At 41.4% G+C, this 144179-nt stretch overlaps 6 protein-coding genes and 1 long non-coding RNA gene across 12 annotated transcripts; 2 read left to right on the top strand and 5 right to left on the bottom strand.

Annotated features, from left to right (window-relative positions):
- Positions 1–26402: 26402 nt before the first annotated feature.
- LOC142970100 (uncharacterized) lies at positions 26403–29519 on the bottom strand. The gene is made up of 3 exons (XR_012959168.1): positions 28441–29519; positions 28231–28304; positions 26403–27596 (listed from the first exon to the last, which is right to left on the bottom strand). It is a non-coding gene; the product is annotated as an uncharacterized LOC142970100 (long non-coding RNA).
- Positions 29520–42604: 13085 nt separating this feature from the next.
- LOC142969846 (protein phosphatase 1 regulatory subunit 3E) lies at positions 42605–46689 on the bottom strand. The gene has a single exon (XM_076109903.1). The coding sequence runs from the start codon at positions 46028–46030 to the stop codon at positions 45107–45109; it is 924 nt and encodes a 307-aa protein (XP_075966018.1). The 5' UTR covers positions 46031–46689; the 3' UTR covers positions 42605–45106.
- A 76-nt stretch (positions 46690–46765) lies between these two features.
- On the top strand, positions 46766–49514 carry cunh16orf46 (chromosome unknown C16orf46 homolog). 2 transcript variants are annotated; one of them, XM_076109902.1, is made up of 4 exons: positions 46766–46942; positions 47058–47277; positions 47554–47975; positions 48058–49514. In XM_076109902.1, exons 2-4 carry the CDS (start codon positions 47080–47082, stop codon positions 48110–48112), a joined length of 675 nt encoding a protein of 224 aa, XP_075966017.1. In that variant the 5' UTR covers positions 46766–46942; positions 47058–47079; the 3' UTR covers positions 48113–49514. The 2 variants fall into 2 exon arrangements, with proteins under 2 accessions (XP_075966017.1, XP_075966016.1); XM_076109901.1 differs by having other exon boundaries at positions 47554–49514.
- An 85-nt stretch (positions 49515–49599) lies between these two features.
- Positions 49600–56742, bottom strand: atmin (ATM interactor). 3 transcript variants are annotated; one of them, XM_076109898.1, is made up of 5 exons: positions 56479–56618; positions 54920–55001; positions 53874–53999; positions 53416–53615; positions 49600–53308 (listed from the first exon to the last, which is right to left on the bottom strand). In XM_076109898.1, exons 2-5 carry the CDS (start codon positions 54938–54940, stop codon positions 51547–51549), a joined length of 2109 nt encoding a protein of 702 aa, XP_075966013.1. In that variant the 5' UTR covers positions 54941–55001; positions 56479–56618; the 3' UTR covers positions 49600–51546. The 3 variants fall into 3 exon arrangements, with proteins under 3 accessions (XP_075966013.1, XP_075966012.1, XP_075966015.1); XM_076109897.1 differs by lacking the exon at positions 54920–55001 and having other exon boundaries at positions 56479–56742; XM_076109900.1 differs by lacking the exon at positions 56479–56618 and having other exon boundaries at positions 54818–54941.
- Positions 56743–60151: 3409 nt separating this feature from the next.
- cenpn (centromere protein N) lies at positions 60152–64480 on the bottom strand. The gene is made up of 10 exons (XM_076110156.1): positions 63305–64480; positions 63014–63059; positions 62830–62889; positions 62509–62582; positions 62199–62372; positions 61993–62094; positions 61395–61449; positions 61116–61225; positions 60859–60982; positions 60152–60517 (listed from the first exon to the last, which is right to left on the bottom strand). The coding sequence occupies exons 1-10, from the start codon at positions 63473–63475 to the stop codon at positions 60396–60398; spliced, it is 1038 nt and encodes a 345-aa protein (XP_075966271.1). The 5' UTR covers positions 63476–64480; the 3' UTR covers positions 60152–60395.
- A 43-nt stretch (positions 64481–64523) lies between these two features.
- cmc2 (C-x(9)-C motif containing 2) lies at positions 64524–66670 on the top strand. Of its 3 annotated transcripts, XM_076110157.1 has the most exons (5): positions 64524–64836; positions 65179–65259; positions 65651–65721; positions 65811–65882; positions 66006–66670. In XM_076110157.1, the coding sequence occupies exons 2-5, from the start codon at positions 65223–65225 to the stop codon at positions 66087–66089; spliced, it is 264 nt and encodes an 87-aa protein (XP_075966272.1). In that variant the 5' UTR covers positions 64524–64836; positions 65179–65222; the 3' UTR covers positions 66090–66670. The 3 variants fall into 3 exon arrangements, with proteins under 3 accessions (XP_075966272.1, XP_075966273.1, XP_075966275.1); XM_076110158.1 differs by lacking the exon at positions 65179–65259 and having other exon boundaries at positions 64527–64836; positions 65605–65721; XM_076110160.1 differs by lacking the exons at positions 64524–64836; positions 65179–65259 and having other exon boundaries at positions 65274–65721.
- A 1661-nt stretch (positions 66671–68331) lies between these two features.
- On the bottom strand, positions 68332–93278 carry LOC142970010 (chromodomain Y-like protein 2). The gene is made up of 7 exons (XM_076110155.1): positions 93042–93278; positions 82719–83325; positions 78108–78325; positions 71490–71662; positions 71180–71390; positions 70878–71021; positions 68332–70784 (listed from the first exon to the last, which is right to left on the bottom strand). The coding sequence occupies exons 1-7, from the start codon at positions 93063–93065 to the stop codon at positions 70626–70628; spliced, it is 1536 nt and encodes a 511-aa protein (XP_075966270.1). The 5' UTR covers positions 93066–93278; the 3' UTR covers positions 68332–70625.
- Positions 93279–144179: the final 50901 nt, after the last annotated feature.

Below are 144179 nucleotides of genomic sequence, written 5' to 3' on the forward strand. Positions count from 1 at the left end.
TTTATTTTATTAGGGTGTAATGTAGTATTGATTTTAAAAATACATATTGGTTTCACCAACTGTTGAGGCACCTTGGTGTGAATTCAAACAACAGGGCACTGAGGTATTTACTTTTCAATCTTTTCTTTGAGAATTCATAGAGTGCCTTTAATTTCCACTGTAATAAGCATCAGTACCCCTTAGATATAACGTCATAAAGAAATACTGGTTGCATGCAAATCAATTGATTTAATAGGCAGTCTGTGGCTAATTATCTTTGGATATATAAATATGATTATATAGTATATTGAAAACTAAGAGGCAACGCATATTTTACATATTTTAATCAGGGCCATAGTAGCTACCACAGAGGTAACACTGAGGTCATGTCTACTGTATTTCATTCACTTTTTTCGTGTTCAGGAATTTTTTATTTATTTCAATTCAAATGTATACAAGGTAGGAATTCTATGAGACTTTTGAATGTGACTAGTTTTCGGCTAACAAAATAATGAACAAAAACGACTTCTCACAAAATTAGCAATCAGTATAACAATTAAGTTAACTGAATATTTAAAATGTGAAAAAAAATCCAAGTAAACAAAATATTTTGGAAACCTGCTTTGATTTCTGGTCAAAATTGTGTGGCAGCGACCCCTTCACTGTGCCTTGAGTTTTTCTTATATTCAGGCTGCTGCCCCAATATCCATATATGATATATGACCATGTTCTAAAGTACAATGGAATAGCATGTGAAGGTAATGAGTGGACATAGGCCCACTTCTGTGAGGCAATAGGTCTAGCAAAAGCACATGTGTGTCAACTAAGTGTAACCTTGACAGATAAATATTCATTAGTGGGCTGCTAAGCTACCTGACCTGTGACCCTCTCACTTCCTCTCCTCAGAGGGTATCAAGGAGCAGAGCTGCAGGCGGATATGAGGCCTAATAAAGAATTCTCTCTTCTTTACCCATCTCCTCTTTTTGTCCTCTCTGTTTGATGTCTAGCTTGTCTGCATTTAAAATTGGTTTTCAAAAAGACATGCGCGCAATTGCAGCGAGGGGATGTCAAACAGAAAGGTCTCCCAAAACATCACAGGAATAATAAGTGTTGATTGTGATAGCGCTTTTAGTTCATGAACTTAGCTAGCTCCTGAACCGGCACAAAGATGGCATACTATATTTGTTCTGTATCCAAAGTAAGAAGCTTAAGTTATTGTTTTTCTTTCCAATTTAATAGAATTTCACACTGTGTAGTTGGTATGAGATATTGTTGCTTAAAATAAACATTTGTTGGTGCTGTCACAGGTCAGCTACCAATGTTCAAAGTATCATTTTATTTTTTTATCCGGGAGACAGATGTTCAAACTTTAGTTATTATCAAACACTAAGGAGACTGAAAGTACCTATCGTGATCTATTAAGCGCCCTCTTTCATAGCTGAAGGCTTCACATCTCTACATATCTGTCCAACAACACATATGCAACAGTACAAAACCCCAAATTCAAGATATTTGATTTATGTTCTGTAAGCAGCTGATACATCCAGGAACCAAAACATACCACTCCTATCCTCAACAAACTCTAAGAGGCTTACACAATACAGATAGCATTCAGCTGTGTCTCTGACCTGAAGGCCCTACAGACAGTACATCTTTAGAGGAAACAAAGATCTGTGCCAAAGCACAAGGATGTCCTCTCACTCCATAGTTTACGTATGGGTTATGAACGGCTTCAGTCCATATTAGTGACCTTCTTCATTCTCTCTCATACGATACTATCAGTGTTACGGACCGCCTGGTCGAATCACTGTCGACGAAGAAGAAAATCCACTGATGACACTGGAGGTTAAGAGACAGGATGAGGATAAAACAGAGAAACTACAGCAGCAAGTGATCAAATAAACATGATAGTGAAAGAAAGAATGGATGTAAAGATGGGCGAACAAGAGGGTAGAAATGATATAAATAATCAGGTCCACAGAGAAGAGTAAGGATATATAGAATAAATAAAGTAAAACATGAAATGAAAGCTGTTTTTTATCAATTAAAAGAAAAAAAGAGTGAAATAAGGAACATGTGTGTGTGCGGATGTGCATGCTTTTGTTGAGGTTCAGGATATTATTGAGAGAAAAGAAGAATTAGTCATGCTGTGACACATGCATACAGTCACAAAAACATAAACACACAAAATGATTTCACTATACAACACACACACACACACACACACACACACACATCTAAATATAAACACACTCAAACCCTTTTATCCCTGGTCAAAGTTTGTCATGGACGGCGGTAACCCTTAAGAACCCTAAATGAATAAATGTATCTTCACCTGATAGATCATGTTTATCAGAAAATAATGCACTCAACATGCAGTATGTATGTATGTGCACACATACACAAGATGCCACTGCATCAAAATGCTTGTGGGAGTATAGTGATTTTATCAATGGAAATTAAAATAACTAAATATACTCGAAGACACTCCACTGATAAAAGCCACATAGGTGGCAGTTCATTTTAGATATTTTAATTTTTACACAAACTATTAATCCAACATTTCTTAGGATATTGAATGAAACGTAGACTAATAATTATACAGGGAGGAAATCTGGCTTGCATTCGATTTTGTGGTCTGTGAAATATAAAAACTTAAAATACACAAAATAAACAGAGTACACAGTCTAAAAAAACAGTACTTAGAATTTGCTGATTCAAAGTTCAAGCAGATAGTCAAACTTCTTTCCCAGAGAATATATTACCAAAGAACCTTTCCCAACCTTGCACACTGACTTGGTCTGCTTTGATGTGTGCTGCGTCATCTGATTTAGACATAGTGACCTGGAACTTTGTCTAGAAGAGAGATATGTGTAGAAGAGGAAAAGACCGGGAACGGACCAGAGAGAGATAAGGTAGAACCCTATCAGAGAGGCTGATGTGTGGAGATGGAGGTCAAGACTTATCACCTGGATGTTCTGAGGCGATGTGACGGGACTTGTCATCACTTTCGCAAACAGATAGCAAGCAATTGAATCAGAGCAAGAGAGGAAAAGGTCATGCACAAACATCAAAACCAGAAATCCTCTGATTTGTGTGCACATTGCAAAGTTTGATTTTGCATGGGTTTATGCAGCAGGGATACTTCTTTTTTCCAGTGTGAGAGGCAAAGTGTTGGTCATATGGTTTTGTTAAGAAGACCCCCACCAGAATGGATACCTCCTCAGTCTTAAATGCCCCCTCCTGAGGTGTGAGATCATGTCTGCACCAGGGGTGTTGCCAACAGAAAAGCATGCACAAACCAATGTGTGTGCATGTGTATACATGCGTGTGAGTGTGCATATGTAAGCATGTGTGTGGAGCAGATGGGAGGAAAGAAAGAAATTAGAGAGGGGTAAAGGGAGAGTAGCGACAGAAAGTCTGCTAGAGCATGTGTATGTGTGTGTGTGTGTGTTGGACTGAGGGGGATGTGAGGGGTTAGGGGGAGGCAGAAGGGAGAGGAGAGGGGGAGTAGTGTGGTTAGGCATCCAGAGTCAGTGAACATTTTTCTGGCAGGCCCTCTCTATGCTCCTGGCTGCTTGCCCGGCTCTGAAGCAAACTTAAACAAACTCCTGTTGCAGCCATCTGCTGGGCCCGCGGGATAAATCACAGCACTGCTTCGCTCTGTACTACTCAGCCGCACCACTATCAGGTTACTTTGTTAGTGGCCTCACACACACACGCTCACTCACAGGCATGCAGACACACATTAGAGTCTCTCTCTCTCACCCACACACACAGACACACACACACACACACACCAAGCTACGCGTCAGCCTGGAGCCAGGGCCTGCCATGGGGCTCACACCACCAGGAGAGGCCAGCAACATGTGGCCCCGCTAATACCACAGGGAAAGATGAAGAGAAGGGGGGGGTTAGAAGGGGGAGGGATTGAGGTGACGGGGGGACAGAGGAGAGAAGGAGAGATGGACAGAAGACTAAGCCAGTTAGAAGAAGAAAAGGACAAAAAAAATAGGACAGAATAGAAGACCTCTGACACCTAACTCACGTCAATTGCTATTTTTATACCCCCACTCCCCGTGGAAAAGAAGAACAGAAAAACATCTACAACCCTACAATCTACAATGGATTTTAACATCTCATTCTTCAGGCATTTTAATGGTAAAACGATCTAACCTAAAAAATATTGTTGCCAGTAAATCTTGATAAAACACCACGTGATTGTCATGCACAGTCAGTGACCGTGCAGCTCTGCTCCAAGGAGCTTGGAGATCATTTGCAACAGGTTAAATCTACTCTGGTGGCTTACCGCTCTGGGTACTCCACTGTGGCCTTGAGGCTGTGCTCTGCACATTAACCATGACTAGCCCATTGGACCACATTGCACACAACTCCTGACCATGTGGGAAATGCCACTGGCCAAGTTGGCAGGTCATATGTTAGCATGCTTCTAGCCTCATAGCCTTGGATTAGATTAGGCATGCTTTCAATAAATCATAATCAGCAGTGGTAAACAGCTGCATGACATCTATATTAATAACATTCAAACAGTGCAAATGACATACTTGAAAGGGATGGCAGGCAAAAAGTAACAAATAAATAATGACAGGCCTTAGGGGACGTATCTGTGGTATCTATCTGTCTCACAGATGGAGAAACTGAATCGGTTTATGTCTGACTCATAGGATGGTCATGTCAGCGTGGGAGGCTCTTACCCATGGAAACTATTTACAAAGTCCTTGTAACTCCCGACTATGTCTGTGTGTTTGTGTGTGCTCATGCATTTGTGTTCATGTCCATGTGCGTGTCCACTCATGGATTGGCCAATGAGAGCATCTCTATTGAAGGCTATACCACCTTGCTAATGTTTAGGTCTCTCCGAGTAATCTTTCATTGCTTGCATGTTGCTCTGGATTACTAACTGGGACACATTCAAAACTAAGGCTTAATCAAATGTTAACCCCTAGCATGCCACAGCGAGTACCCACACAGCCGACTGCGGCCAGCTTTTCAAAGTGGCAACACCTAACGATTCCAGTACAAAGTATGTGACAGATATTGGTGTATTTCATAAGTGCCACCATTATGTGGTTACTCCAACCTGAAGATCTACTTTTAGCACCAAGTGTAGAGACAACATAATACTTATATGTCAAGGCTACTGTATATTGTGTGAACTGCATTCTTCGAGAGGGATCACAGTCTCCAGCCTCATGGGAGGCTCAGTCTAAAACTCCCTCTCTGTCTCCTTCTTCCCAGCTGTCCTGGAGCTGGCAGGACAAGCTGAGTATGCGAGAGGCCAGGTGGTTGGACGGCATGTATGAGGGTGGAGGTGGGGTTGGGGGGTTGTTAAGGCCATGACTTGGGGTTGCTGACGGGAGGAGGGAGTAATCCAAGGTGGGAATGTCTTCCTCAGCCAAAATAAACTCCCAGAAGATCACCAGTAATGCTAATCATTATCTCTCTCCTGGTTGGCTGACAGAAAGAGGGTGAAGCTATCTAGCGACTAGTCGGAGCCAATGATAGTCTGTGTGCTGGAGTGGAGGGCAAGAGGTTGTGGAGTGTATTTAGTCACTACGGGGGGCTATTTCGGCTCCAGCTTACATCTCCAGTTGTCCTGACAGCAGGGTGAGAGGGAGTCTTCCTTCTTTTCACCCCATTAGCAGTATCAGCAGAAAAGAGGGCGAACAGGAAGGCAACAGGAGGACAAAAGAGCAAAGTGAAACAGTGGGAAATGAGGAGGAAGACCCTAAGAACGAATAATCATATTCGAACAGACCTTCAGCAGCACTTGGCAGGTCTAAAACAGCAAGACTAATGCAAAGCACTTAATAGCCATGAATAATATGCAGTAAGCTACGAGCATAAGTTACATGCTAAATGTCTGGCAAGGAAAAAGGTCTGCCATTAGCTACTGTGCTACCACACACTCCAGCTGTGTCCAGGTGCAGAACCACACACACACGCACAGCTGTGGCACAATCCAGCTGCATTTGCCAGCAAGAGAGCAAACACCTGCCAGTGCTCCCCACCACCTGGCAGACACACGTGCACAAACACACACGCTTGCAGCTGTTCTGTATGTAAATTATAATCAACGACTACATACTGTGTGTGTGTGTGGAAGTGCAAGTCTGCAAATGAATGCATTTATACGTGACTGTGGGTGATATGTATGGCCAGAGGGCAGCTGGCAGAGAGAGCTTAGCTATCGTTACATTACACTCTGTCCTCTTTAATTACGACACTACTACTGTAAAACTCAGACTCCAGGGCAGTACAGCACGACAGCCTTTCCAGCATCGGCATGCCAGGCTCCAGTGTGGCAACACAGAACAATTTACAACAAAGCAGATGTACAGTTGAGAAAATGTTTATGACAAACCGCAGAGTTTAGGCATGTGTACTGGCCTAAAATATCGGGTCTTTACTTTAAAAAAAGGACATTCAGAGTCTTTCGCACTGAAAGAAAAGAAAAAAAGGTTTCATCCATAAAAATTTAACAAACACATTGACAGAAAATAAAGATTTTAAGCAGAATACGATAGACAGAAGGCCGTTTTTTTCATGTAGAAAGCTAAGACAGCATCCTCAGCACAACTAAAATTAGCTGAATCCTAAAACTAATGCACGAGCACCTTAGCATCAATTTCCTCTAATGTCGTCAAAGAACTACAAAAAGACCCAAACAGCTCTTCAAGTTTTGTAAAATTACATTAGCACAAGAGTGTCAGTACCTTCTGCTAATGTCACTTATTCTCATGTGTATCTTTGCAGCGATTTTTAAGTAATCTTTCATATAAAACATATGTAAGACTTGATTGTGTGTTTGGTTGCTCGACAATTTACCTGTACATTTTCTGACTTCTATAATCAATGTAAAAGAAGGTGGCATGCAAAAAAAAGTCCAAGCTTGAAAACAGCTCTATTGAAACCTGTGGGTGAAATTATTACGCCCACGTTGTACAGAACCCTCCTTCAACCTGCAGGTAGTTATTTACTAGGTCTGGCTCCACACTTTAACTTTATCTTAGTTTGTCCCAAAATGTAAAGTGAAGAACAAATTGGGACTGGGAGAGAGATACGGGTTAACGGGGAGAAGGAGCGATTTAGTCAACGCCATACCAGGATGGCACACAGCCCAGTCCTCACAAAAGCAAAGTCAAAGGGGAGAAAAGCGGATAAATGAAAACTGTATGATGGAGAACACAATGACCATAAACATCACACACACTCACACCAACACTGTACACCAAGTCACGTGCCGTGGTTCTCACAGGAGCCCAGCTTACTAGTTCACACACAGTTTACTAGACTGTGTCCCCAGCCTGGCCCATTGCATACACACATTTTGGTGCCAAATGGGCACCCATAAAAACACTAGTTAAAACAGTTCACAGCCGAATCCATGGTTTCAGGGGTTGAGAGGGACACTGCCCTCTCTGTTCCCCTTCACTCTGTCCACTCAATTGGATTCAGGCATTTTTTAATGCTAAAGATTACCAGGCACAATTAATGATAGCTTTTTAATTAAAGATGTTTCATTAAAGAAACATTTTTTCCTGATTCTGAAACCTATTTCCAACAGTCAAATTCAGTCAATAACATACACAGCTAAAGGCACCTGTAATCATTTAGTCCTTCCATCCACTGACATCTGACAACAACTGGCCGACAAGTATTCTCTCTTCTTTCCTATTCCTCCCACAAGCCTGGTGGATGTGTAGTACACTGTGGTTATATATCGCGCTACGATAGGCTTCAATAAGGCCAGGAGGCGCAACGTTTGTTTAAGGTAAAATCTGTGTCAAAATACCATTTTAAATTAAAGTTTGTCATGCTGCAGATAAGTCCTGGCCTATAATATTCAACAGACTTAAGAAAGCATCTTGGCATCTTGTTTGGTACAGATCCCAACAAAAGTCAGCCATAATCATTTTACATGTTTTTTGATGAAAATGCGAATAGTGATGTAAAAAAATTCCCTCCAAGATCCCATTTACCATATCTGTCCAAATAGTCGCAATTAGATATTTCTTTCAAAATCATTCTGCCCTAGTTATATATCATTTTAAAATCAAGATAATTCAAGTCAGCCAAAATGATTCCATCACATTTGTTTTACAGATGACATGCATTATTTCACCTCCTCAAAAGTGTATCCCTATGAGCCAGAGGTCACAGCGAGAGAAAGGCAAAAATATGAGGGAAAGGCTCAGACTGCTACTTTAGCTAAGAAAACCCTGGACACCCTCACAGGTGTTTTCAGTTATTTTGGCTGATTAGATCTTTTCTCAAGTTCAAGCTGGGTGGAGGTATGCTGGGAGGTTGCTGAGGTCACCAAACTCCCTACACTAATGGGGATCATAAAGGTGTAAGTTGTCCTGCGGTACAGGTACAACAAAACTGACAGGAGAGTGAGGGAGACATCAATCAAGCACAGTCTGTTCATGCCAACGTAGTCCTTAGAGGAGGTCCAATCAGCAAAACTAAGTGAAACACCGGTGTGGGTAGACCATGTGTGTGTGTGTAGGGGTTTAAACCTCTGGGGACCAAAATGCAAATCAGTTGTCATCCGATGCCAACAGAGGTTATAAGTGTCACTGTTGAGTCAATTTGTTGGAGTATGCGAACAAGAATAACAGAACAAGAGGTTTACAATTTAGTATGAATTTAGCTACAATTTAATACAAAAATTAATTCATTTGAATGAGACCCAGCGATGCCAACACAGACGTTTCCAGCAAAAACGTGCCGTCATCTGGCAAGGTGCTGTGTTGGCCAATCAAATATGTGAAAGTGCGCATTCCTGGTAGATCGCTTTGCAATGTGACTTGTGTATTTCTACCGTTCCAGAGTAAAGTAATGTATGTAAAGTCTTGTGTTAGAGTATTATAAACAACTGTGCAGTGTTTTGGCATATGAGAAGGTTTACAATTTACACTCAAACTTTATTTACTGGATTTCATTACCTCACTCATTATGAATTGTAAGATCATAAGGGCAGACAATATGCCCACATAATACTGAAGTGACTTTTTGAAGTCAAAAAGCTAAACAGGTGTGTAAGAATCCTACACAGGTCCCTTCCCTCCAATATGACATTTGCTGACCCTGTCCCAGAGTGCTGAGCAAATATCATTATCCCCTCTCTGTTTACAGGGTTAAAGGGTCAGTATGCCTTCATCTGTCAGCTACAAACTAGCTTGGAAGCCCCAAAACCCCAACTTTCCTCTCAAACCTGGTACTGCAACGAAAAATCATCAAAAAGCATTTCCCTCAAAGACCATTATCAAATCCAGACATTTGTAAAGCTGTTGGCACGACACCTCATACTGCAGATAAGATCAGTCGTCACCGTTTTCATCATGACTCCATGATGATTTTATATCTGAGTGTGGAGATACAAAAAATATTTTTATATGTGTGACATCATCACAATAAAAAGTCTATGGGCTGAGCAGGACCCAGTTGGGAGAAACACAGGTACAAAGCAAACCAGTAAGCGAGAAAACGTTTTTGACTTGTGTGCTGGGTGAGCAATTTTCATTCAAATGTTATTATATGCTTGACATTACTTAAATGTAAAATTTGCAGGACTGACAGGTTAAGACAAACTGGAACGTATGTGGAGTAGGCAGCATAGATGGAATGCATGGGTACATGCCACGCATGTGCTGTATGCCGACAGGGAAAGAGGATAACTATATCAAAGATCAAAGGACTTTATTTTCCAAGATGCTGAGGGCTGTAACATTTGACGTTACAAAGATAAGAGGGTTACACCACCCGGCTGGCCAGGTACACCAGAGAGCTATGGGTCAAGTCTGGGGTGTTGTGGTGTCCCTCAAACTAGTACTGTGGGAGGATTGTATAAAGGCAAGTCTTTGCAGGGTCGCAACAAAAAAGGGGAGACAAAAGAATGAAACGCTGGTACACCCCATCTCATCTGATCCATACAGGATTGGATCTTTCCATTCAGATATGGGCAAGAATGCAGTGCTGAGGGATGCTAGCGGAAAGAGGGTGATTAAAGCTTCGAGCGCCAAATCAAAACCCACCTCCAGCAGCTTTGAAATTAAGCCCCTCAAATACCAGAGGATTCCCTGTGAAACGCAAGGCTGTCTGTCAGACCGCTCTGCTGGGAGAAGAGAGAGGCACAGCTGCAGGAACTTTACAGGATATGTGCAATACAAATGGTTTTGAATAAACACACCACACACACACACACACACACACAGGCATGCATAACAACAGCTCACACCATATTTTAAGACCGCACCACCTCGCATGCTTCGAATTAACAGTTTTAATAGAATCCCTGTTCTGCGTAAAACAGCTCTGTGGCCAGCATCCTGTAATATTTCCTCCTAAGATGAATTGATGAGGATGTAACTCCTTTTTCTTCTGTTTTCCTCTGGCTGTAATTTAAATCCCATTAACCTCCTCACCTTCTCTCAGCCTCCCACTCTCCTCTGCTTCTTCTTCCAATAATTCACTCAGGATAATCTTTCTCTCCCTTTTCAACTTCACATCCAGATTTAATGTGTAATTTTGCCCTCGCTCCTTCTTTCACTACACTATAAATCTTCCCTGGCGACACTGTCAAAATGCCGGCATGTTTTTCCTGTGACAGCAAATACCTCCTGTACAGGATACGGGCCGTGCACTGAGAACACAGACGATCTTTCACACCAAACACACATCAACACACAGTTTGCACACACGCACGCACACACACACACACACACACACACACACACACACACACACACACACACACACAGCGACTGAATGATGAACTCAGTCACAGAAACTTCTTTCCACTTTTCTAACAGGTCAACAATAATCATCCACTCGAAACAGTCACTCAACAGACCACCATACAAAAACAAACATCCATGCGTGGATACAGACACACACACACACACTGTATACACACATGTATTAGTCTGAGTGTGTATAAGTAAGAGAGGCTTAATGTGTTTGTGTGCTTTGTACCTACGTACAATCATGTAGTATTTATCTTTGCAAGGCTTGACTAATGATTGATGTATTTTCTGTTTTAGTCCCTTATGTTCTTGTACAAGCAGAAGACACACTGTTGACTATAGGGAGACTGTGGATTTAGCTATACGCTTCAATTATACGCATCTATATCAAAGGCATGCAACCAATTCCAATCCTTACAACAACAAAGTTATGCAGCGCTGGTATCAGTTTACTTAGGGCCTAAGCATTGGACCATTCCATAATTTCTTCACCATGTTTTTGTTCTTGTTTTCTCATTTATCTGCATCTGTCACGTTTCTTGCATTAAAGCTTTTAAAAAGTGATATCCATAGTAAATTTCTCTTGGAAATATTTGAATGCAAGCCCACTCCTGGTGCTCATAAGGGTTCAACTTTGTGCTCTGCCATTTACGCACTTTGCACTTCCAACTTAAGCAACTGTGTTTGATGGCAGAAAGGTAAAAGATGATTACGCTATTGGCGTAATGTGCCTTCCTGGCACATTTTATCAGTGAAGGTGAGCCCATGATGCACGGTTGAAAAATGGAATTGTGTTACATCAGCAGGCAGAAAAAAAGAAACTGCATCTGCAATGAAATTATGAGGACATCGTTTACCTCTAATATTAACAGTCATTGATTGACAGGTTTGAAAAAGTGCCACCTTGTTTACCAAGAAGCTGCTTTTCTTGCTCTTCAACATACAGCGCAGAGCAAGGATAGAGATAAATTCAATATTTCTCCCCTGCACACAACCATCCTTTACTGTACCTGCACACCATTTATCTTCAGATGCAGAGTATTCTGACAGTAATCTGTCCCTTCAAAATTCAAAAGGAACAAACGTATCATATTGCCTTAATGGATAAAAGGCAAAAAGGTATTCCACAATTCAGCTGAAGCTAAAATGAAGTTCCAGCAGTTTGAGTTTAATCAAGAATACTTTTTTTTTAATTAAAAATGTCCCTCTTTTTCCACACATAGTGTTTCAGTGTAGATCTACAGCAAGGGGATAGTAAAACAAAGAGAGAAGCCCTGTTGGAAAGACTAACTTTGGACACACACGTCACACATGAGATGCACTTCGAGTGAGGGTCAAACTACTTCTACGTCATTGCAGATGTTTGATAAATAACACCTATTTAAGAGCAGAATATGTCAGAAATCAGGCACAAAGGACTGTCCTTCATTGTGTTGCTCAAAGGCAGGACGAGTAAATGCATTATGGCCCTTTCTATGTCTCTTTTCTAAGTATGCCACCCTGCTGCCATCTCATTAAGCAGAAGTATCATTAAAATCTTTAAAACACATCAACGTGCAAGCAGCAGTTTTAACAACCACAAAACGGTGGACATCTGAAAGTGCAAGTGAAAGATCTGCTGACGAGCAGCCCCTCGCCAGACGCCAGCTGGTGGTCTATACTTACACACCTGTCAAAGGTCATGTCCAACATACTAATTAAACACACGGCAGCAGAACAGAGAACATAATAACCACCTGTCCCTTACATTTGCGTGCATGCGAGTGTGTGTTACAGTTAACAGCTAGTATCCTGTGGCAGATCTCATTTCATAAGCAAATTCATATCTTACCAAGCCAGAAAAAGAGACAGCACCATCCATCCTTTCACACTTCACAGGATAAGCATTCATACCTGCACAATAATGTTTACATCATAGCGAGCAGTATGATGACAAAAAGATGTAATCTCATTCTATCCTTAATCAGACATTTAATTTGTCGATGTCTTGGTCTTGGTTAAGGTCTCTGAATTCTGATCATTAAACATGAATTCACTGCTGGAACTGTCTTTGTTCTGCAGCTTTGTGTTTTGGGCCATTGACAGAAACTGCTGCGCCACACAATAACAATAGAAGAGAATAAAAAAACTGTATGCAAGTGTGTTTGTCTTTGTGCAGCCCCCTCCACCAGGCAGATACAGTGCTAGGAGGAACCAGATGGGCACTTCCCTCCTGACAGCCCAAACCCCAGCGATGACAGACCCTCTCAAGCATATAGCATGACACCAGAGGACAAAGCACCTGTTCCCCCCGCAGATCTTTCACACCTCCCCTTCCCCACAGAAACACACACTGGCACTTCTTCAGCCATGAGGTCACTGTCTCACTCAGGCCAAAACTGTCTGTGCCACCTGCAACCCTCACAGCCCAAAATGAACACCCGAAACCCAGCCTGCAACGACAACCCTCTCATCCCACCCACTCTATGATGCCCCGACTTTGGGCTGGCAGAGAAGCTTGTCCCATAATTATACTCTATATCACGAGTATCCCCTCACAAATGTGCACTATGAGCTCATCTTGGACGAGCTCACATGCGAGTGCTCGGACAAATATTAAAGAGATCATTTTGGAGACCATAAGAGTAACCACCAGTCAAACACTTCTTTGAAGGACAGAGAGAAAATAAGGTGGACAACTCCAGACAGCTGGTGTGAGTGTGTAACATACTGAGGTTGCTGAGTGTGAATGGCATCCACAGATGTTCTTCACGTGTCCTGCATGGCTGGACAGTTAGTGTCTGTTTGCATGAGAGAGCTGTTCACAGAGCCAACTGGCTGTCTAAATGCTCCTCAGCTCTTCATCAACACATCATCATCTTCACTTGTCCTGCACCGGTCCCTGATACAACCCCACACCCTCCAACGTCTATTCTCTGCAATTGGAAAAGCAGGGTTCTGCTATCAACTTCTTAACAGCATGGCAGGGATTTAATGGTTGTTGTTGTTTTTAGAGAGATGACTGGAAAGAACCCAAACTTTGGAGACAGAAAAAGGCAAGAAAGCAAACGATGACAGAATGATCTCTCTTTAGAGAGGAAGTGTATAGATGTACTTCTCCCTGAGCCGGCCCATCTGGACCACCTATACAAGCATCGTCACTCATCCGAATCACTTGTTACATTGTTAACATTCAGTACTTTGTCATGATAATGAATGGAGGACATTACAATAATAAAACACATCCCACTAATGTAATATATAAAGTCTTTAAACACACATCACTGCCAAATTAGCCAAATATAGGCAGATCTGAAGCCAAATTACTATTAATATGGAGATGGGTCATATTATGTCCTTGCTACTCACTTTAGGGGAGATCAGTGTCTCATGGCAACAACAGGATATCAGTTATATTGTTTAACTAAATATATCAATATTTAACAATCTCTTTGTTGATAGAAATACAACTGATTTTTATTGACAGGACAATATATCCACGAATGTTGGGATTATCCTGATATTTTTAGGAGTGTATTCACTTAATTTCCTGACTACACATCATGATGATGCATTACCAGGACTGTCTGAGCATAAGAAAAGTTGGAGCAATTCAATGCGAGTCATGTTTCTTATCGTGGTTGAGTCTCCCCTATAGGTCATCATGGTCATTTCACAGTGAAGCCAATGCGGAAAAGCCTTAATGGAAATAGATAAACTCAAACTGACTCATGTGTTGGTCTAGTTTTTCTATTTCTATTAGTCTAAATTGTCCATATATAACTTGAGAATGATATAATATTGAGATTATTATTCTACATATAGAGACTTAAGCAAACGCTTAGACTCAGTTCAAATCCCTGCCTAGGCTTACCAGGGACTGGTAACAGAATGATATACTGTAGCGAATGTATTTGGAGGATATGACTTCTATACATTTAGTAAAACTGGTCCAATTAGCAATTTAGGTCCTTCTTTTTGCACTTGTGTTATTGTTATTATCAAAAGAAATATGTTAACTTTAGACTTGCTTTAAACTAACTTCCTTGAAAAATATTCTAAGATCCTCAACATGCTCAAAGCAAAACAAACTCTTCAGCACAGGGTGAGACATACTCAGTCATGCTTGCTCAAATAAACACACTCTCACACACATGGACAGAGCAAACACCAGGCTGGCCTTGGCCGTCGGATCCCCATAGTTTTTCTCTGGTGTTTATAGAAGTAAGTTTTGATGAAAATGTTTGTCTCATCATTGTTCATCCAAGCTGTGTCGGCGGCCCCAAGTGAGCTCCAGTCACACACACACACACACACCCACACACACACTATGAGAACTATTCTTCCGCAAATAGTAGAACACAGTGCTCGACCACATGGGAAGCAGTTTCAAGGATATTAGTGCATTCAACTGAAACACAGCACATAAATGATCATCTGAATCACCATGGTTTCCCTTTTTTTACAACAGCAGATTCCACGATGCAAAATGTCAAAAGCATCCCTTGCCATGTGACCCAGAGGTCGTATCAGGGCAAACACAGTCTGCACTGCACTGTGGGAATGTAGGGGGGGATTAAAAGCTGACGGTAGACTGTCATTTTAACCAACCTTATGAATGCATTTAGACAAAGATGAAGCAATGGGGGAAAAAAGAAGCGCTTTGGCTGTGTGTCCTATCCTATCACACTTCTTACCTTGTGTCTAGACTGCGGCGAGGCTGATTCTGGTTCTTTCCTCTCCCCGTCTGAGGCTCCTTGTCCAAGCCTTTCCTTGTCCTGCTGCATGCTCTGTCCCACCTGCACCATGGCCTTACATTCCAAACACGAGCCAATCACCAACGTCCTCCCATCATCCACCAGGAGCGTGCGTGTGCTGCGAGGTGCATACAGGAACACAGGAAGCCTGGCCACGGTAACAGCGCACAGCCTACCTTGCCTGCGCTGCTCCTTCCTGCAGAAGAAACACACAAAAGCCTCACAGCTGTACTGGCGGGCCCAAGGGGAGCTGGGTGGCTGGGGGTTGGCACTGGATGAACTGGAGTTAGAAGGGGTGGAGGGACCCAGGCCCTCATGTTGGGCCCACTGGGTGTGTAGGTCATGGTAGCAGAGATTACAAGCTGACACCAGGCCTGTGGCGTCTACTGGTTTGGCATGGGGAGCAGGAGGGTGGACGGTGAGAAAGGGGAAGAAAGGCTCCCTCTCTCCACAACGCCCAGGCGGATTGACATGCAGCTGGTACTCTCCACCACACAGCTCAGCTCCACACAGGTAACACACCGAAATGGAGCTGCTGGGGCGGGAGGCCACAACCGTCTGGGAGTGGGCTGGTCCAGACCCCTCAATGGCCATGGCAGCGTGGTACCTGACCAGGAAGGAGCTGACAGAGGTGATGAGGTCTTCACTAAGGCTGAGTCGATATGCACCCCAGATCTGCTCCAGGATAAAATGGCACTGTGGGCAGCAGTGTACACAGCCATTCCTCACCCCTTGGGCATTAGGGGGGCAAGGTAACATGTTGATGAAAGGAAAATACATCGCACCGCGGGATTTGCCAACACCAGCCTGTGCACATGCTACTCTCATATCTCCTCCACACTCCTGACCACAGAGAAAACAGGCCTCATGGGAAGCCCTGGGTTCAGCTAAGCACTCCATGGACTCCGGGGGAGACAGCTGGGAGGGATGGCTTGTGGGCTGGTTGAGGGGGACTACATACAAGCGCTGGAGGACAGGCACATCTGCCAGCTGGAAGCTCTGCCACTGCTGCATGAGGGAGGTGTGACAGCTGCCACACACCAGGGTTGTACCCGCTGGACTGATAGCTATAGCCCCCCGAGGAGGGGAGTGGAGCCACAGGAATGGAAAGAAGGGCTCGCCCTGGGCCCTCTCCTGTTTCTGAACACTGACTTTAAAACGGGCATCATGTCTGAGACCAGCGCCACAGATATAGCAAACACACTCCTCTGAACAGGTGTCCACAGCATGGCGTGACGTCCTTGCTGAAAGGTCTCTGACAGGTCTAAACTGAGTTGTTGGGCCTGTTTTGCTCTCATACATGTCTGTGTCATCGTCAGTTGTAATGTTAATCTCATCTTCATCTGAGCTGTCAGAGTTATTCTCCCTGGGAGCAGCCATGTTACATTTAGTGGTGACAGTGGCCGTGTTGGGGTGATCCTCGCCCCTTCCTCGGTACAGCAGCAATGGGTGTCTGGACGAAGCACAGCTGCTGTCAGCAACACGCTGAATCTGACGAGGCTCCGCATGTCTGACATTCCCCTCCTCCAGCCATCGCCTGTTGCGCATAATGACCCCGTTGTCTTGCACAGGTGTGTCAGAGAAAGGACTGCCATAGCAGAGTAGAGGGAATCTTTCCTGGGACTTTGCCAGAGATTCTGATGATTGACAGACATTATTCATAATTTTTGCACTGCGCCTCGCCAGCAGAACGCTCTCCGCCTTTGGAGATCCCTGCGCCCCATTAACGCCCACCGGGTAGCGCATTGCCCGCTGTGAATCTGGGCTGTTTTTAACACTGATGACATTGTTCTTCCTGCTACTGTCTCTTTGTGATTTGCCAGATGCTCTCAGGCACTTGTCTTTGCTTATGCCGGCTCTGTCGACTAAATCCATCTCCTGGTCTGACATGTTCTCGTTTTCAGAAAAAGACGAGAAATCGGACTCTGCGCCCCCGTCGTAGTTCTGGCTGCTCACGCTGATTCTCCTCTCCAGGTCGTAAGAGATGTTCCACTCCTGTGGGACCCGCCGAGAGTCGCACTGGTAGGGTCGCTTCAACCAGTACATGCGCTTCTCAATGGGCGTTCTGGTCCGCTCAAAGGAGTTCCACTGCTCCGTCAGAAAGCAGTGGCACACGGCGCACACCAGCGCATGTCCATCCGGGCTCAGTTCACACGCACCCGGGGCTGGCTCCTGATTTTGTAGAAACGGGAAAAAAGAAACCCTCTCTTTTTGGTATGCCACTTGTAACCTCAACTCCTTTCCTGGTGTCACTCCGCTTCCACATATGAAACAGTGGACCAGTCCCCCTAATCCATTCCGATCAATCCTGGAAGTGTTGCCGGGCAATGGGCTGTCCTCGCCGGGCATTGCTGCAGCCATGAGTCGGTGTTTCCGAGATGAGGGTGCCAGCTCCTTGTCACAGGGGGAGTTCGTTGTTTTCAAACACCCAAGACAAGGCTACATGGCATAATGTCAACACCTAAAGTATGCTCATGGTCACTACTTAGGCTATCTGCAGGCCAAGCAACCATACAATCAATGTTAGTCAAAGTTACTCACTGGATGATAAGATACCCGATAGTCCATTTAAACGACAGCGGTGCAGCGAACATAGCAATCCGTTAACTCTCACGGACAGGGAGAAATTCACTCAAAACACCCACGAAACAGCACAGAAGTCCTTGCTAATTGAAGTCTGTAGTCCGCATGGAAATCCGTAGGTAGCAGCCGATGACAGAGAAACTTGGATTCACGGGTCGCCTCTCCAGCGAACTTTCCTGCCTGCGCTCTGCAAACTTTGGCTGCTAACTCGCTCACACTGTACACAGCGCCATCCCCGATTCATGGGACCCGCTCCGACACCCCAAAGACAACCTCCACCCCCTGCCAGCCCCCAGTAATAATTTTACAGAGATTATGAGCACACACTCCTCCAGCAGCTGCCCATGCTTCAAAAGTACTAACCATGCAGAGGATATCCACAGTTTGAACATGCACAGGGGCGTGTATTTAATACACAGAGTCCCAAGCATACAGGTAATCATCAGCGGGCACCACTTTGGATCTACTTTATATCAATTAATATTAGATCCTGTTGGGGCAATTACACGTGAGTGAGGAGTTATTATCGGTTAATAACTGGGGGGGGGGGGGGGGGGGCGCATAGTGTAATTTTAGTTTAACGGCTTCCGGTAGATTTTTTAGCATTTCTTGTTTTTTCTTGTTCACTGTATATAATATGAATTATGCTAAATCAGTGCCAAACCGTACACACTGATGTGGCTTTCTTTTGTATGGATATTATGAAAAGCAATTATAGAATTTTTTATTTTTTGTATGGACAACTAAGTCGTCTGAGCTATATGGGATGATATTAATAATAAGTCATTATATTCACGCCTCAGACGAGAAGTCATTAAAGGTATACAGGTTAATCAGTTTCCTGGCAAAAACTGTGCCATGAGGACAAAACATCATTCCAAGAAATGTTACTGAAATTTCCAATCGGAGAAAGGATACAAGTAGCTACATTTACAAGGTACTGAATATCCAACTAAGTGATGTAAGGTCAATCAGTGAAAAAAGGGGTCTAACAATATGGCAGAGGTGGACATCTGAGCAGGCTGTACTGAACTGAGGGTCTTTGTGAAAAGGAAACAAATGAGGGAAACCAGCAAGAAGCTGAAGGAGATGCTGCATGGTTCAGATGGGAGGGAATGTGCAGTGTGACAACAACAGCTTCAGGTGCTTTATAAGCAGCAGCCTAAAGGAGAGAGACACCTTTGAAAAAAACCTCACATGACATCTGGGCTAGCGTTGCATGCCAGAAGGCATTTCTGCTGCTCGTCAGCAAAATCAATTAATGTAGCAAATTCAGAGAAATCTTGTCAGAAATTTGAAATACAGTTTGCATGACAACTGTGACTTGGGATATTTATTTTCCAGTATGATAATGACCCCAAACATAGTTAGAAATGGCTTCAAAACAGCAATGTCAATAGTCCAGGACCTGATCTAATATAATTTGTGGCCGGACTTTAACATTGCTCCCCGTGTATGCATCTATCTCTGTGTATCTTTCTGCCAGTCTGTCTTTTATTGTGTGTTGCAGCAACCGGTCCTTAAAAAAGGTGAGAAAGAAAGGGGTGTAAAGAAAAACAAAGTGATGCTCAATGCCCGACAACTCAGTGGATATCCTCCTATACCTCCACACACGTGTGCACGCGTACACAACATTTACAACCCCACTGTCCCCTCACATTGCTCCAGTATCTTAAACAACGACAGGCCAGCAAATCGAGTCATCAACCCTTTAACACTGACGTCATCTAACAAAAACACACATAAACAGTTATGTCTGTCCGTTCCACTGTGGGCTGCCCCTGGCCTCGTCTACTGTCTAGTGACTCACTGATGTCAGAGAGTCAGGGACTAACTTTTACCTCAGTACCTCTACACCTCCCCATTTTCTCTTCCCCTTCATCCATTACCCTCTTCGTCATCACTGTGTCCCTTGAACACAAATGACTCCTCAGCCTTCCAACCTGGAAGTCCAGGAAGGTTTTTAACGACACTGCTCAGCCTCACCGTAATTCCTTTCGCACTCACATTCAGTTGTTTTCTCTACAGCGTGGCAACCAAGAAAGATCACAGAAAAAAAGGCATTCCTGAGTAATGCTCACCTGTTTCTGACAATTCCCACAGAAGGTGACAGAGACTAAGTACAGCCTGACAGTAAAGTGACGGTGAGAAGTAACAGTAGAGTGTATGAGTGGAGGTGTTTTAAATGAGTTATTCTATTAATTAATTCACAAATTAACATATTAGCGATGCACACCCCAATACTCTGTCCTCACCTAAAGTCATAGTGAAACACTAACGGTGTGTTGTCAGCACAGAGTTACAACACTGCCTTGTAGTGTCCAATCTTGGTACTGCATCATCAGGGAAATCCCCCTACATGCAGCCAGTCAGAATGAGGCTCACGCGGGCAAAGAGCAGGACTGAAAGAGAGCAAGCAAGAAGAGCGTATGAGAGGAAAGACAGTAAGAGAGAGATAGAGCTTGAAAGATAGAGCTTCTTTCTGTTTTTTCTTGCTTTCTTGGTGCAGTGGTTCCCAAGGGCCAAGACTAATCTGAGCGTTCATAAGATGATGAAGTTTATTCTAATGAAAACAAACAACATATTTTCGTTACACAAAATGTATAAAAACAATGTTTATATCTTTCTCTTTTTTTGTTAAAAATTAACTCATGTCCATCATAAGCTGTGATGTGGGATCACAAGTCTCGACACTCCCTCATTTTAATGGGTCACACATCAGAATATTTGGGAACCACTATGCCTGCTCATGTAGTGTATATTATGCTCGTCAATATACCCGCTGTATCTGTTTTCTTATGAGCTTATCATTCAGTATCTGTATCATTTGAGTCCCTGCCTATAGTTACGATAGAGGCAGGTCATACATTTTTGTTTGATGTTAATGAAACACCAGAGACAAACGTAAAGTATACACTCACATACACACAATGCAGCACAAACACATTAATGCTCTACATATGAAAAAGCTCAAGCTGATAATTTGAATGTGAAGTGTTTGTCATTTATGTAACTGTGTTCAGACTCCAGATTGATGGAACCTGAGGATCTGTGAGTGCACATTCTCAGCGACTGAAATGGTGCCGTATGCAAATCTCATCTTAGTTGAGATATCTGCCGTATTGCTCTTCATACTTTGTATGGAAATTGGTCTGCTCTGACAGACCCTCCGGGCTGAGGAGAGTGGAAGGGGAGACAGGATTGAAGGGGAGGGATGTGTGTGTGTGTGTGTTGTGGTGGGGTTAGCGAGGGGAGAAGGGGGAGTACAGTGGGAGAGTGATCTGAATAAAATCCTCTTGTTGAGTAGTGTAGGGCCTCCAGGAGGTTTGTTGGAGGGAGGTGATGACAGGGGCAGGAGGAGGGCATGGGCACTACGCTGTGGGTGTATAATAGGGTGAAGCCCCTCCCACTGTCTTGGAGGATGTCCTGGCCAAACTCAATAGACAGTTGGTTGACAGTGGAGGGTCCTCGGTTGATTATGCTTTACCTGGGCGGTTGGGCTATATAAACTGGCCCCTGTGCTTCCTCCTGCCTCTCCTCTCCTAAAGCTGGCATCCACTCTGCAACACCTTCAACATCTCCACTGCGGTACACATGCCGCACATCCATGCATTGCTGACACCACACCCCATTGTTCAATTTGTGTTAACTTTAGTGACTTTGTCACATTCCTTGAGCCCGTTTGTGACAACAGCACCTATAGAGACGTGTTAAACTTTCAAAAATACAAAGCCTGCATGCTTGAGCGCACACAAAACTCCCACACAGACACAATGAACCTACGCATGTGTATTGTCACAGTCCGGCTCAGAGATTGAGACAAAACAGGGAGACAACGAGCTGGCTGCAAAAAGGAAGCAATTTCATTTTACATAAGTTACCCAATTTAAACAGCACTCAAACATAAACCTAGGCAACTGTGTTAAGCCAGTGACACCAAGGATCTCCCTCCCAGAGAGCCGGGCTGCCAAATGAAGAAGGCCTTTAAGGCGAGAGCCACACCAGCACAGGTGTGGCTCATCCAGCTGATGACGCTCCAATCAGCACCTGCAACAGATTAACCAAAACAGGGACACCTAGTGTATGAGAGGAGGGTCGTCACAGCTTATAAAAGTGCTCAAAGGTTTAGCCCATGTGTTCCTTGTTTGTTCTTGATATTTCAGGGTTGTGACAGATACAGCAGGTCATAAATACAGCTGATTCCTCCACAGGTTATATACTACCACTGGACTGTCTGCAGTCAAAAAGCATGAGGTGCATGTGCAGTATAAGCTTACAGTATGTCATCCTGTATGTGTCTGGGCTTTCGGGCCATCTGGGAGGCATTATTTTACACCACAGGACTCCAAACTTCACCAGAGATCATGTCAGTAGTGAGAGAGAGAGTATACCTTTAAGATCAACTACTTTTTTCAGTTTTAACCAAAGTAAAACACACTTCTGAACAGATGTGGTATCATATAAAAATATTAAGTAATCGTGCTCAAACTGGAAAATAATTTACAAAAAATAATCACTTGGACAAAGCTTAGTTTTAACAAACTAGGCCAACAGCTGTGATGGTTTCCAGTGATATCATGTATTAATCAGAAGTGTCAATGATAAAACCTGCACTGCACTGACTAAAATACGAAGACTAATCAGGCCCTTAATGTGCTTAATGTGGGGAAACCAGCGTAAAGATTCAAGATTTTAAACGATTCCATGAAGATGGAGCTCTATCCAAAAACAGACTCCAAGGTCAGTGTTTACAGAAGTCATAGCTGAAGCCAGTCTGCAGATCATGTTTGATAAGGTCTAGTGTTTAAAGGGCTTCGATCAGATCCAACTGATTTTATGACTCTGATTTCTTCACAGAGACAGGTGCAGTAGAGCCACACAACACTGTCTCTATCCAGTGGCCTTCTGACCTCTACTTCAGTATGGTCCTTCCATGAAGGTCCTTCCTCTGATACTGTTAAATGTGCAGTTTATAAGAAGTTCAACTACACCTAACACAGATGTTTTCTCTCATTTTGGCTGATTAGCCCTCTCCCCCAGGACTGTGTGGACTTATATAAACAGGAGAGATGTGAGAGCAGGAACACTGACGAGTCCTCTTTGTGTCAGTTAACGTTTTTAATGTCTATTGTTTCTTTAGAGGTTTAAAAGCATCTGATACCTTTTGATGCCAGAAATAACAGCCGTGCAGAGCTGCCAACCACAGCTCTACATCCTGCCAGGCAGGAAGTGAGGGTGTACATGGCCATTTCAGGGAGGTGACACAGGAAGTAAACCAAGCCAAAGTGTCAGCAGTTCAGTTCCTTGACAGGGTGTCAATTCTGTGGATGAAAAACACATTTGCAAACAGTAAACAATGTTGAAATAAAAAATAACCTAGCTTTTCAAGGTTGTGGGATATATCAAGGATGACTTATCTAAAATGTGACATTACATTACAGTCATTTAGCGACTTATAATTCAGATTCTATCACACCGTAGGCACAGCTACGGGAGCAATTTTAGGGGTTAAGTGTCTTGCTCAAGGACACATCGTCATGCGACTGGTCAGAACCGGGGATCGAACCGCCGACTCTCTGATTGAAGGAACGGCCCTGCGCTCCACTTAGCAACGGTCGCCTACACTAGTTAACTGCAACATGATGCCACTCAAAATCTTTGTCAAAAAATATATATGGTATTATCCAGCAGTGACGCATGTCACACGCACGGAAGAGAGAGAGAGAGAGAGAGAGAGAGAGAGAGAGAGAGAGAGAGAGAGAGAGAGAGAGAGAGAGAGAGAAAGAGAGCAATCTCTGGAGAGAAGCCTGGACTTTCTCCATGTTGTTTATTTATTCATTTATTTCTGCAGGATCCCTTCCCTCGAAGGTCAGAGGTGAAACTAAGGAATGTGTTTCCTCAGAAAAAAAAAAAGTAACACGTCCAGTTCATATAGTGTAGACTGGGCCACAGTTCAGTGGGTTTTAGAAATTACAGGTGGCAAAGCTGTCAGCTCAATTGCATCAATTTCAAGTCATAAACATAAATGCTTTCAGAACGGCATTCATTAATGCTCTTTATCTGACCCTAACTTCAGTAAAATCAGTGTCAGAAAGGATACTCTCCACAACAAGTATCGGTGAACAGGAAATGCAAAATAGAAAAGGCTGTAGGCCAAATTTGTGATAAAATATAGTCATGTGACATGTGTGGGTGAGGGAGCTTCTACTCTCTCTTGTAGCAAACCTCATCACAGCTTTAGTTGACCTCTAAACCCTTTCCCAGAGATGCATAGCCTGGCTGGAGCCTGTGAGCGTGTGTGTCCTCACTGACACAGGGTTGACCTGGACCTTCACCTGTACTTGTCAGTCAGTCACGAGGCCCCTCCCAGGCCTGAGGCTCCAGGCCCCTCACATCAGAGACCTTGACAAGTCTTGACATAGTTCTGATGAACATTCCTCCCGTCTCAGGTCACGGAGACCCAACGGAAGAAGGCTCCGCCAGTGGGAAGGAGAAGAACATTTAGGAGGGGAGAGGAGGCGACGAGGAGAGAACCAGAGACCAGAAGAGAGAGACGTGAATGTGTGGAGAAGGAAGTGATAAGAGGCCCTGATGGTGTGTTTCTCTGCTGGGTCATCAGTGATCCACATGGAACTGAAGTGACACCTGTTCTCTGTAGCAGATGTTAACAAACTGTCTCTTACTTTGTCGTCCTCTTGGTTACAGTGTCCTGCTTGAAATTAATGTGGCAACTTTAGAAATAAAAATGTGGATAACTGTTTTACTTTTTACAAACTCTAGTGGTTTGAATTTTGTCAGGATGTAGTTTTAGGAAGAGATGGACATTCAAAATCACACAAACACACACACACACACACACACTGTAGTAGCCTTCCAGTCTCCTGCGCCTCCCTCCCCCTGCTTTCTGGCACATCACCGTCTTTCACCTCAGCAGCGGCAGCTAATAACCAAAAAGTAATGACGAGGATGAAAACACAGGACATCAGGGGCGAGAGGAAAGGCCAGCCGAATCCGGAGATGGTGCTGCTCGTAAAGAGACGCCTGGAATAATGGGAAAGGAATGTGGTGTAACGACTCCCCTGGGACTGGCCCAGCCAAAGGCCTCTGGCTCGGAAACAACAAACGGGAACGCTTGAGGAGCGCAGGGTGCACACATAAGGGCTTTAACAGCAAACCCCCCCCCCCCCCCCCTCCCCCCATCCACACACAGATCCACACAAACACACACTCACCCCCACCCCCCCCTTCCTGTGCCGACCTACTGGAGTCGGCTGTTGTTGTTGGCTGCCTGCCACCTTCGGAAGAAGCGCGCCCTCAGCCTCTCCCTCCTTCCCCTCTCTTCACTCCCTCTCTCGCTGCGAACGAGCTGCCAGGGAAATGCTGATGACATGACATCTTCAGAGAGGTCCCTGGAAAAAGTGATTACCGCCCACCCTCGTCCCTATCAAATAATCCTATTCAATGTCCACCACCCCACCTTCTAGTCTATGCAGCACTCAATCTCCACCCCATCTCCCTCTTGCTGTCTCTCCATCTCCCTCTATCACCTTTCTGTCTTTGTATGTGTGTGTGTGTGTGTGTGTGTGCATGTGTGTGGGGCTGAGCATGTGTTTATGCGTGGGTGTGTGGTCGTGTATGTCTCTTGGTATAGCAGCTAGATCATCCCGGTCAGGAGCAAATGCATTTATTCTGAACCCCTGGCAGACACACATTTACGCACATGCAGTTGCAGCTGTCGTTTTCTTCTCAGGTTCTGCCCTTTAACCCGCGTAATCCTGTGTGTGTGTGTGTGTGTGTGTGTGTGTGTGTGTGTGTGTGTGTGTGTGTGTGTGTGTGTTGTGCATCTGTGAGTGAATATTCAAGCCAGGTAGGAAAGTCTCCTGTTCATTTTGCTCTAGTAAACAAAGGTGCTTTCTCATACATTAGGTACCTGACATACACACAACTTGCAAAAGGAGTCTTAAATTCCCTGCACACACACACACACAAGAGCACACTACACACAAAATCTCCTGGATTCCTGGGGTGTGTTGGTCACGCGAGGAGCAGTGTGAGTGCTGAGTGTGAGCCAGTAGTCAGATGAAGAGAAAAAGTTCAGAAGGGAGGAAGGATGGAGGCAGACTGGGCCGCTGCGTTTGGGTCAGAGCTATCTTTACATTCAGTACTTTGACTCACTTCTTGGTCCCTGTTGCTTGAGCCATTCAACCATGAACTCTGAAATTCCAGATGACAGCGAGCAATTTTATATATTTTTGGAATATACATGTGATAAATGATGTGCTGGCTCTTCCATATATAATAGTGTTTCTCTTTAATGTGGTAAATGTTACAATACTTTATTTGTCTTTCAGTGTGCAATTCCCAGAGATTACTTCATAGTTCTGGTGTTGTACTTTGTATTTCCAGTGGCGTGACTCTAGGAATGTCAGCTGAACAGTCCACAGACTGAAATATCTCAACAAGTACTGGATGAAATGCCATGACATTTAGCAAAGACATTCATTGTGCCCTGACGATAAATCCGACGACTTTGGTGATCCCATGACTTTTCATCTAGCACCATCAGCAGGTCAAAGCTTTCACTCATTCAGTGAAATATATCAACATATACTGGAGGGATTGGTGCAAAATTGTGTACAGATATTCATGGTTCCTAGACGACAAATGCCAATTACTTTGGTGATCCCCTGACTTTTTTTTTAGTACCACGGTGAGGTTTACATTAGTGGTTTTAAGTAAAAGGTCTTTACAGCTATTGGATGAATTTCCATTAGATTGGGTTCATACTGCAAAACTAATGACATTCAGCCTCAGCTGTCCTTTGTGTTTAACAAATGCCAGCATACTAACACACTAAACTAACACGGTGAACTTGCTCAACATTATAACTGCTAAACATCAGTATGTTACAATTGCCATTGTGAGCTTGTTAGCATGCTGATTGTAAGCATTTAGCTCAAAGAGGCACTCTGCCTGATTGCAGCTCACATACTTGGCTATAGACTCTTACTGTTGTTTCTTGATTAAATAAATTTATATTGTTTTTGCTACAAGTTATCATGGTTTCTGTTGCTCATCTGAAATATCTATACGTGAAAATGCCATACAACCCTTTGTTGCTGCTGCTACAAAGTGCATCACCTGAATGTAGGGGTGCAAAACATGTTATGGATTTGTTTGAGAATGACATGTTACTGCTTTCGAATTTAGAATAAGTCACTTTTCCCCTTTCCTTCAAGTTCCTTTTTTTATGCTGAGCCTATAAAATAGAACATTCAAAGACATCAAGTGCCCAGTATTATGCCTCTCCAGAGAGCAAATCTTTTCCTCTCCTCTCCTTTTCTCCTGCTCTCCTCCATGACAACCGCTTTCACAATCCCCCTTTCCCGAGCCATCCTGGGCGAAGGGCCAGAGAGTTGTGCTTGAGAGCAAAAGAGCCCGTCTTTCTTCTTCTTTCTTTCTCTCGGACAACACAATTCCATCACATTGAAATGTCAGTCTTCAGTACTTGTAGGTCTTCTTAGACCTAACATAAAGAATAAAAGCGTGTTGATCAAAATCATTTTCAGAAAGATAAGAGCCAACCAGAGCATAATTTTACAGGGTTGATGTTGAATTTCCATGAGACGGCTCTACTAAATTCAACATATACATCCCTTATTTTTCTGTTTATACCCACTTTGTACAACAGGGCTCATATCTCTTATGATATACTTGCAAATAGAAACCGGCACAATTGTTTACTTTGGACGATAAGAGAAGTAGACAGATTTGGACACAGATCTCATTTACGCCACTAGAGGACTACCATATTGAAAAGTATTGTATTGTGTGCTGGACGGTGTATGTGTGTGTGTTGTCAAAACGGTCTATGATGGATAAAGTGTGCTGTGTTGTATTTGTTCCAGAGTCAATGTCGTAACACTGTTAGTGTAACTGAGTCATTTGGGCTTTGGCTTTGTCCGCCACATCCAGGAATTAGCTGTTGTGTTTTGCTATGTCCGTGTGTATTTATGTGATATGAATCATAAGTGTGATTGTGCGTGTGTCTGAGTCTGCATCTATTTCTGTTTGCACAAGGAAGTGTGTGTGTGTGTGTGTGTGTGTGTGTGTGCATTGCTCATCCCCAGATGTGCCGAGCAGGTGGCCATATTACTCACCTCTGAGCTGAACGGCAGGCAGGGGAGGCCACTCACAGCAGAGCATGTACTAATTCTCATGTATCACCATTTACCTGACGACAGAAAGAGCACAGAATCAAAAAGCAGCCTCTGTGCATTTAATCAAGTTTCACCCTGTTTATACATACAAGTCTACGAGTTCTCGTGCGCGCGTGATTGAGCACATGTGTGTTTATCATGATGCCTCACCTCAGCTCTCCCACAGGTTCCCAGCAGTTTCCCGAGGATGAAAGCGAGTGAAACCCCAGACTAGTGGGGCTCCACAGCCAATTAGGATTGTTTATTTAGCCAGCCACGGCCGCCTAGCAGAACAGGAGCACACAGCCAGCCACACAGCCCTGCATTGGAAACCTCTCCCTCTCTCTTTCTCTCTCCCTCTTTTTCCACTCTTTTAAACTCCTTTGGCTCCATCTCCCCTCTTGCTTCTCTCTACCCTTTGCCCTTTTTCTCCAACTTGTATGACCCTCCAGTCAGATGCAACCTTTCCAGGATATTCCAGAGGTTCTAAACTGATAATAGCTATCAATAACTCTGAGATTATTTGGTTTATTTAGTCAGCTGTTTCTTTATTTGCTTAAAGATGCAACTGTTGCTGCTAGCGTTTGCACGCATAATCAAGGCCTCACACAGTACCTACAACACACACATACATGCACACACACACACTGGATAAGTCATTTTCTCTCTCCAACTCTCTGATATTCATCCTCTGGTAACATAATAGGCTGGTTGTGGTTGGGCCTGTCATACATTGTTGCATTTCCAAGCCGTCCAGCATCTGCATTTATCCAATCTTCTATTGTTGGGCTCAGATCATGACAGTGCTGTGGTTTCTCAGTGTCTGAGTTTTACTGATTTCTGACCAGCATAAATCCTCCAGCCTTTTGTCTGATGTTGTCACGATACCACACATCCCCCATGTTCACGCACACACACACATATACACTTATCGCAACCTCACCCCTCACCCTCTACTTCTCCCTCGAGGTTTCCTATGTCCCTTCACACCCGCCATCAGCCGGCATCCTCTCCCTCATCCAACACCATAATCAAGGCTCTACATCTTCTCCCCTTCCCCTCTTCTCCCTCTTTAACCCCATGTCTGTTACTCTCTTTCTCCCAATGCTGCTCTTTTTTTCCTTTTCTTCTCATCAGCGCAAACTTCCCATGATGGATTGGCTCACTGACTGATGCCTGAGGGTTTTTTAATGTTGTGTGTGCATTGGCGTGTGCTTTTAGGGGTATTGGACAGAGGCCATGTGCTGAGGAGAGAGACGGGGTGAGCAGGCAACATGATATCCCACTAAGATACATTAAGCTTGCATTGGATACCTTCACAGGGTAAAGTAAAGTAATTAATGAATTAACTACTCCAATCAAACATCTAACGCACACATACACTCAAACAGAGGGATTGGGTTTGAGGTGTTTTTTCTTGAAAAGATCAGCTGGTTGCTCTTAGTCTTCTTCAACTTCCCCTCTACTGAAAACACCCGGAGGGTTCCAAGTGTTTATACGTATACACAAACGTGCACACAGCAACACCTACATGTATGCTTGCATGCATTTGCGCACACACAGGGCGCCTGGGGCTTGTACTTCCAGGAGAGTGGAAAATGTAAAAGGATCTTTGTGTGCCTCTGCAGATGCCTGCTGTGCCAGGGCTCCTGGATAGGTGGGGAAGTACCTGTTTACTCCGGTACATAGTCAGTAACCCAATCAGTGTGTCAGACAGGCTCTAAGGGGCCAAATGGGCTGTGCAGCCCTCACTGGGCAGCAGGCCAACTTGAGAGAGTTCACTCCAAGGTCACAGAGCAGAATAACAAAACCCTCCAGGTAAGAGGGTCAGCATGCAAGCCGGACATAAGCGCGAGGCACGTTCAGTGCGTTGAATAACTTTTCATAGAGCTGGTAACTAAATGACTGAGTAAAGAGGAGAGACACACAGTTTGGCAGTTTGAATGAGTTAGTTTACTCACAGAGTAGGTCAGTGCAGGGATAAAGGCCTGTTCACTGACTCGTTCTACATGGGTGCCTGTGGTTTGGGCCTGTCGTGACCACAGTGTATGTTTGTGTGTGTGTGCCTTCTAACCCTTCTCCCACCATCACTCAACAACGTGGGTATGCCTGTGGAGAGGCAAAGATCATGGAAACCAACATCACTCGACAAGACCTGACAGCACTTTGATGAGTAGACCTGGGCGGCTGAGAATTAGTAAAAGGGGTGCGTGTACTGTGACCACCTCAACATTTCACCAGCCATAAACCTCGGAGGAGAAAATAGACATTTTAAATGTTTATTAATGCGTCATTGTTGTTCAGTAATTATGATATTCTCTCTCCTCTGTCATTATTTGCCAACTGGCATCCAAAATCAATTTTGTATTTGAACAGCTATACTAGTAGATTTCAGTGGGAAACAGTTGTCTAGATTTAATTTGTAAACTATCCCAAAACCTTCTATAAACCTTGGAACGTTTGAGTAAAATTCTGTAAAATAATAGATTCAAAGATCTTAAAATAGCTTCCGTATTCAATTTGTAAATAAAGTACAGTCATGTTACTGTAATACTTAATTAATTCACCATCTACGAACTAAATAACACGATCCAAGACTTATTTCCCCTTGTTTGGTGTGAGTGAAATCACAGCACCAGCTCCCAAATCTTCTTTTGGAGATCCGTGTATAGTATTTTTCTTTTTGTCAGAGTGGTCAGAGGTTAGAATGAGCCCGGAAAAAATATCTGGTTCTCTATCGGCAAAACTACCCAAAAATAGACTAAAGGAAATGTAATAATTTCCAGTAAGTATGTGACCTCTGTTACCATTCTGGGCTCATGTAAAAAGATAAAAGTTGGTTTCCATCCAACGTGCAGCATGTTGACAAAGAGAGGGCCTGATCTCTCTATTCTCTGGGTTGGGTAGATAGATAATATGGTCACGCACAATCAATCTGCTCAATTCACTGCCTGTGTGAAACATCTTTAAAAAGAAAAAACACTGTCTGGACACCGTTTGGTACATCGCCCTCTTTCTCTCAAAGTCTCTGTCTCTCTGACTTACTGTCAGGTTGGCCGGGCTGTTGCTGGCCTGCAGACTGGCAGGGCTATTGTTTTCATTTCCCTTCCATTAAACACAGCCTTGGGAGAAATGAGAGGGAAAGTAGGAGAGGAGGGGTGGTTAACCATCTTGGGAGGATGTGTTGCTACTAGACAGCGTGTTTATCATAACAGCTGCTGTCCACAGGGGAAACTTGGCAGGCTACATCAAAGGCTCATTCACAGCCCACCTCTGCCATCTGACACACATACACAACCATGCATACAGGCATACACAAAGTCAGAGGGACGCGCTATCTTCCCTTTCAATGTGTAAAACATATTGAAAAAAGGACCCCATAAAAGGCTCATTCTCAGGTTAAAGGAAGTTGTGTTCCAGCCTTTATTACTACCTAAGCTGTTAGCTCCCAGCAGTGAGGGCTTTTTACGATTGTTCTGGTTTTTGTGTAAATGAATTAAAGTTCCATTTGAGTGGCGCCCCTTGTATATGCCAACACATTCTTCGGATTGAGAGCTGAGCTGGCCTCGCTTCAACACATCTCTCTCACAGACTCTTGTTAATAGGCAGCAGTCCTTACAATCCCTCCCCACAAGACAAAGAGAGAGAGAGAGAGAGAGAGAGAGAGAGAGAGAGAGAGAGAGAGAGGGAAAGATGGGGGGGGGGGGGGGGGGGGGGGGAGAGAGAGGAAGCCAATGAGTGTTTTTATGCAGAATTTGTTACCAGAACCCTCAAAGGCTTAGAGGATGAGGTTACAATTTATTTCCTTGTTAAGTCTCCCCCTGCTCTGTGAGAAGAAAGCAAGCATGTCACTCTGCTGCCATCATGAGGCAGAACAAATCAACTGCAGACTATTCTTAGATATCACAGTTACATCTTGAAGGAAAGTTTTGATTTTGGGAAAGTCAGACTACTACTATGACCCCACTACGCATCATAATTCACATATTATTGTGGCTATTATCAGTATTTAAAAGGAAAGGGGAGTTTGAATTGAGCCATAGTGCACATGCGCACAGCACTTTTCAATATACAGATTTGAATTTGTCTTATCAATTTTGTACTTGTTACAAGTTTGTACTTGTGTTGCATGCTGTCCTAAAGTCAACCATGAATCACAAAGAAAACACAAAGGCATATGAAAAGGCATCTATCAGTATGTGCGCCTAAGCAAATAATATGTTTATAAGATATTTCTGCATTTGCAGTTTATAATTTCTCTGTCTTTTCCGTATTATGTTCACTGCAATTCAGATCTGTGTTATTGTTTTTGATCAAGTTAGTTTTGCATGTTGCTTATTTAGCTTGTTTATACCTGGTAGACCCTTATACCCTCAGTCCTCTGAGCCACTACAAAGTCAAACAAGCAACATAACTTACTTAGAACAGCAACATACATTTTTCTATTTCTAGTGAAGGGCATGTCAAAACAAACAGTTGCATGCTGTATTTTGCCTCCATAAATGTTCAGAAGAAGAATCGTGATGTCTGACACACACACACACACACACACACACACACGCGCACACACTTTACAGCTGTTCTAATCTAAAGAGTAATGTTATGCAGGCACCCACCGTGGATAAATATGTATTACATAGTTTCCACTGTGTTATAATCAATATTTCATGACTGTGGAGCGCTTTTTGCCCACAGCAAGCACAAATTACCCAACATCAGTTTATTCAATTGATGTGTCACGACAGGAAAGCGCAACCTTTCAAAAGCTGGTATACATTACAATGAAACAATGACCGTAATTTGTTTCTGTTTAAATGACTCCATAAGCTCTACTGTGAGGGAAACTGGAAACATATCATTTCAGCTAGACACCCTATGTAACATTATATGAAATGAATGCTACAAGCTCTCATCTTCATTTTGTTTCCACTGAATGAATACATCAATAATAAGCAGCTCGGTCGTGGCCACTGAATACGAACAACCACATATTGTCAAGCTGCTACTGTATGACCTGAGACTTCACTCATACCAAGTCACAACCTCTGTTTCTTTCTCATTTGTATGGGTTACAATTAAACACGAATGCAAATGCTCCTCACATGTCCAAGCCCCAAATACTGTATAGCTCACACGCAACCCTTTGGGGCTTGTTATCCACACCGGCACACACAAACACACACACATATCGAGCCAAGTCGTGAGTACATCAAGACACAGACTGACGTCAGAGCAGCAGCGCTTTTCAACTTGCGGCCATACTTCATCCTTTTATCAGTCTGTCAAGTTTGAATGAGGTCATTATGGCTTCAACACATCTGATGATGATTGTGATGAATGGAGGATGTATCATTTAAAACTTACAGTAATTATTGATTTAACATCTACACTCTTGGATTTTCTTACAAGAGTTCTGTGTCAGTCGGGATGGAGTGCTGTTTGTCATTTTGTCCGTCTGTCTGTCTGTTGTGTGTGTTGTTGAAATCCTTCCCTCTGGATCTTTCTCTATTGTCCCCGAGGCTCCCCAGCTGAAACAACACCGAGTAGAGGAGACTTAGGAGCCCAGCTCCATCCTCTCTCACACATTCACACACCGCCGCCAAATTCATAAGCCCTTCCACTCATCTCCTGCCAAAACCTCTTCCTCATGGCACAGAAGTGTCAGCTATGTTTGACAGCTGCTGTGAAGAATCAGCAGAGATTCTTCAACTTCGTTGTTTGTGTTAACCTCTCTCCTGCTTTCTGAAAGTAGAAAAAGAGAGGTCCGTCAGTGTGACGAATCTGCCAGTATGACCACATAGTATATATCCACCTGACACATGATCGGGAAGTCTGGGCTCTCTCCTTCAATGTTGTAGTAGGTCACCATGGCAACAGTCAAGTCTTTGGCGAGATGAAAGCAAATGAGTGAGATGGAGAGGGGCAAAGATTCAGCACACCTGGTGAATAACAAGAGCAGCGAACTTGCTGTTGCTGATGGGCACATAAACATGTTCGTACATCACAGTGTGGGAGATTCATTTTCTGTGCGTGTAGTTTGATATACAGCAACCTGCAAATGACTTAATCGTTTAAAAACATACAGTAGAACAAAGTTCTGAAAGTATGAGTGTGATTGGCCTGCACTTAGTGGTGATAATGATCATGGTGACACACTTAACAGTAGAAAAGAGTTCAGATGAGAGGGGCGAGAGACTGCTGTCCTTCGGACAGATGGAGGCAGTGATGCTGTTTCTGATGACTGGGCCCCAGAGACAGGGGCAATCGCCTGTGCCGCTCTGCTGCCAGGCAGGCTCAAATTCTGGGCTTTGTTCTCTGTAATCTGCTAACCTGTGGAGCATCACGACAGACGAGACACATTAAGAGGGCTGTGAGCAAGAACACAAGCCTTCAGATGGGGCACCAACAAAGCCTCTTTCATTAACCTGACTTTCCTGAGGACTTACACCCTTTTAAAAGGATTTAGCTGTGTGGGTGTGTGTGTGTGTGTGACGGGTAAATTGTGTTGAGCAGCAAATGTGTCCTTTTTCAATATCAACAGCAATGTAGGATTAAAGACAGTTATTGATGATAAGGCTGTCAGTTGTCAATACGTAAGGATTTACATGAGAACAGATTATGAATTGTCTCCGCGTAGACAGTCTCACTGATATGCTGATGAAGTCTGAACCTTGATGTTTCTCTGCAGCACTTGAAGTAACACAGGTTACAGACGGACAATATTGTTTTAACATGATTGCACAATAGAGGGCAGCAGAGACTGAGCTCCGAACCTCAGGAGTAAAAGTCAGCATATGCAGAGTCTCGGTGCACACATGCATGAAGCACGTTGGGTTGGTTCACCACACAGAAACACTTTCTCTTGCACGTGTGCATGTGCTTAAATAACCCCATCTTTAGCACACGTCAGGACTGGGGAGTCTATATAACCCTAACCCTGGTACTGGTACACTTGCATTCGGAAAATACTTTTTAGAATACAAGTGTATAATGAGGCTGTACCAGGACACACTGCAAAAACAGAATGCACAGAGAGAATGACAATTTAAAAAAGTTATGATAAAATTAAATAAAAAACTAAACAGTTAAATCAAAATGTTGAGCTCGATAGTTCCTTCTTTTTCAAACAATCGCATTTGCTGTAATATATGTAAAGTTAATAAAAATGATTTATATAGAAATGGGTCCTGGGAAGTGAGTTCATTGGAAGTCATTGACTCAGTCAGTCTAAGCTCCAGATCCGGCTGGTCTCATCCAGTATTTCTAGCTATACAAGTAAGGCGGCGTAATTCGTAGATGGTAGACACATGCACCTATGCCCAGGCACACTCCTGCACTCATGGGCGGATGTTCAAGAGTGTGAAGTGCGTATCAGCGGCTGAGCTAAAGGTCACTGGCAAAAGGAAGACTACAACACGTCCAGTCACACATTCGCTCCATGTGATCTGTCGGAAAGAGTCACAGACACAAGAGAGTGCTTGGGGATTGGAGACAGCCACACAGAGAGGTGTGTGAGAGTGCAGCAGCATCATTATTTCATGAGACCTGTTGTGAGTGCTCTGCACCCAAAGGAAACAGGGCTTATAGAGATGTAGCCACCAGGGGGGGAATTATAAGATTCAGGTTACCAGAAGGCAGACACGCGAGAGAGGGCAACCTAAATATACACACAACCCCCCCCCCCCCCCCCCCCCCACACACACACACACACAGATGTGTATGCATAAATAAACTGACAGTAATTTAATGTTCATCATGCGTGATACCTCTCCAGCACCCATCTGCAGGAAGAGACGTCCCCTAACAAGCAAACAGATATTTGAACTGAAAGCAGTCACGTTTTGCTGAATCACTCACGCGCCCTCTCCTGCTCCTCAACAAGCCGACAGGGTTTTTATTTGGGAATGAGGGCGGGGACGAGAGTCAGTGATGTCATTCCTGGTGACAAATGGCCCATGACACCTCTGCAGAGGAGACAATGGTGAGGAGGGAGGATCGGGGTGCTAAAGTCAACCCATTGACCATATACAGGGACACACAATGAGAGACTCCTGTTACAGACACACTGGAGAGACACACCAGGCTGATATATCCTGTCTTTGTACTGACGAGTAACGTTAGGGTGACCTCCATTTGCTGCTGAGTGTATTCTCTCTTTCTCTTTCTCTGGTGGACACCTATGACTCACAGGCAGCAATGTTGCTTGTTTATACCTGGTAGACAAATATACCCTCAGTCCTCTGAGCTGCTAAAAAGGGAAACAAGCAACATAACTTACTTAGAATTGTAACAGAAGTTTTTCTTTTTCTGATGAAGGGCATGCCTAAACAAACAGAACAAACAGTTTCATGCTGTATTTTGCCTCAATAAATGTTCAGGAGGAGAATCATCACGTGTGCACGCACGCACACACAGTGTGTCAACCAGTTAGCTAATCGAATTAAATGTTTTTATCCATAAAGCATGTATTGAGTGCAACTACCACTACCTGAAAAATGACATGCCCGACAAACCAGTACAATAGACAGCTCAACCGACATTTTAATATTCTATAAAGCTTGGTAAGAATTCAAGAGTCAAAAGTCAAGAATTTTTCATTCACTCTGTCCTATCTCTGCATTCATGACACCATCTCAGCTCCACCTCTTGGCTCCTGTCCATTCATACACTTTTCTGCATCTCCTTTCATCCATCCATCATCTGTAACTGCTTATCCTTTTGGGGATCGAAGAGGGGCTGGGGCGAGGGCGGGGTACAACCTGGACAGGTCGGCATGACAATTACAGGGCTGTCACAGAGAGACAGGCAACCATCCACGCTTAAATTCACACCTACGGCTAATTTAGAGTCAACCATTACCCGCATGTCTTTGGACTGCCACCCACCATCTCCTTCCTGGTTCACATTATCTTATCCAATAAACCCAATGCTGCCGCTTATATGCAACATAAAACACCACCTTCTAACCCTGTTTACATACTTTGTTTTTATTGGTAAGTGGCTGTTTCTCGTGGTTTTGGCCCTTTAGATTCTGCTGAAGGAAACCTTAATGCTACAGCATGTAATATTATTTGGACAACTGTGTGGATCCAACTTTGTGGCAACAGTTAAAGGAAGGCCCTGTCCTGTTTTAACATGACAATATCGCTGTGCACCAGGTCCATGAAGAGATGTTCAACAACCACATATTGGTTATGTGCTCACCTACTTCATTACAATATCTTTGTAGCATTTGCCACCACTATTGACTGAAGTGAAAATCCTTCCAATGTCCTTAACTCACCTATCTTGGCGTTTTTAGAGTGGCAGCGGCAGACCTGTCAGCTGGGAACTGATGCTAAATGTTCCGCTGATTATCTCCTCCCACCACATGGTCCTTCAGTATGCATTCACTTGAATGTATGCTTTAAATAAGTGCCTACCAAGTTGGTCTTTCCACCTGTTTGTGCAGACTGGCATGATGCAGAGCTGACGAGAGTGTGGAAACAGTCTGGTTCAATGGATTATTTATGAGCCGAGAGTTGAGCTCTGGCCGAGAGTTCTTCTGCCAGAGCAAGAAATTTATTGTGTCTGCTGTGGTCTGAAGGTCTCATTGCGTTATTGGAAAACCAGATACAGTCCAGAAGGACAGTGAGATCATAGAGAGAGGAAGGACAGTAGGAGAGAAGAGAAGCAATGAATAGAATGGGCAAATAAACATTTAATTTATTGGAGAGCATCAGCAAATGGATGGATAGGATGAAAAGCAGATAAATGTAAAATCCCTTGAGTGTCGCGTTAATAGAAAATGAAAACAGAGGAGAATGGAAGGAAAAGAAAGGGTTGAAAACGTAAAAAGTAGGAGTAATGCTGATGTAATCCTATAGTTTTATTCAGAGCAACAATACCTAATGCTGAGGCCTGACGTGATAGGTCTAGAAGGAGACCAGCAGCACACTAAACAGTCACTGATGGTGGAGATGACCACCTATATGGCTCTTTGAATTCACATGTCTCATACAATTGACAGGAATACTTTTCAGGATACGTATGAATTCATTACAGTTTTTCAACGTCAGACGTGTTCCCTTTGCTGCATGTAAAGTGTTTATTTTGTAAAACCTGCAATAACTGTTTTGTTTTGCCACTTTGGAGCAGCGGAAACAAATTGTGAAGACGAGATTGACACATCATCACTTTTTAAGTTATATGGCAAACTCGTTAGCAAACAGTTACTTGTTTACACATCGAGCCGTTACAGAGCAACATTATCATTCATATGGAGTTGTGTTTCTGGCGACCTGATAAATGTAAGTCCACTACTCAAATATGCTTCAGTTTTGGTCTCTCTCTACCAACTCTTGAGGGAAATATCGGGCTCTTGAGCTGCTAAATGCTCTAATGCTCTGCTAAATGCTCACCCTGTACACCAGCTAGTCGTTAACTGCGCCTCTCTGCAGGTTGTGTACAGTGGGGCTGAAAACAGCTGCCTGCTGCAGCCGAAAAACCAAAACAGTTTTGGATAGTTTTGGACAGCAAAACAATGAGCCGTAGCTGGCTATGAGGCGCATTCCCTTTGATTTAGATTTTGATTTAGCGATCATAGCCGCTAAAAACAGAAGTAGAACCCACATATTCTGTGCAATTTTCAAACATCGCCGCAACATTAAGAAAATGTCCACAGCGTTAGCGAAGGACAGCAGTAACTACACACGGGTCAAGTCAGGCAGTGCTGTTATAAATGACAACGCTTATTGGACTTAAGTATGGTATGCAGCTTTGGCACAATGCCATTGTTTTGTTGCTAAAGCATTTCCCGTGACTTCCTTTACCAGGTCTAAATATAGTGTGTGGGGAAACAAATCATCTGTATGTCTCATGAACAGGCCTTTTCAAGATAGTGGAAACTTCCACAGAGAGCTGTAAGTCAGGAAGGCTTTCCACGCATACAGACGAACCCACTGTAGTATGATTTTTCTTTTCTTGGTTATTTGTGTGTGTGCTCATGTTAGTTTATTTGTCGACCTTCACCTAAAAAAGCAGTGTTGTAGTGAAAGTGACTGTTTATGGTTGACCTACAAATAGGGTGTCACATGAATGGGACAAAAGCTAAACCTGCATCTTCTTCAGTCTACTGCAATTCCTGCCGCATCGTTGGCTGCCACCTCCATCAATATTTCACAATATACACTGAATGTCTTTGTGAACGGTTAGACAACTCTAAAAACAGCACATTGGATCACAGCACACACAAGTGTATTTTGGACCTTTCACGTGTGAAATGTTTGGGCTTTCATGAAAAATGCACACAATTCCAGCAAAAGACATGAAAGAATATTACTGTTAGGTCGCAGCAACAAAAGTATGAATATGTCCATAAAACAATTCCAACTTCAATATGGCAATACACACTCACAGGATCAAATTAATTAAGACAATAAAGAAAATGTATACTGATAACAAAAAAACCTTTTGAGCAAGGAAGAGTCAGTGGGGATAGGTAAGATAAGAAATGTGGCGTAAAGGCGGAAGAGGATGAGAAAGGTATGGAGGCTGTTTGACAAGGATTCACTCTGACTCCTGCCACATCTGATTTTTAACTCTTTGTGAGTAAGAGAATGTACGTGTATTTAGGAAAGAATGTTTTGTGAGACAAGGGAGAAAGCTCAGTTTTAACAGGTTTAAGGTTTTGGGAAAAGCACACAATTTACACTTAGGAGGAGAATAAAGAGGAAGAATGCACAAGAAACTGTTGCAATCAACGAAACAAGGAAGTCATCTTGGTGGGAGTAGACGCTTCAAAACAACAAGAATTTTCCCAAGTAGTAAAAGACCATTTAGCTGATTAAATATTTAGGTCCAGTGCTCACTGAGACGAGGTTATGCCAGTACACTACGCTGCAGCCCTGGACGGTGCCTGAGTCAGGATCAATGTCATGGCACAGCGTTTCTCTGAATGACTCACATGAATTTTTTAAACTAGAAACAATTTGTTTGCGTCGACTCGACCACATTATTAGAGCCGCAGGCCGCAATTCGAATGTGGCGGGAGAAGCTATACGCAGTTGGGATGAAAATGTCTCTGTGGTTGCAGTCTAATAAAGCCCGACGCCTGAGGGACAGAACAATCCGAGCGTGATCATCACATGCGCACGGCTGTTATATAAGCAGCTGTTGGTACACAGACAGTGATAACACAATGTTTCCTGATTACCACAGTGTGGTAATTACACGGACAAGCCTACCACAGGTGCACTTTGCTCATGTATATCCAGTGATTGGAAACATACACACGCCAAACGTTTCCTGTAAAATGATTAGTTGATGTCTATACAGAATATCTCATGTATTTTACAGTCAAATAAAATCCAGATAAGACAAATGTGCCACACGGCAGTCTAATCAAACTGCGCATGTCTTAATTTCCTGCTTCACCACTCACTGACATTGGATATTTTAATCTCTTTTTATCTGTATTCTGGGTGATTATGGGATTTTCCACATTGAAAAAGATGCCGCGTAGCTCTGATTATGGAATTAAATTGAGATCTCACAGCAGGTTTTTATTGGCCGTATGGATTTCACACTGACTGGTTGCTGGAAGCATTGAGGTGGCATGCGGAGCAGCTACAAACTGTCAGGGTGCCTTCAACACGACTATAAGTAAGCAAAGTTGAACCTTAACTTTCCTCTGAATGTGGGTCAACACAGCTCAGTCATCACTGACATGAAGATTATGCAGGCTCATGTTGCTAATCTGACACAAAGGCTCCCAAATACACCTACACAACATACAGCATGCTATACATGCACAGATACAGCTTTATACGTATGCAGCACACATTCATTGTTAGTTTTCCAAATAAAACAACTCGAGTATCAGACTTTACTTATCAGTCAAGACCGCATAATATGACAGTGCCATTATCAGCCATTTAATTCCTTTAATGAAAGTGTTGGAGGCTTTGTCGGTGGACTCTAGAGACTGTGGCTTTATGCCAGTTGGCTTATTCTTTATAATATGATAATATGCTATTTAGAGAGAAAGCTGGTATGCTTGTTAGAAGTAGAGATTGTAGATTGAATGTATTTTGATATGCGTTAACCTGAATACTTTAAGCTGATTAGAGGGTGTGACTAAAAGTGAAAAAGATAAAACATACTATGTTAAGATTAGCTTTTTCTAAGATATTTTACATTCTGCCTCTCCTGCATTTCTTCCTGCTTCAGGCTCCAACCTCCTCCATAAACAGAAGTGGGTGTCGATTCAAGGACATCTCCTCAACCATGTCTACAATGGCGATGTCTACAGCCCACTGCAGTGTGCTGCTTTATGAATGGGGACCAGCAGCAGCCCTTTGAAAATTGTAAGTACTGGTGGAGCATTTAGTTTCCATCACAAATGCCTTTATTAACAAAATAGAGGTCACATTAAAAACTCAACGTAAAAATAAATGTATGTTAGACATGCAAACATGGTTCACAGCAAAAGAGAAAATAAAAGACAGCACACAATATAGATGAACACAAACACATGACTGCAGATGTTACAACAGAGGGTCGCATAGGATTTACGAAACCAAAAAACGAACTGTATGGCACACAGTTCAGTGCCATATACGATGGTTATTAATAAGACAGAAGTGATTTAGGCTTTCCACAGTGACAGAAAAGAGCAGTAAAACAGGACACAGAATGGAAAACATCTTGTTATGTAGCTATTAACAGAATATTATTTCATATATATGGTGACTTTCAACCCTGCCCCTTTCCTTGTTCTCACTCAAAGTGCATTAGACCTGCTTTGACTGAGTCTGCTCAGTATCAGCTACAATCATACGTCGCTCATAAGTGCATCTGGCCTTACCTATCTTGCCCAGATATGTTCCCCCTGTCATTGTCCAGAGTCCATGTTTTCATCCATCATCAATCACAACTTTGTAACAAACAAGCACTTGCATTCTTCAATCTTTCCAGCTTCATGTCTCTAAGTAACGTTTATTTTCGTAAGGCAATGTACACAGCTGTTTCCAATGTATTCATTTCATTCAGATACACTGCGGTACATATTTCAGGAGAGATTCTGCGGTAAACATAATTTTGAGACAAATTATTGCAGTTTGTTACAAGCAGATAGTATGATATTGAAGACATATGTATATATATATATATATATTTATAATTAAATATAATAGCAAGTGTGCTTTAGGATTTCATTAAGTTTGGGCTCATACGTTATTTTCCAACTTCCCAGGGTCATCTGAAGACAACTTTTCCAATTAATTTCTCAATTTTGCTTTGAAAATACTTCAAAATACACACAACGTAGAACAGTAACAGGAAGACATTCAATATGAAACATTAAGACATTTATATACATATCTATACATCAGTGAGTTGTGATGCAAAATGTCATGTATTCATTGAGGTGAAAATCTAATCAGACCAGAAGCCCTTCAATTGGTTTATGGTGGGGATGCACCAATAACAACAGCAGTGTGGGGGATACCAGGCTAAAAGTTAGCACTGGTATCTTACAGTTTCCACATCATATCATGCCAATGCAATTTATGTCAAGCAAACTAAGCAATCTCAAACTGTACACTGTTGTAGTAACTCTACATAGTCTGTGTTGGAAGTGATGAATTGGTATTGATGCATCTCGGGACCCCATCAGAAGTCTCATCCGGGATAATTAATGTTTTCTGGTATTGCACAGCATGAATGTTTGAACAAAGTTTACACAGACCATATGCAAATACCCACTGATTTAACAACATAACACACAGTAAGCTCTGCCGTGGCCAGACCTTTTATATCCACAGTGTACTTAAACTAACAGGTGAGAAAATGCAGGTCTGTGTGTGATAAATGTAGAGAAAGCAAATATCAACTCAGTGCTGGCAATCTATCACTTCAGCAAAACTATTCGAACAACATCAGCATTGACAACATTGCCAGATTTAGAGACAAACATTACTGATGGATTCACAGTGGAACTGCTCCAAAAACTAAGTGGTTACAGGAATAGTCTTTATCCACATCCCGATCTGATGGCCTCGTTAAACGGAGAGCCTGCTCTGAGGCCATGCTGATGTAAACAAAGGACAAAGTGATGTTCAGATTACAGTCAGAGCACTGGATTTAAAAACATCCTGCCTGTTGTTCCTCTACTTGCTGAACTGGAGTCTCAACTTTCTACATGGCCAAAAACATTTAGAACATCATACACTTACAAAAAGCATGAAGAATATTTGCATTTTTAATTAAACTCGTTTTCCTACGACATGCAAGCCTGTTTACCACAAAGTACACGATCACATATGGTCTGGAGCAGGTTTGGAAGAGTGACCGCCAGTGGATTACAGCCGTATGGATTAGCTGTTGTCTGGAAATGGTAGACTGGTTGATCAGCATCACTCATGGTTTATGGTATGAAAATGAAGTATCAAACAGTCAGGTGGCTTAAATCATTTCGGTCAGGTGTAAGAAGCAGCACTATTCATGCACAGTGGCGACTGAGGATATCATCATTTACTTTTACAGCCAGTTCAACACATACGTCCGTGTGATAGCTACTTTGTTAAAAACACTGCCCTAGGAAAATCAGTTACACGGTGCAATCACCAATAGAAATGAATACACACTGTGTTCTGTATCTGTTAGAAAATAATTACTGTGAAAATAACATCTGCTTTGTAACGATCAACCTGAAGAAGAAGAGAAAAGGTCTGCATGTAATCTGAGGTAAATTGAACATGGCAAACATTGCTACTAAATGTATTTTCCTTGGTGGGACAACAACCACGCTCAAGTGGTTCCTTCCTATCACAGTATCACAGCCCATGCTTTATAAACCTAAACTTTATGATTTGATGGATGATGCTGTTATAATTAAGCTATTGTTTTTCGAGAGAAAACGTTTTCATTGCCTTTGAACTTTGGTTAGGGAAAATATTTTTTGCAATAATTCAGCAGATAAATATACAATGTGTGTTGAATAGGTGCAAATATATATGACTAAGTATGGTGTCTCTAGATTAAAAGCCTCCGTGTAAGGACACTAACTAATTCCCAATGCCTCTATACTTTATTTTTAAAGTTTAAGGATGATAGCCATCAAAAGCATTTAGTTTAGTTAAGCCAAAAGAAGACAATACTGTATTCAAAATATTCACTGCACAACGTCCCACATCAAGGCTTTTAAATAAGGCATTTTCAATGGCATGACAGTGGGGAAATAGTTTTTTGTTTTGTTTATATAAAATAACCTGCCAATGCTTCTGTTCATCAACTCAATAAGACAATGTGTGTATGTTTCTCCCAGCCTGCAGGAGACTATATGCTACTATAGTTCGCTTGATATCCATGTCAGCCAAGATGCTTTCTGCTTCCCATCAAGACAATATATTTGCACACAAGCAAAACAAACTGATAATTTAAACATCACCGTGCCACCAAATCATTTTACAGAATCTCCTGAAAGGAACAGTGATGCCCGAAGTTGGCATTGCCCAGCACGTTTCCCGTGGCACGTGTTTCTACATTACATAACGTGACCATGCCCTCCCAAAGGGCACCAAGCTGTACACAGAACCCTGACATCAAGGCAAAATATCTAACAGGATCCCTCTCCGGGCACCCATCAAAGGCGTTTACTGTAGTCTTCGACCCTAAATCTGTTACCACAGTGGGGCAAATATTTGAATTATTATGGGAAATAATTTTCAGTGTCACAGCTTTGTGTGTAGCTGGCAATGGCAGAAAAGAACATCTTTAACAAGTTACAGTCATACTTTAGATATCCGGGGATCAGTAACGCGCAAATTACGCACGCAGGCGGCAAGTGCGACACAGCTCAGATAAAGTGAATCCATCCATTCTCCCATTCCCGCGGTGGGGACATCTTGAACCGGTGACGCCGCACTTTGTAGTTGTTCCCATGATTATTGTCCCAGAACTCTTTCCCGCCGACACAGTATTTAATTGCAAACTGAAATGTGCCTCCGCTGTCCAGATAGGTGGGCATCACTATCTTGAAAGAGAACTTGTCAGTGTCACCGTCGCTTGAGTCGGGAACATAGGACGCCAGACTGTCCATAAATGTTATCCAGTTGTTCAGAGAATACCGCAAAGAGACGCTCTTTTCGAAAGCCGTATTTAACACGCGCACAAACCCGGAGAGGCTGAATTCGTCCGCCTGAACGGTCTCTAACATGACCTTCACCTCCCTCACTTTCTGCTCAAAGCCGGGTACTGTGCCTGGGTTGGTGAACTGCAACTCCATGCACACAGTCTGCGCAGGGGCACGCGGGAATTTTGTGTCCAAATGATTAAGGTGGAGGTGTCCTTTGGTTAGTTTGGCCAATATGCGCTCCGGCACCTCTGGCTCATCTGCATCATCGAAGTGCTTCACTGAAATGAGCTCCAGGCCAAGGGAGTCGGCGAACCGGACCTTTTTCTGACTGGTTGGACTTCTGGTGCGGGCTATCTCTAACTTTGCTCTCTCTGTGGATGTAGGCAGCGACTTGCACCTCCGACGCAGATTTGGACTCTGTGGCGGCTTCAGGAAGATCTCTCTGCCCCGTGGTCTCTCTTCCACCACGGGGCTCTCGGTGGTTTCGCAAGTATCGTTAATCATATCAAAATCGTCCCCATCATCAAGCCGCGGGTTTGCCGCTGCCAGGCTCCCAAACAGTCCGGCAATGCAGCTGTAGTTCCTCGGCAGGCAATTCTTTGGGGGCAGCATGACCACGACTGGATGCACCGACTCCGTTTCCATAAAATGCAGCAGTTCCTGCACTGCAGAGCCGAAGTGGTCGTGATGGGGAAGACGGCGCGTCGAGAGATGCAGCCGTCAGGTGTCAGCGTCTCCCTCGCGGATAGGCGCTCCGGCTGCGTCAGAGGCTGACACTGTGCCGCTCTGGACCAATAAACCAAGCGGGTGTTTGCTCCTGTAGATCCGTCACTTTAAATTTCGGTGTGTGAAAAAATATATATATCACACTGTCTGCTTATCGCAAAAAATAATTAAAAGAGAGACACGTCGTTCTCGGCAGCGACCATCGCTCGTTTTCGTCTCACAGCTGACGAGTTTGACGTCTGCAGTCAGAAGCTCTACGTGCAGAACTGAACGTTGCAACAAACCAAAATGGTTTCCTCCTTCACAGGAGACAAACCGGTTATAACTTCCTATGTTTCACAATGGGGCGTCTAAATGACCATATACAGTCAACAGTAAATGAGGAAACAAAGGACTGATTTTAAACACACTGTTTGTGTTTTGGGCATTATCTGTAATGTGGTAATACAATACGACTTGTTTCCAATCATGAAGTCTCTATTCTATTCTGTTGTACTCTATTCTATTCTACTGCTACATGCATCACATGATTACCGTGTAAATTAAGACGTATTGCATAACATAGATGTAATAATTCATCTGGAGCGCATTCAGTCCCCCCCCCTCTCTCTTTTTTATCTACGTCACTTCTTCCCGGTGCCTCTACGGGTTGCTATGTCGACGGTGTTGCTGCTCGTCTCTAAAGGCATTCAGCGCTTCTGTGGAAAAACTCTGTCGACCGGAAAGACACCTCCCCGCGATGGGTAGTGGCAGTTGTTGTTTGTAAATGGTGCATTCGGATATGGGAATAGTGACAAAAAAACATTTAAAATGCTACAGAGACTGAAGATGGTGAGTAAAGATTGGTGTAACGTTTCTAACGTTTAAAACAAAACTATTTGACTTGTGCAGCTTAATGTGCCTCTTTACAGGTTGTTTTGGTATATCCTTGTTTTTCTTCTTCTAGATATCACCATGAAGCACATGGGATGAACTGCATAATGGCGACATTAAAAGAAGTGGATCACATAGTTGTGAATGGATCAGAAGAGGAGCTTCCAACACAGGAGGAAGCAGTTGAGGAGCAGACACCAGAGAGGAGACATGTTGATGTCCTCCTAGATATTAGTGAGGAGGACTTCATGGAGCCACATGAGTATAATTGTTACTCTGGTTGGGAAGACGCAGTAAGTGAATGAATATCTTCTTACAGCAAACCTTGCCTTAATGTATGCAGGTGTCTTCTATCACAGTTTGAAGTCAGCGGCAAAATCATTTTCAAATGATCTGCTGCAATTTTGGATTAATGATGTTTCAATATAGAATTGCCCCCTTATATTAGTAAAAGTTACTCACTCTCACCCACTGTCATTATTAGCATACTTTTTACTGTCTCAATAAGTAATTATGTTGGTGCATTTTTAGTGTAAACATTTAAACATCATATTTATTTTTGAAAACAGGTTCATGGTTGGGCCAGAGTTGCTCCACTGAGCTGCACACTTTTGACTCAGAAGATGTACAACAAACCAAAGCATGCTGACAACCCAAGGCCCTTGACTGTTGACCCAACGATCCTCGATGCCAACAGCTCAACCAGCATTGCAGAGCGCCGCTGTGAGTCTCATGTGGGTCTGCATAACAGCTTCAAGAAACCCATCCCATTAAACCAGCACACGGGATCCTGGGGTAACACTGTTGTGGAAGCTCTGCAGAAAGATGGTTCAGAATGGTCTGTCCTCAATGCTTTGCAGAAAACCACCTCAAAACTTCCGCTCAAAGAAAAGATAGAGAAGGAAGGGACGCTCAGGGACACGTGTTCGCAGCCTCACCATCTCCCCTCGAAATACTCGAACAACGGAGCCACTAAGCCTCAGAAACAAAGGTATAGACCCAATAATACGGTGGTTCCTGTTAAAAACATCACATATTTGCCACCAATTATATCAATACCCCCGATTCCTCAGACAGTCAGTGGCCAGCTCTGCAGTGGCAGGAAGGCTCAAGAAGGAGAAACCATAGAGGAAAACTGCTTCGTCTTGGATGCGAGGAGCGGGACGAGAGGAGCTAGAGTGGACCATACTGCTAACCCAGAGCCTCCCTCTGCAGTCCTGACCGCCAAGCACCAGACATGTCAGCACAACCCCCACTTGTTCTCCGCTGTGAGTGTTTCTATACCCAAGAGGTATCAAGTACCTGTGTCTTCCAAACCTGACACAGTGCACCGCACTAGCTACTCAACGGCCGCGAGCCTCACGCGGGCCCTCCCCTCCAGCACTGCATCAGACGCACAAGCCCATTCGTACCCAAGCAAGACTGTGTGTATGTAGTATGCGATCATTTGAAATGCTCAGGTTCAACAAAGTACAAACACCACCTTTTATCTTGTTTTTTTCATAATGAATGCCTCAGACTCACCACATTTGACAATATTTCCATTAAATTAGTTGTAAGAATAAATCAAGGTGAGACAAGTTCATAAGAGTAACTAATCGCAGAGGTAATTCCTTTGGCATATTTCAGAACATACTAACCACAACAGTCGAGTGAACAGATTAAATGTGAAGCTATTCGTGTCATTTGTGCCTTTTTGTTTTGTTCGGACCAGTTCCCACAAGTGCCTTTTCAGCTGTTCTAGTTACCTAGCAACGGTGCAGCTACCTCATCAGAAGTATAGCAGTGCGCCTGCTTCACACTTCCTTCTATTTAAAACCTCAGCCCCAAGCTACAGATCTGTCACAACTGAAGCGCTGCAGTGTAGCCTGTGACCATACGTGATGACACAAAGCGTTGCCAAACTACTGCATCTGTCTCTGTCAAATGTAACTGTGTACAAGTGAGTGATTCCCGACGACTGTGGATGGATTCTCAGGGTTATCAGTGCAGCATTATGCTGACGTCCTTCATGTCGGTCTCCAAAGGCCAGCCAACATTATTTACAACTTGTATGATCTGGTTACATTGCTTTATTGTTCCACCTCTATTGTTTAACTGCCCTGATTAAATGATCCACTTAGTGGGATTGTTCTATATTCAAAAGAGCTGTCGTGTAAACCTAAATAGACAAAACTTCAGTCTTACCTGAATGTGCATGTAGAATGAAATGGTCCCTTAACACAGATATGTAAAGAGTTGCTATATTCAGCACAAGCCAGGACCCAGCATGTCTATATTCAGTAAGATGCCGCTGCATCAAAGTGAAAAGATAAAAGACAAGATATGATACAGCTTCATGTTGTTCTATAATGAAAAGTACAAAGAAAAAGGGTCTGTACAATTAAATCTCATTAATTTAGCTCTGTTTATATGTTTACTACAGGAGAAGTAAATGTATTACACATTGAAGAAAGCATCACCAAAACATCTGTGCAATTTATTCCACTGTGCTGAACTGAGAGCTCAATTAAAGGATCAAGCTGACTGATTTAAGTCTTTTTTTTGTATCGTTTGAGCGCAAAATGTGTTTCTCTTCCACCTTTGTTCTAATGTAAGTGACAAGGAGCACAATATACACTTTCCAGCCGTTTATTAACAACATCTGTAGTGTAGCTTCAACAATTAATCAAGGCAACCATCAACTCTACACACATAGGCAACAAACTCAAATTATGCTGAAACAAATATTTGTGCTGGGAAAACATCTGCATGCACTCCCTACAAAGAGAAAATAAAGCACTGGCATTGACACTTGAGACTGACTTCTACATAGCTCTGCTGAAAGCAAATCAAACCCCTGAGCCACTCAGCCAGCAGGGAGACGCTGTGGAGATGGCAAAGTGCTTATTATAACAGGGAAATGATCCTTCAACTGTTGGGACATGATGCGGGTTAAACTTGGGCAGTGTCATGTTCTGTACATCCTTCAGTTTGTACACACAAAGTTTGTAGAAACTTAAACAGCATTAGCTGTTACACCCTTCAATGAAACCCGTCAAACTACAATAAAATGCCACATAGCATTATTTTCATGTGACAGAACAGAAATCTTGACGATAAGGGGACAGTATTTCATGCAAACATGACGAAAATACCAAAATTGTTTGTTCGTTTTCCAAAACAAAGTAATTCAGATAATTATTAAATATTTGAAAGCAGCACGTTGTCTGTAACAGAACTAAAGCTAATACTTGGGTTAAGGCACCAACAAAACAAAACGTAATCAAGGCCTTTAGCTCTAGCTTCTATGAGTGTGGTGCCTGTGATTAATGAGGTAACTCAGTGCAACAATATCATGAAAGCAAAACATTAAGTTAAGTTACTTGGAGACATTTAAAAAAAGAAATAAATTAAAATATGGCGTCCGATAAGGGTGGAAAATCTGATGATTTTAACAGGACTCCTTTCAGTCAACATAAGGTGGTGAATGCATACGATAGCTCTATGTGTTTCTGTACAGTAACATTACAGGAGTACTGCGACTGTATACACTTACACCCAGCTAATGAATAAGTCAAACACATTTACAGCAGAGTCTGCTTACTGACTCGAACCGACTGCTTCGCTAGAGGCCCAAACACAAAAAAAAAGAAAAAAAAAAAAGTGTTTTACGCAACATCAAACTTCACCATCACGTTTCAATGAAAGCTGCGCAACAACTTACAAGACAAACAATTTTACTTGTGCCACATCTGTATGTGTAACGCTATGTTTCAGAGGCTTTGAGCAAAGCCTTGTTCACCGTTAAAGGCTCTACGGGGCTTTATTTTGGAAAACATGAAGCCGATTTCCACCGGTCAAGTTTTCCACTGACGGCAAAGCTTACAGGATGTTATTAGAGTTTATAGTCTTGCTGCCGCTGACAAGGCAACATCAACAAGGCAGCCATTAGATGCACAAGCTGAGAGTAGATATATTAGGTTTCTGTTCTGCTGACCAAGTGAATGCTTCATGCACATTTCCAGACAAACTAAATGTACAATGTTATTTGTTGTACACCTGAGATGACATTGTTTCCATGCAGAATATGCATATCTGACGTACAGACTAATACATTTATAAGCCTTTTTTTTTTTTTGACAACCACGCACAGCTAAAGATGTCATCCCTTTTAAGTGCAGATCTTACATTGACGAAATGCTGAGTCATTTTTAAACTGCTAGTAAGACCAAACAGTGAAAACCAGTCATAGCGGTTGTACATTGAAATATTAAAGTAAACTGGCATTTCAGACAAAATACACATACAATATATATTACTTTATGTGCAAATAAATATGTAAACTGTCACAGGAGCTGATGAATCATGCCCGTTGAGCAAATAAAGTGCAGCCGAGCTGTCAGGATATGGACCTGGAGAGGCTCTGGGCATCTCCAGTGGAATGTTCAAAGACATTTTCGCAGACTTCTTACTGCTAAGACGGTGGTCCGCTGGAGGGCAGCGCTGACTGATTCCTCACACAGGACCAGGCAGGCGTGAGAAACCTGTACTGCAAAAGCTTTAGAGTCACTGAGAGGGCTTCAGCTGTTGGGTTTCTCAGGGTGCTGAAAGAGAGCACACAGCTCCTCACACGTCTGCGTTTCCACAGAGCTGAAATGGGACTCCATATTCCACGCCAGGTCTGCTGACAGGAAGTCGTCCATGACCGTCTGCGTTTCGTTGCTCGTTAGGAAGAGGTGACCCAGGCCCTCCGCCTGGCTGGTCACGGTCTGTGTCTCTGTGCTGTTCAGCAGTCTGGCGTGCTCACCCTGACTCGCGGGAGTCTGAGCAGAGAGACCTGTGGCGAATAAAGGGAGATCCGTCTGCGTTTCTGTATCCGAAGACTCTGTGCTCATAGAAAAGCTTGAATGCCGCAGAATGCTGCCCAGGGGCATGTGGCTTCCGGTGTTCAGCAGGAAATTGAGGTCCGTCTGAGTTTGAGTGTCGAACAGCTCCAGGTCGCTGGCCTGGGTTCGACTTGGTCCCTCACTTTGGTCCAGTTCATCCAGCAGAAGGAAGTCCGTCTGGGTCTGGATGTCCAGAGACTCCAGCGGCGTGTCACCACCCAGTCCTCCCAGCTCACTCTCCTCCGTCTGTGTCTGGATGTGCACGGCATTGAGAAACTCCTCGAAGTCAAAGTCAATGCCGCTGTGTTGCTCCTGAACAGATCCCAGAACTGACCCGCAGCCTTCAGATGCCACCGTGAGCACCTGGTGGCCCGACATGCTGTCAGACAGAATGTTTTCTAAATCATTTAACAAGGTCATCGTTTGGGTCTGATTATCGGCCATGTTGTTGGAGTTGAGCTCATCTGTCTGCACCCCAAAACACATACCACCAGCTGACTTAGAGTCCTCGTATATACTGCTTCCGGTGAGAGTGTCATTTACGTCCAAAGCGGTCTGAGTGGAGACACTGAGGGAGTCGCTGTCGAATAGGTCAGAGCACATGATGGCCTGCTGCTGAGCCTTATCATCCGATTGTGGCAGGGCAAAATATGTCTGTGTCTGCCTGGTTTTGTACGGGTGTACAGACGAAGAGGAACAAGGAATTTGCCCCATGCACTGGCCGTCTGTCTGCGCGCCAATGGAGGATTTGGCTTTAGTCCGGGAGGAGAATGTCTGGGTTTCAACACTGACTGGCAGGAGGACTTGGGCACTCACGCTAATGTCTGTTTGGGAGCAGGACGACACCGAGGACTCACCCACTGAGCACAACCCCATTACCTCCCCGACCCCCACTCCTGTAAACACTTTCGACAAGTACGACTTGTCCGTCTGAATGTTGGTGGAGGTGCTTCTTCCCCGTTGCTCTGCCAGGCTGGCTAAGTCATCTGTGCTGGCGGGGTCCAGACTGACCTGCACCCCGGTGCTAATGGGCCCCAGGCTGGAGCGCGAAGTACGCTTGAAACACAAACTCTTAGCATCCAGTTGGGGGACCACAGCGCCATGTGGCAGGAGGTGAAGGGTGCTGACGGAGCCTTGGCTGTCCACAGCCAGCACTACAGACCTCAGAGCCCCGCTTTCTGTAGACGGAAGAAGGACCGGCAAGTGGGCCAGCTGCATCACAGGAACACTGACCAAAGCCATCTTGGGCTTTGGTAGCAGCAACTTCTGGAGGCTCCAGCGGGGGTTGGAGTTCTGATTCACCGAGTCTGTGATATGAACCGTTGTATCAGAAGAGAGCACAGCCTCCGTCAGCTCTTTACTGGCAGGCATGATCTGAAAGGTTGACTCGTTGGTCTTAAGCTTTTCGGGACCACTTAGCAATTTCTCCATCTTTCGCTTTTTTACAGGAGGGATTCTGTGAAAGAAACAAAACAGACACAGAGAAAGCCAGCCACATTAATGTTTAGCCAAACCCAAACCCAAGTTTCAATAGAAATCACTCTGGGCCATGCGGGTACATGCCTGTGTTCTGTAGGAATCTCGTGACCCGTCCTGTAGATGTGCGAGAGTAGAGCAGCCCTGCTAGCATAGGGGCAGCCACATGTGCAGTGGTAAGTCTTCCCACAGTCTTCTATGTGCCTCTTTAGGTCCCACTCTGTGCTGTAGCCATTGTTGCACTTGAAGCACTTGTGTTTTTTCTCTGCATGCATCTTCATGAAGTGCTACAATGAAACAGACGAAAGACCAAAGAATGTATTGCATACACTTGCTTTTATTTTTGTTACTTCTTTAATAGTCAGTATTGCGGGAGGGGTTAAAGATCTTTTATCCTCCTTTACATCACTCCTGTAAGATTGATTTTTGAAACATATTTGGTGCCGAGTTATACATTAGGAGCCATTCCTGCAGAACTGAGACCTCATAATGTTATGTAATTGATCACGTGGATAGGATTACATGTCACTGGAGGAAAGGCTTACTTGTTTAACCAGGGAGAACTGGGAGAAGGGTCTGTTGGGCCCCCTGGGACATCCCTCAATAGGACAGCAGTAAAGCTTCTGAGAGCCCTTCATGTCCTTTCTGACCGTAGGATTCACAATACCGTCCTGAGGGTGACGATGGCAGCGGAAGACAAAAGAGAGAGGACAAAGCAGAGACATATTAGCATTTTTATATCATACCCTTACTCAGCGGCAGTGTTAAAGAATACTGTAAACTCCTTAATCACCAAGTAAAGAAAGGCCTGCAAGACTTTCCAAGATTTAAGCTGAACTGAGGTTTTACTTGACCTGCAACATTTATTACAGTAACTGCTGTAAAAAGGTACTCAATGTCAACTATGCTGTACAACTACAAAATGTTGTCTTTATTCCAATTTCTATTCATTTTTTTTTTTTAAAGGTGTCACTATGACTCTGGAAAATAAAGTGCTGGTTGTACATGGTGTTGCTTTCTTTAGTCAGTGGGTAAATGTGATGTGTATTCAAAATGTTACCATATTTCTAGGCTCTGCTTCACATGACTGAAAAACAAATGAATGAGCTTGCTTGGCAGCACATGGGATACAACAGTTTGCTGCACCACTGCTTCTCTTGTAGTCCCGAGGCACACTTGCTAAAGGAGCTGTCAGCACATTGTATATTTAAAAAGGTGCTCAATACGGAATTCAGAGCATATATTGCCTCCATACTGCTCTCAACACAAAGACGGCTAAGGTAACAGTGCTAAAAGCAACAGCGGTGAAAACAAAGGCAGCAGTGGTGAAGCTCTGAATCCCATACAGAACCTTTAAATTCAATGGATAGCATACTAAGTAATACTTAATACAGTAACGGCAGCTGCAGTGAATGAACGTTTAAAACAGACAACCCATCACCCTCCATAACAGTCATTAATGCTGAAGCCTCCCAGTGGTCAGGGTCACCTCCATCTGCTGTAGCACTGGAGCTAAAGCTGACAGACACCCTCTGGTTTATCACGAGGAGTTAGCATAAACAGACAATCTGCTAAAAATAAATGTTCTTGCAGTTGGCTTTGGTGACGTCATCTGGTCGTAGGCTGAAGCCTGAGTCGTGTCAAGGCAGTATTCGTCATCGGCCAGCAGCTGGCTGTGACCCAAAAGAAGAAGAAGAAGAAGAAGAAGAAGAACTCAAGATTCACTATCTTTGCCAAACCAGGTTCAGTCCATGACCTTTTAAGTGGCCATCACCGAGGTCAGTTCCTTTTTCTGGCAGACTGTTCAATGCAGCGATAAGTCAGAATAATTCTGCTGCTGAGGTCACTGATATAGACAGAGAGATAGCTGAAAGCCAAGCCCCAAGACCAATAACAACCAGGTTGTGAGTGATTTAACTCATTACTTCTGTGCATTGATGCAGAAAAGCTACAGTGGAGGTACGCAGACGTAATAAAAACACAGACAAAGCATACAGAGTGAGCATCATGTCAAACAGGATATCATTACCACTGCTGACAGAAGTCTTAGAGCTGTAAATTAAAAATAATATGCAGCTTGTATGCTCCTTATCTCTCTTTGCACAACTTAGAAAGCACAATCTGTGGGCAATGAAACATCAACATACAGGATTGGAATCAGCTGTTACTCTCAAAGTAATCAACATGTCTTTCAGTAGGCCTACAAGGATTAATGCACTTGAACAGCAACTAAATAGACAATCAAAGTTACATTTAGATTAGGACCGACCACAAAACAGACTCCAACTTTCAAATATACCCGATTGTACCTTTAATTCACATATAGAACCCCTGATCGGGCCTTTAAAACACTCTTCTAGCTGCGCAACATGAACTACTTCTAAGACCTCATTTAAATTCTCACAGTCACCTATTTTAAACAAAGAGCTTAGTCTATTGCAGGACAAAAGGCAGCCTTTCCCAGCAAAGAACTTCATTCATGGACGGGACACAGTGAAATACCGCCTCCCACGAGAAGCCCAGGACCAGTGAGGACAGAAGAACCAGGGTCACAAGTAAACTTGGGTCCAAACATGTTGACTGACTGTTTAGTATTGGGAGCAGACTGTCTACAATCAGACAAGCAATAGTGCTCGTGTGGTGGTATTTTAAAGAAGGTGAAGAGGCCCTTACCATTACTTTAGAGTAAAAAAATAAAACCGGTTTAACTAATCAATGTGTACTCTAGCACAGCCAAATCAGATACTCCACACATTCATGTCCTCAGCTACAAATAGTTCAAAAAGGCGAATCTAAGAGTAAAAACAAAGCACTGACGTTAAACCTCAACCATCACATGCGATCCAAAGCATCAGCGTTCATTGATGACGTCAGCTAACTAGTTACAATGTAGCTAGCTCGATAAAAAGCAAAACGTCCGTTACGGAGCTCCACTCGCAGAAAAACTAACTTTTATCAAACGTTAAATATAACACCGTGTTTGTTAAGCATCACCAGTGCTAAAACCGTTAGCTAAAAATAAGTTGTGATGGATGACTTGCGTTTTCCAGTTTTATTTTTTCCCCCCGATAATGAGTTAGCCATGTTAGCATTGCAGTTACGTGAAAGCCTAAAGTATGTGGACATTAACCAGGTTTAGGACGCGTTTACCTTTATTCTGTGTGATTTAACGAGATGCATGTTCAACGCAGGTGTGTTGGGGAGAATCTTGCCACATCCCTCCACGGTGCAGAGGATGTTCGTCCTCACTTCTTTGGTCAGCTCCGTGATGGTGGGTTTTATTATGTCCCGTGACTGCGACAGAGACTCTTCGTGACATTTCGGACTGCCAGTAGTTGCGCTCTCTCTGTTTTGTGCCTTGCTCGTCGCGGAGGCAGCCATGTTTCTGTGTTGACAGTCCATCTGTGTTTGGCAGAGAACCCCAGTAGCAGCATTGAATGAAGGGTCGTATATGGTCCCTCCGTTTTGTCTGACAGGCTGCTTCGCCAAGAGGGCTGGGACGTCGACAGCTGAGCTTACGTCATATCCGGTATAATGGTGTACTTCCGTTTGGTATACGAAGCTGTGTCCCAATCCAGCGGCTGCATCCTTCAGAGGCTGCATTTGTAGACCGGTTGCGTCAAAGTGGCTGCGACTAGGCTGTCCCATTTCGAAGACTCCTTCAAAATTATGATGGTGAAGTTAAGTAACAACACTAAATTTATTTTTTTAAGCAGCAGTTTTTGTTTTTTATGTGTTGCTAAGAAGATGGATCACTTAGGTATAGTTCCATCATTGTTCAAAGTAAAAAAAAAACTTTAGGACTTTAAAACTTTAGTTTTAATGAATAAATATATTTTAAAATCAAGGACATTTCTCTGGCATTTCTAGTTTTCTGCTGTGTTGAAAACGTACCGAACCATGGCACCACTGTATCGTATCGAACAGTGAATTTTGCGAACCGTTACACCCCTAATATGCACTAATAAAGTTCACACACGCCCACTGAAAACAAGCACACATGCACTGAAATGTTGACACACACTGAAAACAAGCACATACGCAGTGAAAATGTTCACACCAAGCACACAGGAGAGAGCCTACTTCATTGTGGAGGGGTAACTGAGTGTTTGCGTGTAAAATAATTTTGGTACGGCTGGAAGTTGTTGTAGTGTAACAGGAAGGCAGGTAAATAGAACTTCCGCTTGCAATGCAACGACTTCTGGACACATTGAAATTGGGAGGAAAGAAATATCATCTGCGTGCGCTGTTTAGCAGAAAAGCCAGCATCTAGAGTAAAACTTGGATCGACATAGCTCTGTTCTGTCTTTTTTAAAGATGAAGATGCATTTATTACTATAAATTGTAGTTGGCCGTTTGGCATGTGATCAGCTATTTGTTACTGCTAATATTGACCAAATTCATGACTTCTTCTTCAGCGTCGTGCACAGCATCCAATCTGATTTTATAACTGCCGGGTCAAAAATGACCCCTAAGACAAGCTGTGTACCCTGTTGGTGTACAGCTTTTATGGAAATATAAACAAACAAAGGCAATGTTTAACTTTTTCTCATGTTGGGGTCATTCTAGGAAAAGTCATTGAATTTCAAGTTGAAAAAAGATCATTAAGGGGGTTTCTTATGCTGTTAAACATAGTGGCGGGTCATTTTTGACCCCTAAGACGACACAAGGGTTAGCCAGACACTTCACCATATTCATTCATATGGCACCATAAAAGGACTATCCATTCTAGATTGATGTGGTCCATCGTGGTGAAAGACAAAAGACTGCCCGACTTTCTTAGAGTCATCACACAGGCACAACTGATTCTTTTCTACAGCAACCTCAGCATCAGACACAAGGATGCATTCTGCTAACAGCTCAAAGTGACGGTCCTGGTCGTCCAAGGTGACGTTACGAGATAACAGCGGATCTGACCGCCCGTTGTTTGGATTTAGAATTGAAATCATGTAGGTGTTGGATTTTATGGTTGTAATCTGAAACCACAATATTTATTTTCAGTTAAATGCTAAATTTCACACTTGGTTTAGAGATGTATTTTTATAGTATGTGTTTCATGTTATGTTGGTATTTGATGTTTGATTAAAATGTGTGAAAGACACTATTTTTGATAAATTAAAGTCATCGGAAAATGTTATGGACAGCTTTTTATTTGGGTCATAGGAGAGCTGTCCGAACCCCCTAATTGCTCCATCGATGACAGCAGAACGATTGACGTTGAACTTGCATGTTATCAATTTTGTCACTGAGCTCTCTCCGAATTTGAGTAACGGGTAATGTGTTCTCTTGGTTGCCTAAAAATCTGAATGACAGACCTATCAGATCATCATTTCATTTCGATATTGTGCAATGACTCAAATTTGTCAAAGGTACCTCACAGTACTCTTCTACCTCTACCTCTGTTTGTTGCCAAGTAAAAACACAAATGTACCTTGAAGTTATTGTCTATGTAGTTCCTTATTTTGTTATCATATGTGCCTCTCCATTGTTGGTAAATTATATATGATCATTTTGAAAAAAAACTACAGCACTGTTATAAAAAATGATAATAATGATAATTAATTAGGTTCCCACATTGTTTGCGGGCCGTAATCTAAAGCTTCCTCCATTTTATTTATATCAACATGTAATATTATATTTATCAATACTTAACAGCACTAACAGTAATGCCTTTGAGTCAAATGAAAATCAAAAAGATATTAAATTATCACTTGCACAATATATTATATTAATTGTCATACATTGTCAGATTTTTGAATTATATCAGAAATATGAAATTGTTTCTAATATAAAGATGCATTTAGAAAGTTTGTCATACATTGATTTTTATTGTGCCACTCTGTAAGTAAACAGTATACATACAGTACATACAGTTTACATGAACATACTGTGTTCTATGTGACAAATTAAATAGCTTAACGCTTTTAGAATTATTATTTCTCGTTCAGCCTGAACCGTCTGTCTGCTTCTTGGTTTGTGAGCAGAAGGATGCAGCCGCTGGATTGGGACACAGAGACAGTCTATGTTTTAAGCTGGAAAAGTGTATTTAAAAGCTAAACATTTCTCATTACTCCATCCATAAGTGTTGGTCAAAATAGGTTCATCTCACACAGAAAACTGAGGCTTTAATTGTGCAAACCCATACACGGGCCATTGTGGGCTGTCTTATGAGAGCCTGACCAACACACTGCCTGAGCTTAAATTATTATCCAATATTCGCTAGTCACAGATCTATTGGTTATGCCTCCAAGTAATAAGAAATAGTGCAGAGATGTCGGGAGTTATTTAGAAACAGTATCACCATTACATCGCTGGCCCACCATAAATTGTGCACTCACTACATGCCTTGGTTATAATTCTTTTAACTAAAAGTATAGGATTTATTTTATATAAAATTATTTGTATTGAATGTAAATTTGTTTTTTAAATTCTTGTGTTTTCACTTTTGTGGTATGTTACAAATACATTTTAGAGCAGAACGAGGACTGTGGACTCTACCCCATCTCTTGCAGTGTAGTTGTGTTGGGAAGGGAACTCTTTGCTGGTAGTTTTGACAGGAGGAACCATAAACTCTTTAAAAGTACGTATGGGCATCTAAGTATTGTTTAAAGACGGACTTGTAAAATGTGCACCTGTCCTTTAAATAGTTTAATGAACCCTGAAACAAGCAACTTATGAAAAGCTGGTTCCCTTCCAGCAGACCTTTATACAAAGCCAATACTCCACAACACATTGTAGTAACACTATAGCTAATGAAAAATACAGAAAAGATGGTCAGATGACGAGTGTGGGGATCAAATGGCATGAAGAGAATACAAGAATATTAAAAATCCTGCTTTTATATTCAATTTGTACATAGAAAACATTTCATCACAGTAACATTATCCTACTTAAAAACCAACAAAAAATAAATGACAAAATGACAATAACCTATTGCCAACTACTGACATGGTTGCAACTGTAAGCACGCAGAGAGTCTTGAACAAGGAATGATAAAAGCAAACCCCGGGGGGACTGGACATGGCGGGCCACACTGTGAATGCTTTAGATGAAGGGCCTGTCGGCCATCAGTTCTGTGGTTGGCGCGTTTGTGAGGAGGGACCAGGGTCATTGTCTGTGATGACAAAATAATTTCTTCCTTTTAAGGGGATACATGAGAGCAGAGGTGTGACAGGGGTGGAGGCAATTCCTGTAAAAAACAACATTGAAATTAGTTGATCGTACTTAATAAAAAGAAAAAGAAAAATTACACTTGCTTACGATTTTGTTGGCATTGTTAAAAACGTAATAATCACAAATAGCCCATGGGACAGTGGGGTAAAACACTTTGAATGCACTGACTGAGACATTCATGATGGATTATGTTGTAGGAGCATTACAGAGGGGATATTTCCTCTAGTCTAGAGTGTGTGCTCTCTTGTGGTCATTTATGGAATTGCCAAGACTATAAAACATGTTTACTTGTTTTACAATCCAAGTATTGTTTCGTTGCTAACACACATAGGGTTGTGGCGAACACATTCTTGATACCTGAAGATGCACAGTGTCTGAGTGACTCCAGGAGGTTCGTGCTTGCAAATTTGACAACACATCTGAAGGGTTCCTCCCGCTCCGTCATGGTCTTGTTGGAGTGGTCTCTGAACTTTGTCTCCAGCTGAGGAAAGAACACAAAACATAAGATGATCGCAGCACAGAGCGATACTGACCTTTTTATCAATCTTTGAACTGGTATAGTGAGACAGCAACTTAAGGCTGAGACTCAGCATCATCAAAATGCCTCTGGATACCTTGTAAACTGCAGACTGGAGCTGAGGTAACGCCCCACCACCAAAGGCCTTGCAGGCCATGTGAAGTCTGTTTGCTGCAGGCTCAGCTTGTTCTTTTTCTATGTGCAGGTCTGTAAATGGGACAGAAGCCAAATAAACAGAATCACAACGCAGAATTCTTCCAGAGGAACGCATTAAGGCCAAATACATGAGGGTAAAACAAACAATGTTTAAGTATGTGTGATCTTATAAAAAATATGAAAGCAGCTTTGCTCAGATCAAATGATTTGATTAACATACTTGAGATAGTTTGGTTATTTTCTGCAAGAGGACTTGGATACTTGGTGGGAAACACCTAGAATTAAAAAGTTAAAACAAAATTCCCAATATAAATCATCAGACCAATCATCTTTATAACAAAACTCTCACGGGTTAAAATAAGTTAGTAGTAGGCTTCCTCTTTGTTCAGTGGATCTCTAGACATGAACTGACATTATGTAATCAAAGATATTTTGCATGTGCAAAGGTCGAACCTGAACCAGGAAGTAGTTTGTCAACATGATGGATGTTTACAATAGATATATATACTGTAACATCTTTAACAGAACTTCTGTTTAATGGCAAACAGGGATGAAAACAATGTGCGATGCTTTTCACAGTTCATTGTTAGGATTGTAAACTTTTTGTGTTATTAATATTAAACATAAGAATAAATCAAGCTTCTACTACAAAAAAGGTAAATATTTAAGTGTAGTTAAGGTTCATAAAGGGTGAACATCGCAACTTACATTCTGCCTCAACAGGTGGTCAGAGGTCAAGGGTTCAATGCCTATCAGCAATCTTTAATTAAGCGGGGCATACAGAGCTTTGTATGGTGGTTGTAGTTTGAATAGCCTACCTGTTGATATTTCCTCATCAGAAGGTCCCTAATGGCAGTGAGTTTCCGTCCACTAAGGTTAGCATCCTTGATAGCGTGATATCTGGTGGACAGAACCACGGCCTGCAAAGTACATCACTTACTTAAAATGAAAAAAGACAGAAAAAACAGCGACCCGGCAACTGAGCGAACAATGTCCTGGATTGAACATGAAACTCAACCCTCACCTGGGACAACAGGGGCTTCTGCTTTAAAGTCAGGCTGGTCACAAAGACGTACGGGGTTTGGAGATAGTGGACGACGTATGTTGGTTTCAGGTGGTTGGGTCGAGAGAAGGCGTCTCCCCACGCAATACGAATCCATACGGCTTCGTCTGTGTGCTTCTTTATTTTGATAGACACCTTGAATGCAATGTCAAAAGTATACTTATAATACAGGATGTTAAACACAGAGATGCCCATACAATGTGTATCAATGATGCAACTATATAATTAACTTGTGTTTTTTGGGGGGGGGGGGGGGGGGTATCTGGCTTACATGTCTCACAAGCTCTTTGAGGTGGGATTTAAATTGTTCCTTGAACTGCATCAGCTCTACAGAGTGAGCATCATCTGGAAAAATGAGACATTAAAAAAGGGACAATAAGTAATAATAAGCAATACTAAACTCAACTTTATCAGAACAGCTTATAATTACCTGGAACAAACAGACCATAAAAAGTGAAAAAAAACACAGTGATGATCCAGACACCAGCAGTATATTTGACTGACTGAAGTTACCTCCACCAGCTGCAGTGTTTAGGTTAGAATGAAAAGCTGCACATTGTCAGCCCTCCATGGTACAAGTATTTCAACACACCTTCAGGGTCCAAGAGCTGGGAGGCATACCACATCCCCTGGTTTGGATTGTCCATGATATCTGAGAGACAATCACACCAACGTTGAGGGACACAGGAAGCGTTATTGGATTGGCATGGTACGACTGAAGTTAGCTCGGTTGCCTTGGCGTTACAGAGTAGGTTAGATAATGCCACATGACTTACATATCATCTCGAGTTCTGTGAGGTGTTTCATTGCCAACTTGTTTTCCTGAAACGTTACAAATAACGAGGTTTAAATGAGAGGAAACACAGAGCAACGCTAGCTAAATACAAACGGATTCCTATCGAGGAGTGTTCGTTAATCAAGTGTCGTGACATTACACGGCCTACTGCCTAATTTTTGAGCATTTTTGATAAGGAACGTGCTGCTATTTAGGTTAACTAACTGCTATGTTTTTTACACTGGGTTCAATTTACTACAACAACTCATATTTCAGGAAAGGCGCCGTTTACCTCGCAAATGGTCAGTAGCGCTTCCGTTATCGCCCATTTTGACTGAATACAATGTATGGACTGCTGCTGCTCCGCAGTCAAACGGCCCCACTTCTCCAGCGTTGTTTTGAGCATGTAAGACGGTATCCGTCTGATCGTTCGCTGCAGAACACGTTTCGTAGAGTCATCCATTCTTCCCCAGACAGTTATGATATCTAGCTAAGCAGTTGTATTGGAAGATTTAAATGAAACCGCCGGCTACGTCCAGCTCATACGGTAGCAGCAGTACCACAATCCAAACAAACCGCCGAGAAACGAGCACACGAATTGACCAATCACATACTGACATAGAATCTCACGCGCTTCCTGCTCCCTTTAGCGCCCTCTGTTGTGTTGGAGTGGTAGTACATCTAGTACTGTTGCTGCTGATACTACAATAATACGACCTACAATTACCAACTGCACAGTGGCGGAAGAAGTATGTAATCCCCAATAGAACAATTTAAAGGCATTTTGAATGAATTTCAAATCCTATTTAACTAAAAGCAGAGAGGTCTTGTCAGTAAATCAAATATAAGTTCTGTTTCTGCAGCACAATGTCCTTTGTATCATAACATTGTGAAAACTAATGTATGAAAGCATTGTGCTGCTATAGCTCGTCGAGATGGAGCTAGTTTTAACTACTTTATATAGAGTTAGGTAAGTAGTTCTTTATCAATCTAAATCAAACGTAACTATATATATACTTAAAGTAGTTAAGAATATATCCTTCTCTTTATATTTAACCATTGTCAAGATACATTTAAATTGTTACATTTTCTCTGCTGCTTCTCTTTGTGTCTGATGTTCATAACAAAGTGTTCACATGATCCTCACACTGCAGTCACCATGAAACCCATTGGTTAAGTAAGTTAAGGTCACACTTTGTCCACAGGACTGAAACAGTGCAATATAGTGGAATCAAGCATTAATTTCCATCACCAACATTCGCCATTATATGGCCTTTGACTAAAATAAAACAGGATACACAGTATATAAACTAAAGTTGTCACAACAGCACTGTACGAAAACACTGTAACAACTGTCTAAAGTTAAGCGCATCCATAAGCAAAACCGGAAGTACGTTACGGGGAACCGTCTTGTCTCTTCCGCAAACTTCCGTCATCAACTGTCCCGCCCCTTTGTGAGAAGAACGCCCACCATTGGTGGATGAGTAAAAAAGGCGGATGGCGATTCGCTGTTTACCATTGTCACTCACTTCTCCAAACAGTTACGAAAGCAGGCAGCGTGTACTGTAGGTTCCTGCTGTTATTGTAGGTTACATTCATGTCAGTACAAGGCCATCCGATTTAGTCGAAATTGTTGAGGAATTATAGCAACCTGCGTCGTTATTCTACATGGACATCGACCCGTAGTTCCCCCGTGGTTGCATGAATTAAACCTGCTGCGTTACAAACGGTTAACGTTAGCTGAGGCTTAGCAGTTCGCTAGCTAACGTGACATTTCACCGAGGCTTGCTGGGAAACTTCTCAAATGACACAGGCTTTCCACAGGTAAGGGTCTCACAGAGCACACTGTTATCAAATAGGTTGTCTTAAACTAGGATATTTACAGCATGTTCGCTCTGTTTTGAGCATATTAACAACATTATTGTGTCAAAACAATGGTCCAAACTGAACTCGTGGGCTGTTAAAGGGAGCATGTACCCTGACCCAGTGTCCTCTCGTGAAGGCTGGTTTGTTACCATTATTCCAGAGGATTCAGGGTCAATGCAGGTAACGTTTTCACATTGTTGTATACTCTCTCTCTCATTCTGCCTCTCTCTCTCTCTCTCTCTCTCTCTCTCTCTCTCTCATTCTGCCTCTCTCTCTCATTCTGCCTCTCTGTGTTTGCAGGTAAGTGTCCACTGGAAAAAAACAAAACAATTCCTATCATCTCAATGACAGCTCAGGATGGAGAGGGATGGGGAGGCATGAGTATCCTTTTAGAAAACATGTCCTTTGCTCAAGTGTAGCAATGCCAACCACAACCCACTGGTGCCAGATATTAGAATATATCCTGTTTTTCTATCATTGTTGTTGAATTTGAAGATGTTGAATTTGAAGATGTTGAATTTGAAGATGTCACCTTTGGCTGTCATCTGGTAAATTCTGAAAATAACAATTTGTTGCAGTCTTAACATATTCTGTAATGGTACAGCTGTGTTTGGAGGCAAACTTGCAAATATGTTGCCACCAAAGAACATCTCTTCCAGTAATATTCAACAGTAACTCAACTGAATCCCCCTTTAACCAGTGGTCCTCTTGTTTGTGGGTTTTCAGTATTGCCGCAGTGGTACAGTAAGCCCTTAACTCAGCATGCACCCTGACCTGTCCCCTCACCTGCACACGGCTGAGTGTAATGAGTTGATAACTCGCCTGATGCAGTGCCACACGGAGGTATGTCACGCTCTACATTATTGTATCGCTGTGTGCTTCATACACACGGAAGACAAAGCAATGTAAATCTTGTTTCCTCTCACCCGCAGCACAATGTCATGAAGTTCTTTGGCACGTGTAACGATGCGGACCGCGAGATGCGTCACTGCCTAAAGAAAGAGGTGTGTCAGTTATTTGTATGCACTTTGTGAATGAGATGCAACAAGGTCTCTGACTTCTGAGCGTCGGTATTTAAATAACGGCTTCTTTAATCGATACATCCTTGTTTCCTCACGATTCAACAGAGACTGGAAAAGCGTGAGCGCAGCAAGGAGCATGCACAAGCGATGAAAAAGAGGCTGAAAGGAAAACCCATTGTGCAGCTCTGAAGGACAATTCTACTGAAACTTTGCCACTGGAGCTGCAATTTGAAAGTGTTCTGAAAATGGGACATTGAATTAAGAATGACACTGTGTAACATGCCTCACCAGAGGAATGTTACGACTTCTGTCTCTGTGTGAATTCAGAGGAGTGTGGATTGTATTGGCATTGAAAGATCTCACGGTCTGTTATTTGTGTAAGTTCTTTTGATATTTTGTGATTGAAACATGAGTAAGAGGCAGTACCTCACAGCTCCATCAAAGAGACAAGTGTAGCTGCTGGAAGAACCTTTTCATCAAACATTATTTATGTTGGCAGGACACATCAGGGATATTCTGGAAGCTGTTTTATTCATGGGAACAGGGAGAGTCAATTTCAGGGTATCAGAAATGCATGTAAAAATAAAAAAGACCCAAAACAGGATGGCCAGTGGTTGCATTTTACTCTCAAAGTAAACATGCAACCATGGACGTGCATATTGAACACACTCATATATGGTTAAAAAGTCCATTTGAATGGGGAATTGTATTCATTTGTCACAATTTTGATTGCTTTTTAATAAAGTGAAATCAGTAAATTTAAGAATCCATGCTTCGATGTAATGCGTCATCATTGTAAAACAAAGTGTCAATCAGGAGTTTCACGTCTTGAAAAGTCCTTAAAGGCAAACACTGCTCATGGTGTAAAGAGAATCTAAGCTCACAGGTCCAGTTAGTATTTCAGAGTATAAATGGAGTACAGTCTAGACCTGCTCTATATGAAAAGTGTCGAGATAATTTGGCACTATACAAATAATTGACATATGACCCCTCTTTGTCGAAGGATGATGTCCTCGAGCTTTCTTTGGCTGTCTACTTGCTCTTGGTCGATGACCTCGGTGTTCACGTGACTGAAAGTTCACATGTAGGTCATGAAATGACACCTGAGCCATCTCCATTTGCTGAGTGAGTACCAGGAGACGCTGTTGAGGCCTCTAAATGATTAGTAGTTGGACCTTTAAGCTTGGATCCTCTTCCTGCATTATTAGGTATCGTTTCCAAAGGTCTTTTGTGTTTATTGTTATTTTTCTTTTACTATTTTAGTTATTTCCGAGTATCTCTTACTTCCTCACAATCAACACAGGAAACATCAAGTACCTCTGTCCAGCAACTGAGGTAAAAGACAAAGATGTTACCAGAAAACAGTTCAGAATGAAGCTCATGTTCTTTATATCTGAATCATTTATAAGATATTGCAATATCACATTGAGAGACTGACTCTCAACATGCATTTTCTTATTGATAAAATTATTTTTGCTTGCTAATTATTTCTAGGAGGTATCTTAGGGGTTCAATATGTGACCTCACTCACAAAGTCATGTTGGGTATGGTTCTGACTGGAAATTACTAGAACTCTATCGACAGACGCCTAGATAGCGGTTTGAAAAACGTTGAGACAAAAACACATGGTGAAAGCACTTTTTCTTTATTTGAAGCAGCTCACTCTACCCATCGCAATGTATGGATCAATCTTTGACATATATTTAAATTGTAAGGCACCCCAAGGTGTGCTTTGAGACAATGTGGGAGGGGGGGGGGCATGAGTGATAAAACACACATACATAAGACCACACACGATGTTTATAAAAGACAAAACACAGAAACAGGTCAAAACTACAGTCATTTGCAATAAATAGTTGAGCAATAATAATAATGAGCAGTTTTTTTTTTTTTTTAGTTATAGCTTATTTACTTCAAATTTCAAGCACACTTCAAACATGCTGAGGTGGGAATTTGGATAACAGAAACTAAGAGTTCAAAACAAGTAAATTAATGCATTTGATATCTCAGGTGACACACTGAATATAATTTGTAATATTTGACATACTAACTAAAATGAATAAATACATAAAGACCCATGTGTTAAAGGATCAGCGATGAACGCTCAGTGGACCTGAGAAATGTACATTCTGTGGCCACATTAAACAGGTCACCCTCGCCTCTTCTTGGGACCCTAAAGCCAAGCAAGAGCTGTTGTGGCCCTATATAACTATATACAACTATATTCCTTTTCTGTTGGTAAATCACACACAGGAATATAGTTATAGAAGCAGATGTAGGAACCCCTCTTGTAAAAAAAAAAAACAAAATAATCACCACTACTGAGAGATTATTTAAACCTAGTCTTTGGTCGCCAAACTGCCCGTTAGTTTCTTCAGGTGATTATAGATCTGGCAAGTTCAGATAAATGACAACTTCAGGCACACTAAAATGCAACCACAAATGATTTTATTTTTCATGAAGTGAATGTGTTTAAAAAAAACAAATTTTCAGTTGAGTACTCGATGACCTAAATGTGATAAATGCTTCATCAAACCATTGCAACTCTTCCTTTCACCCAAATAAAACGGACGACAGAAAATCATTAAACAACCTGATGGAGCAGTAATGATCCAATATGCTTGATATTGTCAGTTCTGAAATACAATAAACATTTCATTGATCATCTGTTCAACTTTTAAAGCTCGGTAAAATACAATATTATATGTTAAATTATCTGACATGGTTTTGATAATTTACAACTAAATACTTCATCTGAAAATGTCAAATGAAAAGGTAAACATTCAAGTGACAATAGTGTTTACACATTTGGGTTTTGAAATTATATAGGTATAAATGATCTGACCCAGTTTGTCCATCAAAGTTTTTATGGTGTCATTTAGAAAGCGTGATGAAGAGAGCCGGGGCGCTTCTGGAGCAAAGGAAACCACGTGGCACTGCACATCCAAACGGTTATCTCTAATAAATACAAAAATATACTGCACCATTTCTAACAATACTTACAATGTTTGTACAAAACATACCCTGGTATCCAGGCAGGCAACACATCTATATGTACAGTATGTTACATGCAATTAGTAACACATAGAGTCTACATTATATATTATTCTGTGCTGCATGTGTACCACTGCAAAAATGGACAAATATTCAGATTTTTACAAAACAATTTTCACAGACCTACAATTCTTTGGAGTAAAAAAAAAAAAAATAAAAATAGATCCCTACTTATAATGCACAATGCAATACACAATTTCTTTAACTCTTGAATCATCACATGCAGATCAAGTTGACTCCAGCTACACGACTGGACGGTTGCATCTCCACAATATAGAACACTGATAATAAGTGTAGTCACGATGTGATTAACTTGAGGATTATCATCACTTCTGAGCGCTCTAAAAAACTACTAAGAAATAATTGTCAGGTAATATCAAGATGATGATCACACATTTCACACAATAACTATCTGCATCGATAACTAGAAGCCATGTAAAACATACATGAACCACCACAGCGCTGCATGTACAGCTACTATATGTAGCTGAAACTTCATGGGATACAATCCATTACTGATCCTTCCATGTCATACTTTAATTGAATCATCTAAAGTCACTTTGTACTCAACATAAAATGCCACTTGATTAAGAATGGACACAATTGTATATTTAGTGCTGGCATTCCCGTGAGGCTTCCAGCGTTCTGCATTTCCACTTAGCGTTCTGATCTGCATTTCAATTCTCAAGTCTCCCTTGAGAGAAAAGTCCCAACCTAAATGATATTTAATTTGTATGAATAAAAGATGAATCTAACGCTTGTGGTTTTTGTTGAAGTTGATAACTAAAGACAGAGGGATGTTGACAACAGGAGGATGATATGTTACGTACTTATGCACTAATCACCAGACGGTCGCATTAGTACATGGGCATTCATCTTGGTTTCATATAACAGAAGCAAATGAATGGTGATAATGATAATAACAAATTTACTGGCAAACAAGATGTCGGTTACATGTAATAAAGACTTTAAATGAATGAATAATGACTAGTGTGATGAAAAAGAACAATTATCCAGTGTTTCATGAGATTTCAAACAGTCACTGAATGTGATCCAGTGACATGAATGAGCACGTAGTATGAGAGCATCTGGGGCCGGGTTTCTTCTGTCCACAGAGAGGATGGAATGTGCACGTAAGGAGCAAGAAACAGCATCCTCATGCAAACTTTGATTTGCAGTTCAGCTCAAAACAAAAAGCAACTAAAGAAAACCCTTATATTCAGAAAGTTACTCTTTTACACACTTCAAATAAATATATATTAATATATATTATCACGTGCTATACATTGATTTCATACCTCCTGATAATTTCATAAACACATCCGTCGCGCACGTGTACAGAAACACTCTGTACCTCCCTGAAGAACCTCGGTCAGTGTTTATTTAAGCGATGCACATTTGGCCCTTTTGCTCTTAGAATAAACATCTGGACAGTTTCTGGGTCCAATAAATATAAAATACAAGTTGATGACAAAGGAAGAAGATAATGAAGTTGTTGTCGGTGGACATGTAAGCAAACAGAACTCCAGAGAATCCCCTCTGCCGATGGATGGAAACAAAGACCCTTAATGCAACTATTCCTTTAGTATGAGATCACGCCGTTGTCATCCTGGATATCCGTCTGTAGATAACCTTTGTCCCACATCGATTCAGCTTTCCGGGTGTGGATGATCACTTCTCATACGCCTTGTTCTGCAGGTAACTGAAGAGGGCCTCGAGTCCTTTGGTTGAACACCACAGCTGCTTCAGCATCTGGCACTCTTTCTCGTTCACTTCCTCCAGGACTGACATGAGGATACTCCTCACCAGGCATTTGGATTCTTCCAAAACCTTTTTAAAAAACACACAGAAAGGGGAGAATGTCATTTGGTTACATAAAAAAAAAAAAAAGTTGCCCTCTGGGTCATCTAGATCAGGACCTACCACTGCATTGCATGATGCCATTTCCTTCACGCGCAGCATCACTTCTTGGTTAAATGTGGTCGGCCAGAAGACCTGTGACACCAGACCTCGACTGCATGCTTCTTGTGCTGTGAGTTTTCTTCCACAGAACAACATCTCGTTGGCCTGTCATTGGGGACAGGAGGGTGATTTCAATATGGCATGCAATCCAAATGTTTGATTTGAATAAATGAATACAGGGTAATCAGGTGGTTACAGGAAGATATAGATATCAATTAGATAAAGTGGGGTTTGCCAAAGGCCTTGATATTGCGGTGACCCACCAGAGCTACGCCCAGGATCTGGGGGAAGGTGTAAGAGGAGCATCCAGAGGGGGTGAGGTGGAGCGCTGCACATGGAGTTTGGAACCAGGCCCTCTCACTGGCCCACACCACATCACACAGGGGCAGGATGGAGGCCCCTAAGCCCAGAGCAGGTCCGTTTATTGCCGCCACAATGGGTTTCTTGAAGTGGATGAATGCCAACACAAACTCCCTAAAGGGGCCACAAAACAATCAGTACCAACTCTGTCAGGTCTAATGGCAAGTGAAAAGAGAGTCAGTGTTCATAGTGGAGAGATTTCTTTCTTCTTACCGTACGGCATCTGCGATGCGGCTGCTCTCTTTTCTGCGGTCAGTGGACAGACGGCCAATCAGGTACGAGGGCTCCAGGCCACTGCAGAAAACTGTCCCCACGGAGCTGAGCAATAATAATTTACTGTCATCAGCAGCTGCATTACCCAGGGCTCGACACACTTCCTTCATGATCTGAAAAAGAAACAGGAGATGCAAATTATATTCTAAACTCGGCTCACACATGAAGCAAGGTTGAGAAATATGGCTCGACATCCACTCAACAAAAAAAAAAGGTGTAGAAATAATGACAAACACCAGGAATGCATGAATGCTTATTGCTTATTGCTTAAGAAAACAATGTTGGTAAAGTACATATATATATGGTAAATATATAACATTTAAAAGTGAGATTTTGGGGTTTCTAGCATGCTAACGTTACTCTCGGAGCAGCTCTAACTGCACATGAGATGTTTACATGACAACTCGATGGGCAGCTCGTTTCCTTGACAGCCTGATTGCGGCAATTAACTTGTACGCTGTAGTGGGAGACCAACTGGATAAGTAAGAAAAGTTGTTCATCAGATGCAATAAATGACCCCAATTACTCTCTCTTAATTAATTCTTAGGAAATAATCAAAAGAATAGCAAAGAAAAGCAATCAATGGCCAGCACTTGCAGTACGATTCCTCAACAATATAGCATTCTGTGCAGATAGAGAAAATTCAGCAGTGCATCGTTCAGCATCAACAAACAAGTTTGGCCCTCATCTCATGTGAAGAAAGAAGAGCAAGCCCACATTGTCAGACAGCCGACCTGATAAGAAGTCTGGAATCCCAAACCACCACATCACTGTCTGCAGTCAATCTGCCCACACTCTTGCTGCATTTTTATCAGATTATAACCCTTGACCCATATTAACCATTCAGCCTTAAAGTGAATTTAATGCTAAATGTCTCACAAAGCACATCATCTGTCCCCAGTGTTAACTGGATGTGGTGTGTGTGTGTGTGTGAGAATAAGAGTGACATTATTCAAGCAAGGTGAATTAAAAATCCTGCCCAGATACAAGAAGCAGAGATGGGCCGATGCTGGTTCCAGTCTGTGAAACAGAGAGGAAGAAGAGAGCAGTCAAAGTGACGTTGGTGTGCAGTGAGCAGATGTATCGAGGACATTCATAGACAAACAAAGGTGGTATCCACAACAAAGAAACTTGCAGCAGCAAGCATCAGCTCCTCGAAATTAAATCACCACCCTTTAGGGGTGGGTATAAGTCAATCAATCATGTTTTCTTTGTGTTTTGCTCTGTTCATTGAAGGTGTGACAGATTGTTGTTTTCAGTTTCAGTTCTCTACAGATAAGCTAGATAAGCTAATTTATGTATCTTTTGCATTTTCTGTAGGGCAGTTTTTGATTTCTCTAAGCAGACACAGCTCGTCTTTCTCTGGTGCTATACTCGTAACCACTCCTTCGTTCACTTATTCACTGCTCCCTATAGAACAGACAGTACTTTGCTCTAGAGAGCAGTAGAGTGCCATGGAGATGCTTGAACTCAAATAAAATAATAATAAAATTGCAGACAGTGAATATGAAGCACTACACAGTGAGTGGGGAATGATTTAGGACACAGTCAAGTAGTCTCAGAGAGATCTAAGCAATTTCCAATTTGATATAGATCATTTCCCCATAAAATAAATAGTCAAATACTTCTCTGTTCATTCATACGCCAAAATATGATGACCGGTTATTGTATTCATTGTGTTGCTTGATAGAATCATCAGAAAGTCATACAGCACAGGAATGTGTGTTAAGCCAGAAAGGTGTCAGAAAGAGGACAATTTAAGAGCTCAGGGAGTGTTTGGATAAAAAAATGTTCAGGGATATTTTTGAAGATTTTTGAAAGCCATTCAGTCGGCACATCGGCAGGCTCTCTTGTTCCTGTAGCTTCAAAGACTGAGCGACAGAGAGGGAGCTATCGGAGCTGTTTGATAAGCCCACAGCTTACGGGGCTTACTGTCACACATGAAAGTACACACATGTGCGCACACAGACACAGTTTAGGCCACTTCATTGCCTGTGAAGGACGACCTGCCGTGCACACGTCGTTGTATCAAAGCAAGAACCCCCCTCTGTGGAAGATCTAAGACACATCCTACAATCTGATGGGAGGACAATCCTGTTCACTTAGATTTATGATCCAGAGGTGGGCGATTAAGACGTATACCATTATCTGTGGCTAAACTCACTATTATATTAACAGACCTCGAAGGAATCCGTATAAAACAAACTAGTGTTTTCTAATTGTCAACTCGCAGTAGAATACGTTTTCAAACTAGAATTGTCTTTATGACATGCTTAATTATTAAATCAGCAAAGTAAATATCGACCTGAATGACAAATGGACTTTTCACTTTGCAGGATCAATACCAGTAAGTGCAGAGGAAATGCAACATAAAGGCATGTTGATCGTGAAAACGTCATAATTCATAAATCATATCTTTATCAAATTAAAAAGAATACCAAATGTTGCAATAGTTACCATAAAAAGTCCCAAAGCAAAACGACTGGGGAAAGCCTCTACTGAACTGTGAAAGCAAGTGACTGAACACTTCTAGGGGGAATTTTAAATGGAGCAGCCTGTTGTTGATTGAAGTGTGGAAATGAGCAACCAATCACAGGCTGGTAGTTTCCTGCAGGCAGCCTCTACAAGTGGATCATCATCACAATGCAAGAAGCTGCAGCATCAGAGCGGAGAGCCATTCAACCACACTCCATGTTGCAGACATCCCAGCATTATCAAGCTGGCAGTGGCAATCATAAGTCTACACATAATCACTCCAAAACAGAAATAGTGTTAGTTACAATTACAGGCTTCGATAGACCTTGTACATCCCCGTCCATCACTGTGACAGATTAGAATTAATCACAGCACAACTCCTGAATGAAGAATGTACGGTTTGTTCTGCCACGAAATCTTTGATTGATATGGAGTTAGCAGGTGATCGACAGATTGCTGAGGAGACAGGAAGAAAACATGTCAAACGCCAATGAGCACAGCTTGTAGATAACTGTTGGGACTTCACCATGTGGCTGGAACAAAGATAGAGGTCTGCATGTCAAATTGAAGGCCTAAACTGTGGAACGGCGCCAACTCGCCGTCAGGCGTTAAAATCTCACCTGTGTGTGAGATTTGGTTCAAACCACAATGCTGGCGGCCTCATTGGACGAGAGCCACGGGAACCTTAGGGAGTCCCTGTGACACGACCATGCCATCACCAGGGCTATATAGACCGGCGCATACCTTCACCCTGTGCCGTGCAAACAACGTTGGTGCCTTTAAAGAAAAAAACCCTAATAGTTTTAAATTCGCTGGTCAAATAACAGACTGTTCCTGGATCCTGAAAAGAGAAACAGATAACTTGCCCTGTGCTCCCCCACTTTAACCTGCAGAAGGAAGATCACGGTATTTCCGGATTCTTCAAGTCGACATTTGCCGTTTTCGCCACCGCCAGACGAGAATCAGATTGTCGCTTAACCCGCCGACAGTGTCAGTGACAATGTCAAGGTCCTCGGCAGGAGAAATTTTGCCGAACAAGTCCCAAGAAACACACCAACCACTACAATGTGATTTCAAGTAAGAGGCTTTGGTCTGGGCAGAGATAGGTCATAGTGTGTTGGTAACCGTGTTTGGGTTAACTGTACTATTTACCGTGTATTGTGTATGCTACGGACCGCCGAGTCCCGTTCAGTGTTGTGTAACATAACTGTTGAGCTTCTTGCTGCTGTAATAGTTTCGTTCCACACTGCTGAGCTTTGTTTTGTTTAAATCTGCCACCACGAGTAAAGTCGGTAGACTGCATTTTATCAGTACGATGAGCAGAGTCGGGTTCCTGTGTCATAAAATTACAGTTACTGTGCTTTACTGCTGCGGTGAGGATCGGTCTTGTTTTGAGTGCTTTCTTCTTTTTTTCCTAACCCACACACACATATACACCCTTATGGTGTGTCATACACACGTGTCGCGTAAGTGCGGCCTCCATTGAGTGTCTTATTAGCCATTAAATAATCGCAGCCGCTCCGCCATTGTTAAGTCTGGCATGACGTAACCACTTACGGGGCTCTCTCTCTCTCTCTCTCTCTCTCTATATATATATATATATATATATATATATATATATATATATATATATATATATATATATATATATATATATATATATATATATATATATATATATATATATATATATATATATATATATATATATATATATATATATATATATATATATATATATATATATATATATATATATATATATATATATATATATATATATATACACACACACTTGTGTGAAAAAGTGTTTGCCCCCTTCCTGATTTCTTATTTTTTTGCATGTTTGTCACACTTAAATGTTTCAGATCATCAAACAAATTTAAATATTAGACAAAGATAACACAAGTAAACACAAAATGCAGTTTTTAAATGAAGGTTTTTATTATTAAGGGGAAAAAAAAATCCAAACCTACATGGCCCTGTGTGAAAAAGTGATTGCCCCCCCCCCTGTTAAAACATAAATTAACTGTGGTTTATCAAAGTAATTGAGATCTATCAGTCTGGAAAAGGTTACAAAGCCATTTCTAAAGCTTTGGGACTCCAGTGAACCACAGTGAGAGCCATTATCCACAAATGGCGAAAACATGGAACAGTGGTGAACCTTCCCAGGAGTGGCCGGCGGACCAAAATTACCCCAAGAGCGCAGCGACGACTCATCCAAGAGGTGAGGTATCTACCCCCCTCTCTTCTACACGCACACACACACACTCCCCTCACCACGTGATTGCTTGTTGCTTTTAAGTAGTATGCTTGTAATTGTATCATCGATGTTTGTATATTATATAATATAATTATTTATATTATTGATATTTGATCAGTATTGTTAGAGATAAATAAACTCGGTTATAGTTTCAAAGAGCAGTTTTCTGTGCATATTTTGTGTATATGTGTTGTGATAATAGCTGGTTGTTATAGTCAGTGCTCGAGTTCAAACCTTCACTGTTCACTCTGAATGTGGAATAGTACTTTGACTATTGACATTTTGAGTGAACACTAATTTTGAGACGTAATCCAGTTTGGTTATTGGTCCCTGATCTCAGGGTGCTGACCTGTTATTATTAATATATGTTAATAATCCTATTGATATTAATAATTGTATAAATATCAATAATTACATTTTCATACTTAATAATAACCAAATCCGCTCCTGCCAGATCCCAATTTTACACACCCTAAACGCCTCTAGAGAAGACTCAGCTAGTCCACCAGCAGACCTAATCTAAAAATAGAAAGTCCATGTTTACATGTACGGCTGGGCGATTTGGAGAAAATCAAATATCACCATATTATACCTCGCTATTGATATTGCAACAATATTGTAGGGTTGATCATTGGTCCATTAGAAAATTAGATGTTTGATAAATAATCATTAGTAACATGGATGTAATGACGGGGTAAAGGCTAATAACAGAACATCCTGGTAAGCTCAGAAAATGACCACTTTAATGAAATACAGCCTTTAAAACCAGGAGAAGACAACAGTTATGCCATATTACGATATTAAGATATCCAAAATCTAAGATGGCATCTAGTCTCATATCACTATATCCATATACTATCGATATATTGCCCAGTCCTATCTACATGTTTTCAATGTAATAATAAATCAACAATCTATCAATCATTTACTTAACAGTTTTTGTGCGTCAACATTTCATCAAGCACCAACATTTGTTTTCAGTCCTCATGGCATTTTACTATCGCAAAAGCAAAATGAATAATTTTATTTTAACAGCTGCGTTTGTATCTGGACAACATTGTAAAAGTGGAGCAAACAAGTGGTTGAATTGTTTGGGCCTCTTCTTTACCATGTTAAATATATTACATTTTCATGATTCTCCATCCTTCTCTGGCAGCGATCCCTATATCTTGTTGCTAACTGCCCGTTTGAACCAAATGATCTGACGCTAATTGTACAAAACAGAAAAGTTAGCGTCAAAGTAGTAATCCCTTGCAGAGATGTCAGTGTTATTTCTACATAGCAAGCAGTGGAAATGTTTAGAAACCTGGCCATTTATAGGGGCTCCAGTTCTCTTGAAGAATAATTACATAATGCTCTCTATGAACCTTCTGCATCATTTTTCTTCTCTAGTTCAACTGACATAATGGCTGCAATAACAACAGATGGCATAATGCTGGATTACATGTACCCCTAATTACTCTACTAGTTTTGAGGAAATTCTATGTCAGTATTAAGGACAGAGCCCAGGAGCTATTTCCTAACCTTCTTTTGCAGAGTACACACACACTCTTTTTCAACAATGCCCTGTGTAGGATTCATCCAGCTCAACATATTCACACCTGGCAGCTGTCAAATAAAACCAGTTTCAAAAGTTGTCTCTTAAAAAAAGCTTCCCTGGAGCAGTTGGAGAGTAAGTGCATAGCTCCAGGGCATGTGTGCAACACTTAATGAGGAAACTTTTCTCATTTACATTTCCCAAACAGAGCTCCGTGGCAACAATACATACACTTGATCCATTGATGCATACCAGAGAAACACAAAGACATTCGAGATCTCACCTCTGGTGTCAGAGCGTTGTTGTCTGTTGTTTGGCTGGAGAGCAGGACGTGCGTGAAGCCTTCCTCCTTCCTGACCACGATATCTCGGAATCGACAGTTGCTCTCGTTCTGTCGCACGTTGTACCGGAGCCGCTTGTCGAACACGTAGCCTTTCTCCTCGGCCAACTTCCGCTTTACTGAGCTGTGTAGACGCATCTTGCCATTGGCCAGAGGGGAGCCTGAGACAATGACACAACAGGTCAGAGTCTTTTCAAACTTGTGCAGCTATCATCTGAAATATTAATTAAAAAAAAAAAAACCTGTCAAATGTTTTGTATTTTTTAACCTAGGTTGGTTAGATTAAGGTTGTAACTAAAACTACTGCATACTGTTTTTGCAATAAATATTTTAGAAGATATTTCTAGATAACATTTTGAGAATTTGTGATGTTATTGGAGCATGAAACATATGCGACTTGTATAATAAAACATAATCAGAACTTCTTGGAAAAACAAGAAGTTTGGATCTTTTATTTGCAACTAAAATTCGTCATTAAAAGAAACTTTGAATGGAGTCATATATGTACATGCACACCAAGTGTATACTGTATGTAGCAATTCAGTTGTCTGTTGTTTTCTCAGGGATGTTGATTATTTTGAATTTAATAGTTATTTTCTATATTCAATTTACTTTTTTAAGGAAAGTAGCATGTCACTAATTTACCAAGATAGCAATCACCTATTTCGGAGTCATGTGACAGTATTTTCTCTGCATGACATCTTAGCTGTCACTGCGGGATTCGTTGAATTTAGACTTTTGTTGATTGCATTAATATTTCAAGCTTGGATACCATACACAGAGCTGAATATATTTTTGCTGTTTTGTGAAACTTTCACATTTGAAGTCATTACTTTTCATCATTTTCAGGCCTTTTCGCACAGACAAACCTTGACTTATGGGTGCAGTGCAATCAGAGAACCATCATGAAAACAATTCACCTACATTCCAAAAAAGCTTACTGTGAAAGCCGAGTAACCCAATCTCTCTGCACTGCCATCAGCTGAATGGATGAAAGACTAAAGAACGATGAGTTAAGCAGTGCGAGTCCTTCATCTAAGATATAATGATGCAGGAGTAAAAAAGCCCAAATAAGCCACACATCACTCAGGAACACAATCAGTTTTTCTCACCGGAGCAAAGTGATAAGTGATAAGTGATGTGATGCCTTTTTAAAAACAGTTCTGCTAACATCAATTATGAGAATACTAATACAAAGGTGGGTGTGATATGTAAGAAAAAAAGTCATGTATTTCTGTTCTGCTGCAGACTTTAAACTACCAAAAAGCCTTCAATGGGAGCCTCAGTCTGTGTTTGTAACCATGAGTGATTTCAACATGAATAATGCAGTGAAGCTTCAGTCGGCCCTTCAAAAATCAGTAGAACTTCACTTTTGAGTTGGTCGCTGATAGAAACAGCAATAGCAAACTAAATGAGAAAAAAACAGGTCATGTTCTTCGAGGGTATTACAGAAACAAGTAATGGTATTAAAGCTGAAGATATGAGAAATTGCCATTAGATGTTCAAATTCTCAATAAAATGTCTGCAATGTATCATCCCTCTTTCTCAAACTCAAAACGTCTAACAATTCAAATTACAGTTAAACTCAATAAATCTGGGTTCGCTCTTCTAACAAACAGAATTATCTGGGGTTTGACTCTGCATTACAACAGTTATTATAAAAGGGAATTTCAGATGAACAGTCTGTTTCAATTCAAGTCTACAAAGGAAGACCATAAACAGAGATCAGCCTGGATACATAAACAGAGATCAGCCTGGATACATAAACAGAGATCAGCCTGGATACATCAACAGAGATCAGCCTGGATACATAAACAGAGATCAGCCTGGATACATAAACAGAGATCAGCCTGGATACATAAACAGAGATCAGCCTGGATACATAAACAGAGATCAGCCTGGATACATAAACAGAGATCAGCCTGGATACATAAACAGAGATCAGCCTGGATACATAAACAGAGATCAGCCTGGATACATCAACAGAGATCAGCCTGGATACATAAACAGAGATCAGCCTGGATACATAAACAGAGATCAGCCTGGATACATAAACAGAGATCAGCCTGGATACATAAACAGAGATCAGCCTGGATACATGGCGTTTTTAGTGGCAGCAGTGATTTGAAATGGTCGTAGGACAAGAGGCTGTGGCTTTGGTCTCACTGACAGTGCTCCAGACACGCGACAACACCATGCTTTACATGTATGGACAATTGGTGCTTTTAGAAATTGGTGCAGAGTGCTACCATTAGCTAGCAGACTGTCACGGAGATGCCAGCATCTCAATCATTGTTGTAAAATGAATGACATTTGCAACATCCATGCGTGTGTTTCCAAAGCTTATTGAAAGGTATAATGGCAGTATGAATTGATAGGCCCCCTTAGGTTATGGAAATTACTTTTCTGTGCTGAGACAGAAATTTGAAGGCAATGTTTCATGAACAAAAGTCAAACAAACCAGCGTCGTCATATATGGCACTCCTTTTCTTACAATGCTTTGCAAAAACTAAACAAATTGTTTGACCTTGTGTGCACATTCTGCTGCAGTGGACAATCACAGAGACACCCTCTGCCAGTGCGGCAGATTAATGGGTGGAGCTGAGGGTGCTGAATGAGGTGAGCGGGTAGTCTTTCAAGGGTTAGGTAATTAGGATCCATAATGGCTGCCAGACCAAGAGCCACCAGGTTAGGTTGATAGTCCTAATGTTCTCACATAGAGAGGACAAGGTCTCACTATCAAGTTGTGCTGCTTTCAAATGAGTGCACATCTGACGGACTCTTCATAGAACTTTAGAGGAAATTTTCTATTTTCAACTTCACATTCTGGCCATGAGTTGAAAACATTTAATAACATGACTGAGGTTTATGAGAGTTTGGAAATAACAAACAGCATAACCAAAAATCATAGATAGAGCATCATAAGCACATAATTCATACCAATATACACATGCTAAAAAGAACAGTAAAGGTACCCGGCACCAAGAGGACAAAACATTCCTTTAACAGGTATTATGGACAGTGAGAATGGACAAAGCATATTCATTTTAACGCTGACATGAGTTTATTGTTATTCGGATATGAATGAAAACCGTTCTGATCTGGATTTTCTGTTAAACAAGCCGTGAATGACTTTTCTAACACGCATGTAATGATTAACTATAGTGGTGCAGGCCATGGACTGTGACCCAGGAGAGAAATTTAAAGGTGTTATCAGCTGCTCCTGTAAAGAACCGTAGCGGGAGCTTTTAAGAGCGTGTCGGCACACGTCTCTATAAAAGTGCACCTGTTAAAATATACAGAATTTATCCATCATGAAATAGAAAATACTCTTCAAATAATGAAGTTGGAGATTCAGAGTTATGAAATGAGACTGGGAGGGCTCCGGCAATTGTTCTATGTTATAATCGTAAAATCACCCCTCATATCTTCACAATTCACAGTTCTTTATTTACTATATTTAAGTCCACATTTAAGATAAAAAATATGTTTCTATAATGGTAATTACTGGTGTTTACTTTCCATTGTGTAAGACAAACTGGCAACTACAGCAGTTGCTATTTGAAATTGAAACCTTTGGGATTTGAACAAAGTTAAATGATTACTTCATGAGAATGCAAAAAACAACAACTACAAACCGGGGTATTTACGTCATTGTAGCATGGTTTTTCAATATCCACCAACAATCTCTTCTTATGTCATTTTGTCAATGTTTCAACTGTAATCGCGGATGTCTCCAAACCCATTTACTCATCTCTGTCATGCTGTTATTACAGAAATGTCTGAACTAATCGTGGACATTAGACACGCGCCTTTTGTCAAGCTGGGGCCTTTAAAAGGGAGACTATGTCACCTTTAAAAGAAGAAAAACATATTCTCTCGAAAATGAAAAGCAAAAAAACCCAAAACAAACACCCACACCCTTGTTCAACTCAGTAGACTGACAGATTTTGCCGCTACAGCTTTACGTGGTCCGGTATCTAGCTGAACCAGTAGCTTATGGTGGCTCTCGTTAACACACTTTAGGTAGATATTGCTGTGTAACTGACACTAATGAGTCAGTTTGCGGACTTTATGACTCCTCTACTTGTGCTACTGTCACATTTTATTTTAGCATTTGACATTATCCTGTACTATTAATGTCACTTTCCTGTACAGTAATTGTGACTCATTTCAATGTGTGATGGTTATGGGAGATGGTGTCTGTTAAAGGGTGCTAAAATACAAGTATTGGATAAATACAAAAGTATAAATTATCATCCTTATCCAAACATGTGGAGTGAACTACTTGACTGTTGAGTAAGGTTTTGTTCCAGAGTTTGATAAGTAGCTATTTGCATTATTACAAATATTAAAATCAAATATTATTGTCTTAATTAATTTGGTAAGAAAACGTAGGAGTTTGGGGTTCACTGTGGCTCGCTATAATGTTATCATATTTTCTTTATCATATATTAACCATCAGATGACAATGTCAATATCTGTCAAAAAAAATAATAATCCTGAACCACCTGAGCTGTATTTTTCATTTCATTCAATCTTTTAACAACTTACCGAGCTCAGCGGTGAACTTCTGTCCAGTGGTATCCATGCCTCCTAGTTCTCTATCCAGTCGGTCAGAGGGCAGTCTGTGGGACCTCGCTGCAGTCCTGTACATGAGAGGATCCAGCTCTCCATTCTGGAGTCCGTTATGAGGAACCCTCACAGGAGGAACAAAGTGAGGCCCTCCCGTTGGAGGAGCCTTATACGTCATGACTTTGCCAATTCTGTCCCCTAAAGCATGTTTCCCAGGTCCAACACCCACCTTCCTCTGCTTCTGAGTGGGTCCTGAGCCTCCACTTCCAATCCCTAGAACAGCTCCGACTCTAACCCCAACAGCCGGGCCACAAGTCCTTTTCTTCTTTCGGGCCTCAGACCGAGCTCTGGAGTTTTCTGTAGCAGATGGCTGGCTGGTGATGAGGAGCTCTTGGTGGTTTTTTGGAACCTTGTGCCGTTTGTGTGAGTGCAGTCTCAAGCTGTTGAACTGGTCAATGAATTCCTCGCAGTGCAGAAGGTGGTGCTCTGGCTCCCATGTGTCTTCCTTACTTCCATAACCTTTCCACCTTATCAGGTACTCCCACTTACCCTTCTTGTTCCGCCTCTTGTCCACAATCCGCTCCACCTGGACGTAGCACATCGAGAGGTAGAAAAAAAAGACAGTATTAAAACATTTTTACTAACCAGAATAACTCGTATTTCCACTCTCTAAACACTACTGTCTTTAAGAAATAAAGAAACATGAACTGTACTGATTAACCTGATGAGCACAAACGTTCACAGTGTATTAGACAAAGACCGTTACATGTTAAATCATTTCTAAAAACAGGAAATGGCATTAATATAGTGTATAGAAATTAAACAGCTCATAAAACAATTTTGCTGAAAAGCAGGGCTCTGTGGGAGTGTGCGGCCTCCTTGCGGGTGCATTTCATTTCCAATCACCACACACAGCTGCATTGTGGGTCTGGCAGCCACAACATTGAAGTTTGCTGTGAATATTCATGATCCCCTGAGGACGATTCCGTTTGCTTTGGGCAGTAATGGCACCAACAGGCTAAACTTTATACTTGGGATGATTATTTATCATATTGTTTAATGTGGAATTGTATTTTTGTGTTGAATCATAGACATTGCTAGTGACTGTCACATCTTTCAAAAGGTACATTTTGTGACATATGTCAAGTTTAAGATAATAGCTAATTCCCTGCAGAAGAAAGATAAGAGACCAGAGCTGAGCTGCAGGCTGCTATCATGAAGAAACCTTCAACGTCAACTTATTGAGGTCAAACACAAACTGGAAATGCCTGTGTATTTTACAATTATATTAGACCAGCAGACACCACAACACATCAGCAAATGTTACCATTTCACACAGTCACTTAAAGGGATGGGACGATATATGCGACTTGGAAAAGCTGTCTAGCTCTCGCTATCATGGTAGAAAAAGAGAGAGAGAGACAGGGACAGAGAGAGTGAATGAAGAGAGCGAGAGGTGTGTGCGTATGTGTGTGTCTCACCCCCGCTGTGGGTCAAACAGACACACAGACCCACAGCTCTTTACACATCCATGACACAGACAGAGAGCAGAGGAGAGACGGAGACAGCAACGTGACCCGGTCGCTATGCTTTGATTAAGTCCTCACCTGCGCACTGCTATTGGCTGGGGGCTTCACACCCACTGCCCAAAGGCTGATGCCCAGAAATAAACACAGCAAAATGAAGCAAAGAGAAAATACTGGCACTGGGTCTCTGCAGATACAGACATTGACACACACTTGTGATTATTTTTGCATCAGTCTATACATTGTTTTTAGGGAAAAGCTGCAACATATAAAAGTACAGGAGTTATCATGCAAGAAAGAACAGAATCAAAACATGTTTTATTTTATTTTAAATGTATTTATGTATTCATGGAGACTTGTTATTACCTTATTTAAGATTCTAATATTTTTACTAAAAAAGGATGTTCTCTACAAAAAGATGTGTGTTCCATGCAATAAAAAAAATATTAGTTTCTTAACAAATTGTAAGTTAAAGTGATTGCTGTATGTTTTGGCCATTTCAAGAGTTTTAAGCATATTTTGATGATTATCGGGATAATATCGCATTTATTTTGTTCAGGATAACCGTGACATCATATTGTTGTCCCATGTCTACTTAATAAACCCGGTGTAAAAAGTGACAGTAACCGGAAACTACACAAATTCTTTGCTAAAGGTAAAGCATGAAGTAAGAATAGAAAAAAATTGAACCTAAGATCTCCAGTTCAGTGGAAATGAAATAGAAATAGTCAGGGTGTCTTCCTCTGTTTGTTTTTGTTGGTAAAATTACTTAAATTAGATAAATGTGTGTTTTAATTAAGTTGATAGCTGTTGTTGCATAAAAAAAAATAGTCTTTTAGAATACGTAATTGCCCTAACTATGATAGTGTCATCTACAAACTTCACATAATATGTGTCTTATCACTCAAATAATCATGGTTTATTGTGTTTAGGCTCACTCCAGAAGACTGAATGGAAGATTTCTGGATGTTCTTAAGTACAGACGGCCCTCTGTTAGAGTCTTTAATGTCAGTCAATAATGTTCATTCAACAGGTTGGAAGTCAACTCCAAATGTTAGGTTTCCATTGACTGGTAATTGATATACACTGTATTGTGACTAGATGTGTTAACTCACCCATTGTGCCATTGTTGACACATCTCAGACATATTGCACGCAGGTTTTGGTTGGATACATAAGGTTTCTTAACATTCCCTCACATGGTGGCACATTTATGCTGACAAACATATGACTTGCATTATAAAAAAAAAAAAAATCACACGCGATAACATCCTCAGACCTCATGTAAGGCTCTTCGGATTTTACAGCAGTCTTTGACAGTTACTCTGACGATACATGCTGAATACAGCTTTTTAGTCTTTAAGACTGGTAAGTTTTATCTGTTGAACAATACTAGGACATTTATACATACGGGCCATGACTCTGATGGATAATGGTTGGAAGATTTCATCAGAGTCTTAAGTGCAGCTGTGGTAATAACTGCTCGTCGTGTTCTCAGATGTGCTGCGCACATTAACAGGAGTAAACAGCCTTTGATGGGTGAGCCGCAGGGCTGTCACAGAAATGAGCAGACGATTAGGTTGCTTACAGTCCCAAACAGTGTCACACGTAACAGCATTGCAGAGAGAGACGCATGCAAAGTAAGGAGGGAAGAGAAGGAAGGACAAAGCTTGGGGTAAACTTCACACAGACGGGAACGGTTTAGAAACACTTGATGCTTCAAGCAGCAAACAAACTGAAAAGGCTCCGTCTACAATAAGCCGTCTAATTTACAAAACACTATTATCGTGTTAGCACAAGGGATTCTGGGTCATTTTCGTAGAGACCTCTGCCCATAGTGAAAAGCCTGAACAATCAAACGTGTTTCTTCTTCCTCCTCTTTACGAATTAGCAAAAAACAAAACTGAGCATCACGGCCAACATGGTATGTGGGACAGACAACACAATTCTAACTGGAGGAAAGCACCATTCAAAGAGGGAACAGACTTTGACAACAAATGAAGAAATTATTATTTTATATCGACGGACGAAATTAGCATAAATACAGGTTATAACAGCTGTGCTGTGTGTTTGACTGTATTGACATTTGAAATGAACTTTCACAAAGAGAGTTAGAGGCGACCAAAGGTCGTCTTAACACGTTGCTGCTACGCATACCCAAAACCCTCCCTGGACAGCTTATATCATTGTTTTGCATAAAAGGTCAGGTTTTCTCGTACACACTTCCACCAATTTCTCGCACACTCTGAAAACTATTTTTGAAAATCTGTTTTTGGGGGCAAGAAAAATGAAAAACTCTTCTAACACCCACACCAACCAGTCCAGAAAATCGTACTTCTCCAGTCCAGTCCAGTTCAGAGAAATGACAACATCCAAGCCACACTAACACACTACAGTGTGACCAAAACCTCTGAAAACATTCAGCCAAATGTAATGACCATCATATAAGTATCACATATTATGAGGATGTCCCATGCAGTAATAGACATTTTGGTTGAGTTCACGTTTTGTTTCACTTCCAAATGAACATTTGAAATAACTGGGTTCAACTGGGGACTTAAAACCTGTTGATGTTATGTAATGCCCCCTCATAATGATGAGCAATTACCTCTTTTTTTTCTTCTTCTTTGTTTTGTGCAACTTCACTGTTTTGGTTCTGTGTTACTACTCTCATAGTGTTGTTTCTGGCCACAGCAAGCAGCAAAACAGCTCTGATAAACTGACTGCACGCTACCTGTCCAGCACCAAATAACAGATGAAGTTAGTGACGACTATCTGGTGAACACGGTGGAGAATGTAGCCGCTTAAGAGCCAGCTGTTTCCCTCAGGAGTATTGAACCTAAATGGCCAGATGGCCAGAAACACCAAATGAAAGCTAATGTTGCCTCGAGAAAATGGGCAACTGTTTACAACACGTTTACCATAAGAACCTTAAGGTGATAATATATTATTGTTGCATTTACAGCTTGTTGAATTGACCTCAAATGACAATCATGAATGCAGATTCAAGTATATTGTCATAACTACGTGTTGTGACTGACCAATGAATACTTTTTCAGACACAAATCATTTTTCTTCTCTCTTATGTTCATACTGAAATGTCCGGTGCCCATTTCTACTAAGATCAAAGCTTCTCTTCTTTGCCGCAAGGCCGAAGATCCCCATCATCTCTGTCATTAAAGGAAACCTTTTGGAGACATTTGCATAGAGATCAAAGTACGGTTGATATAAATCAAGGTTTTATGCAGTGATATTTACAGGTTGTCACTTTACAATTATAGGCCAGTGCAGGAAAAAGGATGCGTCTAGTCGTGTAAAAACGGGTTGCCGCTAGTGCTGTCCATGGTGCTGTTGCCTGTTCTACAGGTGGTAAGTCGTCTAGTCCGCTTTCTGCTGGGTAACGGGCATTAGCCAACTGTCTGCACTGAATTGAGGCCTTTGGGATGTTTTGTCCATGCTGTCCTCAGCCTTGAAGCATAATCTTCTGCCAATGGACTGCAAGGTGGGGAATTAATCTGCCCTCCCACAGGAACTGGGTCAGACATGGGGGGCTACAGAAGTACTCTAGTAATAAGAGTATTGGCGGAAAACTCCCCCACCACGGCTGATTCCTCATCCACTTCTGCAGTATCTGAAAGGTGATCCCCCCCCCCCCAGTGAGTAGTTGCCATTATGAATCCAAAAATGATACATATTTTCACACAAAAGGCTCAGCCTTTACTGGCGCAGGGTTGTCTCCCACATCGCTTTTTCAAAAAATGATCCATTTTGTGTCCCTGCATCCGAGGGGTCCGAGCTAGCTCACAGTGGCAAAACCATCTCTATTTACAGTCTATGGGCAAAACACGTTTGTCTCTTCCTGACGATGCGTCGTGATTAGCATGGGGACATCGAGGCGCTTATGACCGGGCCTGTCTGGAGAGCGTTCCGTCTCCCGAACCCACTCAGGCACACAGCTGCTTCAAACCCTGGTAGCGCGCCGGTGTCGCTGCTCCCTAGACAGCTGCACTGCAGGGATTATCCATGTGCTCCTTCAGATGAGCGATCCCCAAGCATGAGGGGCATTCTCGATGAGCAGAAAAAAAACAATTTGCCTTTTGATGGCCCAAAAGCCAAAAAAAAGCTTTAAAACGGCAGTCCACAAACCAATGGTGACCACAGCTACTTCTCACATACAGTCTATGGTGAAAACATCTCCTTCATACAACTGTGTTTACTAAAGTTTCTTGCCCAAAAACGAATTCTACAAGATTACATTTTAAACACATAACTAAATCAAAATCCGTGCAGGACTGTGCTCACCAGCTGCTAACATCTAACGTTAACTCGTTCTCCTCCTGCCGATCGAGCCACGGATTTGTTGTCCAAAATTTAGCATTATCTGGGAAAAAATAGGGTGCGTCCCCGGGACGTGTGGATTGAGAGTACGCTGCGTCCCAAACACATTTTGGTTCGGCCCTGGCTCGATGAGACGCCGGTAGTCTCGAGTCCTGACTGCATCTACAGTACCCTTCTCAGAATGTTGGCATCGACTTGATCACTAACCCCAATTGCTTAATCTTTCTTTCTAATAAACATTTGGTAGCTATATATAGCCCTACATTCCACATATTATTTTTGCCACCACAACTCTCCTTGTGGCTCTTGTGAATCCCACTTGCGCAATATTTTACGACTGGTTTGCAAAGTTTTTCCACACATAACTGATGGTCGCAAATTACCGAACCCGAGTTCACGTCTTCTCCTATTACTTGTGCAATCCTCCCTTAAATGCATACTCGATGCAATGACTGACCCCAACCTGGTGCATCTGTTTGACAAATAGAGCAGCATGTGTTTTATTTAGTGACTGTAGTAATTGTTTTTACACTGGTTTGAAGCATATGCATACAATATTTTCTTTGTAATTAGAAAAGAGCACACTGATGTCAACTGTCATCGGTCTGATGTTTCCAGGGAATATGTTTGCTGGTTGTGCATGTAGCTTGGGTCTTACTTCCTAGTCTTGTGAGTTTCGCTGCATTTGATTGGTGCAAATTAGCACGACTGAGTGTGGTCAGACCTGTGCTCTGTTGCACCTGTAAGCACACCCAGAAGTGATGTCAGGGTGTACATTACACACCTGTCTCGACATCCCTGACAGACCATTGTATGTTCCTCTCACTATGCTTTGGGCTAGATGATGCTGAAACAGCATTTGGCAGCTGTGGGAGGATATGCCCGCCTCCATTCTGCGAGCTACTGAAGCGCCAAGTGTTACTAAACCGCTTTTGTCTGTGTATGCAACTTCGGCCTTCTATCTGCCTTCTCCACTTGTGTTTTCCTTGCATGCGTCTCTACTATATGTTAAAGTGTGACGCTATCTGGCACCGTAAGCATTCAAATCTCCTGTTCATTTCAATGGCTCCCCTGCAGTTCACACATCAAAGGCTGTTTACTCCTGTTAAATGCGATCAACACTTCAGAGGAAATGATGGGTAGTTATATCCACAGCATCATTAAAAACTCTTAAAACGTTCCAACCATCCTCCGTTTCTGGTTTAACATCCAGCAGGCAATGTCAGGTCCCCTCTAACTTCCACTGAAGTAAATATTTAAAAAATCCACTGCCTGCCAAAAGGACACAATTTGCTTGATCTTGTGAATTTTCACGATTGTGTACCTTCATATTAACCAGCAGGCTTCTGATGGAATCTAGCACAGAATAAAATATTAAAGTTTTCCTCCTGAAGCTGGATTTGTAGTAGTCTTTTTTTTCAATCCGGATCCCATCACAGCACAGAAACTGCCCTAATCAAAGCTACCAACGACCTCCTCCTTCCCTATGATGACCACTCCCTCAACATCCTTATCCTGCCTGATCCCAGTGCAGCCTTAGGAACCATCAACCACTCCATCCTCCTTACCCGCCTCGAGTCCGCCCTCCACATCACTGGCACAGCCCTCTCCTGGTTCAGATCATACCTCTTCGACCACCTCCAGTTCATTAGCATCAATAAATTCAACACTGACACAGGCCCAGTCTCTCAAGGTGTCCCCCAAGGTTCAGTGCCCGGTCCACTCCTCTTCATCCTCTACATTGCTCTTTTAACAGGTGTTGGTTGTAAACAAAAAAGATTTATTTTATTTTATTCAGCCGTTATTTAACCAGGTTTGTCCCATTGAGATCAAAGATATCTTTAAGCCTTCGACGTTTCAAAAATGAACATTAACATTTAATTGTATCTTGCAGTCTGTAAATTAAATCTAAAAGCTTACTTTACTAATTTAGTTCTGATTTTGGGAACAACAAAATGCAAAAAGTCATGATAACGGACGGTTCTGAAGAATATGGGGAACCTCAACTTAGGTTACATTTATTAAAAAAGTAATTAGGCTCTATAGATCATTTTGTTCTTCTAATGTGTGCATGCATGTTCAAGTATTGAATGCGCTTAGTAAACAACAGGTGAGCAGTGAGCACCTCTGAACAGCAACTGATCCCAGCAACTGTTGTCTTCTTAACTACATTGTGGAATTGACAATGACATTGTTCCGTTTATTCACCGTGCAGCTGCCTCAATGCATTTTACAAAGTCAGCAGAAAACCTTACCGTTATCCACAACTTTGCAAAACATGCTTTCATACATCAGCCATCAGATAGTTTGATGCCATGATATCTGTTCAACACAACTTACTACCCTTTTCTCCATTAAGATAGAGAACAATAACCTAGTTTACAGACGAGTCACGCAAAAGATCAGAGTGACCGTGAATTTTAGGAACGCTCAAAACTGGAGCTCTTACAGACTGAATTCGGACAAAACCAGAGGAATACTGAATTTTACCCAACGTGGTCTCAGCCTCTCTCACTCTGTTCTGGAGGTCACTGCTCGCTCGTCCCAAAGCATTTGTGAATATCTTCTTTCTAAATGATGTTTCTTCTAACTTCCTCTTTTAAAACACTCTCTTACAGCTCCATCAAACAAACCACCTCGACAAAATATTATTAGCTAGTTTATTGGTGCTGGCACTCACTGCACATACTCTTCAAAATCATTACTTGCCATAAAGTCCAACAACAGAAAACACTGTTTTCTATATTTCAAATGTCACCCTAAACGGAACTATCACCGATGGAGCTGCTGTCATGTCAGTAGGGAAACAATCCAAAGACTTAACAGACTGTTGATGTGCCATGCCTGCCAACGCATTGTTACCAACACAGAGAAATCATATTTTGCGAGCAATAAACCTGTTTAACGCTGATCAAACAATCAGCTCCACAGAAAATGAGTCAATGTCCAGTAATCAGAGGGCAACACTGCCACACGAGGCAGGTTACACATCAAACCAGCTGCTTGTATGGAATGAACAGCATTTTCAATCTAGTAGTCAAATTGAAATACAAAAGCACTTTATTGCGACTACTTCATTGACGTAACTCACACAACTCCGTACAAGTCAGAGGCTGACAATAATGCTTTCCCCCCACTTAGCTTCTCCGTAATTACTGAATGATATGACTTGCATAAGGCAGAAGACAAACAGGTTTCGCAGCCCAGTTAGTTTGTATGAATGCATGAAGATTTACCCAACTGAAAGAAGCCTAATTAATTAAGCTGAAAATATGCAGTTAAAATCCAATTTGTAATATACTGTGAAGGAAAACCTTTAAAGTAAATACAACTGTCAATAGCCAAAACACATGGGCTCAAGGGGCCGGGGATGTCAATATTAATATGCTTCTGTCAAATCTATAGATTTGATTTCTTTAGTCCATGGATCCTCTCATTTGCAGCACCGTGTTCATTTTCCAAATTAAATGGGTCTCTTGGATAAAGAGCAATAATAAAATAAACAAATATTACAGTGTGCAGGGCTAACTGTAATGACAGTTTATAAACCTGGTCAACCTATATGTCCTGCTTGACTCATCATAGTCTATGTTTGTCAGTGCCTTGAACAGACAGTGTTACTTCAACACTCATTAGACCTCCCCAAGTTTCTTTTTCAGATATACATTTTTGTGGCATGTCTGAATTGTGCAATTTACTTTAAAACATATATAACTTGTTTAGTCTAACTATATTTGTTTGACCTAGTAAGTCACCAGACACTGACCCACCATCTCTCTCTCTCTCTCTGTCACCATGACCTAAAACATGACACCATGTCAGAGTAACACAGGCTAATGACAGCGAGTGCTTAAGTCAGTGAATCTGATGTAGAAATCCGGCTCCATGCCCACTCTGGCAGCGGGTCCTGCGTGATGTTGCGCACGAGGGCAGCGTGACCTTCCTGCTGGCCATTTGGGCAACTTTTACGCTTAAAAAAAAATTTATTTCGGTAGAAATAAACTGGTGTCTCGTCGCATGTGCGAAACAGTCACACCGCTGGAAAGGCTGTGATGACTAAATCTATTTTGGCATGGCATGCGCACCTTGAGAACCATCACTCCGTCTGGAGCTATTCACCATGTTCGTCCGCTCAGCGCTGCTGTCACTTTACCACCACTTTCAACTCGGCGGCAGGCTGAGGAGTTCAGCCCGTAAAATGACACATTATCTATTTACTACGGCCGCGAAGAATTACGTCAAAAGTACATCAGAAGCGACACAAAGTATGAGCAGAAATGAACCAACCTCGTCTTCGCAAAGCACGAGAAGGGTTAGTTTCGCCTGTTAAAGGGCTTAGTACACCGCTTTTTACAGACGCGACGCCCTCCCCTTTACTTCCTAATTCCATTATTCGTCAATATTACAGAGCATTTTCCCTGGACGGTCTTTTATCCTACCTCGTAAAGGTCTCCTGAAGCCATCGTGGGGTGCGGACTCCGGCGGCGCGGCGTTCTTACCTGCCTTGTTGGCTTTTTTTTTTGGACCCTATACTCTCTCGATGTTTCGGCGAAAGCCCCGATAGACGGGAATTAGCGAGCAGCCGTGTTATTCTGAGCAATCCGCAGTAGCAGATCAGCAGACAGTGTCAATCGAGCCCGGCGCTGCGCGATGGATCGTTCGACACTTAAAACAAACAAGCATCGGGGCGGTGCTGTTTACCCAGAGCTAAGTGGAGGACAGAAAATTAGTCCCCAGCTAAGAATGCACCGCCCGATGGTCTGCATGCGCCCTCTGTTGCAATCCAACTACTCAACGGGAGAGGATATGCTGGATGTCTTGTGTTCACAGAGACACCAACTGAGACAGTTCCTCTCGGCTCACTCTACCGGTCTACTTTACCGTCAACGGAAGACATGATTTAACCGTGATTCAGGAACCGTCCGGAACACATTCATTGGAACTATTTATAAGCAATGATGACTTACTGGAAGCTACAAACTGTGCTTGTTGACGTTCAGGCTTAGGCCTATCCCCTTTCATTGACCCGAGTGTCACCACAAAAGTGCCATAATTTTGACTACATTCATATGGATATGGATTAATCATTAATTAAACAATGTGCTGACAAGCAAAAGTACAAGATTAAAAAACGAGATGTAAAATTTTACAATCTTCCTATTGCACCTAATAAAATGACCTCATCCAACAAGGACACATGGCTTCTCATCAACCAAACATTGTCAGTGTTGTACTCCACAGCTAAAGATTCATGTGGTAAGGCACCATGTCACCACGTCATCATGACTTATTGGTTAGCTTATTTGTGACTTTAAAATGATGTGACTCATACTGATGTGAACAATAAGTAGACTGATACTTAATGTAAATATACTGTCTGTCATTATGAGCTGACTTACTGTATGCCTTGTTACTATTCAAATTGCAATTTTAAAAGATGAACTGACTTATGCAGTGTGAAAAGCCATCAACGTTTATCCCTTTTTTCATTGACTTTCTTTCTTTTTACATTTTAAATGTTGAGCACACATGCCTCTGCACACATGACCGCTATTGATACTGAGGTCTGGGGCTCAGTGCAGATGACGTGCAACTGTTCTCCAGGCCACACTTTAGAGCACAACTGTTTCTGTGGGTGTGATATAGAGTAAACATATTTCACCATGCTGATTAAAGGTACGCCATCGTTGTAAAAACAATCGTTGAAGAAAATTGTCTCTTAAAAAAAATAAAGAAGCTAAACAGGACATGATATCACAGCAGAGGTGTAAACTGTTTCCTTATTTTGCCCTTCACTTAATATTTAATGTGAATCTTGCTTGTTTGGAAGGATTTCAAAGACTGCACAGAAAGACTTTTAGCATAATGGAAGATGTAAACTCAATTTTTATTTTCATAAATATTGGAAGTTCAAGGGCACTTCATGAAGCTGCTGAACCTAAATATATATTTTAGAATACATTAACATTACCAACATGAATTGAGTGGTCTTGTCAGCGATGCTGTAAAAAAACTGCCTACTCTCTGATTATCATGATGGAGCTCACAATGTATTATCAAGAGCTCACACTTGCTAAAACACTTCTGTATTCTAGTATTCTAGTATTCTATCATATCACAGAGTATACCTGAGTCTATATATTTTACAAGTAGCTGAAAACACTGTTTGGTTTTAAGGTTACGGTGCAGGCTTAGCAGTTCAGAGAACAGGTTGGGGTCAGGCATTTAGTTGAAATGGTAAGGTTAGGGCTTGAGGCTAGGGATGGCAATCAAGGTCCTCACAAGTACATAAGTTCAAATGTGTGTGTGTCTGTGTGAGTGAATAAAAGGCTTCCGGATCCTGTGACACCATTTATCGTGGCTAGGGAGACATCTATTATAGTGCACTTAATGTGGTGCTCACCTTTAGCATCTGCCTTTGAAAGCTCTTGTAGACTTCCCCTTGTGTGTTAATAAGCCGAGGAGAGAAATGTTATTGAATGGAAGGAAAAATAAACATAGGACTTTCCTCAATGCAGTTAAATTGACAAAAAAACAAACCAGTTGGAGAAGGCGAGATCATGCTGATTCAGACAATTAAAAAAAAAAACATGTATTTTCAGTACAGTATATACAGCATTTTGTTTCGTAAGAGCAGTCTTAACTGTAGATGGGAAGGATGAGGAAATGGCTAAACAGGAAGTGTTGTCTGGATAGATTTCAGTTAGTTGTTTATCAGGAGACAGTTAGTTAAATACTTTATCCATTGGGGGAAAATAAGCTATTTATAATAAAAGAACACAACAGTTGGATTGAAGTTATCCAGATCATGTTTCCCGATAATACAGACCAAATGCTGCATTTTGCCGTATATATTTTTCTAGTTGACACATTTATCTGCTTATTTCAAATGATGCAGGTCATTTACCGTACAACTGTGAAAAAGGGAAATTAATGATCTATTTTTCTATAGTCACAGAGATGTTATTTCCTCTTTCATTAGTCAGTTGCTATTTTCTGTTGTGACAGGTGGGATTGTGCCTTGTCTGTCATGTTTATCTGACCTGACGGTACAGTATAGGGACACGAATAATTTGACTTACAATATCCTTATTATTGATCAATACTTTAACTTAAATGTTCACCTTGCATTGAATGACATGACAATTATCAAGCGATGAATATTTGTTGTTTCTGGCTTTCAATTTTACGTTTAAATCATCATCAGTGATGATTATTAAATGAACTTCATGTTTTTAGCCGTTGTGTAATGCCGATTCATTCTCACGTTACAACCAAGAGTTCAGATGTTCTGTTCTTGTGTGTAAAAGAAGCAGTGTGTACTCAGTGTGTACTCTCAAGCAGTGCATTTCTGAAAATACCATCTTCATGAATAAATGATAATGTGAAATGCGATTCATTATTTACGATGTGTTTACATTTTATTGTTTGTTGAGTTTTCTGGAGATTTTTACAAATCAAATTGAACATTATGGTATACCTTTATGGTAATCAAACAAGAGAACACTTGTTTGATAATCATAATTTTCAAGTGAGTTGAACTTACATCATTAAGTTATGGTCGTACCCTGCATTTAACAAGACCTTTTATCATTATTGTTACAAAATAAACACAAGATTAGGGAGAAATCATGTTTATAGTCAGAAGAAACTGACGTTGACTGTTCTACAATCACTCATTTAAATGACATATCATGGCCAGTTATAGTAAACATAGTATATCCCAAATAATTTAAATATTACGGACCAAATAACTTGATGGTTAAGAAATTGTGAGCTGAAATTCCTGGTCTAATTTAAATCTCTTATGAAGTTTGTCACACATCAATCCCCAAGCCAAACTCCTTGTATGTGTAACGTACTTGGCAATAAACCGTTTCTGATTCTGAAACATCCTGCTGACAACAGGACAAACTAACAAAAAATCAACAACAACATACGGTCTTGAAAATATAAGCTCCTTAATATAATATAATATTATAAAGTGATAATTCTTAAATAATACTTTGATAGGTTGGATGAAGTTGCCCTGAGTGGACTTATTTTGCTGGACTGACCAGCTTCTTGTCCATCACATTGCTCATCATTACCTCACCTTTTCATAACTTACATCTTAAGAAAGAAACATCCTCAGTGCATCTGAGAGTATTGCTGCTTTGACATCCTCCCTCTAAATAACTCCCTCCACTTGGACTACCACCACTCTGCCTTCAAACAGTCCACACTGCCAGCTCTGTGCTGCTCGCTGTCACTGTCGTGCTTCACACTGCTACAGCTGCTTGTTTCTCACACGTTCTCTTCAAAATTTCTTGCCACCTGAGCTGGCGAGGAGGACATCTGGACTGCTGTGGTTTACCTCCCATGTTGCTAACCATTCTCTCCAGGTGCTGTAAGAAAGTCTCTGTGTTTTATGTGCTTAAAACTCATTCCTGGGTGTGGCCGCTGAGATGTTTGCACGTAATGTTGATTTTGTCATCGCCAACCTACAATCACATAAGGCCAATCACAGTGAGAACATTTCCACTCAGAAAGTGAACCAGTTCTTTCCCTTGTATGTCCACTAGCATTGACCCAGCACTTGGAAGTTTATTTGTACCTCATTGAACAACTGTGTACTGTTGTTTAAGGCTACACCTTAAGAATTTAGTGGAATTGATAGTCTTTACTCTGGTTGAGGTCCATCCTCAAGAGTGACGGCTTATATATAGGAGAGAAGATATCTTGCGATGGTACAAAGCTTTCAGACTCTTGTCAATCAGTATGGTTATCCTAGCAAGACAAGTTGAAATCGCTAACTAATGCTGTATTTATGGGAATCAGTGATCATCAGCCAATGAAACCCCCCCTTCTCTGTCATTGTGACAACAATTCTGTCAACTAACACTTGAATTCCGCTCACTTGTCCAACCACCATCACCGTCTATCTAGTTGTACTAATAGGTAAATCATTTTGTAACAGCCACGAGTTAGCTTACTTTTCATGATTTATGTCCCTTGACCCGTCTTACCAATGAAAATAATATGCTTTTAATGCGAAGGCGTGTTTGAGTGTAAGAGTACAGGCAAGTCTACACGGTCATCAGATGGAGACCCTCTCAATATTTAATCAGACTTTTGGGAAGGTAGATATTTTTATACTCTCTTTAAAATACAACTTTATTCTCATAATATTATGACTTTTGCCTCAAAATATCACAACTTTATTCTTGACTACTCAAGGAAATTTTTTGAATGTGCAGAAAGTTTGGAACATAATCAGAAATCTTGCTGTACCCCATATGAGCTATTAAAGTCTAGGGTTTATAAATGACTATAATTAATTAATAGGTGCCACATGCACATTTAAAGAGGTTACTTCCTCAAATAATTGAATGTGTGTCGACTCAGCAGAGATTATATTAAAGGAGAAAAGTTGATATACAGGAGAATAAGTATTTGAAAAAAACACAGAATGCTTGAGAGCCTTACTGAATTCCATTGCATTATATTTTCTATATTTTTAATCATCACCTACAGCCTTTTTCTTTTTTTCCAGCATAAGTAAAGACAATTCCACCATAAATTGATGCAAAAATTCACCAGAATGCAGGAAATGAAGTGTTTGACGCTCAAAATGTTCTGAGGAGGACCCCCTGAACCCTCGCTTCATATATTTCCCCCCCCAATATTGAAACAAAACCTATACCCTTGCTAGCCATTAACACACCTTAAGGTTAGTGGGCCTTGGTGTCACGATCAGGCTTTGCCTTCTGTGTTCTGTGTGTGTCTTTGTGTAGCTCCACACCCTCCTCACTCGACCTGTCAGCCACTCCCTCAGCACCAGCCTAACTCCCTTCACTTGCTGCTGATCACTAATCAAGCACTCCCTCATCAGCACAACTCCCCGTACCTGTTCAAGCCTCTATTTAAACCCCTGCCTCTCAGTCACTCGCTGCCAGATCATTGTCATGTCTACCCGCCCGTTTGGCTTGTCCTGTTCCCCGGCTGCCTGCCTCGTCCTGCTGGATTTCCCCCTTCGTCTCTTGTCTCATCTGTGAATTCCCTGTGTTCCTGTAAATTTCCTGTTCTGATTTAAGTTTTCATTAAATTCCACTTCACTCTACTTCTCGTCTGGTCTGCGTTTGAGTCCTCCATCATGCCCCGTGACACGTGGAACTAAATCCATCAAATGTCCATAGAGATTCTGTAAAGTCTTACAAGTACATGACGGGTAAGAAGAAAAAAAAGTTCTTTTTACTATTTATATGTAGGCCTTAAAAAGTGACTGCATACTTAAACATGTTTTTTAAGCTGTAAACTAAATAATATGACTGTACTTTGATGAAACACATGGTTGAAAAAGGCTCAAAACACCATCCACTCTTGCAAGGCCAATTCTAAAATAGAGTTGACAGTTTGGAACTAATCTGTCATGAAATAAAAGAATGCTAACACCCTCTAATCAGACTTCCCTCCTTGCCTCTCCCCACAGTGCTTCTTCCGTAACCAGTGTGTAGCATTACAATCACAGCACAATAAAGTCCTGCTCTCTCAATTCTGTGGACTGGAAATCAAGCACATTACAAAATCTGGTGCATCAGCTGTAATGACTGATTATTAGCCCATATCAATGTGCTTTCCTACGCTGTGACAAGAGTGCGTAGATGAAGTCTTTTAATTTGACCCATTTAGCAGCTGGCTAGTAAGCTAGCTGATGTTGGCTTGCCAATTCCACCATGCTTTCATGCTCATGTTACACTGGTTACAGAAAATGAGCTGAACAGCAGGCTGGTGGTCCCTGCTGCCCTCACTAGAAGGCTATAGTCGGAGGGAGGGCAGATGGCCGCTCAGGAGACAGAGGTGCACTGAATTCAAGTTGCTACAGCTGCGACGCTCTGTCTCCAAAACTGGTGCCCGCTCTCTTCTCCGCAAATTAGTCTCCCGGCGGCAGGGGGTGAAGCAGAGGGACCGTAGGGTGCAACTCGTTTCATTTGTCATTTAAAAAACTGTAAATCCATCAAATTTAGTACCCCATGACATATTGCTATTTTCCAAGCTACTGAAGCAGTTGTCCAACTGTGCGTCGAAGATTTTGTCATACAGAAGTGGGTTTGGTTTAATCTCTCAGCCCATGTCCAATTATTTGCATTTTTTTCAAAACTGTGCAGTGGGTGAGGCTAAGACTTAGGGGTGAAGTTACACTTTAAGTTTGATGTTAGAAGGAAAAGGCAACCTTTTACTCCATCCACTGCCTTTACAGTTATATTAATAATTGACTGTCAAGTCAAATACAAGTGCAAAATAGTGCAGATTTTAAATATAATAAGGCCAGACCTGTTTGCATGGTTGTCTGTTGCCCCTCCAAGAACCGTTTATCCTGTTCAGGGCCAATCCCAGCTGACATTGGGCAAAGGCAGGGTACAGCCTGGACAGGTCGCCAGACTATCACATTACAACAGTTTATGCTCACACCCTCACCTAAGAGTCATCAATTAACCTAAGGTGAATGTCTGTGGCTTGGACTGAAGGGAAGCTGGAAAACCCGGAGATAACCCACGGGGAGAACATGCAACCGTTTCCCCGTCTGGCCCGGGAATAGAACACTGGCCCCTCTTGCTGTGAGGCGACAGTGCTAGCCACCACACCACTGTGTTCTTTCTAATCTACCACTGTTATTGCAAACTGTGATAATGCAAATGCTTGACACAGTGCACAAGTGAGAGGGCAGCACCCACGTATCTGCAAGTATGGATAAAGGTCTAGTAGATCGTGTTCAATGCAGACACTTTGACAGGTGTAAATAATAACATTAAAACTGACAGTTTTCAAGTGCCGGCAGTGTGACAGTGAGCCAGCATGCACAATTCTAAGACCAAGCTATAACAGCTAAATGGAATTTAGCCATCACTCATATTTTTCAACTGTGACATCAAAATATGGTTTGCAGGAGTTGGAGAGATGTAAATCAAACCGTCTGTCTAATTAGCCAAAGTAAGTGAAATCACCTTTGTGGAAGTCCCATGGTGCATGGCCTTTGAATATGAACTAAATAGTCATAATCATTCATTTATGGGCATTACATTCAGGATTTAAAAAAATATTTTTGCAATAAATGTTTACGGAAACTGTCACTGTTTTATCCAGGAGCCAGTGCATCACACGACCTGCAGTTATGACTGTGGCCACTATGTCAAAGCAGCAGAACAGCCCAGTGCTATTAATGCCAGTTAAAACCAGTTAGGACACCTTTCTGCTGGACATGGTTAACCCAAACCCAGTTGAAGGCAGTGAATTATATCGTTAATCAATTGTACTGTCATAAACACCACTATATGGGGTTAAAATGTTGTACCTATAATATGTCAAAAAGCTCCATTAGCCTGGACTTAGGCCAACTACAAAGAAAAAATGACCTGGAGCGGGATTTTGTAAATTTGCAGAATCAGATCATTAATTAATAGGACACAAGGACAGATCAGCAAGGCCACCATTAAAGTATAGGCTATTGCATGGATCAAATAATAGATAACCTGAATAGAACTTCAGGTTGCACCTCTTGAGAGGGAAACAAACTTGTACACAGCACCTCCAGACCAGTTGGTGGAAACAGGATACATAATTAACACATTGTTCTGTGAAATAAGGGAAAGCACATGAAGGAACAGATAATTGCAACAATTACACCGAGGAGGATGGTAAAAACACCGATTTGGAGGACACGTCGGTGTGACGGTGGATGCGTCTGCGTGGAGGAGCAAGGCAAACGACGAGAAGCACCTGTCAGGTAAGACCGCTGGCTTTGATCATGTGAATTGCTGGTTTAATGAGCAGTGCAAAGGTTTTGGGCTCAATGCTTTGTTAACTTGTTAAAGAAGTGTGAGACACTTGAAGGCACCAGTTGTTGTAATTCAGGTTTGTTGGAGCTAGAGGTGGCAGACTTTGGATGGTGGGAAGAGCATTTTTATTTCTTCAACAGGTGGTTTGTGAGCGATCCACCGATGTGCACAGAGGAATTTGCTGTGTCTCGTTTGATAACCTAAAGCTGATTTTAATTTGACAAATCTTGCATTGATACATAGGCTACTGGTGCTTGGGTGGTGCGTTGTCCTTTTGTATTTGTGTTGTTTTGGCAAACAGCATGGATTTTATATTGGCCATCAGTGTTACATGTTTTGTGGGGTCTGTGTGTTGGCCCACAGGCCTCCGTGGTCTTACTCTGTTGTTGCAGTGGCTGTCAGAGAAGCTAGAGTTTGTGTGTTTCCCATGTGTACATGTTCTTCAATAATCTATGGTTGTGTTTGTGCAAGCAGTTTTCTCAAATTAACTATGCTGCAGAATTGAATGATGCATATTTCTTGCTGTTTCTCTATTAAAGCTCCAAAGTTACATCTTCTGAAATCAGCTATTTGAACATTGGTGTGTTGTCTGAAAAAGTACGAGTTTCTTTGTCGTTTTGATAACCTTGACTCAGTTGTGAGTGCTGGAAAGTCCTTGCATTTTGAAATATGGTCTTTTGAGTGTGACATTTTCTTAAGTTCTTTGTGTTTATTTACTCAGATCTTTAAATGACTGAATGAATTGGTGTAATTGCTGCAGTACATTGTACAGTATAGTTGCATGTTAACATTTTGCTATTTTCTCTGCTCCAGTTATTGCTGATACCACCATTACCATTAAAACTGTAATCACGCCTTAATCCAGACAAGGGCAGTCATTTGTATGTGTGAGCGCCTGTGGATGTCTGGCAAAGCTGCAGGTCAGCAAAATCGAAGTGCCTTCAAAGAAATGCTGGTATTTATTAATATATTTATATGTAGTGTGTATTCCTTCTTGAAAGACCCAATACACTCCTCTCTGTTGCTGATGTGGAATAAAATAGCCTCATCAACACAAACGTCCTCTCCAGCCAGATATGGCACCCTACAACACATGATGTTCAACTCTATTTGTTTGGGAAACTTCACCATCAAAGCACAATATCACCTGACATTTTTATGTACAAAATTAGAAACCATGTCAGATTTTAAATGCATAAATTAGGTAAAAAAGGCTTCTTTTGCCAATGACATGTATACACCTAAAACTCCAGGGCAACAAAGGACATCTGCACAATATTGTGTGCATGTAATAACACAGTTTGTCCTCTAGATAGTGCCATAAGCTTACATTGACTTCTGGTCTCAGTTATGATTTTGGTAAAACAAAAAGCTGCTCTCTGTGGGTCTGTTAGCTTGTAATGTACTGCCGGTCAGATTAAGCAGACATACTGTATGTGTTTGGTGTGTTTTGTGCAATTGATGATGTTGTTAAGTTTACATATAATGTGCCTTGTTTGCTTGCATTCAGCTACAATATTTATTATTGAAACTGTCTCTGTGTGCTGTCTACTAAAACAGTCGGGGCCAAATTAACTTGATACCAATGTTGTATTTATCCGTACTCAGTCACGTCTGTTTTGATGATCAGCCATGTTGTGTAATTGTTAGTTAAAGATATTCTGTATAGAAGAACAAACACGTATCTAATATGCATATATCTTAATATGGGCTTTGGAATGTCAACTTCATACGGTAATGTTCTCCCATGTCCATTGGTGCTAAAGTTGTGTTGAATTCCTCTCAGAACTGGAGTGGAAAGCCAACTTTAGGCTATACACTTACTATGACTGTAAATGTTGAGGTCCGACCTGAACTGCGCATGCCGACTGAAGCTAACGGTGTTCATCGTTGTAGGCTTAAGGTCTGGCTTGTGGGAAAAGAACATATGTTCTGTAAACTAAGAAGTTGAAATGTATTGTAGCAAGAGAAACCTTAAACAGGCTATAAATAAATAAAATAATGCTGTGATAAACATATGGCTAAACTCCATGCTGCTGCTAAGAGCTCTTTATACTGTCAATTTATGCTTACAAAGTTTTGCCCGGGCCTTTGATTGTGCTTTAGAGAATGAAGCAATGCTAGATTTAAACATCATTACTGGAGAGTACTACGGGGGCTCATTTGCAGTACAGATACAATGAACAATGGTGGAAACATTAACTGTGTGCATAGAGAAACCAGTTTACTGTTGCTGATGTTAAGTGGAGAGAGGTCTGAGGAAGGTTCTGAAGAAGAGTTCTATAAGAGCTACATGACTGTAAGGCAAGTGATCACATTATTGCTTAACATCTCATATATGCTTGTCAAAACACATTTCCCTCTATTGTAGTTCAGGATATTGTCCGACTCGCACGCCTAATTATTTATGAATTTCTTATAAATGAATTGCATTACATTACATTAGTCATTTAGCAGACGCTTTTATCCAAAGCGACTTACAATAAGTGTATTCAACATCGGTTTTCGAGAGAACTAGTCACCAGAAGTCACAAGTGCATCTCCTTTCTTCAAACAAGCATCTAAGAGCATAAACCATAAATGACAACTAATTGCACTAAATATTATATTTATATGACTTATCATTTTCAGTCTCATTCAGGCAAATCTGATGGATAGATTACTTCAACTTCTATGACCATCAGTTTGGCTAAAATGAGTCATTTCCAGTTGTCATGAATCTAAATGTAAAGGGGAGACTTCACTCGGTTATAAAGATATATATATATATATATATATATATATATATATATATATATATATATATAGTCACTGTCAGAAGTTCTGTACAAAGTTCTGTAAAAATAAAATGCCACTAGATACATATTGGAATATATATTTCACTAAAGGTGAGAATAAGTGAAAACTATTTATAAGGGGAAATGTCCCTTTCAGAATATGTTAAAAGCAGGATTTAGCTGAGTTACTCACTAGATGGCATCATTGTCTTACGATAGAGTGAAGCCATGAGGGTCCCATGTGTGGTCTGGCTACTCTCAAAGGGTTAAATGTTACTCTTGTTACTTTAGTGAGGACGAAGAAATGCATTTGTACTTTTCACTTACATACAATGTTAGTTTCGTATGTACAATAGTGACTCAGTAGGAAACGCTGTGATGAGTCAACTTTCCACTAATAATGAAACCTCAATAGGTTGTATGGCCCCATTCTGGGTTAGTACGAGAAGGTAATGGACATGGATTGCAGAGCTGTACCGCACGTCTGCGTTGAGCAGTATGAATCACCTTCACCTCCCGCTGTCGTACGTCACACGACATTTTCACTTGTACATTTAGTTCCGCTGTATCCTGGTAAATGATCAGAGGTGTCGTGTGGTTTCAAACCACATTAGCCTTTACCTCCCTTCATGTCCTGTGTCAGAGTGCCTTCTGAAAAGAGCTAATCAGATAGAGACAATGAGTGAATGTTTGAGAACATATTTATGTTTTACAAAGGCGTATGTCTGATTAATATCGATATCAAAATGGATGTAAATTTTATCATGTAAGAATGAGACATGCCTTGAAAAAAATGCTTTGTTAAAATTTCAAACTATGTACAAGAACGTTGATACTTTTTTCCCTCTAATACTATTACATTCATTATGTCTCAATACATTGACCCAAGTGTCTGATAGATTCCATGAGAATATACAATATACTTTATTTTGTGTTTAGTTGTTTATTGAAAGAGAAATCATTGAGCAATATTTTAAAAACTATATGATAAAAGCTACTTTTTTTAAAATCACAATACATATAAAGAATCCTATGACATCTTGGTGATCCTTTTTGAGACATTTCTCTTTGTGCCTTCAGGCAGGTCAGAGGTCAGGGAGCTACACTGGAGTACAAAGGGAATATTTGTACTACTTTTCTTGTTGGTGCGGCTTTTTCCATACTCAAAGCATCATAATGTGGGTTGTCATCGCCACAGTTTTTTTGGATCAATATAAAGGGATTTTACAAACGTGCATTATACTTAATACAGATTGGCTTGTTTGGCCTAAATCATTGGGACCACTGTGACTTTATACTTTGTAAACATCATTAAATTCAATGTGATTACCCAGATTATAATGTAAAAGATAACACGCTGCGCTGCATCCTTGGAAGAGGAAAGAGACATTAAACGTAGTGTCCAATAGAGGGCACACAAGTGCTACAAATTGAATCGCTTCTCTCGGCTCATCCACTTATACAGACGCAGACTACATTGTTTTCATGATGTGAATTCAGTCTTGCACATCCAATAATTGTGTATATACTGTATGGTTAGCTTCCAGAACATTGTGTGAGTATATTTGAATTCATACTGTAATTGTTATTAATTGGTATGCTGTAGTCTTGAGAGTGTAATTATGGTATTACTGTGTCTCTTTAACTTAAACATGACCTTAACTGGAATAGATAACATTGTGATTGTCCAATAAACACAATGATCCCAAATCCAATTAGTTGCCATTCTACTGTGCAAGAGTTCAACTCTGCCACATCCAGCTCACCTTTTCAGGTCCCTGTACTCCAGAACAGTACGGATTAATTATTCAGCTACAATTACCGTGATGTCAATAGTAATTGCCACCAGTGCAGGGCTCCTCTGACATTGAGGCGGCCTGTTGTGAGACTGAGATTACGCTTCTCTCATGTTAAAATTCCCAATTTCAATCAAGTTACTGTATGTGTTCAAGCTCTTGAACACACACACACACACACACACACACACACACACACACACACACACACACACACACACACACACGCGCACACACACACACACGCACACACACACACACACACACACAGGCACATCCCCACACCCACCCAGGGGCAGTCATGCATGACTGCACTCAAATAACCGGCACTAATGCACACACACACACACACACACACACACACACACACACACACACACACACACACACACACACACAAGTGCTTTCAGTTAAATTTGAGAAAAGTGACTGTAAAACATAGATAAGTGTTGCTCATTTTTCGTTTAACATTTGTAATGTTTATTATTAGACACATGTTTACTAGACTGTGGTAAGTGTCTGGTAATTGCTCAGTCCTTCCCATTACAAACAGGAGATTGAGGAGGTTTATGCACAAACCAAAATATGCTGCTGTTATTGACATTAATTGAAATTGCATGCTAAAAATCTCTCAATAGTTATATACATTTACCCTTAAATAACCCCTCTGCAGCGCTGCCGTGGACACCCCTTACGATGAGCAAATGAATCTGCATGTTTAACATGAAATGCATTTGATATAGAATATAATATGTTACATTAACTGAAACATAGAATTGCTGAGTTGCAATTTGTGATACATTTATATGACAAATCTCACTTCCACTTGGCTTTTGGGAAAGCTGTCAATATCTTTGTGTTTTTGGCCATTCATTTCGTCCTTTTAATGTTTGCAATTGTGCAAATAAACTGAACTGAACTGCAACAATATACCTTTGTGACTAGGAATCCACAACCGTCACATATATGCACACACGTACAGTGAAAGTGAACTCTGACCTTAGAGTTACAAAATAGGCTACAGTTGTTGTGTTAGAGTTTTGGCCTTAATTTCAACTCTCTCACCTTTTTCCATCATTTGAATGTGTTCCATCTCCATATTACACTATTATGTCTGAGTAGAAGTTTAGTTTAACTGTCTTGTTAAAAAAAAAGAAAACATTAAGGGTTTTAATGTGAAGTGTGTACAGAGACAAAAAGGAGAAAGCAGCCAAACTAATAATGGAGGTTTGGGAGAGCTAAAAAATATTATTTTCAAAATGGGAAGAATGTATTCTTACAATAAAAGCAGTAGTGTACAACCCATTACAGTATATAGAGAGGTCTTCTTCCCTGCTGCCTTATATGACCCCCCCCCCCCCCCCCCCCCCCTCTTTTTCCATTGGCTCTCTATGTGACTTAATTTCACCACTACTATGTTTTCTCTATTAGACTGGATGATATAGGAACTACTGCCTTGTTTCCATTGATTTCAAACTGAATTTCATTTTGAGTTAGGGGACTAGGAATCTCATTACAAATTTCACACATGCTTGGTTCGTCAAACTATTGAACTTCTGTTATCACAGTCAAGTTTGTGCAGCCAAACAGAAGAAAATGATATCCCAGGCTGAACAGAGTGGTCTAGTAATGTAACTACTACTTTATAAATGATGCGTAATAATGTTGAATTGATAATACATTCTCTTAGTTAAATGTCTATTGCTTCAGGTCTCTGTCCAACTAACACAATGCTGTAATGTAGTGTGCGTTGAGGATTTGTGGGCTGAGCTTATGGTGTTTATGCCTAGTCTGGCTTGAGTGTTGAAACAGCTCACTATGGGGTCAGGAGTATTGATGGCGGTGATAAAGACATGTAATAATGTCATAAAGTCAGAGAAGACAAGGAGCTGTAAGTGGAGATTGGCTGAAGAGTGTAACCGGTAATCAGTCAGCGGGGTGAAAAATGACGGGGCCAATGTGTGTGGACAGAAATGAGGAATAAAACATGACACTCACGAAGGCTGAGCAGACCAGAACAGGAAGAGGGCGGGGGAGTAAAGGTGACCTGCTCATAGAGGGGACGGACCTGTCGCATTTCCTGATTACAACCAATAGGTCTCAATTTCACATGACAACACCAACTACTCATTTGGGGCAGGGTCTGTATTATAGGGCTTGGAGGAGAGAGGAGAGGTGGGTTTAATGACCCATTGGGTGTGCAATACCTTCCTAAAAGAGTAACCTCGGTGATGAAGAGCATTTTTTTGTGCCAGCACTTTTCCTTACCTGCTCCATTCATTGTTCTTCATTCTCAGTCTTTTAGCTCATTTCAAGCTGGTTTGAATGCAGTTGGGATTCGGTTCATTTTTTGTTTTGTTTTAAATTTAGAAGTCTTTTCTATTGCAAACTACTAATTATTTTTTAATTGTGAGATTAATGAGTGGTGACTAAATTAAGTTGAGTTCACTTGCTGTAATTAACACAGATTTTCAAAAATTTTGACTGACAGAGCTTTTTATGCAATGTGACAACATGGTCATGTGGTTTGAGGACGGTAAATAATCAAGTTTATCAGCAACACAAAAGGTCCAGTTTGAGAAAGCGGACACATCAGTCCAGCTGGTGTTAATAGACTGTAAAGGTGGGCCTGGTTCAAAGTAATTAGGTACTATATTGTCTCTGTTTACCCGTTGTAGGCTCGAAGCTCCTGAAATGTTACACCTCAGCTAAACATCGTACTTCAGACGTGCTTTCTAGCACACAAATGACTTGGTGATGCAATCGTCTGTGAGGCAAAGGTAACGTGTGAGGTGAAAGGGACAGGTATGCGACAGTGTTTTAAAAACAGTTTGGACGTTTGGGATTCTAGTTTTTGTGCTGATTTGACCCACTTGTCAACACAGTTGCAGCATGACACAGCCATGACACACTGCTCATAGAAGCAATTAAGTTACTTAATGCACGACTAATGCAATTTTCTTTCTTTTCTACTTTTCTAAGTCATAATCTCGTCAAATCTAAACATACAGACATGATACACATATTTCTAGACTCCGTATGACTTACACATTCTGATATTATCTCCATGTGGAATAAACGGCCAATAGATAGGCGTAACTACAGGAATAAAGATGCATCGTAAAAACTTCAGAACTTGCCAGAGAATCATCGTGTTTTTTAAAAGGTTTTCTTCATTATAAAATGAATCTGAAGTGGTAGTTGTCTGTACATCCATGGCTACACTGCAAACATGAATTGCTAATAGCTGTACTATTAAGTGTGTCAATTTTCCATAATGTAAAGCAAAAATGACATGTATAGCTATTAGGGCTGCCCCCTCTTCATCAATTAGTCGACTAATCTGTTGTTTTGGTCACTTTATGTGATAAGCAATTCTTTTAAATACTTTTTTACGCTGAATTACTTATTTCCAAGAAGCTTATGAGCACATCGATGTCGAATACTAGATTTCCTGTGGTGCTTTTGCATGATGTTTTGTGGAGAAACTCAGGTTTACAGATCTGTCGATTAAATCACGTTACAAATAAGTCACCAAAGTCATACGAGTGTTAGTTGACTAAGAATTGATTTAGTTGAGGACGGCCCAGATGGCTATGCACTATTGCCGGTAATTGAGGAAATATGTTTTTGTGATTCAATTGAACTGTGTCTTTTTTAAGATTGTTTTTAATGTTCTTTGTGTCACTAATTTACATTGATTCTAGACACTGCATGTTATGAATCGCAGCGAAGCTGAGGTCGTCATAGGGCTCTCTGGCTGAACAACTTGCCGGTTAAATAAGGGTGATGCAATTTTAAAATGTAATGCCTTGATGCCGGTCGTTATACTCGGTCTTTGCCGCTCAGCTTTGGCCGAAGCATCTCAGGCTGTTCGTTTCATCTTTTAAATCACTTTCTTAAATTCCCTTTTATTTTGTCCTCTGTTTTTAATGGTTCTGCCTTGCCCTTATTGTACTATTGTTTTATAATTCAGTTAAGTAGTCTTGTTATTTACCATATTATATTACACTGTTTAGGTGTCCTTTTATTGTAGAGCACTTTGTTATTCTGTTTGAAGGAACTAGGAACTACGTCTGGCATCAAGCAAAGGCCTGTCTTACCTGTGAGTCTTTTGTTTCTCTACATTCACTACTGACTTGTGCACTGTGTGGCTTCTACAGGTTTGGTTAAATCTGTTCTATTACTTAGCTAAATTTTGTCTTCAACTTCTGATTGATGCAACGAGGAGTCAATTAGCACTCTCCTTTCTTGGGAAGATGCTGGTGTTTTTAAATTCAAGTTTTGGAAGTGGGGGTTGTTGGTGGACACAACCTATTTCACTGAAACCCCTCTTTCTGCACTTGTGAAGTTTTATTCAGATAAGACTGACGGCTTTCCGCTCCCAGAGCTGGGCGGGTGCCCAGTATGCAGGAGTTTATCTGGCACACATGTCCCTCCCTCCATATTTCACTTCTGGTTCTACTCTCTCTTTCTGATAGCTTTATCACTGCGGAGGGGTCAGATGCTGACACCAGCATAAGGGCTGCTTAAATCGCTCTAAACAACATCTATCATGGACTCTATAAAATAAGCTTCATGACATGCACAATACCCTGGCCTCGTGCTTGGAAACGCTCGTCTATCATACGGCTGCTTGACTCTAAAAAGCCTTTTTTTTTGATGATATGTACAGGATTCAGAAGAGGACAGTTCTGATTTGGCCTTAATCAGTCTTTATGAGTAATTTTAGATTACAGACTGCATGGGGGATCTATCACTCATCACGAGGCAGGTAGGCTGTTTTAGAGGTGATGAATGGCACTAGCCTACAGTTCTCTTTATCGATCAGGAAGAAGCTTGATATTGGTAAAAACCCCTTTGGATAGCTAAAAAAGGTCATTGAGAGGCAGTACCATTTGTTCTGTAGTTCTGGAGGCATGGCAGGGGGAAGGCAGAAGGACGAGGTGCGAAAGAGAAGGAAGGCGGACACTAATTGACTTTGATTATTGGCCTAATATTATGACATGCTGACAGGTGGCTCATGCGGCTCAGAAAAACAAATGGAATGCAGATGCTTGAGCAGAGAGAAGAGACGCTGTTGTGGCCCTTAAATCAAAACAGTCCTGCAGGTCGTTCAGCAACCACTAGATTAATAGCTGGATGCCAACAGATTGCAGCAAAGAGAAATGAACACGTGATAAGAAGAAAGAGCTTTCTGTGATGTGGCTAATTTTCCTGTTTTGACAGTCTCCATGTGTTAAACAAAATGTTCTTATTGCCACAAATTTATCCGAGTTATTTTGACTGGCTCGAATAATTAAACATTTTAGATACCAAACACAGCTGCTTGTTTCTGAATCTATGAAGAGGGTATTATGGTAAGTAAAAATGATCTCGAACAGCCTATCACTTTAAAGATCAAGACATTTGCGGGATTTAAGTGCTATACTCATAACGGATATTAAAATGAAGAGTAACAATCTCCAGAATTTTAGATTGTGATTTAATGTTAAACATTGTTATCCTGATAGTTGTGACTGAAAATGAATTCAGACTTAAAATGATTTGAACTGATAAGAGCATTTAATAAAACTGTACATTGCACAGATGGAGACACTTAATATTGGCATTACTTAGTGAGCAAGGGGACATAATGAAGACACATCTACGCTTGTGCTTGAGACGGTGTTGATTGCCCTTTTTCTTGAATTGAAGCGACTCTTCTGCATACAAATAGTGCTAAATGGTGAAATGTACCCAAAGAAATACCCATTTATTGTTGTTATCTATGGTTTTTCTTGAACAATTAATTTCCACGACTACATTTTAACAGTGAGAGCTCAGCCTTATGCCTCCCTTTACAGCCTTGACTTGTCTTAGCTTATAGGGATAAAGGCAAGAGTCCCTGAATGCAAATCTTAAGTAGAGGAGCAAAATGTGTCTGGAAGAGCCAAAAAAGAGAACAATCAATGACCCAGAAAAGAGAAATTATTGTCCAAGCCCATCGCTTAATTTCTTTAAAAGCCTATTGAGAAGTCAGAACCGCTCAATGCGCATCCACTAAAGTTAACACTCTCGGTATGCCATACAATTTAATTATTAGGACATGATTCATTCAGTGAGTGGTCACCCATTCGATGGGACCGTTTATGGCCCAGTGTACTCTTTACAGCTCAAGAATCCTCCTTTTGGTCAGTAATCACTGAACTGTACAAATGTAATTTAGATACTTGATTGAGGACGAGATTTTGCTAATTAAGAGTTTTTGTAGAGTGCATAATCATTTTGGCTGGTTATTCATCAGGAACAATGTGATGATTAGCCCTCGTGGCAGTCTAAGTGCTGCTTATCTGCTGGAAAGAAAAGTAAAGTCTCATCTTACAGGATCCTTTAGCTTAGAACTAATCAGCCCAAGGAGTGTTTCTTTTTTTTTTTTATGCGAACTGTATAACCGCACAACTCGTATCATAACATATAAACTGTGGGAGACTGTGGATCAGTGGTAGGGCGGGTGTGAATGGATGAATGACATGTAGTGTTAAAGCGCTTTGAGTGGTCGGAAGACTAGAAAAGCTCTACACAAGTACATTTCCATTTACCAATACGCAGTACATTTCATTGAACATACGACTCTTCCAAACACCTGGGTTAGGGTTAGGGGCCGGATGTAAAAATGATTTATATGTACAAAAACCATCCATACACTATTCCCACATATTACTGGTGTTACTGTGTGCACACAGGCACTTTCTGGAGTGAGCGGAGTCTGATATGGCGACACACTACTGTACTTTTATGGCCTCGGTAAGGCGAGGGTGGGGACTCGCAATAATATTATGCTGAATCCCTTGTAGACCTTCTCATTTCAGGAGGTGGTAAATGGCCAGCCCACTTGCCTCTAATTCTCTGAAGTGAGCGTTGGGCTGTATGTTATCTTACATTCATTTTGTAGACGCCTTTGAACAATAAGTGCATTAAATCTCAAAAGGGACAAGCGCTAGATCTCGTCAATAATTGAAAGTCCAACCCTCCCAAATAAATGACTAAAAACATGTTAGAGAACTATATCTCAAGTGGCTTTTGAATATTTTTATGCCTGCACAGCGACTACAGCTGTGGCTGAAGGCCTATTTTCGGGTTGTCCGTCAGACGTCCGTCCGTCTATCTGGTCTATTCTAGTGAACGGCATGTCTCAGAACGCCTGGAGGGAATTAGATTTTGGAGGTTGAAGATTTGTACCGTTCTAGTGATATCTCAGGATTGCCTGATTGCCAGAACGAGTTTCTTAAAATTTGGCACAAATGTCCACTTGAAATGTCCTCTGGAATGCGATGTCTCAAGAGCACCTTGAGGGGATTGATTACGATTATGCACACGTGAATAAAGTCTGTTGTATGATGGGGTCAACAGCTGTCCAGAGTTTCACCATCTCATCAAGATTGGAATCAGACAATATTTAAATGTGTTTCTGTCTTAACATAGCTACCAACCAGAGCTACAACAAATCATTGTTTTCAGTATTCATTGATCTGCCAATTATTTTCATTGACATGTGCTTGCTTTGTCTTACCAAGAGTCTAAAACCTACAGATATTCATAATATATAATCATAAATGACAAAGAAAAAAAAAGATGAATTTGTTGTCAGAATTGGTTGCTATTTACTTGATCAACTAATCAATTAATATAATAATAATTACTGTTACTGAAGAGGCTCCTTAATAAGTCTCTGTTTGTAAGGCTTATGTGTTTTGTTGTGAAAGAACTCAACGTTGTGAATATGAGGAGCTGCCTATTTTACGTAACTTGTTAGAAGGGAAGGCCACTGAATTCTCTACACTAGTTGGGAAAATCTTTGGGAAAAGGGAGTGACAGAGTGAAGACTAGAGTTAAGGGGAGTGTGTCTTGGCACCAGACCTTTCATTCTATTTACGGCTTTTAACAGAAATCTGATTAACGGAAGCATTTTAGGCAGAGTGACCTGGAGGAGGAGTGAGGAATGGGGGAGAGGAACAGACGCTTTCATTAAATCAGCAATCGATGCCAGCACTCCTCAGAGACCAGCACAGGAATATAGAAATAAAATCAAAAGAAATAAAGGAGCCATTTCCCATGTTTATCGAGACTGTTTTGGTTGGAAGTGCACGGTTGATGCCACATCACTTTACCTGGGCGAGTTTTCCTATCTGTAACCCTGATCTTGTGTGCTTACACTGTTTTTTTTTTTTTTTTGTACTGTAGTAGTGACACGATTATATACATAACAAGATAACTGTCTGTTTTTTCGATTACAAGCAGGAATCATTTTAAGGATGAACAAAGTTGATGATCTGGCTTGTCAAACAGCCACCTTCCTGCTAAAAAGACATAATGCTATAGCTCAGTGATCAAAACAAGCCGTTTATGAGTGAAAATGATGAAACACTTGAGAATTTCCTCTGAAATGGACCTGAGGCGATGGCCTGAGGGGCTGCTGAGAGGGCCGTCTCTCCCCAGCAGATAGAGCCATTCAGCCCTGCATTATAGCCCCATTAGACATGGCTATCGCACTGAATGGTTTGCCTACCATTGATGCCCTTTCTTATTACGGTTGTACAAAAGCAAGGAGACGTATCAATTTCCCCGGATTAGAGCTCATTATATGACGCCTCAAAAAACAAACACGTACAGTAGCGCTGCTATTGCAAGGTACATCTATTTTTAAGGGCACTAGCTGGTCATTAAAGGTTAGTGAGGGGTTAGTGGTTCAGATTCAGCCCGCTACCACATTGGACAGAGATGCGCTTGAGTATCGTGAAGTTGGATGGTGTAATTCACCTGCTTCAGCACTTCAGTGTTGAGGAGGAAGAGTGGTAATGATAACAATGCTGATTAAACAATACACGTGTGGGCCTGAAATTACTAAACCTCTGAGGCTGCAGCTCTGAGGAGTCTGTATAATGCATCATAATGAGACAATTTTGTCTGTTTCAAAATGTCCCATTATGCTGGTTTCTAACTTTCCCCCATGTTCTCTTTCCAGTACGATACAGTGGTAATGGTGAAGGAGGGAGGCAATTACTCGTACAGGCCGCAATCATTCATTTTCTTTAACATATGGATAATCACTTCTGTTTTAACACCACTTTTGGAAAAGGGGAGAAATTCTGCAGACTGTATTGGAGCACAGTACCCTTATCCCTGTGACTAACGCCACTGTAACACAGAAAGATTGCCCCCTAGAGAGGGTTAGTCTGGTGAAAATAATCTGTCTCCACAGTGGAGCAGCGTCAGTGTAGCAGCAGGAATCACTCTTTCAGCTCCGACAAGGATTTAGCTTTTGGCTCCTCACGTGATGAACGGAGCGTAGAAATCACCGCACTATTGCGAGGACGAGCACGGAGAATGACACGGATGGGCAGGGGAACCACCGGTGGTTACCGTTGACCAAACAGTGACGTGTTCTTCGGCAGTATTTGTGGTTTTTGGATGGTGGTCTTGAGTAAATCCCAGGGACTTTCCTAGGAAGCAGGAGTGATTGGATCATGGTGTGGTCGCCAGGTCATTCTGAAGTGTTTGGCCAGGCCACGGGAATGCCCTTTACAAACAGTAACATCCAGGCATAACTTTTAAAGTTTGTGTGGTTCAACAAAATCCAAAGTGCAATGAAAGTCAAACGGCAACTCCCAAGTTGTGCCCAACCCTATGTATTAATTTGTCCTCTCGGCCAGCTGGATAAGTCATTTTTGGCTTACTTCAGCCATACTGCTCGTCCTGATTCATGCCTCTGATTTGCTTTGTGTAGGCTGATAGCGCTGCCATGAATGAATGGTTAAATGGAGCGGAGGCAGGGGGAGGAGTGACAAGTCGAGTGGCTGCTACACTGATAAATAGCCTTGGTTTTATTTAGCTTCATCTGTTCAAGAGAGGCTCAGCACTCTCTTCCTTTCAGCTTAAGAGCCCCATGGAGATTCTTATCCCTGGGCAAGTGGGATTGGTACACGGCTCTCGTCTTTGGGTAAGCACCTCTCCTTGAGCCACACGTCTAATGATCCTAGCCAGCATCTGGCGCAGGTGGCCTCAGTGATTCTTTATACTGGAAGAGGAATTGACAGCAAGCAGCGCATGTGAGCAGAGCGCGAGGGAGCGGGGAGCAGGAGGATTTTGGGTAGAGCGCAGAGCAGATATTTTGGTGCAGGTGGAGCGTCCCCTTACCTCCCGCTCTTAATATCGCTAGAAAGCATCTATGTTATGCACACCCACACTGTTTTGCCCGCCAGATTACGTGATTTTTTTAGATGTAAGACAGAAGAAACATTTACGTCATGCGTCCCTTTTTCAAGGGTGCAGTTCCTCTTGTTCGGATGGGTCTGCAGGTGCAGCTTTGGCCTGTGCTGAGACCTCCATAAACTCTGGTGGATCATTAAAGCAGCAGATGTGCTCCTAAGGGAGCTCAGAGGCATGCCAGGGAACAGGTTGAGAAGAATGCACTTATAAAAACAGGTGGGACCGCCTTTGGGATCAGTAGCATACTATTGTGGCGCAGTCTGCAAATCGTCACGAACCCCTCCTTTCCTCAAGGAAGGACATAGATCGATGCCACCACATATTTAGCTGTCTTTGGTGAAACAAGAGAAGCTGAACAAAATGTTTATTATTGCTTAAAATACAATTCACACTCACTACTTTTAGGATCATAGACCATTCAATCATGTGTCCAAAAGCCTGTTGAACCACCAACAGTGTATTGCAGAGTACATTAATTTGGTCCCCTAGCGCCTGTCAGCAAAGAGGCTTCGGGATTCCTGAGAGAGTTTACACTGTGCTGTGTGAGATAATAGCATCTGTAAATTAGGTTTATAGGATACTCTCACAGCACCTGATACCCTATATTGTTGTCAAATTAGCATAAATACCATCATACTACCGAAACCATCATGATAAATGAACTTAATTTATTGCAAAAGACATGGTTCTGATATGCTTTGTCAAAAATGGTGGACTCACTGAGATGAAAGAAATTAACTCAAGATATAAATGACATAAATGCTTGTCCGGGGCAATTCAACTCTTTGTTTGGGCAAGTGGAATGCCTCTTGCAGTTGTCTGATCTTAGAATTTATTTATATTGTGATATAATGCATGTCTATCTATTGACAGGGAAAAAAAATAATTGTGATAACTTTAAAACAATGCGCACAAAATAGTGTTTATAGCACGTGTAATGGTAATATACAGCTGTAAGTGACCGCTACATTTTATTTATTTATTTATTTATTATAGTTGTGCTCTCTTCTTCTGCTATGGTTTAATGGCTCCCAGCCGGAAATATAGCACCACCAGCTGTTCATCTTTATGCGCTCAACTCAATAGTGACATAACATTAGTGGATGCAAAAGCTCATTAACTGGCGTTTTCTTTTGCTGTTTTTTAGGGAAAACTAACAATTTGCAACATTTGAAAATCTGGTTTAACCTTCTAACCATCATATCACCTGCCACCTCTGATTGTCAGCGATTCATGGATGGACTCAGGAGTCCATTGCTCATGCTTTTCAGTCCCTTGGACACCAACAGGATGGAGATGCCCGCGAGGGTTGTATAGACACTGTATCCTGGGAACGACTACCATATGGAGAAGAAGCACACTTTCTTTTTTTAGTCAGGTAATCAGCCCATCATCAGCTTTCTTCTGTGTGTTGCAATTAGCGGGGGAAATGTGAAGAAGAAAAGAGGAACCTATATTGCCGAATTCCCAATAGAACGTTTTGTACTAGTTTGTCCAACTACATCGGCAAAAGTTCCGTTTATTGAGTTAAACTCACTGAAAACTGAAAATCATTAACAGATTTGGCCTTGGAAGCACTGCTACTGCTAAGGGGGTCAAATTTGTAAAGCTGCAGAGAAGCTTTTTGGTCATATTACCAAACCCTTACACTCGACTCATCAAAGTCCCGAAACACTTCATTAATGAGTCTTCTCCAAGAATTCAGGGCACTTTAGACAACATTTTGAGTTCATGTTGCCATTTACGACTGTTATCCCCCCCCCCCAACCCTGTCCAATTTACCCCCATCTCTCCCTCTGCTTAGTTTGATATGCGTAAAATAATGCAAATTAGCCACTTAGTAACCACATCAATTACCCACCTGGCCTCTTATCAGCCCCACTGTGTTGTTTGCAAAACACTCGTTATGGTCCTGTGGTGATGCAGGCGGACAGTCGTTGGTGGAGTCTGCGTTATGGTTCGCTCTGGAACCAATTAGTACTCAATGCCCGCTGTCCTCTGAGACCAGTAAAACAGAGCAAGAGGCCGAGGCTTAAAACAATAATGTGCAACCAGGCCACACCTAAATAATGTGTCTATGTAAGTACATTATTAAACAAGGCTCATGGTCAACACTACTAGACTTTATCATGAAGCCAACACATTTAACACTGTGTGTATAATCCATGTATCACCCTATGGAGAAAAAAGTCAAACAAAAAAACCCCCACACATACAGAGAGAGAATTGGAATAAGAGAAGTTGCAGAACAGAAGCCGTATTTCAATTTTATTTTTAGAGGCCAGTAATCTGCTCACTACCTCTCCCCTGTGTCCCCTGCTCTCGATAAGGTGACGTCAGCGCCTAGGCTTTTTCCGGCCCTCCTCTATTTCTAGAGGGAAGATCGTCCCGGTGTGATCCGGTTGTGAGCGAAGATAGGCCCGGGTATAGGTCCTATATCACAGAATGGCAGAGCAGAGAGATGGGGAGGAGGAAGAGGAAAAGCAGATGGAGGTGAACCCGATCTGTCTCTCATTATGTCCTCTGTCTTTGTCAGATAACCCAGGAAACATCTCAGACTAGTATGCAGCTTTTAAAAAGCTTGATTTAGATCCGCTCTTCTCCAGAAGCTTGCTCCATGAAACAAAAGAATTGTGGCATGTATTGTTAGACACAGGAACTTGTGTGCGAAGCATGCGAGTGTCACTGAGAGGGAGCCATGCGTCTGCACCTGTGCGTGCGAGTCATACAATCTGCTGTGGAAGCTGTTTCGATCTTATGAAAGGGACATGGCTTTGGTGAGCCCTCAATAGATTCAACGTGACCTCCGGTGTCAACCTCTCATCCCGTGACTTTTACTGTCCTGTATGACCACCTTCATGCAAAACGTACAAAAGGTGAACGTTGTACTGTGTGTGCTACTGTCGGTGTATGTGTAATAACAGGCTGATGGCTACATTTATTAGTTTATTTGCCAGGGACAATGCAATAAACTAATATTGTAGCAGGTTACAATAACATGATACAGAAGTGTTGCATATAGGATTTCTGGCCATGGCTAATTTGCAACCCTGGTCCCTGGTGAGGCTTTTCTCAGGCGGCAACCTTCGGGTCTGAAATGTAAAGTTGATGCGGAAGTGCCTTAAACTTGCATTATTTCTAATAGGGCGACTCACCTCATTGTAAAAAGAAGCCTGATTGTATGGAAGTCTGAGAAAATGACTCTACTTCTCACTTGATTTATTACATGAGTTAACATTGTAAACATGAGTTTATGGTCTCAATAGCTCTAAGTCTTCTTCAATAGGCATGATGTTCATTTTGTAAATCATGGTCCCATTAAGATTAAAATAGACGATAAAGCAGGGTACACTTTAGGGCGGGGCTACCTTGTGATTGACAGGTCGCTACCCAGGCTTTGTCCAGTCTGAGTCTTGTCCGTGTTTTCGTCTAACAATTCCTCCACAGTGTTTTCAGTTCTTGAAAATTAATCTTCACGTTTTCGGTCACCTAAAAACAAATTTAGTAGAGACACAGATAAAGCAAGGCCCTGCTTTAATATCGACTGGTTCACAAGTCAGAAGTAGCCGGTAAGTGAGGGGGAAAAAAAGCAGGAGAATTGCAAAAAAACGTTTCTACGCTTGGCTGAGGGGGAAAAGTTTTTCTGCTTCTATGGTTTAATGGCACCCAGACGGAAAAATAGCACCACTACCTGTTCATCTTCATCCTCAACTCAAAAGCTGTAAGGCTGCAGAGAAGCAGTGAGAGAGTGAGGCAGGGCTTTATTTCCCACCTTCAGGTCAACGTCTTCAGATGAAGGCTGAACAGAGCTGTGAACAAAAATACGAGCAGTAGGTCAGAAGTGTACGTTTAATGCCATCAGAGTAAAGAGAAGGCCGACTTTGACTGGAGTTAATAGTCTGATTTGTTGTGCTGATAAAAGCGCATGGGCCTGGGTTAAGGTGCGCTGGACTTTTATACAGCTTAGAGAGATTGCTGGTTCAAACCTGACTGGCTAAACGAGGACATGCACATTTCAGTGCCCTGCTCCAAATTGGGCAAATGAGCGTGTACAGCCTGTGAGAGGGCCTGTGCAAAATGGAAATGGAATGGTTTCTGTTTAAAATAATAATGATTTAAGATTTGTTTTGAAGTTAATCAGAATAAATAGCACTACCACCAAGAAATACCATACTACGAAAAAACCATTGGTTGAACACAGCCAAGATATTTCCGAGGCAGCCATCTGATGGCTAATACACACGGCTTTGGCAAGAAAGTCTTTTTTTTTTTTCTCTCACTCTGGGCTTGTTAAAAAAGTGAAAAATGTTGACCTGCTACCGTACATTTCCCCTTTCCTTTTCTACAACTTCGTTAGCTGCACCTGTACATTGGAAGTCACACTCCATTCAGCCTCCTTTTTTCTTTTGCGCTTGTGCTTCAAATAAAACACTATTTCAAAGACCACGCCATATGTGTATTTTCCACACTTTGGAATATGTAATATATTTAGTTTGGTGGTAATCACTCACATATTGGGACAACAGAGGCAAAGTACGGACTGAGAGAGCGGGGCGCAGAGAGTCACTGATGTTTTAAAACATGTATGGATGATTAATTACCTGGAGCTGCTGGTGGAAAATACTGGTTTTAAAGAACACAGAGAGAGACCGCACCAAAACCAATGTTTCCTCTCCTCCATTGGAATAATTGAAATTTGATTAAAAGGGAAATCAGAACAATCTTCTGCGTGGTAAGCAAAATATCCACAGTGGAATGCAAAAGTATCCTTTCCTCCTTCAACATGCTTAAGTTTCCGTCAGAGTTTGTACAGGGTCATTTGCCAAAGGACAAGAAGGGAAGTCATTATTGCCTTTTCCCTTTTACCTGAACCTCCAACAAATGCATATTACATTGAGTGAGGGGCAGTCAATCAATTGCGACCATACAATTACAATCTATCAACAAGGCTGTCAGGCTGAGCAGATCCCCAGGCTGGAGTTGGTAATGATGAGTTCAAACACCTGAAAAAGGTCTTTCAAGTCCCTTATACTTTGCGTGTGTGTGTGTGTGTGTGTGTGTGTGTGTGTTTGGAGAGAGAGAGAGGGAGAGAGAGAGTGAGAAGGGCTTCAGCGGTGGGGGGGGGGGGGGGGGGGGGGGGGGGGGCGTGAGAGATAAAACGGGAAGGGAGAACGAGCTAAAGTCCCTTTAGTCTGCCTTTTTCCTCGCCACCGAATACATTGACAAAGGTCCTGTGGATTTCAGTAATGAAAGAAAGGTCTGAGCAGCTGCTGACCAGCCGATAAACCCCAGCTTTCTGTAGTGTAACATAAGTGGTGATTCATCCTCAGACCTGGTTGTCTCCTCTTGTTTGAGGAGTGCTGTGGAACAAACAACATACATAGTCCACTGAAGACAGACGTAAGATGGGAAGTACACTGACTGTTAATAAACTGGTGATTTAACATTGATCGTGGGTTCATTTCATTGAAGCTGACATGTCGTGAAGTTCCTAAAACGGTTTTACAAGGTATAATACATTAAATTAATTTGCTTTCATTCCGTGTTTTTTTTGTATTTGTTGGAATTATTTTTGTGTTTGGCATTGATGTTTTTCCATCAGTCTCAAGATCTTTTATTTTTTTTTAGATAGAAGGATATAAACCCTTTGAGGCGGAGCCCCGCTCCGATGTGTGCTGTGGATGTGGACTTACAGGATATGTGTTTCTGAGGTGGAAGTGGAATTTTCTGACTTTGGAATAACAACACCCCACCTTTCACTGGCATGTCTTAAAGCAAATTCCTCCCCATTTGTAAGTCTTTATTTCCTGTCACAAACCCACAAGAACATATCAGCCTCTCCTCTATAGGCCCGACGTTTGAAACCAGGCTCCATAAATCCCCAAATTAGTTATTGCACTGGTTCAAACTGCACAGGATAGCAATGCTAAATAAATAAATGTCTGGCCTGGGCGATTGGGGGAGGTAGGGCTTCAGGAAATGGTTTACTTGGGGGTCTGAGTGCTTCCAGGTTGTCATTCCCTCTGATGGATCAGTGTGTTTTAGAATGTCCAAGTGGTGATCTGAAGTGTAGCTTTGGTTTCATATGGCTTAATAGGCTGGAGTGGGCCCAAGTCTAACCATGCCCAAATGGCCTTGATCATTGGAGCTCTGTGCATGCTGTATCAAATCACTGGACTCCACCTATGGATAAAAGGGTGTGGGTGGACCGGGGACTATGTAATGCTTGTCTGTCTTTTCACCAAGGACTTGAAAGATATTTTAAATCTTATGAACATAAACATCAACAAGGCAGTTTGCTCAGCCGTTAAACATTACGTAATTTACTACTGTTCTTTTAATATTGCATCTTCCCTTGAAACCTTGCAGATGATGGCTCCCCAGGGGGTGTGCTGTTGTTAACCAGCACTCCCTCTTGTGTATCCAGTTTTTATCTTTAAACCCTTTGAGTTCTTTAATTTGATTGGTAAATGTTGAACAATAAAACAAAAACAAGGCAAGAAGTGATGGAAACAATAATTAATAAACTTCCTCATAAAAAGAAGCTCAGTTCCATACAAATCAGAACATCAATGTGTCTTCCTGCCACATAAATGACCAATATTATAGTAAATCTGTCTAATTATGGGGTAAAATTAATACATAAACAAAGAAAGACAGGAAATATTATTCTCTCCGGCTCTGAACATGTGTCATAAGAGGTTGTAAAGACTTTTCCTGCATTAACACCTGCAGCAATTCCAAATAAATTTGGACTTTACCTTTTAAAAATGAGTTAATGCAAAAACAACTATAGACGTGCTATTGATGTATACCGCCTCAGGCAGTCCTCACTGTATGTGTATTGCATGTATGAAATTATGTGTTTGTTTGTGTTTGAGTATGTGAGCTGTTCGGCGTGTAATATCACGAGGAGGTGTTTTTAAAGACTTTATGAGCTACTGTATACATGTTTACAGTTGCAGACTGAAGGAGACGTTCCGGCATCAGAATCAGAAGAAAAAAACTCCACATATCACCCAGCTTACAAGTTAATCCACATTTTATTATGGCTGCTGAGCCGGCGAGGGGTAGATTAAAAACATGTTTTTGAGCAGGTTCATGAATCAACTATATTAAAGGGGAGATTAGTTTGCTTTAGAGATTAAGTGTGGACTCACCACAATATCATCTGCAGATTTAAATGAGTGCGACCCAATGTCTCTGCTTCCTAACACGTTGTTATATCTCTTCCTGTGGATTGTATCTGATTGTCGAGGACTTCTTATGCTCTCTCAGATTGGCATTATTCTGGGTGAGGAACTTTTCTTTTATTAGACGGGGAGCTGTCACACCTGGATTTAAAAGTAACTAAAGATTGGCGACAAGTCAAGCGCAGATGGCGATCATCTGGTAGAATCGAGTTCAGAAGGTCTTGACTCCTCCCCAATGAAGATGGCAAAATAGACCTCGTTTAACGTCTCTATTTAAGAATTGACTTTATAAACTGGCAGTTGAGTCATCTGGCAGGTGCAGTGTGCAGTCCAGACCCTTTCATCGCTGTCACTGCTGCTCTAGGAGCCCAGCCAAAATGATAACAATCCAAAGCAGGCCAGCACACGGACAAAGCACTCTACCTGTGAGTTCTCTTTTCATCCTGGAGAAAAGACAGAAATATCAGACACATTAGCTAAGGAGAACTTTTCAACTCAGACAATGTTGTCCGTCAGGAGACATGTACATTAAATCTTCTGCAGTTAGAAAAAGTCTGGACTGTTTCCCCCTCAAGCATGTGCAGACCAAAACCCACACCCACTGGAACATGCACACATCCACCCCACTCTCTCCCAAATCAACCCTAAACAAACCTGCTCTAACACCTCTCTGGGGGGACTTGTCGGTTGGCAGCTTATGGACCACACACAGACATATACACACACTCTCGCAGACTCACGCAAACACAAGTGCACACACAGGCAAATCCACACACTCTAATTTAATATCCATAACAACATAACCTTGAAGGATAAAATGCAGGAGTCATTTAAATGCTAATTTGTTTGTTAACATAACATCAAGATTCCGCACGGGACAGGTTACGGAACTAGGCTGTCACTTGATATGTATATTTTATTCTACTTTGTTATTTTTATTGGAACTTTGATTATGATAATACAAAACACTAAATAAAACATTAATATAAACAGGAAGGACTTGAGCAACATCTTTTATGTATTCAGGTGCTTATTACCAGGCAGGAAATAAGGATGGTCGAGAAGGAAAGCAAAAGCAAAGGGCTTGAGGATTCTGTGGATGTGTCAATATTGAAACTGATGTGCCAAATCATATTTATTTGTTTGGTACTTCATATGCACACCCTTTAATCTCTGAGTCTATGAACAAGCACACAGTTCCATCAACCCTTTTGGTGTATGAGCATGGAAAATGAAGAGAATACAGATCAAGCTATAGTGATGGTATGTATTTCCTCTATGTAGTCCAATTGTGACTTCTGCAAGTAGATCAGTCTATTTTTATTTATCCTCTTTCCTAGCAAGTGTTATCATTTATGGTGTTTTATTCTTGACTAATTTATAGCAGGGAGCAATTTTCCAGACCAGAAACCAGCAGTAGCCTATCCGTAGTCATGATACTGGTATGATGAAAACTGATTAATGATCCATATTGGCAGATACAGATCCATGTATTGCTTGACTATAGCAGCTGGTCTACAAGGCTCCAGACTGTTTTGTTTCCCCACCCTCTCAAAAATCATTTCAACCGCTCTGTAAACCATCAGAAATTCTAAATGTTATCTATTTACGTTGTTCAAGTAAGTTTTTCTTCATAAAAACACAATTTGAATAATAGAAATAAAAGATTGTATTTTGATTGAATTTTAGTTTTAATGATGCATTATAAGCTGATCAGAGCTAATGTTTGAAAGTTAAACAGCTCATAATTCATTTCCAATATCTATTTTATATATTATTTGTGAAAACATCTCCAAACAACTGCAAATTTTAATCAAAACTACATTTCACGAGATTCCATTTGAACACATTATGATAATAATTTACCTTCGATCAATACTCCTTTTCACTGAACAGAGCCTGAACATAATGTAACAGAACAGAACCTTTGTTCTCCTCTCAGTTTAAACACAGATTGGTTGATTATCAGAGATCGATGACTAGAAAAGCATGAATGCTCGCCGATATTCAGTAAAGCTTTATTTCACACTGTGATGGTTAACATTAAACTGTTTAATTAATCCGTGGTTCACACGTGGGCTGAACCGTGAAGGGATCCGTACGGATCACAGCTTGACAGTGGTCCGTTACACCGCTAGTGTACAGGTATCCTGTGGGGTTGTTGACCAATGGTAGTTCTATGGGGGGGCAATGTTTTCATTAGGATATATTCAATTTCTTATCTCACACATCAGTACACACATGCATGGAGGTAATGCAGTACACATCCCTGCCTATAATTAAAGTCCATTCAACAGTTAGTGGCGGTGACATGGCGGGAAACTTAGCAATGAGGCAACAAAAGCAGGGAAGAAAACTAGAAAACATGGGTGTAAACCATGCAGGTTTCAAAATGTGTTATGGGGAATGAACCTAGGACTGTCTAGAATATTCAAAATTTGTATTTATAATTAATAAATAATATGTATTTGACTTGTTGAAAATCCAGAAGAAGCTAAGAGGGCCTATCACCTGTCAGAGTCATTGCGAACTTGTGTGTCTTTGTATTTTTCATTCCATTGTTTAGCCTATAGTTTTCCCATGACCACCTCTGCATTAGAAACAAATAAAAACTCACGACTTTTTTTTTTATTGACCAAACCTTTGTAGCACTTATAATTGCTGTCCATGTATGTGTAAGGCATGCTGTGGCAATGTGTCTTTTATACTCTGCAAAGGACAAAAAGAGATTTCTCTGTTGGAGACGATGAAAGCAGATATTGCTTGCAGCAGGTATGGGTGGTGTCAGTTGGGACAAAATTGGTGTCAATAAAATGGCCTGTAAGGAACAAAACTATAATGAAAAAATACAGGTTGGAGTTTTTTTCTTTTTTTTTCCTTTTACAAAATTGCCCATCTACTTTATTGTCTCAAAATTAAGCCAGTGTATCACTGCCTTTCGTGGTTGTCGACCCCATAGTGAGTTATGGGACATCTGATGCATTGGTGGCAGAAATGATCAATTGGGGTATTGTGTGTGTGTGTCTGTGTGTCTGTGTGTGTGTGTGTTTGCACGTGCGAGTTTATCCAATTTATGTTCCCCCCCTCTGTCGGTCTGTCTCTTCGTCTGTTTATCACTGTGTCTGTCTAAAATGCTCCAGTAACACAAAGCCCTCCAGTGTGCTCTCATCAGAGACGGACGGCCTTGGCCGGTGGAAGTATAAACTCCAGCATCGCCGATACCACTGATGTGAGTGAGAAATGTTAACAGGACGAACACTTTAGCTGGAGAGTTGTGGTGGTGATGGGGAGGGGGGGGGGGTTGATCTGCCAGGACTTGACTCCTCATTACCAGTCTCAACCTTTTTTAGAAATGGGATCTGTTTATTTGGCTGAGTCTCCCCCTCGGGGCATTGAGCTCACGGGGCAATATGGGCAAGTGCTCTGGCAAGCATGCGCCAGTGTGATTATTATATCACTTACCACAGCTCATCAAAGAGACATCACTTCTGAGAGCGTTTAACTAGCGCAACCAGCCGTGAAAAACGTTGAGGCTCGTTTGCTCTCCCTGTCGCTGGAAGTGGGGTACAGCAACAGTGCAGGCCTGTGTTTCTTGGCCGGTGGTTGGGATTTTGTCTTGTTTAGGTCTTTAATTTTGTCTAAGTGAGCATATGTGTGTGTGTATTTATGCATGCATGTGTGCTTGATTATTTTTGTGTGCATGTGTGTGGTCCAAGTAAGAAGTGTTGGCCCACCCTTATGCTCCTGTAGTTTCATACCACACACATAAATGCACTCATAATCGAAAGACACGGTGCGCTTTCTTTCTATTTTAATTCCTGACTGAATGAGGGAGAGCTCTCCGTCTCTGATGATCTATATAAGTGGTTTGGACGAGCCTCTTCTTGGTGAGAGTCTCACTCCAACTTGACTAGCGATACGTCAGTGTCGGCTGCAATATACTGAACCATATGTTGGCTCATGGGTCTCTTACACTGAAGCAACGACTGCCTTGTCACAGCGGCGGAACATTTTCATCATTATACATTAGGAGGATCCCCGTGTGTCATCACATACAATAGGAGTGCGGGTGGATTTTTCACACAAGGTGATTTGTCCCTGTTGCCATATTTTGTGGCTTAGTGTTACGTTGTTGGCAAGTAGGACGATGAATCATGTGACGACCTGAGCGGACAGTGATACAGGGAAGTTCTTTTGTGTTCCGCAGACGAGCTTTCCGGCTCTATAGCCCTTTTCAGACATGGAATACTCAACTTACTTCATCTGTCTAGCATAGATAATTCAGACACAGGTGACATTACTGAACATTTACAGAAAGTCCCATGCTCAGGATATTTGGCACCTGGTGTGAGAGGAAGCGGTGTGACGGCGGTAAGATGCATCGGTATGACGTGAGGGAAGAAGAGTGTTTGTTTTCTTACAGGCTGCATTAGTCATGGATTTTAAAACTTATTTTGCTGTTGACGCCTAAACGAATGGCCATCGCACCCTCACCCCTGCTTCTCACAGTAATCTCTCTAATATTTTCTCCTCAGTTTCATAATTTAACATTATTAGCAAATTCTGCTGTGTTCAAAGTCTGACAGTGCACAAGAAAAGAACGATGAGACATTTAGTCGGAACTATTTGCTCACACATTGTATATAAAGCCTTTTGCTTGATATTTATTCATCCATATAGTTGGCCTGAATTAACATTGAAATATAGAGAGGGAGTACTTTTTTGATTGTGGTTATACAAAAGTTATTTTTTCCTGTGCAACCAGGAAAAAAAATTGTAATCCCCGAAACAACTTTAAATTGGCACACTTATCGTGTTTGTGGCTTATTAAACTGAATTTATTTTCTTTGTCCACAAGAGAAAATGAAATGTAATACAACACTATTCATGAGGCAGAATGAGACACACAAATGTTTCAGAAATATTACTAGGTCCCACCTAGACTGCCAACGTAATTAAAGTAAAAGTGACTCGTAAAGCGGACACCTTCTGGTAGATTGGTTGGTCCATTATGCTCTTGTTAGACTCAATTCTTATTGTTTGGACAATCCCTGGTGTCACTTCAAAAGTATAATAGGCAACATTTTCCTGACAAACAATGTATAGACTAGTACAAAAATAATCCCTCTCTTATAGCCCACTAGAAGTGTGTTATGGGGGTGTCTGCAGCGACCTCCTTAGCATCTGATACAAAGTGGCGGAGAACAGGTTGTTGCATGGCGTTGTGTTTTCATGTGCTTCTGTGTATACTTGTTTTTCCTGTCGCTCTCTCTGCTGTGCGATGCGGAGACACAGAAACAAAGAGAGCAGACAGGCCACAGCTGGATGAAGTGTGCCTTGGGCTGCATTCATTCAACATCCAGCACCTTCCCGCAGGTTTGTGAGGAGGCGTGGATGTGTTTATTGTGCTTCAGAACGTAACCGCCGTGTAGCAATCAGAAAATAAAGTTGTGTTACTTTGATTCAAGGCTTTGTTGTCGTAATGCTGGTTTCTCCTATGGTGACGTGGGCAATCCTTCAGCCGTGACACTGACCTGACACATTTACGTAACAAGATGCATGTGTGAAAGGAGTGTAGTAACTGAATGAATACAGTCCAGTGTCATTATTGAGACGGTGGCGTGGTTCGACTTTTCTGGCTGGTTGCTCGTGTAAATATGCCTCAATGGTGGGCAAAGATCAAGGCTGGGAGTGAGGGCGTGAAAAAGCAGGAATAGTGTATCCTGCCAACATTGTCAGGGTTTCAAGATGGTATGTACAGTCACACCCAGAGTTACAGTAGGAATACCCTGGCACACTCACACATTTGCATGCATCTACGTGTTAAGCACACGAGCACACACTCATACATGTGTTTTCAATGAAGCGGACAGGCAAGAGTGTAATGGTAAGTGGCAGAAATGGGGTTAGGTTTCCCATAGGTCCTGCTGCACTGTGGTGGGCAATGGGTTTAGAAGTGGGTCCAGAAGTGTGTATGTGTGTATTTACACATGGGTATGCCAGAGTGAAAGTGTGTTTGAGATTGGGTTGTTTTCACAGTAATGCGGGTGGAAGGAGAAGGACCCACCCTCAGTCCCGAACAGAGGACTGATTGTGCAGCAGACAGAGTGGGAGAAGGTTGGACAGAATGTTTCCCCTAAAGCCGCACCGTGACAGGTGGCAGAGAGAATGCTGTCACATTATATCCCTCCCTACCTCTCAAACCCAAACCGCCAAGGATAAAATCATGTTATTAAATGTTGTTATCTTCTTTTCGTCAATGTGTAACTGCTCTCTTCAATTATTGATGCTATAAGGAATTGCATGTTTGGAAGTAAAACTGAAATACTTACCCTGGTTCTTGTGATTCTGTGATCTAAACTGCCATCTTTCATCGGCTGTGCTCAAAATCACATCTCTCCCTCCTCACCTCTTCAGGCCTGAAGTGTAATTTCCCAACTCTAAATCCAGAAGTGCTACCGGGGGACACGTTGGGTAGATTACGAGGTTAAGGCTTCATTTTGTCCCTGAGCTGTAGAGAAAACGAAAAGCAACAAACTTGTGTGTGACCTGTGCTGGTTTGTGGTTCCAGGGAGAGCCCAGAGCAGCCCCCAAGGCCCCGAGGTGTCTGAACCACCTGAACTCACTCCTCACACAGCCTCAAATTGTTATTGAGCTGGGGGCCTGGAGGGCATGCTGGAAATATTGTTTAATGTTTTTAAACGGAGAATGGCAAGATACAGTACAGCTGCAGAGGGCCAAAAGCCACAACCCAGATCGTACAAGGGAACGGGTGCATTTCACACTGTGCTGGTGTGTGTTTGATTGCTACATGGGCCACGGAGCAAAACTAAAAAACTAAACATTGATCGACAATTATTTCCCTTTCGACTCTCTATTCAAAGGAGCTCTTTTTCTATGTAGTTGTCAGGCAGAGCACTTTTTCTTTCAAGTCAGGTTAAGTGAACTTGTTATTCTAACTTTGGTTTCTATGAAAATGACTTTCCGTGGTCTGTAAGCTGATCAAAGTTCTCCAGCGAGTATCAGAAACGGATATGCCGACCACATCAGCAGAGAAGAACACAGAGTTGTTTTATGGTATATCTGCTTAGGCCATCTGTGAAAAATGTTGCTACTGGCGCCATGCAATCTCTGTTAAAAAACCCACGAGGAGATTTTGAATGATTTTGAGGATATTACAAGTGAAGTAGAAGCAGATTTTTCTTTTTTCCTGAAAATGTCAATGTGTTTTGTGTATTAGGATTTATACAGAGCTTATTACAACCAGCATGACAAAGTGCTTTGCAGAGCAGCATAAAACAGTGAAAGAGATAGATAAAGACATAAAAAGGAATTTAAGATCAGGTACCAAGAATCAAATGGACAGGTAGGAAGAGTGAAATTGCCGGCAATAAAAGTATATAATCCATCAGCAGGGTTATAACAAGCTATATAAAACTAAAAATGAAGTGCAAGACTTAATTTTAGCAGAATCCTGACCAATATAACACAATGGTTGAAATTAAACGATAAGAAAATGCTGCCAAAATCCAAACAGATTTAGGACAATGTCATATTAGAATTTCTTCTGCATAAATAATTCAGTGAAGTAAAGGCCCTGTTGACAACCCGGAGCAGTCTGCTTAACTTTGCTGGCTGTGTTCGTCTGTGTTCGTCTTATCAAGTGTTCTCATATCTAGCCCGCCACGGCCCTATTTGCTAAATCGTCTTAGCGCTACTTTCATCATTGCTGCAATTTACATTGTTCAGTTGGACGCATCACGAAGGATGGATGAACCAAATGATTTAGATGAATCTTGGATCATAAATGAGATCTAAAACGATTTCCACCTTTTAACAGTGTTCTGTATATAGTTAGAGAGAAAACTGTTACTGACAGCAGGACATTACACACCAATTCCCCTGGTCTCCCCCTAGCCTTCCCCTGCATTCATAAATATCCCCTCGCCTGCTTCCCCTAATTACCTAGCATGAGCATGGCTGTTTCCACTTCCCTCTCACACATAATAGAAACTGCTTTTTAATATCCAGGCATCATAAAATGTCATGCTGACTTAACAGACATGAGGAGCAGAAGGAGCAATAACAGAAGGGAAGGCAGGGCTGGGGGGGGGGGGGGGGGGGGATGGGCAGTGGTTGTTTAGACTCGGGATGGATCCTGATTTTACCTCTCCTTACTTTCTTTCATTCAGGCCTCCTTCTGTCATTCCTTCTTCTGTTCTGCTTTTCTTTTGTCATTTGTCACTTCAGGCTAAGGATGGGTATCGTGAGGATTTTATCGATACTAGTACTATTATCGATACTGCTTATGGGTTCGGTTCCTTATCGATACTGCTTATCGGTTCGGTTCCTTTTTGATTTTTTTGTAAGGGGAAAAAAAAGTCCATTGATTAAAGAAGAATGAACGTTGCTTTTTTAAAAAAATATGTAAACAAATAGTCTTTCATGAACGGTTACAGCAGAGATGTTTAAATAACTCACAATTGTTGACTGTACTATTTAAATGCCAACAACAAATGTAAATTTGGGAACATTCCTACAGGGAGGAGTATACTTGGAGTTGAGAGCCTTGGTCATCTCCGTCCAGGAAAGAAACAATTATTGTTAAGGTGTGTTGGCTGGAGTGGTAGTGGGACGAGCAGCTTCAAAATAACTTATAACAGCACATGGGGGGGAGCCCTTTATTAGTAACTGTATCAAACAACTCAAAAATACAGTTAAATACAGTTGCAGCTAAAACATTAGCTAAGCGATTAGCTTTCATTTATCAGCCGGTTCTTGTGATCAAACTCCGTATGGCATCGCTAACATTACCTGCAGTGGACGAGGATGGACGGCTGCTCGACAAACTGTAGAAACCTGTGCATTTCTGCACATTTATGTTTTGCGTGTTTGCCAAATGTTTTGATAGATTGCTGGTATTTCCTCCCTTATTTTTGAGGGTTTTATTGCGTTTGTGACAACGAGAGTTCTCAGCATCTGCTGGAGTAAAATGTAGCCACACTTTGGATCTTTTTCTTCTCTCTGCCATGATGAAACGGAGAGAGGAGGTTTGAGACGCTGCTTTTTTTTCTGCGGAGATCTTACTTCGTGACTTCTAAAGTACCGATAGCAGAACGGTTAACTCCGGACCTTATTGATACTCCGGATATTTACTACTGTCTTTTCGGTTACCGTTAAGAACCGGGTATCGGGGGGGGGGGGGGGCATCCCGGGGGGGGGGGCATCCCTACTTCAGGCATTTCATTAATTTTACTTCTCAATACTAAGATGTCAGGAAACTGATGGAAGGACAACTGATGTTAGGTTTTTCCTCCAGTGGAATAAAAATAACGTGACATAAAATAAGCAGCTATAAATAGGGTTTGGGTTTGATAGTTATGTCGGCTCAATGTTCCATTGACAATGACAAAAAAGTCCTAATTAATTGCCAAGATCCAACCCTTTCTAACTTTAGTCTTCATATTGTGAGGGCATTTCCTTATTCTAAAATCTTTTCAGCTCTCATCACTGGAAAACAACCAGTAGATTTCAGATTAATTGACTTTGTAGTCAGCTTAGCTTTTAAAGCTTGTCATTACTCGGACATCTGACGCATTTCAACAGGACCATTCGTCAACCTGTAGCCAACACCACCCACTTGGACAACAGAGACGAATGACCTGCCAGTTTCCGCTGCATTTTTCACGATCCTTAGGAAAGACAGCGATGGCTTTCGGGAGTGAGACAAATCAAGTTACCCCCCTTGGTAGAACCTTGTTTGGAATGAAATTATTATTAGTCAGAATTTAAAAGAACAACTGCTTGTTACCCGCTCTGATTCTGTATTTTCATTAGCTCTGTCAGTTCTCAGCTCTTGTTTGGCATAGAGGGCATAATTAGGACATTGTGATGGCTGTTGAATTTCACTTTTTTAAAGATAAAGTATAATAATTTCCACTCTTCCCGTTGGCTAGGCCCAGCCTCCTGTCTGCCTCTGTGGGCTTTCAATAATTTTTCACTGGGCAGTGTGTGATGGATAGGTTGTATTTATTCACTGTTGGGCGTCTGCTATGTGAATATGACTCATTTCTGGGCATTACGTATTCATGGCTTGGGATAGGCTGTATACAGGAAGTTATAATTAATGTGTCACAGTAGGAGGTGTTGGTAGACGGCAGGTTTGTTGGAGGGCGTTCTGCAGCATAATGTGATTTACAGTACAAACAACTGGGAGGATGTTTGTTTGCTGTACAACAACTGAACGGCAGTGCTTCCTTCTCAATGCAGACCCTGATAAGTATTCCAAATTAATAATGTTCTGCAGAACATAACTCTCACTGACAACATCACACAGGATCTTGAATGTTGACAAAATTAATATCTCTTATTTTTTTTCTTTTACCGATCATTACCTGTGAAGGTCCATAGACTCAACTTTATCCTGCGTAAATGAGCACAAGTCAATGTTCCCCTCTTGCCTGACACATTCTTGGGTTATACACAAACAGCCATGGCAGACAGAGGCCTGGTGCTCAAGCATTGAATTATGTCATTTAATTGTCTTCATCTGTGGGGACAATAGAAGTAACCTCAGTTAACATTGTGCTCTCGCGCCAATGTGCATTGAAGAAGGCACATTGTAGTGTGGACACACAGCCTATTATGTGTATCAGTATGTGTATTTTATGTTTATTTTATCAATTCAAGTTCATCATATTATGTCTAGTGGTGTAACGGACCAGATCTGTGATCTGTACGGATCCTCTCCCGGTTCAGCCCACGTGTGAACCGCATATTAATTACACAGTTTAACGTTAACCATCACAGTGTGGAATACAGTTTTACTGACGATCGTTATCCGCCGATATTCAGTCAAATATGTGATCAGGACATCAGCATTCATGCTTTTGTAGTCACCGATGTCTGATAATCAACCAATCTGTGTTTAAACTGAGAGGAGCAGAACAAATGTTCTGTTCTGTTGCATTATGATGCGTTCAGGCTCTGTTCAGTGAAAAGGAGTATTGAGCGACGGTAAATTATAACGTTATCATAATGTGGTTCAAATGGAATCTTGTAAAATGTAGTTTTGATGAGAAGGAGATGTTTTCACATTAATATAAAATAGATATTAGAGAAGAATTATGAGCTGTTTAACTTTCAAACATTAGCTCTAAGCAGCTTATAATACATCATTAAAACTATGATTCAATGAAAATGCAATCTTTTATGTCCCTATTTGAATTGTGTGTGTTTTTTTGTCCACAAAAAAAACACTAAGTTACATTTAGAATTTGTGATGGTTTACAGACTTCAGAGCGGTTGAAATAATTTTTGGTACGGTGGAAAAATAATAGTCTGGAGCCTTGTAGACCAGCTGCTATAATCAAGCAATACATGGATCTGTATCTGCCAATATGGATCATTAATAATCAGCCTTCAGTATCGGCGACAAAAGAACGTGATCGGGGATCTCCAAGTTATATTTGCTACCTTTTTTCTTCTGTGCTGATCCGATTTGTGATCTGATCCCGGACTCTGATCCGCGATACGTTCCGAACCGTGAGTTTTATGATCTGTTGCACCACTAATTATGTCTAGTGAAGTTATCTTACTTTATATGGTTTAACTTTTAACTTTAAAGTATCTAGGGTTGCAACTATTCATCATTGTCATTGTTGAATTACCTTTTTATTTTCTAAATCAATTAATTGTTTAGCAGATAAGATGTCATAGAATGTTAAAATTGCCCAGCTCAAGGAGACAATGTTGACATTGTTTGACAAATAATAAATAATTCAAATGATGACCCATAAAATGATGATTATTATCATAATGATGTTATGTCCTTAATTGAGCTTGAGTAAAATCTAACTTCCTGTAATGGAGGTGCCATGAAAGCCTCAGCATCATCTTGATAAAAAGCAGGTGGTTTCCTGGGTTCACCAGCCAGCCAGAGGGTATACAGATAAGCACAAGTGCATACCTCTGTATGCCAAATATTTTTGTGTCAGTCTGGGTGTGTTTCCCAACACCTGTGTTTATGTTAGTAACCTGTGTGTGTGTGTGTGTGTGTGTGTGCAGTAGGTTGGATTTGGCTCTGTGCTTATATTAATAATTCCTCCGTCCTGATGTGTGTAGTACAGTGCTCCCTATCTCCACCTCTGTCTGCCTCTGGTGTGGGCCAAGGTCCTGAGTAATAGCCAACAGTAATCACCTCCAGTTTGTTAGTGTGTGTGGCTCAGACTATTTCCAGGTGCATGACCTGATTCTCCTGCTGGGTAGGTGGTCCTGAGGAGGCACGGGACCGTTTATCACACAGCAATAGTCTATCAGAGGGCAGGCCTGTGTGGATGTGTGCATATGTGCATTCACTGGAATCATTTCTTTTCTAATGCAAAGTGACAGACACAATGATGGTCGTCCTTTCTGTCATTTGTATTCTCTCTCTTTCCTCTTCAGGATTCTTTGCTCCTCTGTGCCAGTGTGTGTACATATGACTGCTGCCTTGTATTCGTGGACGTCAGCAGATCTAGATCCTCCTCCGAGCCTTATAACCTTGTGGGGAGAGGCAGCTTTAAGGCCAAGGCAAACATGGTAAAACCAGTCCGAGACCAGTGCTATTGGCAACAGTTGAAGCACAAATTAGCAGCGAACGTAATCAAAGACCATTTTTTCTCAAAGCATTTCAAAAAGGGGTTGTGTAACAGAAACACCCAGATTTGATAATTATTGAACATGTTTGTGGATGCTGAAATTGAAAATGGAGGACAGAGGTCATTTGGTCACCATACATCTTATTTTTGGGCTTGATCTGAGACTTGAGGAATGTTCCAGAGACACACCAAATAAACTCACTGCTGCTTGAAGCCAAAGCCCAACACACAACCATGGGCCATGAGGAATTAGCCCTGATCCACAGTTTGGGAAACTTCTCGCCCTTCACAAGTCTTGGCCCTCTATTCATGCTTTCTTTTGAGTGTTTGAAAGGGGTAGTGGTACCCCACTTATCTCTCTTACTCTCTCCCCTCCCTCTCTCTCTCTCCCCCATATCTCTATCCCTCCTCTTGCCAACACATATTTTCACTGGCCATAATCCTATTAGACGCATTTATGTAGTTTATTGTCTGAGAGGATTAGATTTGGAGAGGAATAATAAGAAGAGGTTGAGATTCTGAATGGGGTCTCTGTCCCTCCTGTTGGCTTTAACCAGATTTGTTATTGTATTATGTTATATAATCATATCTGTTTTCAGATCGTGCAGTAGTTTTGCTTAAGCTGCTAACGAGACATTGGTTTTACTGTAAGTCGGCTCTGGTACAGATGGTGGTTATTTGACATAGATTTTGGGGCTTAGTAACAGTTTGTTTTTAGGATTTTGCAGAGGCCACACCATGTGTGAACCTTAATTTGATAACTAGTAAAATATTGCATTGGGGGTGGGCTGAAAGGATTTCTAAGCTGTCTGGGTCCTCTATTGGGAACACTGCTTGAGAAATACCTTCCTTTCGTGCTTCAAAGCCGTTTCTTGTTTACTTCTCTTCTGAATGTATTGACTTAGAACACCTACAGTGATATTGTGGAAGCTGTGATGCTGATCTTGTTTTCTTTCTCTTCCTTGCTTCAATTCTTTTTATTAAATTGTAGAGCAAACACAGGCTGCAAAGATGTAATAAAGTGTGTGCCACATTACATAAGTTGTGGTGTTAATTGAAAAGGAGGATTATGACAATTGTCGTATTATAAGTTTTAGGGAAGGGAGTGAGAGGATTCTTTTCATATTTAGATCTTAATTACTTTCATGGTAATATACATTTTTCCCCTGCTGATTTTGATCTCTGCAGTCATTATTTACAGTAATGAATTCCCATGCACCTTCACTATTACCTCCCTCTCAACTCCAGCTATTCTGAAGTCAATGTGAAATATTAAGATGTGGGAAAAAAAGGAAGCTTTTGATTTCAAGAACCATAAATTCTGAGGAATTTAGTGCCTCCTTCTTTCTTTCAAATGCAAAATAGCTTGTTATTTCTAGGAGGTTTTTAAATGCATGCTGCCCGACGAATCTTAAAGACTCAGCAGTGCCCTTTTAGGTTATATGTTTAAAGATTTCTGTAGTGTTTATGGTGTGTGAAATGCACTCTTGGAAAATGTCCAGTTTGCCCAGGCAGCACGCACATTTTAATTTAATTCCAACACATTTCAGAGGCTCCTCAAAACTCTGCCTCAAATGTAATGTGAAAGCCAGATGCTGCATTGCGCGTGTGCTGTGTTGGTTTGAGTTATAGGCAAACACAGATAGACTCTGGTCCAACAGGCTCGGTTATTGCTCAAGTCAAACACAATCAAAGTGACTTTAAACAAAATATGTGCTGGAGTATAATGAGATGCTGAGTTGCTGAATGCTACATGTTGTGATAATTATCTGCAGTTATGTGGTTTACTTGCTTGTTTTAAGCTGCCAGGCCTTTTCAAGTATATCCTTTTTTACCCTCGAAACATGTTTCTGTTCCTGTTCTGTGCATTTATTCTGTTTATTCCCTCATGTGGTTTAGACATATATGCATTCACTCTTCTTCAACTACACACACATTTACACTCACGCACGTACAAACAAAATAAAGCAAAAACGGCACTTTGATGGCTGTTTCATGGCTGTTCCAATTACTACTGCAAGAATTTGTTTGGATTGATACATTTCATTTTTCTATGGTAATGGCACAAATATCAAGTTCGAAATTGTGAGTTCTGAGTTTGGCATTCGGAGGTCTGACTTCAGCCTGTTCTGTGTCACCGCATTTCAAAACCTTTCTTTGGGTGCAAGCCCATTTTGTTCCCTTTTGGTGCAAACGTTTGTGGCTCACCATCACATTCTTCGTGACCTTGAAACATCCCAATATTTTCAGTATTGACAGTGTATACATAATTGTGTAAGTATAAACATAGCTTGTTATACCTGAATACAGCCCTGTCAGTCATTTACTACAACAACAACAACAAAAGGTAAGAGCAACTGCTAAAGTCAGTTCCAGAAGATGTGCTCAAGGCATTGTTTGAATACTTGTCCGTTGTCATAAAAAGGAGAAATGGACCTCAGACTACTTGCTGGCAAGTACAATGATTCTGCATCTCCACAAACATGAATCTAGTTAGCTTAGAAAATAGTTAGCTTGGTGTAGATTTGTTCCCCCTCATTATTTTGCACCTGTTGGATAAGAGCGTTGGTTTTGTGTTGGGAGAAGTAATCGCGTACGATGCAGCTCTTGGTGATACTCCGCAAGAAAATGGTAAAAGTGCAAACTGCTTTTGCAAGGAATCAGATGAAGTGACTTGAATAGCTTTGACGGATGCCAGCTTATAGCTTCCAAGTTTCGGATGGTGAATTTTCCCAGTAGTGTAAAGTCTCCATGGCACAACCCGATGTTGGTGTTGCAAATTTCTTAATAAATGAATTTTATGGGCGGCTGTGGCTCAAAGGTAGAGCGGGTCTATGTGTCCTTGGGCACTTTAAAACACTGTGAAACAAAGAAGCTTTGCTTCAACTCAAATTTTAATGATTTAGAATAAAGTGTAAAAAAGAAATTGGTTTAAAACACATATGCTGGACCCATGTTAATAGCTTATACAATAAATAGAGTTAAAAATAGATTAAAATCTCTACTAACATAGTTCATTTAGTATTGATAGAAATATAGGCCTCCCAAAACATTAAATGACCCAAAATTCACTAAAACAACACAACAGTTCAGCCACACTGGTGTAGTTCTCTGCTGTAATTTTGCAAAAGTCACATCAACTCGTAAAGATAATGTTACATAAGCTTGATTCACTGACTTAGAAAAAACACTTCTGCAACAAGCCTGATACTTGGTGTTAATTTATTTCTAAATCCAACCATTGTCCCAACACCTATGTGATAGAACATCTGTTCCCTCGACCACATCTTTGTTCTCACCGGTGTTGTCGACCTGCTGCTGCAGCTGCTGTGCTCGAATCTTGATTCACAAAAATGGAGCTGTTCACCTTGAGCCACGCAGTAGCCATGGATTCTCTTTGTAGCACTGATTGATCCTTTTGCATGAGAAAGTGGCTTCTGCCTTCTCACATTGCAAAGGTCAATCAATCCTTCAATTAATCAATTGCATAGTCGCATCAGAATTTTTTTTTAGCAAACATTTATAGTTTCATAACGCTTGTCTATCCATAAAAGTATTAACGAACCAACATCTGGCTGGATGAATGTGATCAGTGGTGATTCGATTTAAGGCACTAACAACTAATTATACAGATATTTGCATTTAATATGAGTCCAGTCCCAAAAGGGTTCCCTTGCTTTCACCTGGTAATTTTTGTCCAACAATAAACGGCATGATTCTTTGCTCCAAATACAATTGACAAACGTTTCCATGCTGTTGAGGATTAGCGAAGTCTCCCGTGTTGGTCATAGCAAAGCTATGAGAGACGTAATCAACAGCCTTAATAATTAGATAGGGCCGGTTAAGCATTTACAATTCTGCTGTTTTTAAAACACAACATTTTACAAGCTGCTTTGTGCGACACTTTCTGTATAATAATCTATAATATAAAGTGTAATATTGTTTATTCTTCAGCAATATTTGTATGCTAACATGCCAAACTAAGATGGACATTATATACCCGCTTAACTTCAGCATCAGCATGGTGGTCTTGTCATTGTGTCGTTGTTGTCTTGCTGAAGTTTGCATGAAAATGAAACTCGGCGTGTTCCCATGCTGTCGGGCACGCTGCTTCAAACTGTCATCTGCCTTGATTATAAATGGCCTTACATGGAATAAAGAGTGAAGTTGCACGTTTGTAAAAGCTTCCCTTTTTGTCACTCTTATCACTTCATGTCAGTTGCACCTTTCACAAATATCTTAACCATGGAACTAAACCTCAAGCTAAATCCCTTGCCCCTCCTTTCCCCAGGTCATCCGGAATCATCTCTAGTAGTTTAACTCTCCGTCATTAATCACAGGTGCTCTGAGTTCTCCTGTTTCTGACCGGACAGGCTGCTGGGAGAAGTACAGTACTCCTATTTCTCTCTGGCTGGAGCACAGCGCACTACAGACCTGATGTGGATGATGCAGCCGGCAAGATTAATTGGGCCCAGTTACAGAGGATCAGCAAGTTTGGTGCTCTTTACATGCTGCTCCTCCATATGGCAGCACAGAAGTCACAAGTTATGATTAATAGTTCAGGTTACTATGTTTCAGGTTGTGGCAGTCATCATTTAAATAGTTTTTTAAAATAAATCCACAGAAATGCTTAATCACAAGTTCACTTTTTGAAATCTTGTTTTAAAAAAAAAATGCAAATCCAAACATTGCATGCTGCTTTCATAAGTAAGACTTTACTGGTGATTTCACCAGTTAAGCAGATATGCTAAGCAGTCATTTACAAGTGGAGCATCTAAGCTACTTTGCAACATTGTCAAGGCCAACTCTGTCAAAGTTGCTCCAAGAAAGGTTAGCCTTGACATAAAGTTAACTCCTAACACCGCCTCTATTTTTAGTTCAGAAAACAAAATTTGGCCTCATTATTTTTTGTATTTATCTTATTTTTTATTTTACATGACTTTGGCCTAAAAGTGTGTTTCCCAGCAAAAGTGGCTGCAAATTGCCTCAGGTCTTATTTGCCTCAGTGGGCCCGTGAAGGCGGTAGTGTTGTGGTCAGCACTCCGAAGACTCTTTGAATTGCAAATCACCTCTGTAACTCAAAAGTAATGCAGCGGGGAACGTCACCTCCTGTCATTTTTCTGCATTTGGGTGCATGGGGGCACCACTGAAGAGGAAGTGCAGTTATTGTTTCTGTCTCTGGTGTGACTCTTCCTTATTGTAGGAATGACTTGGGCCTGCTCTCTCAACCTCCACCTCTCTAATGTGCCAGAGGGCTCCCTTAGCTGTAATATTGGCCCGTCTGCAAGCATTACAGCATTGTGCGCCGGGACTTCTCCCTGATTAAAGGAAAATGAACCACAGAACTGATGGTTTGGCTTAATTCACAACAGCAACCAAACTTTTATGTAGCACTCTACGTGCACTTAAGCTTCAGAAGAACTTCTGTTGTTTGTTTATGTATTTAGTTAATGTGTGGAGGGGAAACAGAAACAAAGGTGTGTTAAAGACGTGTAATGTCTTTGATCCAATAATACACTCATTTATATGTTAACGGAGAGAGAGATAGACATGTGATGTATGATATGCTTTTAATACCCTGCTTTGGGAGCGGAATTTCAGTACAGAGTCAAATTACTAGCATTTGTATTTGCATGGATTATGAATACATTGCAAGCCATAGACATCTGCTTTTTGGTTTCTGAAAATATTTTACATTCTCTTCCAAATCTAAGCCTAAATATTATAGTCTGTAGAAAAATACAATCAACAACATATAGGCACACTCTGACCGCAAATAGATTGATACATTTACTGACAAATGCAGAGACTTCTCCAGCTCCAGCTATAGTGGCACCTTTGAACTTTATATGGATGTGTAAGCACCAAATGGATTACCAGCTTTTATTATCACCCTCTGCTCCTCTGGTGATGTAATTATAGAGTGTGTGTGTGTGTATAGTTGTGCATCTATGTATAACATAATATTATACGTTACTTAAGCTATTCTTTAACACAAAAATGCTGACTTTATAGTCACAATCTACTCCCAACAACAGACCACAAAATACAAAAGTCAAACAGAAAAATTGAACTTCAATCTACGAACAGTAAAAATCGGGGTTTTGTCTGATGCAAGTTACAAAGGACACAATCTGAACTGGTATTTCTTAATTAGTGACACTGCTGATTTGTGTGGCAGACAGAGAGGCGGGGGGGGGGGGGGGGGGGGGGGGGGGACCACTGAGGGGTCAATACAGGGTGCCTCTCTATTTGCCATGCTAATTAATTCACCATGTCTTTCCTCTCATTGCCTGCAGCCCCTTATGACTTCAGCACTGTGTCAAGCTCCGTGGATTTGAAAAAGAAATGATTGTCTCACCCCTTTGGATTATTTCTCTTTCTACACTCCAAAACATCTTTTTTTTGCCAAATGTAATAACCAGAGATAAGATGAGCACATGCATTCATACGGGCAATATTATTTGGAACGGGATATGGTTCAAAATAAGGGGTGTCTTTGCATTTTGAATGCAGTCTAATCCGTTTATAATTACACAGTGAGGAAGTGAAATAGTGGTCCGACTGTTTGACTGTGTAATCCCCTTCATGTGCATAAACATGAGCAAATTTCATCAACGGGGCTGGACTAAGACTTGTGGATAATTACCTGGGGCAAGGAGTATTTCGATAGACCTGCCCTGCCCCCCCCCCCCCCCCCTTTTCTCTGTAAATAATGCATACAAAGTTGAAATCAGAGAGGCCTAGGCAATGTAAAATTACCTTCAAAGGCTGCCGTAAAATTGGGCAGCTCATCCGTGTAGACAGGAAATGAAGCAATATTGCTATTGTGAAAAAGAAAGAGCATAGATTCCATATCTCTAAATGACAACCTCAACGGAAGCTGTCAGATAGGATTTATTTTATCTCTAATGATGTAGCATGTCTACTTAATAAGTTATATTAAATATAGAGGAGAGTCCACTCTTTGTTTTTCTCATCAGCATAAACTGAGGGACTTCCACGGCTTTAGGATCACAGTATTGTTGCCTATTCTGTGCCCTTGCCTACACAAACATAAACCCCCTGCCTTCATAGAACATATGTTTTTAACTGTATCCCACAATCTACCCCATAACAATGATATTGAGGACCAAGCTTTTTATAGAGACCTGTTATTGTTTTGCAATGGCGCTTTGAATTATTCAACAAAGGATATTTAGAACTGTGTCAGAAAACATTGGAACCAAATGTATTTTGTCTATTGCTATTATCATATTAAATTTGACAATAATATCCAATTTTCAAGTCACTGTCGTGATTACTTACAAAATGTGCAAAGATAATGTATGACTGTCTGACGTACAATCATCTCCTATAACTCAGTACTGGCACAGTCACAATAACAGGTTTTCTCGAGCTTCAGGCCAACAGTTGCTGTTTTTCAGTGAAACCATCATGGTGGTGGTACTCCTTATGTTAATAATGCCTTTCTGCTGACTTTTGAAATTACACAATTGTCATTAAACCTTTCCCCAGTCCCATTTTGTGCAAGACAGGGGGAAAATAACAAGTGTTTATCCCCCTTTAACTGTGCTGGAGATATATATATTTTTTTTATCTTTACAAAGTTGGAGCATTACAGTTAAATGTCTTTGCTGAATTGCATAATGAGGCCTACATAATTGTTTGAGATTTAAAAGCTTACTTTGCAGTGCAGATACATTCTAAGATAACATTATTAGTGCCACCATTAGGCTATCCTTGGAGAAGGCAGGTAGTCTCTGAAACTGCAAAAATTTGCATTATTTGCAAAAATAAAAGAAGCAGAGAGAGTTTAATAATTTCCCCTTTTTTATGATACAAGAAAACCTGGAATAACTGTTTGAAAACTAGTTCTTCTCAGTTTTGTTGTTGGTGGCATACAATGGAAAATAGGAAGGAAATTGTTGGGAGGATGAAGTTCATTAGGACTAATGGAGTGCAAGTTATTGCAGATTGATGACAGTCAGGATGAGATTTGATACTATAAGGAATATTTATGAAGCTTCCACTTCTCCTTCATGTAATCAACACCTAAATGACCCTCTGTACAGAGCAGAGAACTCCCAGTCTTAGCCCATGCGTAATA

The sequence above is a fragment of the Anarhichas minor genome, unplaced genomic scaffold (genome assembly GCF_050575085.1).
Source record: "Anarhichas minor isolate MPS153535 unplaced genomic scaffold, ASM5057508v1 ptg000042l, whole genome shotgun sequence".
Taxonomy (NCBI): domain Eukaryota; kingdom Metazoa; phylum Chordata; class Actinopteri; order Perciformes; family Anarhichadidae; genus Anarhichas; species Anarhichas minor.

Excerpts from the sequence above, each read along its gene's own strand:
- LOC142969846 (XM_076109903.1), bottom strand. The coding sequence starts at position 46,030 with ATGGAAACGGAGTCGGTGCATCCAGTCGTGGTCATGCTGCCCCCAAAG.
- cenpn (XM_076110156.1), bottom strand. The coding sequence starts at position 63,475 with ATGGATGACTCTACGAAACGTGTTCTGCAGCGAACGATCAGACGGATA. Across the intron at positions 62,583-62,829 it reads CCAGCTCTTGGACCCTGAAG|ATGATGCTCACTCTGTAGAG; the intron begins GTGTGTTGAAAT and ends TCATTTTTCCAG. Across the intron at positions 60,983-61,115 it reads TCCAGTCTGCAGTTTACAAG|CTGGAGACAAAGTTCAGAGA; the intron begins GTATCCAGAGGC and ends TTCTTTCCTCAG.
- LOC142970010 (XM_076110155.1), bottom strand. The coding sequence starts at position 93,065 with ATGGCTTCAGGAGACCTTTACGAG. Across the intron at positions 71,663-78,107 it reads ACAACGCTCTGACACCAGAG|ATCATGAAGGAAGTGTGTCG; the intron begins GTGAGATCTCGA and ends TTTCTTTTTCAG. Across the intron at positions 71,391-71,489 it reads CGCATCGCAGATGCCGTACG|GGAGTTTGTGTTGGCATTCA; the intron begins GTAAGAAGAAAG and ends TGGCCCCTTTAG.
- atmin (XM_076109897.1), bottom strand. The coding sequence starts at position 56,730 with ATGGACTGTCAACACAGAAACATGGCTGCCTCCGCGACGAGCAAGGCA. Across the intron at positions 53,616-53,873 it reads AGTTCTCCCTGGTTAAACAA|CACTTCATGAAGATGCATGC; the intron begins GTAAGCCTTTCC and ends GTTTCATTGTAG. Across the intron at positions 53,309-53,415 it reads GAGATTCCTACAGAACACAG|AATCCCTCCTGTAAAAAAGC; the intron begins GCATGTACCCGC and ends TTTCTTTCACAG.
- cunh16orf46 (XM_076109901.1), top strand. The coding sequence starts at position 47,080 with ATGAACTGCATAATGGCGACATTAAAAGAAGTGGATCACATAGTTGTG. Across the intron at positions 47,278-47,553 it reads ACTCTGGTTGGGAAGACGCA|GTTCATGGTTGGGCCAGAGT; the intron begins GTAAGTGAATGA and ends TTTTGAAAACAG.
- cmc2 (XM_076110157.1), top strand. The coding sequence starts at position 65,223 with ATGACAGCTCAGGATGGAGAGGGATGGGGAGGCATGA. Across the intron at positions 65,722-65,810 it reads TGATGCAGTGCCACACGGAG|CACAATGTCATGAAGTTCTT; the intron begins GTATGTCACGCT and ends TCTCACCCGCAG. Across the intron at positions 65,883-66,005 it reads GTCACTGCCTAAAGAAAGAG|AGACTGGAAAAGCGTGAGCG; the intron begins GTGTGTCAGTTA and ends ACGATTCAACAG.